Source organism: Semicossyphus pulcher, unplaced genomic scaffold, assembly GCF_022749685.1.
Source record: "Semicossyphus pulcher isolate SPU_LCO1_2020_fin unplaced genomic scaffold, fSemPul1.0.p SCAF_6, whole genome shotgun sequence".
NCBI classification, from domain to species: Eukaryota; Metazoa; Chordata; class Actinopteri; order Labriformes; family Labridae; genus Semicossyphus; species Semicossyphus pulcher.
In genome coordinates this window covers 1360370-1504548 of record NW_027211737.1, presented here as the reverse complement: position 1 = coordinate 1504548, position 144179 = coordinate 1360370, and the positions used below count along the sequence as shown (strand labels likewise).

Genomic DNA, 144179 nt, shown 5'->3' with positions numbered 1-144179 from the left:
GTTCATCCTGGAGGCCATCTTCACAGACTCATACCCGACGACTTTGCCCATGGCCAGCTCGGCCTCCTCCACACTACACTGCACTGAGGACACCAGTTTGATGGCATGTCGGCGAGACACCAGAGAGAGAGAACACGTGTAAAGAGAGAGAGAGAGAGAGAGAGAGAACACACGTGTAAAGAGAGAGAGAGAGAGAGAGAGAACACACGTGTAAAGAGAGAGAGAGAGAACACATGTAAAGAGAGAGACAGAGAACACACGTGTAAAGAGAGAGAGAGAGAGAACAGACATGTACAGAGAGAGAGAGAGAACGCGTGTAAAGAGAGAGAGAGAGAGAGAGAGAGAACACACAGATGTAAACAGAGAGAGAGAGAGACAGAAAACCCACATGTAAAGAGAGAGAGAGAGAGCACATGTAAAGAGAGAGAGAACACACGTGTAAAGAGAGAGAGAGAGAAAAGGCACATGTACAGAGAGAGAGAGAACACACATGTAAAGAGAGAGAGAGAACGCGTGTAAAGAGAGAGAGAGAGAGAGAGAGAGAACACACAGATGTAAACAGAGAGAGAGAGACAGAAAACCCACATGTAAAGAGAGAGAGAGAGAGCACATGTAAAGAGAGAGAGAACACACGTGTAAAGAGAGAGAGAGAGAGAAGGCACATGTACAGAGAGAGAGAGAGAACACACATGTAAAGAGAGAGAGAGAACACGTGTAAAGAGAGAGAGAGAGAGAGAGAACACACAGATGTAAACAGAGAGAGAGAACACACATGTAAAGAGAGAGAGAGAGAGAACTCACATGTAAAGAGAGGGAGAGAGAGAACACGCATGTAAAAGAGAGAGAGAGAGAGAGAACACACATGTAAAGAGAGAGGGAGAGAGAGAGACAGCACACATGTAAAGAGAGGAAGAGAGAGAGAAAGACATCACACATGTAAGAGAGAGAGAGAGAGAGAGAGAGAGAGAGTGAGAACACGTAAAGAGATTTTTTTTTTTTTTTTTTCAAACAGTTTATTTGCTCAAAACGTTTTCAAAATAAAAAACAAACAGACATTCAAAAGGATCATTACTGTCTGCTTGGATCAGTCCATTACAATACGCAACAATCACCAACAATTCAGAACGAGTGGGCTGCTGTTTCCTGCCTCTCAGCAGGAGGCCAATCACTTTGACTGAGCAGGTCCCCAAACAGGAGGCTAGGCCAGCAGCATTGTTCAAGTGAGGGCCACACACCTCCACCGCACGGCCCAGTGTGAGGACTCTGGCCTCATACAGTTTCTGAAGCAGAGACGGCCCTGCCCTGAGACGAGTCCCATGAACCACTGGCTCTTTAAGAAGCCAGAAAACAGAGTAAATGGACTGTACTTATATAGCGCTTTTCTAGTCTTTGCGACCACTCAAAGCTGCTTTTACGCTACATGTCACATTCACCCATTCACACACTGTATTCACACACTGATGGCAGAGGCTGCTACGTAAAGTGCCCAACTGTCAATCAGTTATCACATTCATTTTGGGGTTCAGTGTCTTGCCCAAGGACACTTCGACATGTAGACTGAGGGAGCTGGGGATCGAACCCAGATTGTAGGACGACCGACTCTACCACTGAGCCACAGCCTGACTCCTGAGGGTTTTCTTTCATCCTGACTCTTCAGGCTGTCTTTATGGAATAATCCCAACACTTTAAAAAGTCCTTGATAAAATTTGTCCAATTTACATATATTTAAACACATTAAAAACAGCGACTCAGTCAAACCCAGCCCACCACACCGCTCCAGTATGGCACGAGCTACAGGTCTCCTGACCAGCCCAGCAGGTCCAGAAGTGTCTGGATAAACTGGAACCTGAAAGCAGCCGCCCTGCTCGCCAGGTGGACATGTCCGTGTCCCCCTTCCTCCTTCGGCAGGAACAGGACGCTCTGTGGGACCCAGTGCAGACGGTCCCAGAAGAAGTCCACCAGAACAGACTTCACCCAGGACAAAGGAGGGTCCAAATCAGCCAGTCGGTGCCACAACATGGAAGACACCAAATTATTCATGATCAGGATCCGACCTTTAAAAGATAGTTTCAGTAAAATCCATTTCCATTTTTTTAAACAGCCTTCAACCTTCTCAAGAACACTGTCCCAGTTCTTAGTGGAAAAGGTTTCATCTCCGAGGTAAACTCCAAGGTATTTAATCCCTCCTCTTTTCCACACGAGGCCTCCAGGTAGCACGAGCCTCCTGCACAGTCCGTCACCAACAGATAAGGCTTCACTTTTTCCCCAGTTGACCTTAGCTGAGGAGATTATTCCAAAGTTCTCAACAGTTTCATTCAAAACATTAATATCACGTTGAGTTTGCACAAGAACAATGACATCGTCAGCATATGCAGACAGCTTAAAAGAACTTTCACTTGTGCAGGAGAGGCTCTATGGCCAAAGAATAGAGCATACCAGACAAAGAGCATCCCTGCCTGACTCCCCTCTGAACCTTAAAAGGAGCACTTAAACATCCGTTAATCTTAAGTACACTCTCAATGTCACTGTACAAGACCTGGATCTTGGCTATGAGACCAGAGCTGAACCCAAATACCTGCAGCGTCTGCCACAAATACTGATGTTCAACTCGGTCAAAAGCCTTTTCTTGGTCCATAGAAATCAGACCAAGCTCACAGCCCAATGAAGCGGGGAGGTCCAAAAGGTCCCGAATCAGAGCTATGTTGTCAGATATCAACCTGCTGGGTACACAGTATGTCTGGTCCACATGAACGACATGCTCCATCACCTTTCTCAGTCTCGTTGCCAACACTTTAGAAAGCAGTTTGTAGTCCGTACAGAGCAAAGACACAGGACGCCAGTTTTTTATCTCCTGAAGGTCCCCCTTCTTTGGAAGGAGGGTGAGGACAGCTCTCCTGCAGCTCAGAGGCAGCCGCCCTGTACACTGTACCTGAGAACACACAACTCATCTTCACCTATCACAGGCCAGAAAGTCTTATAAAAGTAAGCAGGGAGGCCCTTTATCCCCGGAGCCTTGCCGCTCTGCAGGCTCTGCAGGCTCTGCGGGGCCTCGTGTAGCTCCTGAGCAGAGAGCTGAGCCTCCAGCTCTGCATTGTCCTCCTCAGAGACCTGAGGAAGGCCATCATAGAAAGACAGTGCCACCTCTGGCTCCTCCTGGAACTCTGTTTTATAAAGTTCTTGAAAAAAACATCAGCACACTGACGAATATCAGCAGGTTCCTGCAGCAGTTGCCTGGTGTGAGAGGAAGCATCCATTTTAGCAACGTTCTGAAACCTGGATCGAACCAGAGCACCCTGAGCACAAAAAGCCAGCAGGTCAGACAGAGCTGATGTTTTGCTTTTGAGAACTTGAATATGTTGTCGTTCTCCTGTGGAGTCTACTAAATCCTGCAGCCCAGTCAAAGAACATATGATGGAGGACCCAAAGCAGCTAAGGTGTTGGCATACAAACTTAAAAAACAGCAGAAGAAGGCATCAGTTACACAACTAAGGGAAAAACATACAAAGGAAATAATAAGGGGCCGAAGGGAGGTAGCAAATCAGTTTGCACAATACTACCAGGATCTCTACAATGCTGACCAAAATCATGTTAACAAAGACAAGCTAATGCAATTTTTCCAAAAGTTAGACCTACCCAAAGTCACAGAAGAACAGAATATCACTCTTACAAAGGCAATAACAGAGGAAGAGATTTATAAACATATTAAAAACCTTAAATTGCATAAGTCGCCTGGAAGTGATGGATATACCAACGAGTTTTACAAGGAATTCCAGTCTGGTCTTGTTCCACTTCTCTGTAAAGCCTTTAATTGGGCATTGGACAATGAAACATGGGCAGCGACATGGAATTCAGCAATTATAACAGTTTTACATAAGCCAGGTAAAGATCAGACAGATTGTTCATCATATAGACCAATTAGTCTGTTAAATACAGACTATAAACTTTTATCTTCAATATTAGCTTCTAGATTAACAAAAAATTTGCCACAGCTGATAGATCCAGATCAAACTGGGTTAATTGCTCAGAGACAGCTTGGTGATAATGTAAGACGAACACTAAACATCATGGAGGAAGCTCAGAAACAGAATCTCCCCGTAGCTATGATTACTTTGGATGCTGAGAAGGCTTTTGATAAGGTCCTTTGGTCATCTATTTGAGACTTTATCAAACTTTGGCCTTCATTCTACGTTCATAAAATGGATGGAAACAACGTATAAACAACCAAATGCCAGAATTAAAGTTAATGGGGTAATGTCTAACATGTTTTAAATTTTGAAAGGCACCAGACTGGGGGACCCATTATCCCCACTGATTTTTGCACTATGCATTGAACCATTGGCATATTAGGATGGAACAAAAAATAAAGGGTATCGAAATAGCAGGAGAAAATCATAAATTGTCAATGTATGCAGATGATATAATAATTTATTTATCCAAGCCTGAGCAGTCAATTGAAGAACTAATGAAGGTAATTGAAGAATTCGGAGCTATTTCAGGGTATACATTGAATGTCACTAAATCAGAAGAAATGGTTACGGGTTGTAGAATTTGTGATGAAATCAAGCATAAATATGCATTTCACTGGGATGTGGAAAGGATTAAATATATTGGAATATATATAACAAAGAATCTGGATCATTTGTATGCAAGACATTTTGGAGAATTAATAAGTCAAATTAATCATGATTTAAACAAATGGTCTATAATTCCATTTTCCCTTTGGGAAAGAGTTACAATTATACAGATGAATATCTTACCAAGATTTTTGTTCCTCTTCAAAGCACTCCCAATATACATTGAATCTAACTTGTTCAAAAAATGGGATTCTATTATAATGACATTCATTTGGAATGGCAGGAAACCAATATTAAAAATGAAATTTCTAAAACTGCCAAAAGAAATGGGTGGTCTAAATTTGCCAAACCTGCAAGCCTACAATCAAGCTTCACAAATACGAGGTATCAAAGTGTGGATGCTACAAAGCACACATATAAGATGGAGAGAAATGGAATTAAATTGTGGAGATATTCCATTAACAGTTTTACCTTTCTCCAAATATAAAAAATCATATGTTGAAAGTTTAGACAATAGGTGGGTAGTAGCTACACTTAGAGTTTGGAGGGAAATCTGTCAAAATCAAAAATTGAATGAAGATTTAATATATCTAAAAGAAATAGCAACTGATCCAGACTTCCCACCCAATAAAACAGATGGACTTTTTAGAATGTGGGCTTCTAAAGGTTTGTGTAAATTTGGAAAAATGTCTGGCGATAAAGAAATGAAATCTTTTCAGCAGCTGTCAGCACAATATGGTCTACCTTATTCTCATTAATTTAGATTTTTTTCAAGTGAGAAGCTATCTTTTTGACGTTTTAAAAAAGAGACCAATTCAAGAAGTAAATCCATTGATAAAATATTTACTTAAGATGTGTGAATGTGGGGTTGAAACAAAATTCTTAACTAAGATGGCTCCATTAATACAGGTCAGCTATCACAACAAAGAAATGTATGTTAATATTAAAAAGAAATGGGAAAATGAGCTCTCATGCAGTATATCTACAGCTGATTGGGAAATAATGTGTAAAAATATACATGAAACAACTAATTCAAACTATTGGAAAGAATACTCATGGAAAGTATTAATTCGTTATTTTAAGACACCACTAATTCAAAGTAAGTATAAAGAAAACACAACCTCGAGATGTTGGAGAGAATGCGGCAAGCAGACAGCAAACCACACTCACATATTTTGGTCTTGTAAAGTGATAAGTGGCTTCTGGGAAATATCTATTGGAGAATTGTCCAATATCTTTGGCATTTCTTTAAATAAAAACCTGCTAGTTCTGTTACTTGGGAAAATGCCAGAAGTGATCGATAAGAAAGACTCTCACTTGTTTTTAATAATTAGGGTAGCAATAATTAAACAGATTAGAAGGAACTGGTTAAAAGATAACTTAACCAATGATAAATGGAAGGATCTTGTGGAGGAGATATATGAAATGGAAAAAATGACCATGAGAGTTAGAAATCAAGTGCGTGTTTGTGAAGAAAGATGGAAAAATGGTTGAGATATATAACAGATGATGTTCCTAATGACGTTTGATTAGATGACAGCTGAAATAATGTTACTGATAGCATAGAAGTGTTTTCTCTTTCTATACCATTCACATGAATGTGTGTGTGACTATGTTTGGGTACACACACACTCGTGTGTGAGCATGTACGATTATGTTGGTATCATGGGTATTGAAATCTGTGTGTGTCTATGATATACCTAGTTGTTGTATAAAGTATCCTTTAACTTTAATCTGTATCTATGGGTTTATTTAATAATATCCTATGAAATAATGTATAGGTTTTTTTTGTTTTGTTTTGTTTTGTTTTGTTTTGTTTTGTTTTGTTTGTTTTGTTTGTTTTTTGTTTGTTTGCTTGTTAAATGTTAAGTTTCTTAACGTATTATCATTATTTATTTACTACCCTTGTTTGTTTATGTTTTGTATAGGTATTTATGTATTTTCTCTTTTCTCTTTTATCCTATCTTTTTGATATGTTAAATAATTCCCAAAAATGCAAATAAAAAAAATAAAATATCTGTATGTCAATCTGTGGGCTCTGTATGTCGGTCTGTGTGCTCTGTATGTCACTCTCTGGGCTCTGTATGTCAATCTGTGGGCTCTGTATGTCGGTCTGTGTGCTCTGTATGTCACTCTGTGGGCTCTGTATGTCGGTCTGTGTGCTCTGTATGTCACTCTGTGGGCTCTGTATGTCGGTCTGTGTGCTCTGTATGTCACTCTGTGGGCTCTGTGTGCTCTGTATGTCACTCTGTGGGCTCTGTATGTCGGTCTGTGTGCTCTGTATGTCACTCTGTGGGCTCTGTGTGCTCTGTATGTCACTCTGTGTGCTCTGTGTGCTCTGTATGTCACTCTGTGCGCTCTGTATGTCACTCTGTGTGCTCTGTATGTCACTCTGTGTGCTCTGTGGGCTCTGTATGTCACTCTGTGTGCTCTGTGTGCTCTGTATGTCGGTCTGTGTGCTCTGTGTGCTCTGTATATCGGTCTGTGTGCTCTGTATGTCACTCTGTGTGCTCTGTGTGCTCTGTATGTCGGTCTGTGTGCTCTGTATGTCACTCTGTGTGCTCTGTATGTCGGTCTGTGTGCTCTGTATGTCGGTCTGTGGGCTCTGTATGTCACTCTGTGTGCTCTGTGTGCTCTGTATGTCACTCTGTGGGCTCTGTATGTCGGTCTGTGTGCTCTGTATGTCACTCTGTGGGCTCTGTATGTCACTCTGTGTGCTCTGTGGGCTCTGTATGTCACTCTGTGTGCTCTGTGTGCTCTGTATGTCACTCTGTGTGCTCTGTGTGTCAGTCTGTGTGCTCTGTATGTCACTCTGTGGGCTCTGTATGTCAATCTGTGTGCTCTGTGTGCTCTGTATGTCACTCTGTGGGCTCTGTATGTTGCTCTGTATGTCACTCTGTGTGCTCTGTATGTCGGTCTGTGTGCTCTGTATGTCGGTCTGTGTGCTCTGTATGTCAGTCTGTTTGCTCTGTATGTTGGTCTGTGTGCTCTGTATGTCAGTCTGTGTGCTCTGTATGTCACTCTGTGTGCTCTGTATGTCGGTCTGTGTGCTCTGTATGTCACTCTGTGTGCTCTGTATGTCGGTCTGTGTGCTCTGTATGTCACTCTGTGTGCTCTGTATGTCGGTCTGTGTGCTCGTATCCCCCCAATACAACCACAACACCTGCCTCAGTACCACAACACCCCCCCCCCTCCCCCCAATACAACAACAACACCTGGCTCAGGACCACAACACCCCTCCAATACGACCACAACTGCAGTCCTGATTGTCCGTCTGTTCTTGTCCTGTTTGGTGGCAGGTCCAAACCAAACAGTGATGGACGTGCAGAGAACAGACTGGATGATGGTGGTATAAAACATGATCAGCAGCTCCTGAGGCAGGTTGAACTTCCTGAGCTGAGGAGTATTTTTCCTGATGGTGTCTATGTGGGAGGTCCACTTCAGGTCCTTGCAGATAGTGGATCCCAGGAAACTGAAGGCATCCACAGCAGACACAGTGCTTTTGAGGATTGTGAGGGGGGGGGGGGTTCTCCTAAGGTCCACTGTCGTCTCGACAGTCTTAAGAGCTCCAGGTGGTTCTGACCGCACCAGAGGACCAGCTGATCCACCTCCAGTCTGTAAGCAGGTAGTTCTAGGTTGAAGTGGGTAAGGGGTGTGAAACCTGAAGTAGAAGACGTTCAGGCTGTCAGCCAGTTGGGGGTTTTCCACAGGGTGGGGGGATGGTCTCCTGTAGTTGGTGATGTCCTGTAGGCCTCTCGACACTGATGCAGGGTCGTTGGCTGAAAGGCTGTTTTTTAGCTTGTCAGTGTAGCTCCTCTTTGCTGCCCTGATCTCCTTCATCAGTGTGTACCTGGCCTGCTTGTACAGGACCACACTTCTCTAGGCCTCCTCCTTGGCCTCACATAGCCTCCTCAGTTTTGCAGTGAACCAGGGTTTATTGTTGTTGTATATGCAGAAGGTTTTGGTCTGCACACACACATCCTCAGAAACACATGTCCTTCTTCACAGTCTTCACTACAGGCTTAGCAGTTTTTAGTTTTGCATGTAGGTCGGGATGAGATGGACCAGACAGTGGTCAGAGAGTCCCAAAGCTGCACGGGGAACAGAGAAAGAAGTGTTACAGATTGTAATAATTTTAAGGGACCCAAAAGCAGACACAGGCAGGCAAAGTATAGTTTCAAGGGGGTTTATTGCTGAGCAGAGCCTGGCAGGTTGAGGCAGAGCAATGAAGACTGAAGGCTGGAAGATCTCTGGCACTGTTGTAGCTCTGAAGGCAGGCTGTGAATCCACAGGAGTGGAAATGTTTGTTGGTGGAGAACAGACACGAGAGGCAGACAGTATCTGGACATGAAGGAAAAACAAGTTAGAGGACAATAATAATGTTGGTCTATAGATTCTTGGTAAACATCATTCTCTCAGAGTGTTCATAAATATTCATGTCTCATTATTTAAATCATCTGCTTTGATCATTGAATGTTTTATATGAGGCTTTAGTTTATTGCAGCGAGCAGATCATCCTCTCATGTGAACGTCTTTGTCAGACTTCCTGTGTCTCAGTAATAACTATCGGACACTCGGAGCTGCAGCCTCTCTCTCTGTGCTCATTGATCCTGTTGGTGACCTCTGACCCTGGCACTGGAATAAAATCACCTCATCTGTCAGGGGGGGATTTGCTCCGATGATCTGAACGACCGAATGCCGCCCGTCAATACCAATTAGCAACTTCAGCACACACCTGCACATACAGAGCTGCTGACAGATGACTCAGGTCAGCTTAGCATCAGGCTAACTGTTAGCCACAACACTGCAAATATGTGAAAGATTTTGACTTGAGAAAGTACAGATACAGCAGCAGAGCAATGCGATAATAATGGAGTCTGGTGGCCCAGGATGAAGAACACAGCATGTATCTTAAAGGCGCATTCACACCTAAAGTCCGTTTGTTTGGTCCAATCAAAGACCAAATTTTTACATGTTGCATTTTGCCTCCAGTTTGGTTTGTGTTCACACGGCAGCTTTTACCAGCAGAGCAAAAGTTTTGATGCACGAGGAAACTGCTCTCTGACGTGACGTATTTCCGAGTGAAACAGGACGTGCAGGCGGGACATATCATTAGAGGGATTTGATTTGATCGTTGAGAAGTGGGCGTAGACAGACGTTCTCCACAGCGCAGTAGCTAGCTAACTGACCAAGCGTTCTTGGTGCTCTGCGGCTAAATGTTGCAGATTGATTGGTTGAAATTGTTTGGTGCTAGCTCATGTAAGCAAGCGTGAAATTTAGATTTAAGAAAAAATGATCAGATTTTGATATAAGAATACGAAAAATTGATTTTCTGGGGGGTTTTTGGCCTATATTGTCAAATAGATGCACAATATTACCGGGGATGTGATCTAAAAGGATTAAAATGACATTTTTCATTTCACCTCGAATCTAATGTTGATGAGGGTTTTTTTACTTTTAACCGTCATTGTTCCACAGTTCAATCAGTTCCTCTCTCCTTCAGTCTTCCCTGAACAGTTCGATCCCTTCGTGTTCTCTCGGCGCTCTCCCACGTCTGTCCTCGACTCATCCTGCTGCCTGGCTGCGTGTCTGTCTCTGCAAGTGTCAGCGCCCGTTAACAACCCACAATGCACCATGTTCATTCACAGACCGAGACCCGTCTTTCCTAGCTTTACAAGTGGACCATGGTCTGGTTTTTTGGTCAGCACCAGAGTTCAATTCCTGCGTTCACACTACCTGAACGAACCACACCGAGGGGACAAACTCTCCAGGGTTTGGTTCAATCGGACTACACGAGTCTGCTGTGAACCCGCCCTAACAGACAGTGGATCTAACCTGTCACAGGGTTAGGGTCAGTGAGGACGCAGCCGTTCTGAGTGTGTGTGAGTGTGTGTGTGTGTGTGTGTGTGTGTGTGTGTGTGTGTGTGTGTGTGTGTGTGTGTGTGTGAGTGTGTGTGTGTGTGTGTGTGTGTGTGCGTGCGTGCGTGTGTGCGTGTGTGTGTGCTTGTTCAGGTTTGTTTTTCTTGATCAGTTCGAGGCTATATTAGAATATTGGAAGGACAGCAGAATGATGTGTGTGAGTCTGATGAAAAGATGTGTGTGTGTGTGTGTGTGTGTGTGTGTGTGTGGACATCTTAAGAGGATAAAGGTGAAGAATTCTGTTGCTTCAGCAGAGTGTGAAGGCCGTCACGACATCACTAACACCTGAACCTACCTGAGTCCTGCTCAGACACAGAACAATGCTGTGACTCTGCGACAGCCTCGGAGCAGCTCTGTGTGCTATTGGTCTCTGATGAATAGCTGCAGAGAACAACTGTCTTCACTCCGTCTCTGTTTAAGAGCGCCAAACACACTGCAGCTCCCCACAGACCAAACTCTGCAGGGTGTTTAACGTTACTGTGACATCACAATAACTGTATAATAATGAAAATAACATTACAATATATGATATAATAATAATCCATGAAGCAAAAGTAAAAGAAACAAACTGCCGACCACAGAAACCTGAGCGCTCGTCTTTCACACAGTCAGCGGTCCTTCAGTCCCTGTGCAGGACAGATTTGATCAGAGCTCTACAGAAACATCAGCCTGCTGCAGATCATTGCATGAGCAACTTCTGAACCAGTGATTTCACATTAAATACATCATCAAGATTTCATTTCTGTCATCAAGATCAAGATTTAAAATGAGTCAAAATAGTCAGAGAGCCCAGTGATACGTTGAGATGAGAAACTAACAAACGTGTCTGAATCAGAGGAAAGACTAAAGAATTATTCTCTCAATATGTAGGAAATATATTTCAGTTAAGCACACAGTGTTGTTATCTGAAATAAGGATATATATCCTGAAAGGTCAGAGATGATGGAGAGGTGTGGTTTTCATGTCCTACTTTGCATCTCAAATCTAAAGAGAAGGTCTGAGCGTTGTTTGAGCTGTAGAGTCCGTCCTGTGAACACCTGCAGAGCGTCCACTGTCCTGGAGGATACGTAGCATTTAATATGCAAACATGCTAAACACACACACACACACACGCAGCTCAGGCCTGATCCTAAACACACACTCAGAGGCCTGACAGACCATAGAAAGCTGGGAGGCTGCTTTGCCTCACAAATTCACAAAGCCTGAGCCGCCATGCTGCTACTGCACTGTCACCATCTCTCCTCCTGTCCTCTGTCTCTCTACCTGTCCTCCGTCTCTCCTCCTGTCCTCTGTCTCTCTACCTGTCCTCCGTCTCTCCTCCTGTCCTCTGTCTCTCTACCTATCCTCCGTCAATCAATCAATCAATCAATCAAATTTTATTTGTATAGCGCCAAATCATAACCAGGGTTATCTCGAGACACTTTACAGAAAGAGCAGGTCTAGACCGACTCTTTGTTAAGTTATTTAAAGAGAGGCCCAACATCAATCCACCATGAGTAGCACTAAGCAATTCGGCACATTGGCAAGGAAAAACTTCCTTTTAACAGGCAGAAACCTCGAGCAGAACCAGACTCATGTTGAACAGCCATCTGCCTCGACTGGATGGGCCGAAAATGGGATAGAAGGAGATGCAGGATAGAGACAGGCAAAGAGAGCAACAACAGCATATGTTCTTGTTACCACAACAACATATGTCCTTGTTACATGAACAACAACAGACACATACTTATGGTTACAATGCCAATAATAGTGGTAGACTAGGGTGAAGATTGGCTAAATAAATAAATAAATAAATAAATTAGCGAGAGAAGCAGAGTAATGATAAAGGCTGAGGTAATCGTAATTGTAACAGTTGAAGTCAACAGGTCTACTATTAGCATTAGCAGCAACAATAATGATACTATGGGGAAGGCTGATGTTAGTAGGTGTTGCAGTCGAGCAGGTCCACAGCAGCAGGTGGTCTGCAGCAACGATCCTCAGGAACCTTCAAGACAAGGGAGCACAAGAACTCCCGGGAAGATATGTGGTTAGTAATGTTAATGGGACCAGAAGATACAGAGTTAATGAGCTGCATTAATATGACAGATAGAGATAGAGAGAGACAGAGAGTCAGAGAGAGAGGAAGAGAGAGAGAGAGAGAGAGAGAGAGAGTCAGAGAGTCAGAGAGAGAGAGAGAGAGAGAGAGAGAGAAGCTTGGTGTGTCAGATCCCCCCGGCAGTCTAAACCTATAGCAGCATAACTATGGGCTAGTCCAAGCCTGAGCCAGCCCTAACTATAAGCTTTATCAAAGAGGAAAGTTTTAAGTCTACTCTTAAAAGAAGAGAGGGTGTCTGCCTCCCGGACCTTGACTGGTAGATTGTTCCAGAGGAGGGGGGCCTGGTGAATTGAAGGCTCTACCTCCAACACTACTCTTAGAGACTTTAGGTACCACAAGCAGGCCTGCATCCTGGGAGCGCAATGTTCTAGAGGGGTAATATGGCACTATGAGCTCTTTAAGATATGATGGTGCCTGACCATTAAGAGCTTTGTAAGTAAGAAGAAGGATTTTAAATTCTATTCTAGATTTTACAGGAAGCCAGTGCAGAGAGGCTAATACAGGAGAGATGTGCTCTCTCTTCCTAGTTCTTGTCAGCACACGTGCACGTGATAGTAACGAGTTACAATAATCCAACCTGGAAGTAACGAATGCATGGACTAGTTTTTCTGCATCGTTTTGAGACAAGATGTGTCTGATTTTTGCTATGTTGCGAAGATGAAAGAAGGCTGTCCTTGATATTTGTTTTATGTGGGAGATGAAGGACATATCCTGATCAAATAGAACTCCCAGATTCCTAACAGTAGTGCTGGATGCCAGGCTGATGCCATCTAGGGCAGCTATATCATTAGAGAAAGAGTCTCTAAGGTGTTTTGGGCCGAGCACAATAACTTCAGTTTTGTCTGAATTAAGTAGCAGAAAGTTTCTAGTCATCCAGATCTTTATGTCCTTAAGGCATGCTTCTAGTTTAGATAGCTGATTGGTTTCATCTGGCTTCATAGATAAGTATAATTGAGTATCATCTGCATAACAATGAAAATTAATGGAGTGTTTCCTCATGATATTACCCAGAGGAAGCATATATAAGGTAAAAAGAATCGGTCCGAGCACAGAACCTTGTGGAACTCCATGACTAACTTTGGTTTGCATAGAGGACACATCATGAACATTAACAAACTGAGATCGATCTGATAGATAAGATTCAAACCAACTTAGTGCAGATCCTGTAATGCCAATTAAATGTTCTAATCTCTGTAACAGGATGTGATGGTCTATCGTGTCGAAAGCGGCACTAAGATCTAACAGGACGAGTACAGAGAGAAGTCCTCTGTCTGAAGCAGTAAGTAGATCATTTGAAACTCGAACAAGGGCTGTCTCAGTGCTATGGTGGACTCTAAATCCTGACTGAAAGTCCTCAAATAAACTGTTGTTATGAAGAAAGTCACATAATTGATTAGCGACTGCTTTCTCAAGGATCTTTGAGATAAAAGGAAGGTTAGATATAGGTCTATAGTTAGCTAAGGTGCCTGAATCTAGGGTAGGCTTTTTAAGAAGTGGCTTAATTACAGCTAGTTTAAAAGACTGGGGTACATAGCCCGTCGATAAAGACATATTGATCATATCTAGTAAAGAAGTGCTAATTGAGGGAAAGACTTCCTTAAGCAGCTTGGTTGGAATCGGGTCTAAAAGACAGGTTGATGGTTTAGACGAAGATATCAGAGAATTTAGCTCAGGAAGGTCAATTGGAGAAAAACAGTCAAGGTAAACATCAGGTTTTTGAGCAGTTTCCAAAGATACATCTGCACCAGTTAACGGCAGGAGGTTACAAATTTTGTCTCTTATCTTTAGGATTTTGTCATTAAAGAAGCTCATGAAATCATCACTGCTGAGGCCTATAGGAATACTTGGCTCAGTGGAGCTGTGACTCTCTGTCAGCCTGGCTACAGTGCTGAAAAGGTACCTGGGATTGTTTTTATGTTCTTCTATGAGGGAGGAGTAGTAGACACCTCGAGCATGCCGTAGGGCCTTCCTGTATTTATTAAGACTATTTTGCCAGAGTAAACGAGACTCTTCTGTTTTGGTGGATCGCCACATTCTTTCAAATTTATGCCACATTTGCTTCAAGTTACGAGTTTCTGAGTCATACCATGGAGCTAGCCTCTGTCGTTTAATAATCTTCTTTTTTAAGGGGGCAATCGAGTCTAGAGTACTTCTCAGCAAACCTGCAGTACTATCAACAAACTGATCAAGCTGAGAGGGACTAACATTAGCATCAGAGCTTTCTGTAGTAAACAGATGTGGTAAAGAATTAAAAGCAGCTGGAATTGTTTCCTTAAATTTAGCTACAGTCCTATCAGACAAACATCTTGTGAGTACATTTTTGTTAACTGGAGAGTAGTCGGTTAATAGGACATCGAATGTTACTAAATAGTGATCTGATAAAAGAGGATTTTGTGGGAAGACAATTAAGTTTTCGGTTTCAAGGCCATAAGCTAGAACAAGGTGGAGGGTGTGGTTAAAGCGGTGAGTAGGCTGGTTTACACTTTGAGTGAAACCAATAGAGTCCAAAAGGGACATAAATGCCATGCTAAGACTATCATTATCAACATCTACATGAATATTGAAGTCCCCTACAATAATTATTTTATCTGAACTCAGGACTAAATCTGATAAAAACTCTGAGAATTCAGTTAGAAAATCAGAGTATGCGCCAGGAGGGCGGTATACTATCACAAATAAAACAGGCTGTAAAGTTTTCCAAGCTGGGTGTGAAAAACTCAGAACAAGGCTTTCAAAAGAGCAGAAACTAAGTTTTGGTCGAGGGTTGATTAGAAGACTAGAACTGAAAATAGCTGCCACTCCACCACCTCGACCAGTGTCTCGAGGAGTATGAGTATTAAGATGACTGGGAGGAGTGGATTCATTTAAGCTGACATATTCTTCCTGACACAGCCAAGTCTCAGTTAAAGAGAGTAAATCAATATGATAATCTGATATCAGATCGTTCACTAATAGAGCTTTAGATGACAGGGATCTGATATTTAACAGACCACATTTAATTCTCATATTTTTTGGCATAACTTTGGTTGTTGTTTTAATTTTTATTAAATTTTTTTGATTTACTCCTTTTTTATTTGAGTTTGAATTAACTGTAATAAAAGGCCTGGGTTGGGGGGCAGACACAGTCTCTATAACATTAACATTGTGGCTGGGAAACTGCTCACAGGGAAGCTCAGAGGAGTGTGTAGGACTACAGCTCTGCCTCCTGGTCTCAACTCTGGTTTGTCAGGTTTTACGACTAACAAACTTAGCCATATTACGAGACAAAAGAGCTGCACCATCCAAAGTGGGATGAATGCCGTCTCTTCCGATAAGACCAGGCTTTCCCCAGAATGTCTGCCAGTTATCTATGAAGCCCACATCGTTTGCTGGGCACCACCTCGACAGCCAGCGGTTGAATGATGACATGCGGCTATACATGTCATCACTCGTCAGATTGGGCAGGGGTCCAGAGAAAACTACGGAGTCCGACATTGTCTTTGCAAATGCACACACCGACTCAACATTAATTTTAGTGACTTCCGATTGACGTAACCGGGAGTCATTAACGCCAACATGAATTACAATCTTATCAAATTTACGATTATCCTTTGTCAGCAGTTTTAAATTTGACTCGATGTCGCCCGCTCTGGCCCCAGGAATACATTTCACTATGGCCGCTGGCTTCGCTAACTTCACGTTTCTGACTATGGAGCTGCCAATAACCAGAGTTGGTTTCTCAGCGGGTGTGTCGCTGAGTGGGGAAAACTTGTTCGAAACGTGAAGTGGTTGGTGGTGAACGGTGTGCTTCGTCTTGCGGCTATGCTTCCCTCTGAGAGTAACCCAGCCACTGCATCCCGGCTGCTCGGGAGTTGCCGGGGGAGAAGCTACGCTAGGTCGGCCCGCACCGGCTACTGGCCCTGGGGGCTTGCTGCTGATTACAGCAGCTAGCGATGCTTGGTTTTCCAAGGTGCGGAGCCGCGTCTCTAATTCCGTGATCCTCGCCTCCATAGCTCCAAAAATACTACATTTCATACAAGTACCCTTATCCGTAAAGGAGGTCGAGGTAGAGCTAAACATCTGACACACCGAACAGGGCAGATCAGGAGAGCAGGAGGGAGAAGGAGAAGACATTTCAATTGATTAAGCTAGCTGCTAAGCTAACGGCTAAGCGAGTATAAAGTTAAGGGTTTAGCAGATATGACGCTAATGCAACAATGAGAGTGCTTGATGAAAACTAGTGTCTGTTAAAGTACACAGCAGCTGAATAACCACAGTGATGATAACTACAGCAGATTAATCGATTTAGCTCGAGCTCTAGCAGCAGCTACAAACAGCACAGAACAATACAGTAGCAGCGAGAAAACAGGAAATGACGCAATACGCTCACCTGACGCAATACGCTCAACCTGTCCTCCGTCTCTCCTCCTGTCCTCTGTCTCTCTACCTATCCTCCGTCTCTCTACCTGTCCTCTGTCTCTCTACCTGTCCTCTGTCTCTCCTCCTGTCCTCTGTCTCTCTACCTGTCCTCCGTCTCTCCTTCTGTCCTCCGTCTCTTTACCTGTCCTCTGTCTCTCTACCTGTCCTCCGTCTGTCTACCTGTCCTCCGTCTGTCTACCTGTCCTCCGTCTGTCCTCTGTCACCCACCTGTCCTCTGTCTCTCCTCCTGTCCTCTGTCTCTCTACCTGTCCTCCGTCTCTCCTCCTGTCCTCTGTCTCTCTACCTGTCCTCTGTCTCTCTACCTGTCCTCCGTCTCTCCTCCTGTCCTCCGTCTCTCTACCTGTCCTCTGTCTCTCTACCTGTTCTGTTCTCCGTCTCTCCTCATGTCCTCCGTCTCTCCTCCTGTCCTCTGTCTTTCTACCTGTCCTCCGTCTCTCCTCATGTCCTCCGTCTCTCCTCCTGTCCTCCGTCTCTCTACCTGTCCTCCGTCTCTCTACCTGTTCCTCTTCTCTGTATCTGTCTTTATAATTTAATTTATTTCCAAAAGCTTTATTGGCATGAACGTATGGAGCTGACTCAGTTTCAGTCCAGGTGGACTTACCTTCATCATAAAGTCTGTAAGACACTCTGCTCACTATGAGCGACACAGGAACTCCAAGCATAAGCAACTCCACAGGCTGAACTTAGAGATCTGGTCCTGGTCTTTACTCTTCCTTCTACATTACATTCCTCTGTGGAATCTTGAGTACAATTTGCCCGCCAGGTATCTTCAGGTATCCGAGCCACCGAAAGGCTTGTTTACGCTGACTCAAAGAGGGAGGACTATATCCAACTCATCTATCATGTTTCACAAAAGTAATAGAAATGCTCCTTCTCTTTTTCATGAGATCCAGTCTGCTTGCATAAGGAACAAGTAGGTGGCTTTGAACCCTCCTGCTGTCCTGGATGCTCTTGTTACCATTACAGGCTTCATTGAAGGCTGTCTCCATGAGCGGATGGAGGGATACAGTCTTTTCTGCTGTCACTTGATGGCCACCCCATCAGACATTCTACTCTTCAACGTCTTTTCGAGACTCTTCCTTGGGCACTCCATTGGATGCACCTCAGAGGATGAAGGCAGCGCTGCTTCAGGGACGGCAACAGGCTGCCAGACCAGAGGTTTTGTTTCTTCCTGCCTGTGGGGCGTCATCTCTCAAACGGAAGGTTGGCGGTCCAATCCCTGACTGCAGTGTCCTTGGGCAAGACACTGAACCCCAAATTGCTCCCAAGGGAATAGCCATCAGGTATGAATGAGCATAGATCTGATTGAAAATTGGCACTTAGGCCTTTACTATCAGTGTGTGAATGAATGTGTGAATGAGCAGTGGTCGCAAGACTAGAAAAGTACAGTCCATTTACCCTTTAAATGACACCAGTCCACCCAGTGCTATGGTGAATGGACTGTACTTATATAGCGCTTTTCCAGTCTCAAAGCTGCTTTTACACTACATATCACATTCACACACACGTTCATACACTGATGGCAGTGCCCGAATCAGTTATCACATTCACATTCATACCCATTGGCTATGCCACCGGGAGCAATCTGGGGTTCAGTGTCTTGCCCGAGGACACTTCAACATGTAGCCTGAGGGAGCTGGGGATCGAACCTCCAACCTTTCGACTGAAAGACGACCGACTCTACCACTGAGCCACAGCCGCCCCACACCAGACTCCTCTGTTCAGGATTCACACAGTCTCAGTCCTATTCATCTCCAACACAGACACATGCTGGGAACGAGGCTGAGCTGGGAATCATCAGTGAAACCCATCAATGCAACCGCCCTCGATAGTCATCTCCTCTGCACTGCTGCCCATCATGTAGCTTAAATCCATCTTGGCATGGCACCACACCAGCCTGTCATGTTGGGTACCTTTGGTATCGGAACACAATGGGCTAATAGACTGGGCCAGGAACAAAGGGGTGCTTGCTGTCATACTGTCTGTCTCAAGTCTTCCTGTCCCCTCAGAGTTTCCAGACCTCTCAGAAATCCCACCAGAACACCTCAAGAAGGTTTTGAAGAAGGCCCGGTCCACCTTGATGCCACCACACCTTTCCAAGGTACTTCTTCCACCAGAGATCGACTCATCTCCTCCTCTCGGAAAATATTTGAACCACTCCCTTGCTGCAGGTATCATTCACCATTCTGGATCTCCTGCTGGGGCTGGATGGTCTTTGTGAAAAACAGAACAAGTCTCTGAAGTCCTACATTAACTACAGTTACCTGAATGACGTCAACATAAAGAGCAGATACCCAGTTCCTCTCATCTCTTCTGCTTTTAAGCTGCTTAATGGGCCTTTTACCCTTTCTAAACTTGATGTCAGTGATGCATTCTAACTCGTGCTAACAGAAACTCATGGTGCTCCCATCGGACACCATGAGTTTTTATTTGTTATTCAGTCTCCCTCACACCCTGCTGTCTTCCAGACTCTGGTCAATAATGTTCTCCAAGATCTACTTAATGTCTTTGCTTCCATTTATCTGAAAGACTTTCTGTCTGAACAGGAGCATGTGCTGCACGTATGACAAAACTTTGTCAGGGCAGAGAAATGTTTTTCCTTGGGGTTCACGTCAATGCTGGGAGGTGTTAATGGACTGACCCCCTGTTCAACCCACAAGGAGCTTCAATGCCTTCTGGGCTTCAAAAACGTCGACCTACCCTTCATCCGGCTTTTTCTTTGCTTGCATCACTGCACTCAGCTCCCTGAACCTCCCAGGCTCCTTCGTGCCCACTCTCTTCCACCCTCTTTCTTCTTGCGTGATGTGGAGGTGGATGCCTCAGACGGCTGGATAAGGACTGTTTTGTCCCAGAGGTCAGCTGTGGACCAGAAATGTCACCTGTCTCGTGCCTCCTTCTGCAGAGATCTCCCCAGCTAAGAGGAGCTTTGACACAGGGAGCAGAGGACTGTTGGTGCTGGAGTCAATGCCTGAAGGAGGATTAGACTGAATCTCATGTTTTTATGTAACAGCGTTTTAATGCCAAAAAGCCAATTTAACAAGATGTTGCACAAATCCTTTCAGGTAAACAGATGAGGTTAACTCTTAGAGCAGCACTTATATTAACTGGCAGTTCCTCTCTGAAGTCCTCAGGTGGTTTGTTTGCTGCAGACTCGACAGTATCAAACAGCTCGGTGTGATTTCCTCTGCTCGACTCAGAGTCAGAATCACAGTCTGAATGGATCCTCTTAATGAACACCTGACTACACATCATGTGAGACATGTAATTACAGCATCGTACCAAACCTGAGTGAATGTCAGATTAAATAATCAAATATAAAGTTAACAACGATACCCACAGCTACACAGGCTGATGATGAGAGTTATATTAACTGTTCATTGATCACACGCTTATGTCGAGGACGGGTGCTGGCGGGGAAACAAGGCGTCCACAGAGAGGTGAGAGGAACGTTCCCAGAGGAGCAGGCACGCACACACACACACACACACACACACACACACACACACACACAGAGCTCCTAACAAGCCTCTCAGCTACCTCACAGAGAACAGCCTCTGCTGCTTCATCCGACCATAATTGGGATCTCCTGTCGTCCAGCAGCCGTCAGGATGATGCTTCATAAAGGCTCCATGTTCTGAGTGTTTGTGTTACTTCTTCTGTGGTCTGTTTGAGAACCTGCACAGCTGTGAGTTTCAAAATAAGAGCACTGTGGCCGATGTTCTGTCCAGACTCTGGATCTAAAGAAAGGGTTCAGGTTTACAGTTTGATCAGGACGAGGCTTCAGATGAGTGTTTAACATCAGGGTGGAGCACATCACATACAGTGTGTGTGTGTGTGTGTGTGTGTGTGTGTGTGTGTTTCTGCATCCCCTCTATGTGAAATGACTGTGTGATTGTGTGTGCGTGTTGCAGGTTATTGTTTATATTTCAGGAGAATAAAGTTGTGTTGTAATGTCTGACGTTGCTTGAATATTTAACTTCACAGGTGAATCCTGCTTTATGATCATGATGAATTATTTTAACACACAAAGTTGTGAAAGAATTTACGTTAGCTGAAACTTTCACCTGTGTTTTACAAACATTAATGTAATTGGATGTTTTAATCACGGGTCAAATTTCCTCGTGTGGAAAAAAACTGCATTCTGATGTGTGAATACCTTCACGAGTGATATGTTGTTGTTTTTGCATATGAATGATTTTCCACATATTTATTTTAACATTATCAAATGTGAATAAAAAAGGTTAATGTGAAATCAGCTTCTTCACATTTTAACTCCAAACTGAAATGTAAATTAAACCTGACACGTGAAAGAAGATTATAATATCCACATGACATTGGCTGCTTCATGTGTTCGCTCTTAATTTTCTCACATGAACTAAAATTTGTAACATGTTAAATAAAATAATGTCACAACTGTTTGTTTTCACGTTTTCATGTTTCCTCTTGAAGCAAATAGAAGAAAACGTAACATCCTTTAAATTTGCACTTTTAATAGTGGAAATACCTTCAATCTAATAACCCAGGAAGTGTGAACATCAGTACAGAAAAACCGGTATACATACATACACACATACATATATATGTGTGTGTGTGTGTGTGTATATATATATAGATATATATATATGTATATGTATATATTCTGAGGCTTGTTAAAGATGGCCGTCACAATGTTTATGTGAGGAGGATAAACATTGAAGGCACATTGTGTATTTTAACCAACTCATATTTGTCAGAGAACAAACACCTGAGACGACCTCGACTTCACCTCAACCTTCACTCAGTCACTCAGTACGTCTGATTTCCCTGGCTGACTCTCCCCTTATTTTGCCCTCATTTCCCCCCTCTCCCCCCATATTTCCTCCCCTCTCCCCCCGTATCTGCCCCTGCTGTCACCTGAGCTGACATGTTGACTGAACGATGATTAATTTCACCTGGTGGCCACACAGACTGAGAGCAGCAGCTGGCAGCAGGTCAGATCTCAGGCCTCACAGAAACAAAGAGACGTCTATCAGTCTGTCCGACGAGAATTAAAACCTCTTATCAATTATTTTCTTCAAACAGTGGCTAACTTTGGGTGGTGGACGTTGTCAGCTGAGCCTGAGGAGCCTGAGGAGGAACCTGACCTTAAAGACTGTAAATATATTTTCTACAGTGTCTTTATAAGAAAAACCGAGAGATTTAGGAGATCTTTAAAACAACAGTGATTAACACCACATCTGGAGAGCTTGGAGCTCATGTTTCACATGTTGATCAGCTGCGATCGTCTCTGCCTGAGGTTGTGCTGCCCCCTGGTGGAGGAGCAGAGCACACGTTTCTCTTCACTGAGTGAGACTGATTCAACATGAAAGAAACTGCAGAGCAGCCTGATCATGTGTGGGTGGAGATGGAGGGGTTTTCTTTTTTTTCTAAACTAAAACAAATAATAAAAGATAAAAGATAACTAAAAGATAACTGTCAGACGACTGAACTTTGGTCTGACATCATCCAATAATCCAGAACAACAACATTAATCACGGTTCATAGATCAAACTGCTCTTTTGGACTTCCTGTTTATGTACACTGAACAAAAATATAAGGGCAACACTTTTGTTTTTGCTGCCATCTTTCTTGAGCTGAACTCAAAGATCTAAGACTTTTTCTATGTACACAAAAGGCCTATTTCTCTCAAATATTCACAAATTTGTCTAAATCTGTGTTAGTGAGCACTTCTCCTTTGATCAGGTTGTTGATTGTGGCCTGTGTAATGTTGGTCCACTCCTCTTCAATGGCTGTGCCAAGTTGCTGGATATTGGCAGGAACTGGAACACGCTGTCGTATACGCCGATCAAGAGCATCCCAAACATGCTCAATGGGTGACATGTCCGGTGAGGATGCTGGCCATGCAAGAACTGGGATGTTTTCAGCTTCCAGGAATTGTGTACAGATCCTTGCAACATGGGGCCGTGCATTATCATGCTGCAACATGAGGTGATGGTCGTGGATGAATGGCACAATGGGCCTCAGGATCTCGTCACGATATCTCTGTGCATTCAAAATGCCATCAATAAAATGCACCTGTGTTCGTTGTCCATAACATACGCCTGCCCATACCATTACCCCACCGCCACCATGGGCCACTCGATTCACAACGTTGACATCAGCAAACCGCTCAACCACACGACGCCATACATGCTGTCTGCCATCTGCCCTGTACAGTGAAAACCGGGATTTATCCGTGAAGAGAACACCTCTCCAAAGTGCCAGACGCCATCGAATGTGAGCATTTGCCCACTCAAGTCAGTTACGACGACGAACTGCAGTCAGGTGGAGACCCCGATGAGGACGACGAGCGTGCAGATGAGCTTCCCTGAGACGGTTTCTGACAGTTTGTGCAGAAATTCTTTGGTTATGCAAATCGATTGTTGCAGCAGCTGTCTGGGTGGCTGGTCTCAGACGATCTTGGAGGTGAAGATGCTGGATGTGGAGGTCCTGGGCTGGTGTGGTTACACGTGGTCTGAGGTTGTGAGGCCGGTTGGATGTACTGCCAAATTCTCTGAAACGCCTTTGGAGGCGGCTTATGGTAGAGAAATGAACATTCAATTCACAGGCAACAGCTCTGGTGGACATTCCTGCAGTCAGCATGCCAATTGCATGCTCCCTCAAAACTTGCGACATCTGTGGCATTGTGCTGTGTGATAAAACTGCACATTTTAGAGTGGCCTTTTATTGTGGCCGGCCTAAGGCACACCTGTGCAATAATCATGCTGTCTAATCAGCATCTTGATATGACACACCTGTGAGGTGGATGGATTATCTCGGCAAAGGAGAAGTGCTCACGAACACAGATTTAGACAAATGTGTGAACAATATTTGAGAGAAATAGGCCTTTTGTGTACATAGAAAAAGTCTTAGATCTTTGAGTTCAGCTCATGAAAAATGGGAGCAAACACAAAAGTGTTGCGTTTATATTTTTGTTCAGTGTATTTAGGGTAAACATTAGTTATTACCACAGTAACAACTATTCTCCCTGGGGTCCAAACGTGCTTCTCATACTGATCATGAGTTTGTCTCTGTTCATGTGACAGCAGTTATAAACACACACCATACATGAGAGGTTAATGGCTGCTGCGTCAGTTCTTCTACGGAGGACAGAAGCTAAAAGACAATTTTTCATTGTTAACACGTTAACCAAAAACACTGAATGAAGGAATTAATTATTCATTGATCAATTGTGAGAAACTGATATTTTAGTTTTAATCTTTTTAACTTTGTATTAAAACTAATTTTTAATAATTTTCATATTTAAAAAAAATTTTATTTAGGTTTTTTAAATTTATTTTATAAATTACATTTTTATTATTTTTTAAATTAAATGTAAAATGCTTTTTGATTTTTAATGTTCCCCAAATGTATTTATTTCGGTAATATTTTATTTCACATGCTGTCTTCATAAATCAACCAGAGGGGCAGTATATGTGGATTAAAACAGAGGAGAATAATATAATGAAGCATATTAAAGTGATGCCTAAATGTATTAACATAATGGTTAATTGTATTGGATTTATAAAGTTATTTATGTATTTATTCTGTGTTCCATACTCTTCACCACCAGGTAAACTAATTAAAAGTTTTAAGGTTTAGGTAAATTAAATTATAAAGCGCTTCAGAAAAAAACCACAGAAGAAGAATAAACGCAGAGGACGATTAAATCCTCTTCTCTGATTGGCTATTCATACCTGTTAACAATCATGTGACCTTTTGAGACAGGTGCTGATGATCTGCAGGTGAATGTGTCTGACCCTCCAGTCCCGGCACTTTAAGAATCCGACTCTTTAAACTGAATAAAAAAAGAGACTTTAATGATAAAAAACATCCACACGGATTGAAACGCTCGGAGTCACAGAGACGCACCGATCTGAATGAAGGTCGTGTGAAGGAAACAAAGAGTGTTTCTCTGAGCCGCTCAGCAAGGAGTGAGAGCACATTCATCTGATGTCTCCATGAAGTCCAGGATGTGTGGAGAGTGACAGACACCGATTCACAGACAGACGCCTGCAGGTGGAGAAACAGTCCTTACACACCTCTGATGGATTCTCTGTCACACCTGTACAGGTGCTGTAGGTGAAGTCCATGTTGTTATGATAAACTTACAAAGATTCACCAAAATACAAAAACAAGTTTTCAGCCAGAGAATCAGTTAAAGTTTATTCATCAGGTTTTCAGGTTTCTGTCTCCAACAAACAGAAGAGCAATAAATGTTTAACTGACAGTTTAGAGCCGCAGAGATCAAACACATTTATTCTATTTAATAATAAATTCATCTTTTTAATGGTTTTAAAGTCACAGTGTCAAACGTGTGAACACCTGCTGCTTTTTTTTAATTACATTTTTTAAAAATTAAACAAGTTTGAATTTTAAACTGTAAAAACCTGAAACAGTGATGAGGTTTTCACAACGTTCTGACGTGTTATCGACTAAAATAATCTGCAGATTAGTAGATTACATAAATAATTGTTGGTCTGACTGAAGCCCCGATGATTCTAAGTTTTAAAGTCCTTTAAATGTAGAAACTCAAATCAGAGACAGAAACCTGAAAACACGTTCACATAAACCTCAACATACCTGCATCTTCAGAATGTCAAGGTGTAAACAGGACACATTAATAATCATCATGTACGAGGAAAACACGCCATACAGCTGTGTGTGTGTGTGTGTGTGTGTGTGTGTGTGTGTGTGTGTGTGTGTGTGTGTCCATCAGGCTCAGTGGAGTGTGTGTCCCTGAGTGTGAGCTCTGACGGCTGAGTCACACAGGAAGTGACCTGTGTGTGAAGGTGTGATACAGTAGCTGCCCTGTTTGTGGTTTCTACGTTATAGAGAGACTGAAGGTGTGACACTGAACACACCTCACCATCATCACCACAACCATCATCCTCATCATCACCACCATCATCACCATCAAAATCCTCATCATCACTATCATCACCATCATCCTCATCATCGCTATTATCATCCTCATCATCATCATCATAACCACATCATCATCATCCTCATCACTATCATCATCCTCACCATCCTCACCACACACAGTCAGGACACTGTTAGCCTAGCTTAGCATAAAGACCAGACCCACACAACAGTCTGTGTAAGGAGTGGACAACATGTTAATAGCACCCTCTACAGGTCAGTAGATGTATTCTTGAACAGTCAAGTTATCCCCCCCACCTCCATTCTTTATGCCAAGCTAAGTTAACTGCATTCTGACTGCAGCTACCACACAGACATTTAAACATCTCTCTGAACAAAATCACATGTATTATCATCTTAACTTGAAGTTCAGATTTGTTCCAACAAAACTAAATCCTGTTCTTACAAACACAGGGGAGATGAGGAGTCCGTGCGCGGGAGGAGTCTGAATTACATTAACAAGATTAATCAAAACCTATAAAAGTAGCTGAAACATTATTGCTTGACTAAATAACAAAGAAACATCAGAGGTTGGTGTGGACTGAAACCTGCCCGGCAACAGAGCAGTGACTGACAGCTGTGACAGCCAATGAGAAGCTCTGACCTGCACTCTGTGCTTCCTTCAGTGTGAGTAAAGGCAGCGTTTGGCTCCAGAGAGCCAGCAGATACAAACAGAAACATCCACGTGATTGTTGTGACTCTCCTGATGATTAAGCTTACATCAGAGAGACATCAGACACACATCAGACAGACAGGTACGTGTAAGCAGACAAACTGGTAAAAATAAGACTTGAATGTTTTAAATAGTTCAAACACTGGTGAGGAAAGTATTCCACATGCTTCTCTTCCTGTGAGGAAAGCTACAGAGCTGAGGGGGTATAAAACATGTCTGCACGTCCACACACACGTCTTGCAGTCTGTCAGCCCACAGTGATTCTGTAACCACTGATTACAGTCCTCCAGGCTGTGTTTAGTACATGTAATGTCTGTAGAGGGCTCCCAGCCTGACTCAGAGCTGAGGGTCAGACAGCAGCTGATGATGAGAGTGAACACGTACAAACTCAGCGACGATGAGCCATAAACCATGTGTCCTCCTGTCACAGCAGGGAGGATGGAGGCCTCAGTGCTCAGGTGAATCACCTGAGAGCATCCACACGTCCTGTACTCGGAGTCCAGACTCAAAGGTCCACAGGAGTCGGTCCTTAGGAGGTCCATTGTGTTTAGTCTAGTGAAATGATATCTGATATGCTGCTGTCTGTCCCTCCCCCTGTTGCCCCCCCTCCCCCTGTGATGACCCGGGTCTCGTGCAGGGAGGGGGCAACGTGGGAGCTGGACTCATAGTGTCCGCTGGAGGAGGAGACGAGGGCGGAGCTGGTGCTCGCTGCACTCTGCATGCTGCTCGTCAGGTTGTCCAGGAACATCTGAGGCCTGTAGTGCTGGGGGGGGGGGGACAAGACCAGGATCAGGATCAGGATCAGCTCAAACCTCTATAAGGACCCACAACTTCTACAACCCTGAAGTGTGTCTGAACTGCAACTACACAACTCCTATCAAATGTTACCTGTTCTGTTTCTACAAACTTCTCTTTCTATATTTGATCATCAGAATCCTGATTCTGTCTCTCTGAAGTTTGTAGTGTTTGATGGGTCAAAGGTCGTCCACTAAAAGTTCTTGTTGTTTCAACTGACAGGCTCAGATTGTTATTCTAAGTGTCTGACAACATGACAGAAAGGATCCCTACAGAGATAGACCTTTTTATTACAGAGGAAGATGATTTTTGTAACCACAGATGTTACATCGCTCTCTGCAAACACACCAGACTCCATTGATAAAAACACTGATTTTACCTCACAGGACACAGGAGCTGCTGGTCTGATGCTGCCTCTGTCGACAGCTTTGTTTGTTATTTTTTGTGACACAATTATCGTGTTGGAACTGAATAACCATTTAAAACTCCAATAACTTATACAATAACACAAACAGAACAACAGATCCAGGCAGAAGTAGACCAGCAGCTCATGTGTTCAGTGAGACAAAATTGCTGTTTTTGTCAATGGAGTCTGGTGGCTTTGAAAAGTGAGTTTCTTATTTCTGATTTTTTTTTAAAAAGGATCTTACTCCTCTACAGAAAGGGTGTGAAAACACCAGACTTCCCTGTTCACGCAGTTTCTGTATGGACAAAGCACTAATTTCCAGCTGCCCATGGTCATCCCAGTGTCTGCACTTTAAACTGTTCGAGCCTGCTGTGTGTTGCTTCAGTTAGATGGTGCATAGATCATGTGTGGTGCAGGTGTAACAGAATCATACCTGAGGATCTGCTTGAATTAAGGAGAACAAATCCAGACCTGTAGGAAGGAGACAGAGAAACAGGTGAGTAACAGCGCCAAACAGTGGTAGAGACGGTGTTTACAGTCATTAGATCAGCTGACTCACTCTGCATGTCTGTGGGGATGGTGGCCAGCGTGGACGGGTGGAAGGGGACTGCATAGTCAGCCAGCGTGGACGTCAGATAGGACGGATCCAGGGCTGGGACATTGGGGACGCGCACAGTGGGCTGATAGGTCAACACTCTGAGAGGACACAGAATACTCTGATCACATGGTGCAGGTAAAGATGGCAGCAGGTGCAGCAGATTTAAAGCTCTAACTGTACAATGTGTCTCTGGATGGTAAGAGGAGCAGAGAGCACTGACAGGATGGTGGACAATGACTCTACAGGGACTACAGGTGGAACTGCAGGTGTGCCTGTGGCTCCCTCACCCCTTGGCGTGCATCTCCTCGCTCTTGGAGATGTATACGCAGCGTTTCTTCAGTGGGGGGTCAGCGTCCTCTTCATCGTCTGAGGAGGAGGAGCTCTCCAGCGTCAGGTCGATCACGTCAGCCTTCTTGGTGGAGCTGGGCTCAGCAGAATGAGGGACGACTGAAGACTGACGCACAGGAGGCGAGGCTGAGGACAGAAAGGCTCTTACTCTGAAACTGTCTCACTGTAAATGTAGCCTAATGATTTCAGCAGAGACGAAACACAGAAGGAAACATGAACCTGGCTGTGACACACAAGCCCGCCCGCCCACACACACACACACACACACACACACACACACACACACACACACACACACACACACACACACAAAATGTGTATACAAACAGATATACTCCCTGGGATGCCTCCGGGACTAAAGGGATTTTTGTTTTTATGTATGTAGGCTGTAATGTTACAACTATTGCTTAGTAATAGCAAATGACAAACTGAACTAATAAATAATACTCTCAGGCCTTGATTATTGTTACAAGCGGCAACTACAACGGAGCGTGTCTTCTCATGCTGTTACTATAGTTGCTTTCACTGGCCTGGCTACTCAGCGTGAGCGTTATAAAAAATTGGAAGATTCTGAAATGTCCCTGTGGTATGGTCCATCTATTGCCTCATTCACAAACACAAACCTTCACAAAAAGCTTGCTGGTAGGAGCTCGCAAATATGTTGTGCTGGTTAAATCAAGAGGGCACAGTATCGCACACAGCAGAGGCTGAGGTAAGGACAAATTTAAATGAATACATATTTTTATTGGTCATTGGATTGAAACAGGCTAGCCAGCTGCTTGCCAAACTGGGAAATTGAAATCCCATTCACTGCCTGGCCAAAATAAAAAGTCACACACTCGAATATTTTGTTGAACCGCCTTTAGCTTTGATTACAACACGCATTCGCCGTGGCATCCTTTTGATAAGCTTATGCAATGTCACTACATTTATTTCCATCCAGAGTTACATTAATTTTTTGCCAAGATCTTGAATTGATGATGGGAGAATCGGGCCACTGCATAAAGTCTCCTCCAGCACATCCCAAAGATGCTCAATGGCGTGAAGATCTGGACTCTGTGGTGGCCAATCCATGTGTGAAAAAGATGTCTCATGTTCTCTGAAACACTCTTTCACAATTTGAGCCTGATGAATCGTGGCAACAGCACTGCCATGGATTCTGCTTTTATGAAGTTTAGTTTGTGTTGACTTTTGTTTTGTTGAGAGTCTGAAGTGTGTAAATTCCATAGAGGCCGTAGTTAAAGGTGGTGTTGTACTGAACTGAATTATATTGAGATGTGTCTCTAATTGTTTGTCCTCTCTATTTACATACATGAGGGGGCCACAGTATTAGGAACACCTCTGAATATAACGCAGCTCAGTACAGCCCCACCACCAATGATGAGCTTGATGCTGAAATCTCACCTCTGTGACAGCTTAGAAAAAAGCCTGTACATTACAGGCGACATGAAAGCAAATCTCATGGCTTTTTCTCTAGGGCTAGCAATAATATAAGTCATAATGATTCTTGTGAAATCTTTCCTCCTGGGAGCCTTATGACCGAATCAGATCCATTTATTTTCGGATTTTGGAAAAAGTGCTATTCATTAATTAAATATGATTTAAACCGCACAACTAATGTACTGCAAAACATGCAGAAGCTGTCCAGCTCAGGCCATGGGGACCAGCCTGTTCCATGGGGTAACTGGATATAAAGTAAGAGCGAGGAGCATCAAAGAGCATGCCGCCATGACTATGCACAAATCCGCTGAAGAAGCCCTACAAGCAAGAGTTCACCCAGAAAGAGGAGCACTAGTGTCAGCTCTTGACAGAATGGACATGGCAATAACAGAAAAGATGGTGAAACTCTACAACAAAGCCTACGTTGTTGCCAAAGAGGAGGCAGCCTTCCCCTTGTCCCCCAAGCTGGTGGCTCTCCATCACACAAACGGCCTGGACCTCGGAACAACATGTAGCAATGACCAGGCATGCCGCATGTTCATCACAGCCATCAGTTTGTGCTTCACTGAGGAGTTTCAGGAAAAGTCGTGATCAGTCAGGTTCTTTTCTATCATGTAAGACTCTTCAGTCGACCGATCAGTGAAGGACCAGGAGCTAATCTACTGCACCTACCTCCAGAATGCCAAACCAGTGAACCAGCTCGTCCAGATTGTTGCCCTGGACCATGCCCATAGCCAGGGCATTTTGGATGCCATTCTGGCTGGACTGTTGAAGGTTGGGGTGGAAGAGGAGGACCTGAAAAAACGTCTGGTTGGCTTCGGATGTGATGGTCCTGCCGTTAGGTTGGGTGTGAACAATGGACCGCCAGACTCCGGCGTTTGTGCCCATCCCCCGTCCCAATCTGGTGTGTGGCTCATAGTCTGGAGCTAGCTGCTCTAGACTGTATCAAACAGGTTCCTCAGCTGAAAGACATCAAGCAAATGCTATGTGCCATCCACAAACACTTCACCTGCTCTGCAAAGGCCTCACGGGAGCTTCAGGAGATCAGCAAGGAGATGGAGATCTCTGTTGTGAGGCCAGGCAAGGTACATGCTGGCTATCACATATGTCTTACGCATTGGAGGCCTTGATGAGGAACTACAGGCCCATCTTGGCACTTTGAGAACCATGGCAGTGACCCTAATGGCAGGGGAGCAAGTGTGAAGGGGAGGGCAAAGCTTGTGCAGCAGACAACAACACTGGGTCTGGTGGCCATGCAGGTGAGAACAGTTTTAGATTTGGCATTATACCATGCTACATGTCAGGTGGAAAATCTTATTCGTCATTTACACAAATACTAATTTAAATATTTTATAATTTCAGAGTATATTAAATATTTTCACAGCTATGTTATTTTTTTGGTGATTCAATTCAGTTCTTTGTGTTTTTATTCTTTTTTAATTGTAGACAAACCCTGACCCAAGGCTGCACCAGTTCATGGATGAGGTTGGGGTTGGAAGTACCTGGCAGGGTGTCCAGATCAGCAGGACCAATGCTGATGACGACACCTTCAACACCCTCAAGCTTCGTGTCATTAACAAGCTTGTTGTGACGATCGTGACCTGTTTTAATTACTCTGCTGGGTGCGGGAGGGAGACCATGTTTTTGATGCGCTTCCATCAATGAATGCAAAAATAAAGAAGTTCCGAGGTGTAATCACCCATTGATTAAACAATCAATCAAACAGCAACTTACTTTTTAATGATACTGGAGGTGATGATCAAGCGTGACAAGCGACCAGTGTGACGAGCGGTAAAAACGTGCGTCTTCCCCTCATCCATGCGTCACTGTCAGCTGTTTCACCTGTGCCCTTTCAAGCGAATCTACCACCACCTACCTACACTGCCACCTGTGGCAAGGTGGTGTGAGCAACAAATATACATAAAAATACAAAAAGAATGGCTCCTACAAAGCTTATGTGAGTTTGTGTGTCAGAGCATTTCAAGAGTTTGGAGAACAGCGTTATGAAGGCAACATCAACACTCTTTGACCTGTCCAACTGGCCAGAAGACACCACAGATCTGAACATTTGGCACCACTGAGCTGAATGCCTTCATGGAGCATTTCCATCCAATACCTGAGACATGTGAGGAGGCAGCTAGGCGAGAGTGGCTTGACCTCAAGGGTCCCGTCACTACAGGCACCTAGATTCCCAGGTGCTGTGGCAGCAGCTGATTCAGGGTGACCGAGACAACTGAGACACAGTATTTTAGTTCTTTTGACTATATTCTGTGTCCTATTTATTGTTTCATAATTCTGTTTTTCGCAGTTTTCAGATTTGTTTGAATGCCGCTAAATAAACATAATTATTCATTTTTTATAACAACTATAGCTCATAAGAACAAAGTAAAGAAACAACATTTTGAGTTGTTTTTTGGGACGGTGGTGAAAAATGTTAGTCTGGAGCCCGACACACACACACACACACACACACACACACACACACACACACACACACACACACACACATCTTAGTACTGCAGGTATTACCATGATGTACTCACTCTCTACTTTGGGGATGGACTGAGAGGGGACCTTCACAGCCTCTTTCTTTGGTCTCATGGGACACCAGGTGCCGTCCTCCTGGAACTTGATCTCATCCACGTCTGAGCAGTCGTTCAGGATCTCCAAGAATAAACTGAACAAAGAAGAAAACACAAGTCAGACACCAGTTCACAGTAACTGAACACACACTACAAGCAGATAGATGTGTGTGTGGGTCTCTCAAATTTGATCCACTGATTCTGTTCACGTGACACAGCCATTAAACACCTCCAGTGTAAACCCTCAATACTCGAGAAATAGAAATGAGTCTGCCAGCACCTGTTTATATTTGCAAATTGTCATGTCAGATGTGATTTTATTTAAATGCTTCATATTCCTTAAATCTGTGTAACCTGAATGTGATGATTTGTAAATTAAGCTCTGGGTTTGTGTTTATTTAAACAGGATTATGTGACAGTGCTCTCCTGCAGAGCCAAGGCTCTCACCGTGATTTACAACCTCTTAACTGAACGACCGTCCCCATCCCATTTATAGTGGTTATATACACTACAGAGTCTGATTTAAATTAACATTTCCCTCACACACACACATAAATAAAACATGGAGCCTTTTAAAATCAGCAAACCTTTTTTCTTTTTACAAATGGCTTGATCCAAATACTTGTGCTGAGCAGCAACTTTCTGCTACTTAATTCAGACAAAACTGAAGTTATTGTGCTCGGCCCCAAACACCTCAGAGATTCTTTCTCTAATGATATAGCTGCCCTAGATGGCATCAGCCTGGCATCCAGCACTTCTGGAATCTGGGAGTTCTGTTTGATCAGGATATGTCCTTCATCTCCCACATAAAACAAATATCAAGGACAGCCTTCTTTCATCTTCACAACAAAAATCAGACACATCTTGTCTCAACACGATGCAGAAAAACTAGTCCATGCATTCGTTACTTCCAGGTCATGCAGTGAACCTGCTCGACTCCAACTGCCACAACTATTAATATCAGCCGTTCATTATGACTATGCTATTCTGGCTGATTTTACACATTTGTTCCACTATTATTGACATTGTAACCATGTATGTATTATCTGTTGTTGTTGTTGTTGTTGTTGTTGTTGTTGTTGTTGCTCTGTCTGCCTGTCTCTATCCTGCTCCTCCCTCTCTCCACAGATGTTCAACATGAGTCTGGTTCTGCTCGAGGTTTTTGCCTGTTAAAGGAGGTTTTTCTGTCACTGTGCTGAATGTTGCTAAGAGCTGCTCATGGTGATTCATGTTGGGTCTCTCTCTGCTTCAAATTATAAAGCTAATCTGCTTAACTGACTGATATGATAATATGAAGGTTGACACTGACAGGAAGTGATCAGCTGGAGAGAAGACATCTCACTCTGATGGGGCACTCAGCTGTATGGCTAAAGTTACAGCTGCAGAGTGTCCAAGCCAGACAAAAGATATGGGTTTTCTCATACAGGGAACTACGTTAAATAGTTGACATAAGAATGTGAAGCCTTCACCTGACTGCATCTTTGCTCTTTACTACAGAGAAAGATCTGTACAGGCAGACTGAGACAGTCAGCAGAGTTCACAGAGCTGCAAGGAGGAGCTCAGGGGCACAGGGATCCTTCTGCTGCCGTCATGACAGACTGTTAGACTGACATTAATGTACAGGTCCCTCTGCCTCAGCAGGTCCTTCTGTGTTTGAATGAGTGTGACTGACCCGTCGATGATGAGGCTCTCGTACGCTGCCTTCTTGTCACACACAGGACAGATCCAGGTGGGCTTCTTCTCATTCATCTGCAGGTAGAGCGCCGCGTCGAAACACTGCAGGTGAGAGCAGGTGACCGCCCGGCATGGCACCGTCAGCCTCATCTTACCCAGCTGCAGGACACAAAACACACACACACACACACACACACACACACACACACACACACACACACACACACACACACACACAGTGTGTTGACTGTCTGTCAACTTTTTTTATGTTTTTTTTTTTTTTTCCAGGAATAATGAACAAACATGAAACAGACATGATGAATGAACAACAATTAAAGGGTCAACAAGTGAGAAGCAACTGGATCAAAAGTCAGTACACCACATCTACATGAGCACACTGATGATGTCATGACAGAATAAAGATGGAATCTGGTGTGTTGGTGCGTCGCGTTAGCTGTGAGTGGTCTTCAGTTTAAAGGTACAATTTTTTTCCTAGAAAAATTAAATGTAGAACAAATATAATATAAATCATCACTTCTGGGCCTCTGTTCATGTGTGTTTGTGAGTGTGTGTGCAGACCATAGACTGTATAAAAAGATGGACGACATGACAGCTCCCTAAAAGTGAAGCCAAAACATTTCGGGCGCCCCCTGCTGACTGGCTGCAGTATAGGTCATAAAGCCCGCCTCCTCCATGTTAACAGGTGGGACATGAGTCAAACTATAAAATCAAAATACACACCCGATAGATTTTTCTCAAACATGGTTTCTGTCATTATAGCTAGTTATTATCATGGTGATTTACGTCCAAGTGTTCATTTTTCTGACAAGTTTATTTTTAATTAGTTATTTGATGCTGTCAAAATGATGATTGACAGCTCTGTTGACAAATTCGGCTCCTGCAGCCAATCAGTTCCAGGTGAGCAGAGCGGAGGACGATCTTCAAGTGGAAACGTAACTAAAACAATCACTACAGTCGTTGAAGTTTCCAAACCTGTGAACGTTAACCTCAGACCAACACAGAGAAGCTGCTCTGCTGTTAAACACGTCGGTTTGCAGGATTCTTGCTGTTTGTGTTTGGGTTAGCGGAAGTGGCTACGGCCGCTTCACTCACCGATCACTACTGCGCAGTCTCTGGCTCCATATGACGTCACCATCGCAAGATGGCGGCGCCTATCACAGGGGCTATTTTGGCATCAATTTCGTACAATGGGAGCAGATGGAGACGCCATCTGTTTTGTCCATCTAGATATACAGTCATTGGTGCAGACCCTTGTGAGACCCTTCCCTCTGCATCTATTCTGTTGTTTTGCTTTGCACGGGACGTTTTCAGGAGGGGCGCTGTTGTGGTTCCCTGAGCCAATCACAGCGCACAGGTGAGTGTGGGAGTGTTTCAAATAAGCAGCTGGGCCCCATTCAGACCGGTGAACATGGCGAAAGAGCGATGCAGAGTTGGCCTTCCTTCTGTTGGACAGGTTGGTGTCTCTAACCGGGTAGGACAAGCTAACCGGCAGTTAGCATGCTAGCGCAAAGGTAGCCGGCGGTTAGCATGCTAGTGCAACGGTAACCGGTGGTTAGCAAACTAGCGCAACGGTAACCGTGATGCTGCCGGTATTAGCTCGGCAGGATGGATCTGTTTTGCACGAGAGTGAGAGTGAACGTCTGGTGACGAAGAGCTCAGGAGGAGGGGTCCAGTTTGTTGACAAAATGCGAGGAAAAATCCTGCTTATTATACCTTTAAGAATATCAGTTCTTTAAACTCATCAACATGCTCACTTGCTCACAGTGACAGTAGTAACATGCTGATGTTCAGGTGTAATGTTTACCATGTTCACGATCTTAGCTTTAGCATGTAAGCCTAGTAGCATTTACTAATTAGTGCAGCGGATGCTTGATAAAAATTAGGGGTGCTCCGATCAGGATTTTTCCGGCCAATCACCGATCACTGGAAGTGGTATCTGCTGATGCCGATGACCAATCACATCTATTGGAAAGAGCGAGGCAGAGTTGGCCTTCATTCTGTTGGACAGGTAGCTGCCTCAAACTGGGTAGGACAAGCTTAGCGGCAGTTAGCATGCTAGCGCAAAGGTAACCGGCGGTTAGCATGCTAGCACAACGGTAACCGGGATGCTGTCAGCGTTAGCTCAGCGGGGTGGGCGTGTTCTTGCAGTGAGAGTGAGCTTCTGGTGACGAAGAGCCCAGTAGGAGGGGCCCAGTTTGATTGTTTTGCTGACAAAATGCAAGGAAAAATCCAACTGAATATACCTTTAAATGTAAATGTGGAGAGACATTTACATTTGATTCTTTGAGACTCTAATGCGCCCCAAAGGATGTTTGAGAAGACAATGAGAGTCATGCATGATGATAAACCCACCCATACACAATACAACACAATACAGTACAATACAGAGCTCCCAGTTCTCTTCTCTCAACAATCATTCAAATATTTAAAACATAACTCCACAGATGTTTTCTTACCGGACACATGAGAGAGACTCTCAGGCTGGTGGTGGCGATCTCACTGTCTGGATCTGCTGTCAGCTTCTCTTTAACTGCAAACACAGAGACAGAGGAGGACAGAGGCATTTAAAGGTGTGAAATATATGAAAAAATATATGTAAAGAGGAACTTTAATCATAATCTTCTATTAACAGAACAAACTTAGAGTGACTACACCCTACTGTTTCTACACCCTACACCATACTGTTGCTGTGATTACATCATACTGTTACTGTGGCTACACCATACTGTTACTGTGACTACACCCTACTGTTGCTGTGACTGCACCATACTGTTACTGTGACTACACCCTACTGTTGCTGTGACTGCACCATACTGTTACTGTGACTACACCCTACTGTTGCTGTGACTGCACCATACTGTTGCTGTGACTACACCATACTGTTACTGTGACTACACCCTACTGTTGCTGTGACTGCACCATACTGTTACTGTGGCTATACCATACTGTTGCTGTGACTGCACCATACTGTTACTGTGACTGCACCATACTGTTACTGTGACTAGACCCTACTGTTGCTGTGACTATACCATACTGTTACTGTGACTGCGCCATACTGTTACTGTGAGTACACCCTACTGTTGCTGTGACTGCACCATACTGTTCCTGTTACTACACCATACTGTGACTGCACCATACTGTTACTGTGACTACACCCTACTGTTGCTGTGACTGCACCATACTGTTCCTGTGACTACACCCTACTGTTACTGTGACTACACCCTACTGTTACTGTGACTGCACCATACTGTTGCTGTGATTACATCATACTGTTACTGTGGCTACACCATACTGTTACTGTGACTACACCCTACTGTTGCTGTGACTGCACCATACTGTTACTGTGACTACACCCTACTGTTGCTGTGACTGCACCATACTGTTACTGTGACTACACCCTACTGTTGCTGTGACTGCACCATACTGTTGCTGTGACTACACCATATTGTTACTGTGATTACACCATACTGTTGCTGTGACTGCACCATACTGTTACTGTGACTACACCCTACTGTTGCTGTGACTGCACCATACTGTTACTGTGGCTATACCATACTGTTGCTGTGACTGCACCCTACTGTTACTGTGACTGCACCATACTGTTACTGTGACTAGACCCTACTGTTGCTGTGACTATACCATACTGTTACTGTGACTACACCATACTGTTGCTGTGACTGCACCATACTGTTCCTGTGACTACACCATACTGCTACTGTGACTACACCATACTGCTACTGTGACTACACCCTACTGTTGCTGTGACTACACCATACTGCTACTGTGACTACACCCTACTGTTGCTGTGACTACACCATACTGTTACTGTGACTGCACCATACTGTTACTGTGACTACACCCTACTGTTGCTGTGACTATACCATACTGTTACTGTGACTACACCCTACTGTTGCTGTGACTGCACCCTACTGTTGCTGTGACTGCACCATACTGTTCCTGTGACTAGACCCTACTGTTGCTGTGACTGCACCATACTGTAACTGTGACTGCACCATACTGTTACTGTGACTACACCCTACTGTTGCTGTGACTGCACCATACTGTTCCTGTGACTACACCATACTGTTACTGTGACTACACCCTACTGTTGCTGTGACTATACCATACTGTTACTGTGACTACACCCTACTGTTGCTGTGACTGCACCATACTGTTCCTGTGACTGCACCATACTGTTGCTGTGACTACACCATACTGTTACTGTGACTGCACCATACTGTTACTGTGACTACACCCTACTGTTGCTGTGACTGCACCCTACTGTTACTGTGACTGCACCATACTGTTACTGTGACTACACCCTACTTTTGCTGTGACTGCACCATACTGTTACTGTGACTACACCCTACTGTTGCTGTGACTGCACCCTACTGTTACTGTGACTGCACCATACTGTTATTGTGACTAGACCCTACTGTTGCTGTGACTACACCATACTGTTACTGTGACTGCACCATACTGTTGCTGTGACTACACCATACTGTTACTGTGACTACAACCTACTGTTACTGTGACTACACCCTACTGTTGCTGTGACTGCACCATACTGTTGCTGTGACTGCACCATACTGTTACTGTGTGTCTTACTCAGAGCTCTGGAGTGGTCAGGGTTCCTGATGCCTTTCATTCTCAGCCTCTGCAGGAGCAGAGGAGACGTCAGCTGCCGCACCAGGTACACTGACATGGAGTAGGTCTGAAACACAGTGAGGTCAGACAGATGGTCACTGTGAGAGTTTCCAAACATAGCGTCCAGAGGAAATGCTTTATGATTTCTACGAGCTGTGTATTCTCACCTTTCCGATCTCAGGAGCCCATGTGACTGAGATCTGGTTCGGTACAGCCGAGGAGAGACGGACCAGCGAGGTGATGTTCAGAGGTCGACCCGGCCTCTTCTGCTCCACGCCGTTTTTTGGTGGTGGTGCGTAACCCTGCAGGAGGAAGACTTTCATTAGCATCGTTACGATGGAGTACTTAGGATGTTTTTTTAATAGGACTGAGGCACTTACAGGCAAAGGAAACAGCTTCCCATTGACTTTTATACAAAGACTGTTTGGGTAATTATCCTCCTGAGGGCAGCTGGTTTCTGACAGGCAGAACCTGGACGACACAGAAACGCACTGAATATGAATCTATAACAACAGACTGCTTACTTCTATACAACAGGAAAAACTGTAAATACTCATAATATTATTATATAGTAGAGCAATGTTTTATTTCATATATAAATGAAATATGTTTTAATGTAATGATCTGGAGCCCTGCAACATTGATCATTAAGTTGATGAATATGACTTTAACAAATGTTTCACTTAAACTAAGAAATAAAGACGTGTTATACAATACACTATATCTACGTATATCTATATACAGTGTGTGTGTGTGTGTGTGTGTGTGTGATTCACAGAAGAGAAGACTCACCTCAGCTGAATCTGAACCATGTAGTCTCTCCTGCCGCCTGGTAGAAAGTCCCTGTAAACACACACAGATTCACACAGTTTGTTCATCATTCGTATGCTCTTTCAACTCTCATTAAAATAACTGAAACAAGTCTTACCTGGATATGCAGACTTCTCTAACTTGCTGTGGTGTCAGGGCAAAGATGAAATATTTCTCCTGGTGGTATCTCTGCGCTGTACTCGCTCCTGAATACACACATGATGACACAGTGTGATTTATGAACCCCATGTAGAACATATAGCACAGAATGTTTTGTATGATTTCAAATCCATATCTGTTTATACACAGTATACAGATAATATATATATATATTTATTACTGTCTGTACCAAAGACTGTATAAAAAGATGGCCGACATGACAGCTCCCTAGAAGTGAAGCCAAACCCTCTCTATCACCCCCTGCTGACTGGCTGCAGTATAGGTCATAAAGCCCGCCTCCTCCATGTTAACAGGTGGGACATGGGTCAAAATATAAAATCAAAATACACGCCCGATAAATTTTTCTCAAACATGGTTTCTGTCATTATAGTTAGTTCTTAGCATGTCAGTGTTTTCTGACAAGTTTATTTTTAATTAGTTATTTGATGCTGTCAAAATGATGATTGACAGCTCTGTTGACAAATACCGCTCCTGCAGCCGATCAGTTCCAGATTAAATCAAATCAAATCAAATCAAATCAAACTGTATTTATATAGCACCTTTCATGCAAAAAGAATGCAACACAAAGTGCTTCACAAAAAAAAAAAAAAAATTAAAATCATATCACTAGAATTAAAAACATATCACAATAATACAAATACTGGAAACTTGCCCCTCCCGACCCACCCGCAGAGGCACACATACACTTTATCACACACAGATACAGACAGACACACATGTACATGGATGCACATACACACTCACACACATACACCCACCCACACACACGCATGCACTCAGGATAAAACATGGTAAAGAGGCATGGCAGGACACTGAGGAACAGGTGAGGAAAACGCCACCTTTGGGAGCCATCTGCACTGGGAGGGGTCACAGTCTACGCCTGCAGGGAGTGCCACCCACAGAGACCACCCCTACCCGGACAGACCGGGATAGACTCCGCACAAGGTGCAGAGCCCCACGGTCCTCCGGGCCTGAGGGATCTCCAGGACGACGTCCCCGTGGGCAGACCAATCAATCAATCAATCAATCAATTAATCAATCAAATTTTATTTGTATAGCGCCAAATCATAACCAGAGTTATCTCGAGACACTTTACAGAAAGAGCAGGTCTCAACATGAATCCACCATGAGTAGCACTAAGCAATTCGGCACATTGGCAAGGAAAAACTTCCTTTTAACAGGCAGAAACCTCGAGCAGAACCAGACTCATGTTGAACAGCCATCTGCCTCGACTGGATGGGCCGAACATGGGATAGAAGGAGATGCAGGATAGAGACAGGCAAAGAGAGCAACAACAACATATGTTCTTGTTACCACAACAACATATGTCCTTGTTACATGAACAACAACAGACACATACTTATGGTTACAATGCCAATAATAGTGGTAGACTAGGGTGAAGATTGGCTAAATAAATAAATAAATAAATAAATTAGCGAGAGAAGCAGAGTAATGATAAAGGCTGAGGTAATCGTAATTGTAACAGTTGAAGTCAACAGGTCTACTATTAGCATTAGCAGCAACAATAATGATACTATGGGGAAGGCTGATGTTAGTAGTTGTTGCAGTCGAGCAGGTCCACAGCAGCAGGTGGTCTGCAGCAACGATCCTCAGGAACCTTCAAGACAAGGGAGCACAAGAACTCCCGGGAAGATATGTGGTTAGTAATGTTAATGGGACCAGAAGATACAGAGTTAATGAGCTGCATTAATATGACAGAGAGAGAGAGGGAGAGAGAGAGAGAAAGAATTTACTCCTTTTTTATTTGAGTTTGAATTAACTGTAACAAAAGGCCTGGGTTGGGGGGCAGACACAGTCTCTATAACATTAACATTGTGGCTGGGAAACTGCTCACAGAGAAGCTCAGAGGAGTGTGTAGGACTACAGCTCTGCCTCCTGGTCTCAACTCTGGTTTGTCAGGTTTTACGACTAACAAACTTAGCCATATTACGAGACAAAAGAGCTGCACCATCCAAAGTGGGATGAATGCCGTCTCTTCCGATAAGACCAGGCTTTCCCCAGAATGTCTGCCAGTTATCTATGAAGCCCACATCGTTTGCTGGGCACCACCTCGACAGCCAGCGGTTGAATGATGACATGCGGCTATACATGTCATCACTCGTCAGATTGGGCAGGGGTCCAGAGAAAACTACGGAGTCCAACATCGTCTTTGCAAATGCACACACCGACTCAACATTAATTTTAGTGACTTCCGATTGACGTAACCGGGAGTCATTAACGCCAACATGAATTACAATCTTATCAAATTTACGATTATCCTTTGTCAGCAGTTTTAAATTGGACTCGATGTCGCCCGCTCTGGCCCCAGGAATACATTTCACTATGGCCGCTGGCTTCGCTAACTTCACGTTTCTGACTATGGAGCTGCCAATAACCAGAGTTGGTTTCTAAGCGGGTGTGTCGCTGAGTGGGGTAAACTTGTTCGAAACGTGAAGTGGTTGGTGGTGAACCGTGTGCTTCGTCTTGCGGCTATGCTTCCCTCTGAGAGTAACCCAGCCACTACCAGACACAACTCCCAGTGTGGAGGGCTCCCATGAGGAAGCACTGGAGCTAAAAAGTAAAAGGCTAAAAGACAATAAGCTGAGATAAATGTAAGAAATAAAATGATAAAAATAGAAAAAATAAGATAAAAGCAATAAAGTGCAAAAAGAATTAAGAATAAATCAATAAAAATATTAGATATTAAAAATAGATTAAAATAGTAAAAGAACAGGATAAATCAGTTAAAAGCCAAGATGAAAAAGTGAGTCTTGAGCTTCTTTTTAAAAACATCAACAGTCTCTGCGGTCCTGATGCTCTCCGGCAGGCTGTTCCACAAGTGTGGGCCACAGTAACTGAATGCTGCCTCACCGTGGGTTTTTGTTCTAATTTTAGGAATGACTAAAAGGCCGGTGCCGGAGGACCTCAGGGTCCGCGAGGGTTGATATGATAAAAGCAGGTCAGATAGATAAGATGGCGCAAGACCATTAAGACACTTAAAAACTAATAAAATAACCTTAAAATCGATCCTGCAGTTCATCCTAAAACCAGATTGATGCTTCTCTAAAATATTGTTTCTATTTAAAAAGTCATTTAGTTGCTTTAAAACCAGTTTTTCTAAAATTTTACTTAAAAACGGTAAGTTGGATACAGGTCGGTAATTATTAAAAATGTTGGGATCTAAATTACTCTTCTTCAGAAGGGGCTTCACTACTGCCGTTTTGAAGGCAGCGGGGAAGACACCCGTCTGAAGAGAGCAATTTACTATATTTAAAATCTGTTCCTCGAAGAATCCATAAAATGTCTTTAAAAGTGATGTGGGAATTGGATCTAAAAGGCAGGTTGTTGGGTTTACCTGGGAGAAAACTCGACCAAGTGTCCTTGCATCAACCAGGACAAAACTCTCCAGTGTTTCCTCGGATAAAAGCGAATGTCCAGGTGTGATAAAAGTTACATTCTGATGTGCTAAAAGTCTGGATCTGATGTCGTCGATTTTACTTCTGAAGTGGTCTGCAAAGTCCTCGCAGAGGGCGTCTGTTGGTGACTCTGAGGATTTTTTAAAATTGGTGTTGGTTAAAAGATCGAAGGTGGAGAAAAGAAATTTGGGGTTATTTTTGTTGTCTGTGATGAGTTTTGAGAAATGGAATATTCTTGCCTGTTTGACTGTTTTATTGTACGATTTGAGATGTTCACGAAATATCTGATAATGGACCGTGAGTTTATTTTTTCTCCACCTTCTCTCCGCACTCCTGCATTGTCTTTTTGATTTTTTAATTTCCTCATTTCTCCACGGGGGTAAAGGTTTTGTTTTTATTGTTTTTGTTAAAAGTGGAGCCACAGAGTCCAGAGCTGATTTCAATTTCCTGTTAAAATTGTCAGCATTAAAATCACAGGGTGCAGGTAAGATTTCAGCAGGAGTGTTCTGTAAAATCTGGATAAAATTTGCAGCCACCTCAGAAGTTAGGTAGCGTTTCCTCACTGTTCTCACCGGGGCCTCCTGGTGGTTAAAACTGGCGATGTTAAAATACACACAGTAGTGGTCGGACACAGCCAGGTCAACAACAGAGGACACACCAGTGGAGAGGCCATAGGTTATGACCAGGTCCAGGGTGTGTCCTCTGTTGTGAGTCGGCTGTGTCACGTGCTGGTAAAAATCCATGCAATTTAAAAGGTTTAAAAATTCTCTGGACAGTGGGTCCGAGATGTTGTCGACGTGTAAGTTAAAATCGCCAGTTATTAAAATTCTATTGTAGGTGGTGTGTAAGATCGATAAAAGCTCTGAAAATTCACTGGTAAAAGAAGTGGAGTGATGGGGTGGTCTGTAAACAGTGATGCAGAGAATAGGAGGACTGCTAAAAACAAAGGCGTGATACTCAAATGACGAGTAACTGTTAAAAGAAACTTCCTTTGATATTAATGTGTTTTTAAAAATGGATGCAGTTCCCCCTCCTCTCTTACTTCCCCTGATAGAAAATAAAAAGTTAAAATTTGGTGGGCAAGCCTCGGTGAGACCAACTGGTGCCTCTGTACCAAGCTATGTCTCTGTTAAAAGAATCCCATCTAACTTGCTGCCTAAAATCAGGTCATTTATAATAAAAGTTCTGTTTAAAAGAGAGCGCACGTTCAGCACGGCCAGGTTAATGTTCGTGCTGAACGTACGCTCATGACCACAGGGAGGTGAAATGTCTACATATGCAAGATTGTCTCTGTTAAAACCACTCTGTCTGTGTGCCCGGGGAAAACGTCTGCCTGTAGTGGTTTGAATGGGAAAAATGTCTGGTGGGGGAGGTAGAGGTAACTGGGACCTGTAGGAGGAGCTAGTGAGTGTGAAGGTAGTGTGAGCAGCTGGTGTTGTGGACGGAGCCACTACAGGCAGAGAAGAAGAAGGAGGCTCAGGTAGAGGGGTGTGCAATGTAAATAGTCAATCACGTGGAGTGTATCGGACAACATACTGCATGTTAGCCCTTAACATCGAGCTGCCCAGACTGTTAGGGTGGACGTTGTCATTCCTGTAAAAGGAGGGACGGCTCCAAAACAGATTGAAGTTGTCCATAAAAACAAAGTTGTGAGCTCCGCAGGCGAACCGGAGCCAGGTGTTGAGATAGCGCAGCCTGATAAAACGCTCATCCCCGCGGGACAGCGTTGGCAGGGGACCACTGATAAAAACAGCCTTCCCACAGTTTTTTAAAAGGCTAAAAAGGTCATTGAAATCCCTTTTTGTCAACTCGGATTGCTGACGATTCGTGTCATTGCAGCCCACATGGATTATCACCCGTTTTATTGGATGGAAGTGAGTGCAAGAACCCCAGGCAGTTTCTCCCGGATGCCCTGGACTGTGGCTCCAGGAAAACAGTGTGTAGTGCCATTAAAAGAGCGAATGTTCCTGGTGATGCTGTCCCCCACTATCAAAGTAGTCGGGGGGAGAAGGGGACGAAGAGGAGACAAGTGGGAGGACCTACGTGAGGACGGTGTACCCCCCACAGTGTGTGGCCGGGCAGACGAGTGTGGTGAGCCAGCCACCGCCATGTCCAAGGATGCTGAGCCTTCGGATTGGGAAGCCGCAGGGTGTGGCTGGCTGGTCGTGACAGGGGACCTCTGCAGCGAAGTGATGGTTCCTTTCCTAGCAGAGGGGACCCCTGCTGCCTTCGGATGGATGAGTCCTCCGGAGTTTCTCTTCCTCACGGCCTCCTTTAGCAACCTGCGACGGGCGGAGGAGGAGGCGAACTTAACCACCCGCAATGGAAGCTGAGGAGAGGGTCCAACCAGAGGAGGGAAGTCCTGCATGCTCAGAATGCCGAACCTGTTGGCCAGCGGGAGGTCCAGAGGTGGACAGAAAGGGGCGGGAAGCTTTGCACGGTGTTTATCCCTACATGCCACCGACCAGGGCTCCGGTTGACGTGCAGTCGAACTCACCGGGGCTTCCACGTCAGCTCCGCTGACACATGCCTGTGTCTCCACAGGCACTCTGTCACTTACAGGGCGCCTCGAAACCGACTATAAACAACGTCGCTATAATGAGTTGGTATCTGACAACCTGTGATCGTTTAGAAATGATATATAATTAAATATATAAAATGCAGTGAATAACTGCAGATTTGGTTTTTTTTCTGAGTCAACATCTGAGTAAAAATAAGTTCATCAGTTATTTCCCTGCTAACTTTTATTACAGATGAATGAATGAATTCAGAAGGAGCAGGAGAGTCTCTCTGTCAGCAGGTAACACTACGTGTGAGAGTGATCATCAGTGAGGTCGGGTTTGATCAGTGTGACGTGATTTCTATTTATCCTGAAACTTTGAGCCCAATAAATCATTTTCATAGTTCATGAACCGACAGTATTTGGGCTGATTAATTAATTAATTCAGATCAGATTATCTGTAATCAAAAATGTAAATAATGAACAAATAATATAAACACACAGTGCTGTAGGAAATGTCCATATGGCTCTGCAGCAGGAACACAGACTGCAGCCTGTTCTTCATGTGCAGGTGTTTGTTACACAGGTAACAGGTTACAGAGAGGAAACACTGTTACTTTGTGTTTCATTAGAATGAATACAGAGCACATGTGTACAGACACAAACAGCTGTTAAAGCAGACTGACAGCTGATCCAGCGATGATCAGCTGACGCGATCATCACAAACGGACGTCGCAGCACGTGACGCTTCATCGGAAAGGACGTCTCATGTCTCTTAAAAAACATTCCCTCGTTTCCTCTCTCCTCTCTTGGTTTCCTCGAGTCTCTCCATGCATCTCTGGTGGGAGGGACTAAGACGCAAGTGAAAGACGCAAGTGAAGGAAACATGGATGCAATTTAAGAGACTTGGGAAGCAGCCAGAGTCTCGCTGATAACGGAAATACATTCAATGAAAAGCTGCCTCAAGTAACTGGAAAGCCCTGACAGCGTAACATAGCCGACATTGCGTGTGACAGCAGCAGCAGCATCGCGTGCCAAAAGTTTTCATGCAGGAGACAAAACAGGATGCAGCCCCTGGACAGGGACACAGCTACAGACTCTGATACACTGATAAAGGGCTGCACATCATTATATTATAGGGCTGCATTATTCATTATTCATTAATTCTCTGAAAAAACCTGGCTCAGATCCCAACGACTTCAATAACGTCCGCCCTATCTCCAACTTACCTTTCATCTCCAAAATCCTTGAAAAAATAGTCTCTTTTCAACTTCACGCCCATCTCACCCACAACAGCCTCTACGAGCCTTTTCAATCTGGTTTCCGTCCCCGTCACAGCACCGAAACCGCCCTCATCAAAATCACCAACGATCTCCTCACTGCAGCTGACACCGGTTCACTCTCCATCCTCATCCTCCTTGACCTGAGTGCAGCCTTCGACACTATCTCCCACCCCATCCTCCTCAGTAGACTCTCCTCCATTGGCATCACTCACACCCCCCTTCACTGGTTCCGCTCCTACCTCACAGGCCGCACCCAGTTCATTCAGCTCAAGTCCTTCACATCCGTCCCCTCCCCAGTCACTACAGGTGTGCCCCAGGGCTCTGTCCTGGGGCCCCTCCTCTTCATCACTTACCTCCTCCCCCTTGGCCATATCCTCCGCAAATTTAACATCCATTTCCACTGCTTCGCGGATGACACCCAGCTCTACCTCTCCTGCAAACCGAATTCCACACTCCCACCCCCTTCCCTCTCCTCCTGCCTTTCTGAAATAAAATCCTGGTTCACCTCAAACTTTCTAAAATTAAACAGGAATAAAACCGAAATCCTTCTCATCGGCACCAAATCCACCCTATCTAAAGTTGACAGTTTCTCACTCTCCATAGACAGCACCTCTGTTTCCCCCTCCCCTCAGGTTAAGAGGCTGGGTGTCATCCTCGACAGTACTCTATCCTTCCAATCACACATCAATAATGTCACCCGGTCCGCTTACTTCCACTTACGTAATATCAACTGTCTTCGCCCCTCCCTCACTCCCCACATCTCTGCCATTCTTGTCCACAGCCTCGTCACCTCCCGCCTTGATTTCTGCAACTCCCTTCTCTTCGGCCTCCCCCAGAAAGCCCTCCATAAACTTCAGCTTGTACAGAACTCTGCCGCTCGGATCATCACCAGAACACCTTCTTCCCACCACATCACCCCCATCCTACAGCAACTCCACTGGCTCCCAATCAACCAACGGATCACCTACAAAATCCTTCTGTATACATTCAAATCTATTCACAACCTCGCCCCTCCCTACCTCTCCGACCTCCTGCACATTGTCACTCCATCCCGCACCCTCCGGTCTTCCTCCTCCATCCACCTCACCGTACCCCCTGCCCGCCTCAGCACCATTGGGGCCAGAGCTTTCAGCCGCTCTGCTCCCCAGCTCTGGAATTCTCTACCACCTGACCTCCGAAACTGCACCACCCTCCCCATCTTTAAGTCGAATCTCAAAACTCATCTGTTCCGCCTCACCTACTCTCCCCAACTCTAAGCACTGTCCCTCACCCACTCCTAATGTATTTTATCTGGTTTGTTTTACTCTTGTTGGTGTTTTTACTCTTGTTTGTGTTTTTTGTACAGCGACCTTGAGTGTCCTGAAAGGCGCTTATAAATAAAATGTATTATTATTATATTATTATTATTGCTCTATTCAGCTGCAGAGGCAAAAGACGTAGTGACGTCGAACAAGAGAAGCCAAAAGCAGACAGCGCCCTCTGCTGTTTAAAAAAATTGTATTGCGATTTCTTCATCTTATTGATTTGACTCGTCAATTATATGTATCGATTATTAACTGCATTGCGAGGTATCGCTACATCCCTAACAACAATCATTTAATCTTTTCAGCTTTCAGCCAGAAAATAAGACATTCCTAGCATGCGTTCTTAGAAACAGTAAGTTTCAACTCAATTTACAAAGAGGACAATTTTCAGAGGGCTAATTTTAGCAGCAGCTTAGCTTACAGCCCCTGAAGCAACACCACAGAGTGTTGAAGAAACTGCTTTTAATCATCTTTACATTAAAAAAGAGAAATAAAGCCTTACAAATGTGTGACAGTACTGTGTAGTGACTACATCATACTGTGACAACTTTATGTCACTTTTCATGTTAATAAACTAAATTCTAAGTAACTAAAGAACCGCCTGGTTTCCTCAGGAGTCAATCATTATCAACATTAGATATAATGATGAATACTGATATCAATACATAAAACTAAATTATCAGGATCATATTTTTTTCAAGCCCTGTGATTTACTGACGGCCTGTTCAGGTGTAACCCCGCCTCTCGCCCGTGATAGTCACCCTGAACAGGATAAGCGGTAAAGATGATGGATGGATATGTTTTTCATAATGCATCCTTTTTAACAGCCAATGTTTCATTAACATCATTAAACATTACATATTTTATTGTTAAATTAAAAACTGATATTAAAAATACTGTCTGAAAACTGATGTGTTGTCATGATATTCAGGTATTTTGGTTTTCAGCAGAATGTTATTAAACCCAACGCTGAGATCCATGTCTAAGGGTTCAATGTTGTCAATCACATAAAAAGAGAAAGTACAGACAGACCTAGACTTGAAGGTTTGATGAGGACGTCCAGCACGTCATAGAAGGGGAGGGGCTTCATCTGCACGTCGGGGTGGACAGGGGGGATGGGGGGGGCGGGCTGCTGGAGATTCATGCTGGGTTTGGTGTCGGTTGTTTCACCAGTCAACAGGCTGCGGTGTGCGTTACAGGACTGACTCCTGCATACAGAGAGGTCAGAGGTCAGATACAGCAGGGGACAGCAGTGACTATGTGCTGTCTATGATCCTGGACAGACTCTGATCTTCTCCTGCAGACACTCTGCAGCACATTCACCGTCCACAGGAGTGTGTGTTTACACCTGAAGCTCAGACACTCTCACACCTGTTCCCATAATATATCAGAATACCACTGAAGAAACAGGAACCTGGGGAAAGACGAGGAGAACGAGCTGAGCACCGACACTCGATTATTCTAATGAAGATTAACAACAGAAGCAAACATCCAGGCCTTCACAACAAAATACAAGAGATGATGACATTGTTTGAGTGCTCTACAGAAACCTTGTATCTCCAGTAGAAAAGGGGAATCAGACGCTTGTTCTCAGGATTAGTCTGAATTGATTTATGATATTAACTTTGTCTTCCAATTGAAGAAAAGAAACAACGAAGATTATGTCTGTTCATCTAATCAAACCGTAGATCTGATAACCATCAATCACCTTTAACATCTTAACACCTAAAAACCCACATGTTCTGAACAAAGATATGTGGACTTGTTAAAATGTGGTTATCTTTGGGGTGACTGTGGATTTAAAAAGGTGCATCTTTGCTCAGCATCTCTAAGGTTTTTTTGTTTTAGGAGATTAAGGGCTAATTTCAGTAACACATTGTGCAATAACATCTATCAGATCTTCTATTCTATTTTAATACAGCAGAAATTATTACTTCAATTATCTTCTGAATAGACGGTCAGCAAATTGATCTGCAGCTATTAAAATAAATACATTGTTTAAGTAGCTCTTATTTATCTTCTATCTATCTGTGTATGCTCTCAGTGCATATTCTGGTTTTTATTTTTTCACTGAGGGACTCTTGATCCTTTAGAAAAACTGAACGAGCTGGCTGTACTTAGATTTAAACATCTTTCCACAAAGTATGACTACCTTGAAAACATGTGACTGCAATATGTCTTTGGTACCCTGATAATGTCAACACTTCAAAGTGTTGTTTTTAATGATAAAATAATCGCCAGAAGAGCCCCAGCCAATGTTGAAGTCGACCACGTTTCAGGTGTGAAAGACTTGATGGATAAATCTTGACAGAAATCAAGTGTAGAACTCCAGCTGCTGGAGGAGACAAGAGCAGGTACAGTTATTTCTGTAACATCTCAGAGAGCACAGTACAGTGCTTCCTGCCTGACATGTACCTGTAATTAGGTGGGTTTTTTGGCTCGAAGCAGTGTGTAGCCACAATGAATGTCAGTCCACAATAAGAGGGGTCCACTTATCAGCTGAACCGAGGTTTGATTACCAAACAACGCAGGGCATTAATCGATTATCTACAGATATTTATTAAACATGTTCAGCTTCATCAGACGTTTACACGTGATAAAATAAACGCTGATGTTAGACCTGTTTTTTTTTTATGTGTATTTCAGTGAAAACAGATATTTGGGATGTTGTTTGTCTATCGTCGTATAAATAGTTAGCTGCATGTCATCGATTTCATTCAGAAGTCATTAATAGTCATTAATATTACAGTAATAAACGCCTACTTACTGAAACAATGTAAGCAGTCATTACAACATTACACTTCAGTTTGGTTTCAGCTCAGGTTAGAGCAGCGAGCTAACAACAGACCTGTTAGTAAACGGCTGGCAGGAGATAAACTGTTAGCATCGATGCTAACTAACGCTACATAAACATTAACGATCCAGCCTAAACATATCTGGCAAAGCACTTTCAACTTAAACACTCATAAATCGCATAGTTTTCTCGCTAACAACTGTCCTTTCATGTCGTAATAATAGCAGAAGTAAGTCACAGTCGGTGTTTTTCTTTTCGCCTACCCGAAACTCCTCTTTCCCCGCCATCTTGCTGTTCCGGTCATCCCGCCCAGCGAGTCTACTTCCGGGTGACGCCGTGGTCATTCTAGCTCCGGTGATGCTGTGGAGTAGGACGACTCCATAACTTCATACTCTCAGAAATGGGAGTTTTTCAAAATACAAAATCCGCAAATACTCAGTCTCGTTTGGAAAAGATATCAAAAATAGGTATAATGCTGAGGAAGAACAGTTAAAAGAAATTCATGCAATTACCATAAACCCAATATTATCAAATGATAATACAGTGAAACTCTGTTCGTTGCAATCCAAATTTGATCGAACTTATGAAAGAAAAGCCAGAGGAGCATTTATCAGGTCTAAGTGGATTGAAGGAGAGAAAAAAATCAGCTTATTCTTGCAGACTACAAATAAAACGACAGGAGAGAAATTCTAAGATCTCTTATAATTAAAGGTATGGAATGCACAGACCCAACATTAAGTGCTAAAGACATAGCATTCTACCTAAATCTATACAGCTCATCTTTTTCTATGGAAGATTTTGACTTTTCAAATTAAAGAATTTATTCCTCAGATTGACAGCGACTTCAGAGAAGAGTGTGATGCGGATTTTACCCTGGATATACTAGACAAAGCAGTCATGCACCTAAAATGAGATAAACCTCCAGGCCCAGATGGACTGACAGCTAACTTTTATAGACACTTTTGGGATCTGCTCAGAAATGTCCTTTTCTGACAGCCTCTTCAGAGAGGCTACAACAAACTTGTCACTACTAAATAGCATGAAACAAAGCATTATCACACTCATACCAAAACCAGGTAAAGATAATAAGATTTTAGATAACTATCGCTCTTAAACAATGATTATTAATTACTGACCTATATTCTACCAGATTAAAAAGAGGACTGGATCAATTAATCAGTGTAACGCAACCCAGATTTGTAAGCAATAGGTCCATACATAACAACAAAAGACTAGTAGACTTTTTAGACTACAATTATCGAACAGAAGATAATGGATTTATTTTATTCCTTGACTTCTACAAGTCATTTGACAGGCCAGAACACCAACTTTTGTTTAAAGTTGTGAGAATGTATGGTTTTGGACCTATCTTTTGTTGTTTTTATAAACAGTGACAATAAAGATCTATCAATCTATCTATCTATCTATCTATCTATCTATCTATCTATCTATCTGTCTATCTATCTCTTCTGTAGTATAATTTACTTTTTTTTACAGTGACACAACTAGTCCAGGAGCGCTCCCTCAGGATTCCTCCCTTCGTTTCACCATCAATACCATCAATAGAGTTAAACAAGGATCTAACATTTCCTCGTTCCTATTCATTCATTCTGGCAGCAGAAATGCGAGCAGTGCTTCTTAAAAACTCAGACATTGAAAAATAAGCCAATTAGCTGATGACACCACAATCTTTAAAAAAAAAATTTGAACAAATTCCCAAAGTCTTGGAGTTAATTAATATGTTCTCTAAAGAATCAGGCCTAACACTCAACCACAGTCAATGTGAATTAAAGGCCATAATGTAACCTTTCAGAGGCTTATAATATCCCTATCAAAGTTTCAGTGAAATATCTTGGAATCCATAACACCAAAGTTACAACTGTCAGCGAAACCTTAAATATACAAGACAAAATGATTGAATGCAAGTCTAAGATAAATATGTGGCTACAAAGAGACGTACCTTACTAAAAGGGAATAATTAGAAAGATGCATTTATCCTGCATATTCAGTGGCCATACCCCATAAGTTCTTAAAAACCATCAACCAATTAAACATTAATTTCATCTTGACATGGTCCATTATATTTGGAAGCAAATGATCATAAAGATGGTGCTTTACAAGCTTTTGAATTCCCTAAACGCTATGTTGATATCAAAATGGTTAAAATGATTCTTTCTGGGCGCTGGTTTAGCTCAGCAGTTAAATCAAATCAATATAATTTATACAGAGGCTAGAGTCCTTGATGCGGCAACCCTGGGTTCAACTCCTGCCCTTGGCCCTTTGTCATGTGTCGTTCCCACTTTCTCCTCCCACATTTCCCCCACCATCCACTGTCCTCTCTCTAAAATAAAGGCATAAAAAGCCAAAAAAATAATGTTTTAAAAAAAAAGGTTTCTTGCTGAACAGAAATTCTATTTGGTATTCCCTCCCCAGAGGTATGTTCAAAAACACTAGGTGGTATAGAGCTGGTTCTGAAATGTGACTTTCAGGTTGAAAAATTGCCAACCAATTCACAAGCAGGTTCTGTTGTGCTGGAAACTCATGTACACACACAACTTTACTCTGCACCAAACTCCTATTTGGAATAACAGATATGTGTTATGTAGTTGTAAATCTCTATACTTACAGCATTGGATGAATAGAAATATCTGGTCAAGAACACATCTAACTTATGACCAAGGACTCTGGTTATCTTATGAAAACTTTTGCTTGAAATATAGTATAACCTGCACACGCACTGAATCAGGTTATCAAAGTGATTCCCATTTCAGTGAAATGATTAGATTAGATTAGATAGATAAACAGTCCTGTGTGTTAACTTATCTGTACTTGAATTTAATGGTCATGACTTTCGGGCCAATGGAAAAACAAACAAATTGATTTGTAACTATTTAAATCAAACACAGTACCCAACACAACCAAACAGAAACTCAATTATGCAGCTGTTTTCACAATCAGACATTAAAAGATGGAGAACGAACTAAATCAAATATCCAATAAGCCTTAAAACCAAAGAGGTCCACTTCAAAATGCTAAATAATATTAAGCCATCCAATGAACTGTTGAAAACGAGATTTAACGTTGATCACAACAACTGTTGAGATACTGAAAATGAAACAACAGACCGTCTATTTTTCCACTGTATGTATTCCATAACATTCTGGAAGGATTTGCAGGACTGGTCATCATCCAAAATCTCCAAAAAAAGTGGATCCTCTCACAAGAGATACTATTGTATTTGGTATAAACATAAAGGACTTGATAATGAACAATCTGATAGTGCTTGAGAAATGTTTCATTCACACATGTAAATGGAGGAATATGAAAGCCATGTTCTGTCTTGAGGAGGAACCTTGTCGACAATCATCTCAGAGCTTTAAAACTAATGAAAGGGAAACATGCCAAGTCTCTCCTCACAGCTTATAATGAACTGGAAATATATGATGACCTCTAAGGAACTCATTGGACAAGAATGCACTTTTGTTGTACACATTTAATATATTTATTATTGTTATTTTTAGTATTATTTATTCATTTATTTTCTTATTACGTTTAATTCTTTTTTCTTTGAATTTTATTGTGACTTCTTCAATTAGTTTTTTCTATTATTGCCTTGTTAAAAAAAAGGAAGTTCACTTTTGTATTTCATGCCATGATAATACCCCTCAGACCAACACCAGGAGAGGGGCCCATCAAATGTTAATGTTGCTCAAAGTTTGGCTGTCAAATATGGACAACCTTTCATATGCTGTGATTGGAATTCTATAATGTAATCTATAATCAAATCAAATCAAATCAAATCAAATCAAATTTTATTTGTATAGCGCCAAATCATAACCAGGGTTATCTCGAGACACTTTACAGAAAGAGCAGGTCTAGACCGACTCTTTGTTAAGTTATTTAAAGAGAGGCCCAACATCAATCCACCATGAGTAGCACTTAGCAATTCGGCACATTGGCAAGGAAAAACTTCCTTTTAACAGGCAGAAACCTCGAGCAGAACCAGACTCATATTGAACAGCCATCTGCCTCGACTGGATGGGCCGAAAATGGGATAGAAGGAGATGCAGGATAGAGACAGGCAAAGAGAGCAACAACAACATATGTTCTTGTTACCACAACAACATATGTCCTTGTTACATGAACAACAACAGACACGTACTTATGGTTACAATGCCAATAATAGTGGTAGACTAGGGTGAAGATTGGCTAAATAAATAAATAAATAAATAAATTAGCGAGAGAAGCAGAGTAGTGATAAAGGCTGAGGTAATCGTAATTGTAACAGTTAAAGGCCACAGGTCTACTATTAGCATTAGCAGCAACAATAATGATACTATGGGGAAGGCTGATGTTAGTAGTTGTTGCAGTCGAGCAGGTCCACAGCAGCAGGTGGTCTGCAGCAGCGATCCCCAGGAACCTTCAAGACAAGGGAGCATGAGAACTCCCGGGAAGATATGTGGTTAGTAATGTTAATGGGACCAGAAGATACAGAGTTAATGAGCTGCATTAATATGACAGAGAGAGAGAGAGAGTCAGAGAGACAGGAAGAGAGAGAGAGAGAGAGAGAGAGAGTCAGAGAGTCAGAGAGAGAGAGAGAGAGAAGCTTGGTGTGTCAGATCCCCCCGGCAGTCTAAACCTATAGCAGCATAACTATGGTCTGGTCCAAGCCTGAGCCAGCCCTAACTATAAGCTTTGTCAAAGAGGAAAGTTTTAAGTCTACTCTTAAAAGAAGAGAGGGTGTCTGCCTCCCGGACCTTGACTGGTAGATTGTTCCAGAGGAGGGGGGCCTGGTAATTGAAGGCTCTACCTCCAACACTACTCTTAGAGACTTTAGGTACCACAAGCAGGCCTGCATCCTGGGAGCGCAATGTTCTAGAGGGGTAATATGGCACTATGAGCTCTTTAAGATATGATGGTGCCTGACCATTAAGAGCTTTGTAAGTAAGAAGAAGGATTTTAAATTCTATTCTAGATTTTACAGGAAGCCAGTGCAGAGAGGCTAATACAGGAGAGATGTGATCTCTCTTCCTAGTTCTTGTCAGCACATGTGCTGCAGCATTTTGTACCAGCTGCAGAGTTTTTAGTGACTTATTAGGGCAGCCTGATAGTAACGAGTTACAATAATCCAACCTGGAAGTAACGAATGCATGGACTAGTTTTTCTGCATCGTTTTGAGACAAGATGTGTCTGATTTTTGCTATGTTGCGAAGATGAAAGAAGGCTGTCCTTGATATTTGTTTTATGTGGGAGATGAAGGACATATCCTGATCAAATAGATCTCCCAGATTCCTAACAGTAGTGCTGGATGCCAGGCTGATGCCATCTAGGGCAGCTATATCATTAGAGAAAGAGTCTCTAAGGTGTTTTTGGCCGAGCACAATAACTTCAGTTTTGTCTGAATTAAGTAGCAGAAAGTTTCTAGTCATCCAGATCTTTATGTCCTTAAGGCATGCTTCTAGTTTAGATAGCTGATTGGTTTCGTCTGGCTTCATAGATAAGTATGATTGAGTATCATCTGCATAACAATGAAAATTAATGGAGTGTTTCCTCATGATATTACCCAGAGGAAGCATATATAAGGTAAAAAGAATCGGTCCAAGCACAGAACCTTGTGGAACTCCATGACTAACTTTGGTGTGCATAGAGGACACATCATGAACATTAACAAACTGAGATCGATCTGATAAATAAGATTTAAACCAACTTAGTGCAGATCCTGTAATGCCAATTAAATGTTCTAATCTCTGTAACAGGATGTGATGGTCTATCGTGTCGAAAGCGGCACTAAGATCTAACAGGACGAGTACAGAGAGAAGTCCTCTGTCTGAAGCAGTAAGTAGATCATTTGAAACTCGCACAAGGGCTGTCTCAGGGCCATGGTGGACTCTAAATCCTGACTGAAAGTCCTCAAATAAACTGTTGTTATGAAGAAAGTCACATAATTGATTAGCGACTGCTTTCTCAAGGATCTTTGAGATAAAAGGAAGGTTAGATATAGGTCTATAGTTAGCTAAGGTGCCTGAATCTAGGGTAGGCTTTTTAAGAAGTGGCTTAATTACAGCTAGTTTAAAAGACTGGGGTACATAGCCAGTTGATAAAGACATATTGATCATATCTAGTAAAGAAGTGCTAATTGAGGGAAAGACTTCCTTAAGCAGCTTGGTTGGAATCGGGTCTAAAAGACAGGTTGATGGTTTAGACGAAGATATCAGAGAATTTAGCTCAGGAAGGTCAACTGGAGAAAAACAGTCAAGGTAAACATCAGGTTTTTGAGCAGTTTCCAAAGATACATCTGCACCAGTTAACGGCAGGAGGTTACAAATTTTGTCTCTTATCTTTAGGATTTTGTCATTAAAGAAGCTCATGAAATCATCACTGCTGAGGCCTATAGGAATACTTGGCTCAGTGGAGCTGTGACTCTCTGTCAGCCTGGCTACAGTGCTGAAAAGGTACCTGGGATTGTTTTTATGTTCTTCTATGAGGGAGGAGTAGTAGACACCTCGAGCATGCCGTAGGGCCTTCCTGTATTTATTAAGACTATTTTGCCAGAGTAAACGAGACTCTTCTGTTTTGGTGGATCGCCACATTCTTTCAAATTTACGCCACATTTGCTTCAAGTTACGAGTTTCTGAGTCATACCATGGAGCTAGCCTCTGCCGTTTAATAATCTTCTTTTTTAAGGAGGCAATCGAGTCTAGAGTACTTCTCAGCAAACCTGCAGTACTATCAACAAACTGATCAAGCTGAGAGGGACTAACATTAGCATCAGAGCTTTCTGTAGTAAACAGATGTGGTAAAGAATTAAAAGCAGCTGGAATTGTTTCCTTAAATTTAGCTACAGTCCTATCAGACAAACATCTTGTGAGTACATTTTTGTTAACTGGAGAGTAGTCGGTTAATAGGACATCGAATGTTACTAAATAGTGATCTGATAAAAGAGGATTTTGTGGGAAGACAATTAAGTTTTCGGTTTCAAGGCCATAAGCTAGAACAAGGTGGAGGGTGTGGTTAAAGCGGTGAGTAGGCTGGTTTACACTTTGAGTGAAACCAATAGAGTCCAAAAGGGACATAAATGCCATGCTAAGACTATCATTATCAACATCTACATGAATATTGAAGTCCCCTACGATAATTATTTTATCTGAACTCAGGACTAAATCTGCTAAAAACTCTGAGAATTCAGTTAGAAAATCAGAGTATGCGCCAGGAGGGCGGTATACTATCACAAATAAAACAGGCTGTAAAGTTTTCCAAGCTGGGTGTGAAAAACTCAGAACAAGGCTTTCAAAAGAGCTGAAACTAAGTTTTGGTCGAGGGTTGATTAGAAGACTAGAACTGAAGATAGCTGCCACTCCACCACCTCGACCAGTGTCTCGAGGAATATGGGTATTAAGATGACTGGGAGGAGTGGATTCATTTAAGCTGACATATTCTTCCTGACACAGCCAAGTCTCAGTTAAAGAGAGTAAATCAATATGATAATCTGATATCAGATCGTTCACTAATAGAGCTTTAGATGACAGGGATCTGATATTTAACAGACCACATTTAATTCTCATATTTTTTGGCATAACTTTGGTTGTTGTTTTAATTTTTATTAAATTTTTTTGATTTACTCCTTTTTTATTTGAGTTTGAATTAACTGTAATAAAAGGCCTGGGTTGGGGGGCAGACACAGTCTCTATAACATTAACATTGTGGCTGGGAAACTGCTCACAGGGAAGCTCAGAGGAGTGTGTAGGACTACAGCTCTGCCTCCTGGTCTCAACTCTGGTTTGTCAGGTTTTACGACTAACAAACTTAGCCATATTACGAGACAAAAGAGCTGCACCATCCAAAGTGGGATGAATGCCGTCTCTTCCGATAAGACCAGGCTTTCCCCAGAATGTCTGCCAGTTATCTATGAAGCCCACATCGTTTGCTGGGCACCACCTCGACAGCCAGCAGTTGAATGATGACATGCGGCTATACATGTCATCACTCGTCAGATTGGGCAGGGGTCCAGAAAAAACTACGGAGTCCGACATCGTCTTTGCAAATGCACACACCGACTCAACATTAATTTTAGTGACTTCCGATTGACGTAACTGGGAGTCATTAACGCCAACATGAATTACAATCTTATCAAATTTACGATTATCCTTTGTCAGCAGTTTTAAATTTGACTCGATGTCGCCCGCTCTGGCCCCAGGAATACATTTCACTATGGCCGCTGGCTTCGCTAACTTCACATTTCTGACTATGGAGCTGCCAATAACCAGAGTTGGTTTTTCAGCGGGTGTGTCGCTGAGTGGGGAAAACTTGTTCGAAACGTGAAGTGGTTGGTGGTGAACATCATCATTTTTATTAGAGCATCCTTTGCCCTCTTCAACATACATAAATCTGCACGTCTGCTTCTGTCTCTGTCTGTAGACTGAGAGCAATGTAAAAGCAGAGATAAATTACTTATTTTTGTAGCACCTGGTACCATGAAAGCTGATTCTGATTCTCATAAATTTCATGTTTCCACTGCCTCTAATAGATCTCTCTCTCTCTCTCAAGTTGAGTTGAGTAAAGCATTAAAGCAGGATTATGTTGCATATAGGGTTAGGGTTTTCTTTATATTAGCCTTAAGATCATTCTGATTTTTTTTTTCTTGCATTCAAATGCCTAAATTAATCAGGAACCATTGACCTACTTTATTACTGACATGTGAGAGCTGGATTATGATTTATGACTAAATTACAGGGTATGTAAATACTGGAACAGATTTAAAATTTCAGACATTATTTTACATAGAAATTGAAAATTCATTAACTGTGCATCGTACATTTCCTTTGATCAGTCAGTCAGGTCCAAACCCGCTGAACGCAGTCTGTGTACAGGCTTACATATGAAGAAAACTAGAGATCACCTCATCAGTCACCTTTGAAGTACATGGCATCTGGGTGTTTTAATAAAAAACTAAAAAATAGAAATATTACTATGGGCAACCCTGTCTCCCTCCATGTTTCAACATGGGACTGAACCCAAGAGATGTTATCAATCATATCTAAATTAAAAATGACATTCAGAGTCAATCTTTAACTGTCGTTCTTTGCAGCAGGTTTAAACTCCACAACAGAGTTATATTAACAAATCTGAAAAATAATCCACCGTGAATTCATTCAAATGAATAACTTAATTTAAGATGTATTACAGTGAATGTAATCATTCATAAAAACATATATTTTTTGTTGATTTTAAGAGCTTGAGTAAAGTCTTTTTTTGTATGTAGCTTGATACAGGTTAACACCTTTTATTTGAATTACAAAGTCTAACCTTTAATAACAAAATATGTTATATGTATGCTAATAAAAATATACAAATGATATGTGTAACTTTCAGGTTATTAACACCTGGGCTGGGGTTAAAGTCGTCCCGTAATAACAGGTTAACTTTCAGGCTTTGTCCTGTCTCTGTTTTTCCTGTGAGCCCTGTAGAGAGTATACCATGATTTAGCAAATGTACTGTTGTGAGTGGCTGCTTGCTAATCCTCAGCAGCAGACCCATATTCGGCGCGCGGTGCATTCTGGGACACACAGTAGTTTCAAGATGGCGGCGAGCAGGAGGCTGGCCAAGGTAAATCTCCCGATCCCGTTATTTTCTTATAATTTGTGTTGTGTGTGATTTGTGAGAAGAATTAGCGGCTACTGGATGTTTTCACACGTTACCTAAGCTCTTATAAGACAATGTTGTTGTGTAAAGACACATTTATTTTCCGTTTTTTGCTAGAAACTTAATTAAAAGGAGAGGTCACTACTGGCCACCTAACGTTAGCCCACAAATATTACCGTTAGGCAGCACAACACCGGCAAACAGGCCACAGAGTCCAGATTCAGCCTGCTGAACACGACTTAAGAACTGATGTGTAGTTTAGTTTATAAAAATGGCTCTCGTGCTGTTATGTGTTGTATGACCGAGGGAGTAAATTTAGATGTTACCGACGTAAGACCGTACGCGATTTTAAACAGCATACGGCGCTAGCTAATCAGCTAACCTGTTAGCCCCAGACGTTAGCTGCGTTTCAGCTAACGCTAACTGTTAGCCAGTGAGCGTCAGCTGCACTCACAGTCCGGCAGGTTTCATTAAGAGCAGGATGGAGGTGTAGTTGGTATAAATAAACCTTTTACATTTCTTATCACTGTCAAGTTAACGCACCAGACTTCACCTGTTTATATCTGTAACGGTTAAACGTTATCAGCAAGCTGAGTGACGTTTGGACAGTGGTGATGACACATTACGCATGCTCCGTGTTATCTGTTACCATGTGATTAAAGTTTGGTTGTGTGCCTTTCTCCCCTGTTCACTTATTCCAATCCAGTGATCAATCCAGTGATGGTACACTGTGATTGTGTTCAGATGTTAATTCAGAGGAGCTGCTTTCTCACCTGATCATGAGAGAGATCAGGAAACTACCCTGAAAAACAAAAAGTGAAGCATCAGAACACTCTAATATACACAACTTATCATCGGGTGTTGGATATATCAAGTCATAGGCTCATATATTCGGTATGTATAGTACAGTACAGCCACAAGCTGCGGTTCACACAATCAGGAAGCTTGTAAGTGAAAGTAAAAGTCATGGCATGCGTCCGTGATGTTAACCCGTAAAAATACTTACTTGGTAATGATTAACTGTGTGTATTAAATTAGCACAAGTCCACTGAAGAAAACAGTCAGGATTAACAGCAAGAGGAGCATCAATTCTCCTGATTTTAACTTTGTCAGGGCAAATTGGCTAATGCTTCCTTGTTGTGTGACAACATGTGACATCAGTTAAAACTATAAAATTATAACTCTAAATAGTTTGGTGTTCCAGCTCTACAAAGTTTCATATATGGCTGTTGGGATCATAACACAGGATGTGCTGTTTTTCCAGTCTCACAGTAGATGAGACTTTGCACTGCAGCTAGTACTTAAAGTAACAGCAGTATTTAGCTTCCACAGCTAGCAGCAGACCCAGGAAATGAAGCAGAAACGTCAGGGTAAAGTAAGCAGAGTAAACCTTTGCTTTGGTTACCAGCAGTGTTTCACAGAGCAAAATGGGACTGTTGTTTAGAACATCAGTAACTCAACTCATTACACAAGACAAGACTCAGCTAATGACAGTGATCGAAGATCAAACTTAAGCACAGTGCTTTTGCTTTATGGGAATTAATCAGACCACTATTTCAGACCTTAGGAATAAATATAGTGTATTATGCCCTTTCTTACTGTTGCTAACTATATTTTAAAGTCCAAGTCAGAACCAGCACCAGGTCTGAGAGCAACATTGTTAATCCTAACAGTACATTCTCTGGTAGCACCACAGTGCTGTTGTTTATCACATTATATATGTTTCATTTCTTCTTTGCTGCTCTAACATAGTAGTTGCTGGTGGCAGACATAATATGTGGTAGCAGAACGTGCTGTATGCTGCTGTTTTCATGCAGAAGAAGAGCTGATTTCCTCTGACAGAAAGTAGATTTCTTTTCAAAGGCTGATAAATAACAGTATCTGAATGATGCTCAGACTGGTGTACTGTCTGATTCCTGATCCTACGTTCTGGGCCGTATCAGAGGCTAAACAAGCACATCTAAAATCCTCTTGTCACAATACCTTCACTTGTGACTACTTGTGATCACTGTGACTTGTGACCAATAAAAGTCACTGGTGCCACAAACAAATGTTACCTGCATCATGCCTGCAGGGGATATTGTTGCAAGGCATGTTGAGGTAGCACTCACACATGTTGATACACACATAACCAGGAAAGAAAGGTAAACTCTTCAGGTCAACCAGCAAGTTTGAATCCAAAGTATTTTCCTTAACACCTGGAACCTGTTGTTAAGCTGACCGTTATATAACCGGAATATTTCACTGTTTGAATGAAATGGATCCAGAAAAACAGCAGCAGTTGTACTTTAATCCAGCTGTGAAGTGAATATTGTTTTGCCTGTCTGTTTCCACCTGTGTAACACGCTGTCTGCTGGTTCTCTCAGGAACTTGAGGAGATTCGCAGGTCTGGAATGAAAAACTTCAGAAACATTCAAGTTGAGGAATCAAACCTATTGTCATGGCAAGGGCTCATTGTTCCTGTAAGTATTCTGTCTGAGTCTGCCTGCCCCCAATGTTGTTAAGCCCATAGGCTCCTTCACCAACCTCCTCCTCTCTCCCGCAGGACAACCCTCCTTATGACAAAGGTGCGTTCAGGATCGAAATCATTTTCCCCACTGAGTACCCCTTCAAGCCTCCCAAGATCACATTCAAGACAAAGATCTATCACCCCAACATCGACGAGAAGGGCCAGGTGTGCTTGCCTGTGATCAGTGCAGAGAACTGGAAGCCTGCCACCAAAACTGACCAAGGTGAGTGTGTTACTGTTACAAGCAGCGACAGGATCACACTTCACTTAACTCACAGTAATACTCATCAATACTTGTGCACAGAGCAGGGTTGTGGTTAGTAACAGTTCGAAAACCAAAACAAAGACGTCATTTAGAGAGAGGACAAACACAGCCAGACAAATCAAAGTGTAATGTGTTAAGATCAAACTTTACCTCATTAAATCAGAACAATATGACATGAACAAACACTCAGAGAATATGAATGAACTGGAGGAAATACCACTCTTTTAGAGGCGGATGGATCTCACTGATGAACTACAATTTAACAAGCCCTGTTAAACTAAAGGATCTCTTATGAAGCCTCTCTAAGGGTGGGTGCATTTGAAATAACCACCATGTGGCTCCAGAGTGCGCGTAGGTTCATCTCCTGTGTGTCTCTCCAGCACGCCCTGTTCAAAACTAGTTTTATGTGTGATGCAGCTACACCACCAGCAGCTGCTGTCTCTCCTCCTCTGTACCAATTCTCTCTACATCAGGGGTCTCTAACCCTGCTCCTGGAGAGCTACCTTCCTGCATGTTTAAGGTTTCTCCAACTCTAACACACCTGATTCCAATGTTTTGCTCAACAATCCCCTAAGACGCTTCAGTTGGTCCAAATCAGGTGTGTTAGGGTACGGAGAAACCTAAAACATGCAGGAAGGTAGCTCTCAAGGAGCAGGGTTGGAGACCCCTGTGGGACTGTGTTGTATCCAGTTTTTCTGCATCTTAAGATCACATTGAATCTACATGTCAGATCCAGTATGTGAGAGATGCTATTGATGAACAGCATGAAGGTCTGACAGAGCTAAAAGAAAAAGGCATTCTTCTCCAACCGTCTGTTCTGGAAAAGCAGTCGATGTTTGTCAGAGACTCACCATGAAGTCGGTTTAGTTACACGATAACACACAGTCCGTTTAGCTGCGACACAGGCTTCTTATAGGTTTATAGGTAAATATTACATAAAACCTGTTTAAAAAGGCTTAACGTTTCTGCTTTAATTAATTTCAATAAATCATTTTCAGACCAACAAAGCAAAATGTGCAGGTTTACTCATCGTAAATAATCGAGGCAAATAATCAAAATCAATCAAGTTATAAAAGTGGGGTCAGCAACACTGGAGAAACCAGCAACAGTAAGCTGTGCATACATGAGCATCTGTGCCTCACTGACTGCAGGACGAGTCCTCAGTGAGCGATGGAGAGCAGAGCTGCATCATTTGTACCAAACTCTGCTGTTCTGTGAGACTAGAGTTGCTTTTCGACAAAACGTACCAGGAACTTCTCTTCAAAGAACTAAGTGGTTCTTGTGGCCCATTGTTGTCTGCGTTTTCACAGCGGCCTAAAGTCCCCGGAAGGTTATGCAAATCAGGCCAATGACGCATGCAGGAGCAATAAAATTAACTGCACCACACCGGTCCATCTGTCGTAGGCTTTCTTCTCTGACTCCATCTCAAAGCACGGCGATAAACAAGCTCGAAGCATGATGATATCGGTGAACTTGCAGCTGCAGTCTTTTAAACGTGGCGGGTGAAATAAAACACTGCAAGTACCGGACCAATCAAAAATGATCAGCACTGCAGGCCCCGCCCTGAAAAGTTCCTGGACCTTTGGAAAGTACTACCCCCCCTGAGCAGCGACTTTTCAGGGGGTGAATCGATTACCCCGGAACTAAATTTAGACCCTTCTTCCTGCTCCTCAAAAGGTTCCTAGTTCCTGGGGAAAGTTCCTGCTGTTGCGAAGACCCGTAGCTTGCTAGCTTTATCTTGTGGAAGACTCTGCTCATGCACAATGAGTGCACAGGCAGAGTGCATGCACACACATAATGTAACTATCAGTAGGGTAAAATCAGACTTTTCTGGTGGATAATATATGTCAGTAATGTCAGATATGATCACAGAGGATTAACTGTCTGTTAAAATGTCTCTTTCTCAGATGAAGCTTCAGTGTGTTGCCTCCTCTGCTCTCTGCCACACACACGGGTCCCCTCATGTCCTCATCTTACTGTCTCTCTGTCTGTGTTGCAGTAATTCAGTCCCTCATCGCGCTGGTGAACGACCCCCAGCCAGAGCACCCCCTGCGGGCAGACCTAGCAGAAGAATACTCAAAGGACCGTAAAAAATTCTTGAAGAACGCTGAAGAGTTTACAAAGAAACACGGTGAAAAGCGGCCAATGGACTGATCACCTGACGAGCGTGTAGCCCTCTCTCTGTCTCTTTCTCCTCCTCTCCTCCTATCTCACCCCCTCAACAAATTCCCATCACCCTCTAGCTCCCCCACTCTTCCCTGTACCGCTCCAGCTCCCTCACTCACTGCCCTCCCCCTTCTCCCCTTCACCAGTCCCCCTGCAGCCCCGGAGCCACCCAGCTGAAGCCAGGCAGCAGCCAGCCCCCACCCCCCCCCAACCACCACCCCCCCCCCACCCCCCACCCCCCCCGGACTCTCTGTGGATCAGACAGCTTCCTCCCCTTCTCCTCCTCCTCCTCCTCCTCGGCCATGCACCTCCACATCATTTCTAACTTTCTACTCTTTTCTTAATGTGAAAATGGAAAAAGCAAAGTTAAGGGAAGCTGATGTTCAGATGAAGACTTAGATGAAAAAACTCTGAGTCATGTGTTAATTTTCTGTTGCCGCTCCCCCCACATAAGCAGCTCCTGCGTTCCATAGACCTCACGTAGACCTCACATAGACACGACTGACAGATTATTACAGAGCAGGAGGATCCATTATTTCTTTGGACTGTCAGTACTCAATCAAACCTGACATACTGAAGCGGTAGCTAGAACACCCCCCACACACACACACACACACACACACATATACTGGCAGGCCATACATTAAACACATTAAAATAGTTGCTGAAAGTGCTGCAGAAGAAGTAAAAATTAGTCTCAAAACACTCCAAACATGTAGATCTCCTCTTCAGCTGCCCACACACGCACACAGTCCCCAAATGTTCTCCACACACGTCAGTTGCATGACTAAAGCCTCCTGTGATTTCCTTTCCTCATTAATGATCATTTCTCCACCTTGAACAGTTTGATTGGCACTTGATGTAGAAACGATGATGATGAAGAAGCTGTTGAGTTAATTAGAAGTCCCCCAGTAGAAGCACCTGAAACAGAATCAGAGCCCTTCACCACACTGAGACAGAGTCCAGCAGCTCATCGCCTGTCGGCCGCCCAGCTGAGAGGGACCGAATGTCAGGAGGAGGAGGAGGAGCACTGGCTGGATGAAGCTCAGCTCCTGGAGGCGGTCCGAGAAACGAGCACCTTGAAGGCAGCTGGGAGAGGGCAGGCTGTCCGGGGAAGCGTCAGGACACAGGAAGGGACTTCAGTGGCCAAAAACAACCACCATGTAACCGCTGTTTGATCTGGTCCCAATATTGTTTCATAATAAAGATGGCTGACCATTTGGCCTCACTGTCTGCCTGCTGTCACCTGATGTCTCACATGTTTGGAGCTGAGAGAAATACATTTATTATGCTAACCAACAAACCTAATAACATGGTTACAGTGTCGCCAGCTGCCCATGGTCCACTGATTGGTCCATCTCTTGTACTCTGGAGCTTTAGCAGCATGTCAAAGTCTAAACAGTGTCAGACAATCGGTTTTATTTATATATCTCCAAATCCTAACAGTCATCTGAGGACTCTTTACAAACAGAGCAGGTGTTGAGCGTACTCTGTTATATTAGTTACAGTGACCAGCATGAATCCATGACACAGAAACACTTCTTTCAACAGGCAGAAACCTCGAGCAAAACCAGACTCGCAGAGAACACACATCTGAAGAGAGAGACATCGGTACATGCAGCTGAAGGCTCTGAAAAATGTTCCAAAGTGAGACCTAAGTAGTTGGTTAATAGTTTCAAAAGTAAAGATAAAGTGCTGTTGAGTAGTTTAGTCCATACGTATACATGAACTGGTGTGAAGAGTCCAGGGTTTCAAGTCTAAATAAGAAGACAACAGAGTAAAGCTCTTTGCTTTGTGGCACAGGTCAGAGGTCGTCTGATTAATTTAATCGTCCTTGAGAGGAAGTTTGTCTTATAAAGCCTGGTTAAAGACACTGACAGAGACACAAGTACTGATGATAAAATACAAAAATACATCAATCAAATCAATCAATCAATCAAATTTTATTTGTATAGCGCCAAATCATAACCAGAGTTATCTCGAGACACTTTACAGAAAGAGAAGGTCTAGACCGACTCTTTGTTAAGTTATTTAAAGAGAGGCCCAACATGAATCACCATGAGTAGCACTTAGCAATTCGACACATTGGCAGAAAAACTTCCTTTTAACAGGCAGAAACCTCGAGCAGAACCAGACTCATGTTGAACAGCCATCTGCCTCGACTGGATGGGCCGAGAATGGGATAGAAGGAGATGCAGGATAGAGACAGGCAAAGAGAGCAACAACAACATATGTTCTTGTTACCACAACAACATATGTCCTTGTTACATGAACAACAACAGACACATCAACTGTTTTACTGTCACTAAAACCATCATCAGTCACCTGAAGATAAAAGGCAAAGTAGCATCAGCAGAAACATCATGATAAACAGTTTACCAGATAAAAATAGTCAAACCTGTCTGATCTTAAGTAGTTTAAATCTACCTCTGGAGGGGACGAGCTCTTGTTCTGATGATCATATAAATTTCTCTTTTACAGAAGATGACAGATCAGGCAGTTAAACATCCACTTAAAATGGTTGGGGGTTTTGTTCCATTTTAATCTTATCTTGAAATACAGAAAGATGTAATGCAGCACCAATAATCTGTCAAATATCTTACATTACACCTCAGTGTTAATCATATTGATGCTGTCACTTGTAGTCTCAGGTACTCAGCTGTCTCACCTGCCTATTACACAGTTAAATTGAAACCGTGTGTGTAACACTGGACTCTGCTGCTGCATCACTTCATACATACACAACCATACAACAACAGTAATAATCAGTGAGCTTGTATGTGAAGTCACAATGAACGCAGGCTGGTGTGGCAATATAACATCATACAATATGACATCAGTTTATTGGACAGTTTTTCTTCTGTAGATTAAAACTTTTACAGTTGAATAAAGTTTGAACTGTTTCCATGTTGCTGCATTCGAACTGAAGATGGCTACAGCTCGGGAACAGGAAACTGCCTGTCTGCAGACTGGGGGCCAGGCCGGACATATTCAGAGACAGCCGACAGGGTTTCAGTTAGGAATGGCAGACCAGAGTCAGACAGTTCAGGCAAACTGTTAGTGGGGATGGCTGACGGAGCCTGAACCAGGGTGTTAGCAGAAACCACTGAAAGGAACTTGTACCTGGGACCTCAGATGGAAAACCACAACAAGGAGGTGCCACACAGGACTGATGATAGTTTTGGTGGAGTAGATTGCTGATGTCCATAGCCAAGACAACCACTTCTTCTGTTGGCTCCATGAGATCCTGTGAAAATGGCCAGGCGAATTTCCTCAAACTCCTCAAACTGTCTGATATCTGGCTCAGGACCTGCTGGTAGTGCACTAGCTCAGGTTCACAAAGCTGAGCCTCATCAACATGAGAGCTGGCTGAAAAGCCAGGTAAGAAGATTGGGAATCAGACTTTTAGCAAACAAACTGGATGCTAGCAGACTATGGTTCAGACTGGAAGCTAGCAGGCTCGGTGCTCGCTGGTATAGGTGCAGGCTGATGACAAGCATGTTGTATGCTTAAGGTTAGCAGACTGGTGCAGGGACGCTGAAGAATAGCCTGGTCCACACAGGAGATGAGTCCTTCTGCCAAGGGTGTCTTCTCTGGTACAGAGGGAAAACACTTGTGTGTATACCTGTGTGCCATAGACAGAGCTGGCTCTCAAATCTCCTTGGGGTGGTCTCCAGCTGGGAAGACGTCCATATAATTCCCCCACTGGAGTAATAATGGTGTTCACACTCTTCATGATATTTTTGGGGCAGAGGGTCTACGCTCATTCCAAGGGCACTTTAATTTACCTGGATCTTTATTTTTCTATCTACAGTTGCACACAGCAATGTGCACCTATGGGGTACCTTGGGATGGCCCATTGGGCATCCATTGCACACAGCATTGACCAAACCCAGTGATTTAGTCTCTTCCACTTATGCTATCTTAGCAAAGGCTTCCTCCAGACCACCAGAGGCAGCGCTTTTAACTTAATATGATCCACACATATGATTGATTTACACACAGGCAGGTTGATTCTTTAAGATTATCGAAGGATGGCAGCATGCAGGCCAGTTGCTCCCATCTGGCGTCTCTTCAAATTGGCAGAGTTGGCCTACATGCTCCCTGCCTCAGGTGCCTTACCTATGGAGGAAGCTTAGAAAGTTGATTATTTGGCAACTAAACTTGAAACACTAACCTCAGAATTTGCTTTATTCTGCAGCAGGACAACGACCCCAAACATACAGCCAATGTCATTAAGACCTATCTTCAGCGTGAAGTAGAACTGTAAGTGATGGTATGGCCCCCACAGAGCCCTGATCTCAACATCATGGAGTCTGTCTGGGATTACATGAAGAGACAGAAGGATCTGAGGAAGCCTACATTCACAGAACATCTGTGGTAAGTCCTCCAAGATGTTTGGAACAACCTACCAGCCGAGTTCCTTCAAAAACTGTGTGCAAGTGTACCTAGAAGAATTGATGCTGTTTCAAAGGCAAAGGGTGGTCACACCAATTTCTCTTCTGTTCATTCACTGCATTTTGTTCATTGATGAACATAAACTATTAACACTTCCATTTTTGAAAGCATTCTTAGTTTAAAGCATTTTTTCACACCTAAAACTTGTGTATATATTTATATTTTGTAATATATATCTGTATCCATAGGTATTTAGTGGTTTTAGTTTTTAGTGCCTAAGTGTCTGTTTTACCTTGTCTTACCTGTGCTTGTTTTAAGTGTAGTATGTTAATTTGCATGTCTGTACATCGAGTGTTAAGGAAAAACAGGAGTCAAATTCCTTGTATGTGCCCACATACTTGGCCAATAAAACTGATTCTGAGTTCGACACCGTGAGTATAGTACAAAAAGTTAAGAGCTGAAATACTACACTAAAGCACTAAAACAAACACAAAAAACACAGAGCTACCGGAGAGGCTGCCACTTTCGTCTGCGCCAGAAACTAATCTTCTAACTAATCTTCAACCAGACGGGGGGAATGCAACCCCAGTTAACAGCCCAAAGGCTCAGAACCATTCCACTCTAGAGTTGGAGGAGGATGCGCCATCTATAGCTGGTTCTGTAAGGACAGACCGCTGCAGGGAGAAGTAGAGGCTTTCAGTCATGCCAACATCAGATGCTTCCAATCACAAAGTGGATCCAGGACGGGCTTTGCGGCTGCTACAGCCACAGTTAAACCAGTAGTCTGTATGCCGCTGTACCACTTTGACGAAGCTCCAACAGCAGGTGTTCAGGCTAGTGCGTTTTTTAGGCTGGACCCACTGCAGGGGCTATGTCTGTGCTGCCCTCTCAGCCATACATCGAGGAGCTCCACAAATGCTGGCCAGACCTGAAGACTCTATCTCACCACACAGCTGATGGCAGAGCTTTTGCCATTATGCAGAATGTCAACACTTGTGGTCTGGGCCAGATGTAGCCTGCTATTGCCTCCGTCATTGTATCATCCGGTGAGCCCTTGAGACCTGCAGTCTGAAGAGAAGTTACAGGGGAGCTGTTTTGCACACTTGACTGCCAATTATTCCTGATGGCTACTTAAAGACCTGGCATTCCTTTGAGTAGACTGATCAACGTCCCCAGGCCCCCACATGGCAGGCGTGCCTTATACAGAGGGGTCAGGGCTCTGGGTTTCAGCACCCCAGGGACCTCACGAACCAAGCTTTGGGTCCGAGATTTAGGATGGCTTGGGGGTTGCTGTAGGATGCTTCTCTTAGCTGCACCTCAGCTATTATTGTTCTTAGGGATTTTAACAAATGTAATCTCAGCCATGAACTCCCAAAATACAGACAGTTTATTAAATGCCCGACTAGAGAGGAGAATGTTTTGGATCACTGTTACACCACAGTGAGCAGCGCTTATCACACCGTCCCCCATGCTGCACTGGGTCACTCTTACCAAGTCATGATCCATCTGATTCCTGTGTACAGGCTCTGTAAACCTGTAGTGAGGACATCAAAAAAGTGGACCAGTGAAGCTGTGGAGGATCTTCAGGCGTGCTTAGACTGTACGGATTGGGACGCTTTCAGGACTGCTGGATGAGTATGCAGAGGCTGAGACGTCACACAACAGCTTCGGCGAGGACAGCTGTGTAACATCACGCACCACGGTGAGTTACAACAACGACAAGCCCTGGGTCACAGCCAAACTCAGATGGCTGAGGCAGTTAAAGGTGGAGGCTTTTAGGAGTGGGGACAGAGACGGCTACAAAACGGCTAAATACACCTTCAGCCGGGCGGTGAGAGAAGCTAAGCGTCTGTACTCTGATAAACTACAGCAGCAGTTTTCAGGGGGAGATGCTGGCTCAGTCTGGAAGGGTCTAAGACAGCTCACCAGCTGCAAGCCGAAAAACCCCCCACTCTGTTAATGACCTGCGCCTTGCCAATGACCTCAATGAGTTTTACTGTCGCTTTGAAAGACAATGGGACAGTCCTGACACCATCCCCGTGACTACTGAACAACTACAGCTTTTCACCTCCACCTCCCCCAGCACCTCAACAGCCCCCTCCCCTAACACCAAAGCAACAACTCTCTCTATCATGGAGAGCGATGTTAACAGGATGTTTAAGAGACAGAACCCCCGCAAAGCAGCCGGACTGGACTCTGTCTCCCCCCCCACCCTGAAGCACTGTGCCGATCAGCTGTCTCCGGTGTTCACAGATATCTTCAACACCTCACTAGAGACCTGCCACGTGCCAGCCTGCTTCAAGGCCTCCACCATCATTCCTGTCCCCAAAAAGCCAAGGACCACAGGACTTAATGACTACAGACCCGTCGCCCTGACCTCTGTGGTAATGAAGTCTTTTGAGTGCCTGGTGCTCTTACACCTCAATGAGTGATGTGCACATCAGAGACACATGAACAATTAACACTGATGAACAATTAACACTGATGAACAATTAACACACCCACGTGTCTGCAATTACATGAGTGGATATAAAAGCATGCGCAAAGTGGTGCAAAAAATACCGTTAAAAAAAATGGCTGCTTTAGCAGTATTAGAAGACATTGTAAATGGTGCAATACGAAGAGAGCGTGTGTTCAGAGACAGAGAGGATTTACTGGCACATGATGACAACTGGCTCATCAGCTGCATTAGGTTCCCGAGGGCAATCCTCCTGGAACTGTGCGCAGAGCTGCGGCCGGCCTTGGAGCGCAACACAGCGGGGAGCCATGCGCTGCCTGTGCCCATACAGGTGCTGACCACACTGGGGTTCCTAGCAACCGGGACATTCCAGAGGGAGCTGGCCGACCGATTGGAACTGTGCCAGTCGACCCTGAGCCGAGCCATGCCAGGCGTGTGGGACGGAATTATCCGCATGTCAGCCAGGTATATCAAATTCCCATACAATGCAGCTGAACAGGTCAACATTAAAGCGCAATTTGCAGCGAGAGCCGGTTTTCCTAATGTAATCAGAGCTATCGACTGCACACACATTGCTATAGAAGCGCCATCACATGATGAATTTGTATATGTAAACAGGGAACATTTTCATTCGATCAATGTAAAGATCATATGTGATGTGTAAATTTAATTAACCAACATTGTGGCGAGGTGGCCTGGTTCAACGCACAATTCATACATTCTGAGGAACAGCATGGTTGGGAACAGACTACAAGCTGGCACTGTGCGCGATGGGTGGCTTCTTGGTGAGTACATTTATTCGTGTAATTGTCCTAATATTAATCCCCGTGATGCGCATTGAGCATGTGCGCCCCCAAATTCTATCCCGTCTTCACAGCATCATTACTAGTCAGTGGTTAAAGTTATTGACTTGTTTTTTGCTGGTGTGGCAGTGACAGCGAGTGGAAGCGCACTGGAACAATATCTGTCTAATGATATTACGGTTATCAGATCAATTGTTCAATATTTGAAGATCAATATTTAGTTGCCAGACAACGCCACTCTGGGAGTTTCACCCAGAGAAGTATTTAGTTAACCCACACTTAGGACACACAGATTCGGATACTCAGGAGGCCAGAGACGTGGTTCAAATACTTACAATACAAACACTTTATTTTTAAATCAATTTCTTTAAAAGTACTTAAAACACACCTTTCACACAAAAAGGGGGGGAGAGGAAAATAAAGAAAGACCTAATCAGGTGCTGAGGCTTACCAGATGGACGAGGGACTAGTGAAGGGGGGAGGGATCCACCAAAACAAACCAAACAAATCACCCAGGCACACGTGACACACACACACACGATGGTGAAGTAACTAAATCCCAGGGGAGCACAGCACACAAAAGGGGGGGGAATACCGCCACCCGGATCACCAGTACCACCACCGGCCCTCAGCAACTGAAAAGAAATAACACATTTGTGAAATTGAAACAATAAAACAAACAAACAATATAACAAAACTATACTAACTAATCGGTCGGTTGCAAATTAAACAAACTATACAAATTAACTACCCAAATGAAACAAAACAAACAACTTAAGTTCACACCCGAAGGAAAACCCACAAACTACCCAAATTCAAATAAAGGAACTAAGGAACAGGTAATCTAACTAAATCAAAATAATCAAACAGGAGTACACTTATACAAAATAATCTAAACGAAAAGGGATATAAATCCCCACCACACAATCACAACGTCTCCCTCTGGAGGAGGTGAAGCAGCCAACTCTGGCAGGTGGCCAGACGAGCAGCATGCAGGGCAAGAGACGGACAACCAAACAACTTCCGAACAGTCAGTAGGAGCCTCGAACACAAAGCAGCAGTGTTTCCTCGTCAGCTGGTGGTGACGTATAGCGGCGAAATATTTACAGCCGCTCCGTTCAACTTCACCTCTCAGCAGCAGCAGACCCACACACACACACACGAGAGGAGGGCAGAAGAGAGAGACCCAGGCAGCTACCGGCATCTCACCACAGCAACCCGGAGAGAGACACACACACGCCAGGGGCACACCAGTCGCTCTGTCGCAGCCGGAAGTGACAGACAGGAGTGCAAAACAAAGAGGCAGGGGGGAAGTTGCTACTTAAATGCTTCCCCCTAGTTCAATGATTGGCCAACAGTGGCGCTCCATTAATTGCAGCCGCACACTGCATAAAGAAATAAATATATTTATATGCTGCTACACTGGTTAAACTACAGCTTAAGATCTTTCTAACAAGCCCCTGATTGTCTCTGTGTGCAAAGTACTCATGTTAATAACCCTGTGCGTAAAGTGTGCAGTGTCTTAATCAGCCTCACCTTTTCCGCATTTTACGCATGAACCTCTATCTTATAGGGCTGTGAGCAGGCTACTGTATGAACACATTTGTTGTGAGTTACACAAATACATAGGTATTTACCTTGGGGGTAATCAGAGTCACCCACATGTGCTCCCAGCACCCCTGAGAGAGCAGTGTCACCCACAATTGTGGCGACTCTCTGTTCAAACGGGGTGGGCCCCTCTTCTCCTGTCCCCCCGCCTGTTTTGGCCACACTTTGGCGGTGGGCAGCCATCCTCGCTTCACATCCACCTTGATGTCGGACCACTTCCTTTTCACTTCTGCTTGTGTGCGCTTCTCTGACCCCACAGCATTGACAGCCTCACACACACTCTCCCACTCACTCCTCTTGCGTTTGTTGCTTACGCCGGAGGACAGCGTGCCAAAGAGCACATTTTTGCGCGCCTCCACTTCAGCGAGTAGCGCCTCCAATTCGCTTTCCGTGAAATTCTTTTTTTTCCCCGTCTTACTCATTCTTTTTACATTTTGTGATTCATACAGAGAGGGGAATCTCAGGTGTAGGGCTCATTTAAACATGATTTGCGTATTTAAATGGGGGCGTGGACAGGGAGGGGTCGGGTACTCCAACATGTGCCCTCAATTCCACGTTGATTGGGATGTACAAAGGAAATCGGCTTGGATTCATGCGTGCGCACAGATTCATACATCTGGATATTTTTGTGCGTACGACGTTTTCTGGATTTGAGTGTACACCATGTTTCAGTGGGAAATCCACGCAAGTCTTTGTACATGAGGCCCCTGGTGTGGCGATAACAACCTGGAGCTAAATGCTCTGAAGACAGTGGAGATGGTTGTGGATTCTAGAAATAAAGCAGCCACACCCGCCCCCATCACCATCAGTGACTCCACTGTTTCCACTGTGGAGTCTCAAGTGGGAGCTGAACATCGGCTCCCTCATCAAAAAGGGACAGCAGAGAATGTACTTCCTGCAGCAGCTGAAGAAGTTCAACCTGCCAAAGACAATGATGGTGCACTTCTACGCCGCCATCGTTGAGTCCATCCTCACCTGCTCCATCACCGTCTGGTACGCTGCTGTCAGTGCCAGGGACAAGTGCAGGCTGCAGCGTATCATCTGCTCTACAGAGTGGTGCAAAGGCCCTATTGGATCTGGTCCGTTTATTATTATTATTCATTCACGCCCAAAGTAAATCGCATATTTGGCGGCTTTAACATGCCCCAAAACTCATGAGACGTGGCACACACATCAGGTCTGGCGAAAAATTTGATATTTTGGGGGTTTCGCATATTAGTGTTGCAAAATGGCTCCATAGCGCCCCCTAGAAATACAATTTCAAAAACACCTCCCCATAGAGGTTACTTTCACCTAGGTGTATGACATTTGGTATGCATATTTAACAGGGCAAGACACACTAAAAAGGCCTCTTGCACCCATACCTCAAACCCAACAGGAAGTCAGCCATTTTGCTTTGAATTTCAAAATAAATTTTACAATTTTATTTACAGGGTCCATACTTAACGAACTTCTCCTAGGCCTTTTCTCAAACTGAGTCAGTGTATTGACAAGACATTGATGATCAAAAGTTATCAAATAAATTGAATTTTCGCCAATGGGGCATGGCCTTGGCAGGGGGTCTGATGTTTTTTTGGCAAAATGCAAAATCACTGTAACTCTCATATACATATACAATCTTCTATCTTCTTCATATTTCACGTGTATGACAATAGTCCCAGCCTGAACACAATTACATGGAAATATTTCCCATTAGGCCTAGCGCCCACTACTGGAAACAGGAAGTGACATGTTTTACTCTACAAGCCCTTCCTCCAAGGTGGTAAAACCATAGACTGTATAAATAATGGACGTAGTCTCAGTGACGTCACCCATTGGTTTCTGAAGAAGCGTTTTGAAGCCCGACTTGCGTCGCCACTGGGGGTCGCCATATTGGAAATGCCAGAGCCGGCTAATCCAGAGACGGGCAAAGAGGCGGAGCAAGACAGAGCTGAAGCCTATGGCTGAGGACTATGGGCCGGCCGCATGAATCAGCCAGCTACGGCTATGAAGCTAGGCTATATGCTCCTCAGCGTAGCTAGCGGTTATTAGCCATAGACTGTATAAATAATGAATGAGCTAGTTTGACTCCTAGCAAAGTCAAACTAGCTCATTCATTATCTATAGTCTGTTGGTGACTGACTGCAGGTGTTTAGTTATCAGACTAAAGAAGTAGCGGACTTGCTGCTCGCTAGCCTGGTGAGAGAGAGGTGAGCCGACAAGCAACGGGAAACTTAAAATTTTCTCATCACTACGATCCGCTGTAATCTCTCCGGGTAAAGGCCAACAACTCCTGACTCCTATTAACTGGCCGACGATTAAATAAATGTTAAACACTGCACAGGCTCACAGGCAGCTAAAGCGAGCACAGTATACCTACTACTTAGTGCTAAAAATATATATCAATACAATAACACTAACATTTAACTCACCGAAAAGCTGGAGCTCAGACTTCTTGCACAGCCATAAGGTTCCATAAATCCCACAGAGAGATTATTTGTCCAAACTTTGAATGAAAAAATCCCCAAAAGTCTCCAACAACACAAACAGGTGAAGTTAAGCTCAGTGTCTGTGTCTGTGTCGACGTCTAGCAGACAGCCAGCAGGATCCACCTGTCAATCAAGTGATCCAGCCCCTATGATTTAAGGCTTAATATAATTAAAACAGGTGTGTTATAAAAAAATTCACCCCCCGTACAGTTATCTTGAACAATAAAATTAGCTATTTATAACAAAACCGTTTTTTGTACCAGGCTGTAAACATGTTTATTTCAGCTGTAAAAATGGGCATTTTCCCACCTGCTGTAATGTTAGATCTTGTTTTCTGGAGCCAGCCTCAAGTGGCCACTCGAGGAACTGCAGTTTTTTGCACTTCCGCATTGGCTTCATTTTTCAACACCGGAGGTTGCCGCTTGGGTAAAACATATTAACCTCAAATTCATGTCAGGAAACTCTTAAGATCTTGATTAAGGTCTGTGAGAAAACTTGGTGAGGTTACAACAGAGGGCGTGACCCTGGCGGTGCCACGAATATAACCTTTGCCATGATGCCTCGCCATAACATTTAGGCATTGATAACTCGCCTGTACTTCATCCTGCCTGCACCAAATCTCACATGCTTGATAAGAGTCCCGCCCTGAACAGATCTACACACTCCTTTTTTTGCAAATGCTGTAGCGCCACCCACTGGTGAGAGCCTGTATCAACTCTTGTATACATTGTCCAAACTCCACCAAATTTCACAGGTTTCATGAGGGTACTGCCCTGAACAGGTCTACATATTAATCTTTCGCTCATAGTCATAGCGCCACCTACTGGGCAGAACCTGTACTAACTCTCACATACAATGTCCAATCTCCTCCAAATTTCACAGCTTTCGTGAGGGTGCTGCCCTGAACACATCTGCATATAGATTTTGGGTCAGAGCGCCACCTACTGGCCAGAGGTTGTATCAACTCTCATGTCCATTGTCTGATCTGCTTCAAATTTCAAATGTATGATGCTAGTCCTGACCTGAACATATCTACATATACATTTTTTGCTCATACTCATAGCGCCACCTACTGGTAAGAGCCAGTAGTAGCTCTCATATAAAATGGTCAATCAGCATCAAATTTCACATGCATGATTATAGTCTCAGCCTGAACAGATCTACATAGGAATTTGGGTCATGCTGATAGCACCACCTACTGGTGAACAGCCTTGGCTGCAGCACATGCTGTGGCTCATGCACACTCTGCTACTGTGGCACGCCCCAAGGCTGCCCCGCACCCTGCGGTCGCGACACGCCCCAACGTGGCCACGAGTGCGAAGGCCCGTTCATCGCCGCTTGCGGCTTTAATTCTATTTGAGTCTTTTACCTATTTTTATTCTACTTCTGTGTTAATTGTTCTGCACCAGAATCACCAAAACAAATTTCTATGTGTAAACCTACTTCGCAATAAACCCAGATTCTGATTCTGATTTAGGGAAAGATGTACTACATGGGTGGTGGCCACTACAATCTTTAATTCTGATACTGGCCTATTAGTTAAAGGTTCTCCTGTTTTGCCTTTCTGTAGCATCACAGGTCTTTAAAAGGTACAATGCGTCAGCACTGGCCCAAGTGCAAGCCAACGGTAACCAAACCATCTTTTATTTTTGACTGGCTGATCCATGCTCCAACACAGGAACAAGCAAAGAGGGATACCACAGCTCTTTTAAGTCATGTGACAAGACTGAGCCTCACTATCAATCAGACCAGCCGGTGGTGTTCATTGGTTTAACATTGGACTCCCACCAGATGTTTGCCTCCCAAACTCCGCATTGGAGGCGATACTCCAGTTTCTTCTCCATTTTCAGAAGAACAGGAAGTTGAAGTACAGCCTATTTCTTAAGCTATCAGATATGCTGACATTAGTGACGTCAGTATTGCCTCTGGGCCTCCTGCACTTGCTGCCATTCCAAGTTTGGATAAATGGCCTCCTTTGAGACCTGAGGTCTAACAGATAAAATCTGGTCAGAGTGTCAAGTCAATGCCTTCTTGTCTTGCAGCCCTGAGGACACGGGGCATATCTGAACCAGGGCATCTCATTGGCTTTATTACCTTGGATGCTTTGACCTCTGGGTGGGGGGCAGTTTGGCAGCACAGAGCACAAAGAGGGCTCTGGACCACACAGAAATGAAAGTGAACATAAATGTGCTCAAGCTGCGGGCTATATACCAAGCACTTCAAAGATTCCTGCCATATTTAAGGTGCAGGCATGTCCTTGTAATGTCAGACAACAAGTCTGCTTTCTATTATGTCAATTATCATGGGCCATGTACCAGCCAGGGCCACAGAACTTAGTGGCAGATTTTCTATCATGCCAGAAATCACATTCTGGAGAGGTGGTTGAATAAATATGGTAAAAATACGGCACAGCAGAGGTATTCCTGTTCGCCTGAGAGTCCTGAACACACTGCCTTCTATGGTTCTTCTTGAAGGAGACAACCAGTCCATTGGGACAATACTCTCTGTCACACCCATTGCTACAGTGCCTCCTGTATGCCTTCCCACCGTTTCAATTATAGCGGTGACCATACAGAGTCCAGGAAGGCCAACACAGACTCCTGCCGGTCACCCCAATTGGTCAGGAAGGCCCTGGTTAACGGCAATTCACAGGCACCTGGATGGAGTTCCATGACACCTGTCCAAGAGGTGAGCTGAAGGTCCTCATCTGACATCTGAACCCAGAACTCCTTCCACTGGGGCACTCTATGCCAGCAGGTGTAAGATATGTGACATGTGGAAGGCTGAGCACGAGATCCGCACCTGTAAAAACCTGTGCAAGAGGCCAGAGGCTGGGATGCAAACCAGAGACCAGCAGTGGACCAGTGTCAGAATATGACGAACATCAAAGATGATGTCGGTATACGTCTGAATGAAAACTAAACTGTTATGAAGAGCTGTGAAGTTAGTTAAAAAATAAACATATTGCTTTCAGATCAGAGAAAGAGACACATCAGACATTAATGTGAAACATTTATTAGCCCCGACTATTCTAGTCATAGTTACAATTCAAATATAGAGTTTAAACAGAGACTTTATGAAAATAGAAGAGCAGCTTTAAATATTACAAACCTGTGCAGTTAGAGGTGATATGAATTGTGAACATTTACCTGCAGAAACAGCTGGCAGCTGATTAGAAGTTGTGCTTTTACACACCTGAGAAATCATCATGAGATCACAGAGACTACATGGCTCATCAACCTGTTATTACCCCACACCTCCACCTGTTATACAGTGTGCAGTGTTTCTATGACAACAGATGGCTGTGTGGTAATCTGATTAAACATTGAGTAATATGCAACAAAAGGACAAAACTACATCCTGACATTAGATCAGATAATGACCGAGCTGAAGGAAAACTAAGACTGAATATTAGTGTGAACAGTCCTCAGTCTGACACTTTATCTCACACGGGACATTTTGAGATGATGACCTGTAAATGCGAAAAAAGCCATAAAACTGTACAGATTACATTGAAAATGGCTAACTTCCTGTTTTGCATTACAATAGTACGATGGAGTATTAGGGCCACATTAAATATACGTTTCTCTGTAGTTTTCTGTCGTTTCTGTGTAGTGCTGCTGAACTCTGCAGGTCCTTACAGAGTTGAAGTCCTGAGGTCACTTTATGTTCTCTCACTGGGAGCTCCTTTATCCTTTATTCTAAAACATGTCTCTGTTTACATAAATAATTTTATAAAGTTAGACATTCAGTATTCAGTTTTAGTATTTCTCTATGAAACATTAAATGTGCTTCTGTTACAGTCATGTTGCAGCTTCCACCCCACAGGCTTCTGTCTGCTCAGTCTGTGACAATTAACCTGTGCGACCTGGGGCTGATGGGAAATGGTGTTCATGAGCAAATGAACACAGTATTAGAGTGCTTGTGGCAGTATTAGCTATACTAGTTACATGTTTGTCAGTGTCAGAGGTCTTTGAAGGCACACAGTTGCACCCCCTCCTGCCTGTAGACGTTCAACAGGGCAGGGTCTCTGAGCACGCTCAGTTCGTGCTGTCGGTCAGCTGACTTGGAGAAGTCGTCGGGTCCCTCCCCACAGCCCCCCTCCGTGGGGAGACTGGGGTACCCCGGGTGGACCATCAGCTCTGCAGTGACCACGGGCTGATCGGAGTCTGCTGCTCCTCCTGAACCTGAGCGTCCTGCTGACTGCGCCTGTCTGAGCGCCCTCTGCAGGCGGGGGACGGACATGTTGTGTCCCATGGTGGTCAGTCCCAGGTATGTGTCTGGCCACCTGAGAGGGTTCAAACCCTGGTTAGTACATGAGTGATGTGCAGAGTCCACACACACACACACACACACACACACACACACACACACACACACGAACACACACACACACACACACACACACACACCTGATCCCGTAGCGTGTGAAGACGGGGATGGAGTCCAGAGCGTCCTTCTCCACCTGCGTGTAGAACCTGTGCAGGTGAGGACACAGCCAGGTGCAGCTGTGTAAACCTGCTTCTACTGGAACACGAGTGAATGTGATGCTGAGGTCTGACAGCACCTGAGCAAACACCTCCCGCACACCTGAAACACACAAAACCACAACATGAAGACACGCACACATGCACGCACACGCACACACACACTGCTGCACTGAGCTCATTAATGTTTCATATAAAGTTAAAGTTTCACAATCACCTGAATGAAACATTTTATAACAGATTTTAGTTATTTGTAAAGAAAAATGACGAATGAAACAGTGACTGTGTTCAGACACGCAGACATGTACCTGACCAGCTACATCTAAACATTAAGTCATCCAAACTTTAACTGAATCCTGATTTGCAGCAGTTCTGTATTTATGCTTGATGTAGTTAACTTTATGTCTAAATAACTCTAAACCAGACGACACCACAGGTTTTCTCTGTGAAACACATTTTCTTTAATTATTCCCAAAATATGCATCATGTCATGTTATAGAATTAAACTCTGAACAAGCTGAAAGCAGTCTGTATTTGACTTATCTCATTATCTCGGGATAACAACAGGATCATTTTGTGTCGATGTAGAAAACAGAACAACAGGCTGCTCGCTGTGAAGTGACAGAGCAGCACATGCCTTGCTGCCACCGCCCACACTGATGAGGTCAGGTAAGCCTATGTTATGTCTATGTTCGTTCTCTGGAGGTACGAGTTATGATCATCTGCTGTTATGATGGTGCATCTTATCTCGAGATACCGAGATAAATAAGTCGAGATCTAGAGAAAACAACCTGAAATGACTCGTTATCACGGGAAAACAGATTAAATAACATGTCCGCTCAATGCCTCTGTAGATATCAGATGTTATAGATTCTGATATGATGTTATTCTCAGCTTCTGTATAAACGAGCAGCACACCTGTGAATGATGATCTCGTCTGTCTTACCTGGCAGGACATGGACGTGTTGGTGTCCATCCATGTGGTGAGGCAGGTGACCTGTCAGCTCCATGAACAGCCTCACCTGAGCCCTAAGCTCCGCCTCCACCTGGGGAGGAAGAGAACACACCTGGAGGTTACTGCAATGGACAATATAATTTTCCTTTTATTGATCTACAGGTGCAGCTACAATCGCCTGTGTGGAGGGACAGGTAACATTAAAGTTTACATGTTTGCTTCTTGTTTTGTTTGTGACTGAAACAAACATTATGTGACTATCATCATCAGTGAGTCTCTATTAATAATAACATACACACAATAAGACTAACAGAGATGTCGAGGCTCTGTATGACTGACAGATACAACATTAAAACAATAAACAAATACAATGTTATCAATAAAATAAAGACCAGGTGTAGAAATAATGAAACGACGTCTTTAAAATCTGTTCTATATGTATCATACTTCAGGAGTCAGCTGAGCATCAGGAGAACGACACACTGACTCCTCGCTGTTAAACCAAAGCTGCCTCGCATTCTCAGGTTTTTTTTATTTTTTATTTAACCTTTATTTAACCAGGAGAAATCCCACTGAGATTAAGAACCTTTTTTTCAAGGGAGTCTTGGCCAAGATAGGCAGCAGCAAATACAAAACAAAGTTACAAAATGACAAAGTTAAAACACAAAGACAAATAAAAAGATTAAATTTACAAGCAAATTATGAAAAACAAGTGCATGTTGTGGAGTTGGCCTCAAGAACTCTCAGTTTGGATTTAAAAGCACTCATTGAGATGAACTCAGTTAGCTTCCAGTCTTTCTGCAACATATTCCATGCAAAAGGTGCAGAGTGAACAAAAGCCTTTTTACCCAATTCAGTACGGGCATATGGAACAGAAAGCAACAGATGGTCTTGTGAACGGAAAGAGTAAAGATCAGCATATCTCTGTGCAATTAAGAGACAAATGTAGGTGGGCAGTAGCCCGAGTATTGCCTTATAAAGGAAAGTATACCAATGATGGTCCCTTCGGGTGGCTAGAGCAGGCCATCCCACCTGAGAGTATAACTCAAAGTGGTGTGTCGACACTTTACAATTGGTAATAAACCTCAGAGAAGCATCCTTTCAAAGATATTGAGCAGAAGCATTCATATACAGAAGATCTCCAAAATCCAACACAGACAAAAAAGTTGCAGCGACAAGACGCTTTTTAGAATTGAAAGAAAAACGCAACTTGTTTTGGAAATAAAAACCCAATTTTAGCATCAGAGTCTTCACAAGTTTCTCCAAATGCGGCTTGAAAGTGAGGGAGTCATCAATCAAGACACCCAAGTATTTATACATGTGAACCACCGCTGTTTCATTTCCCTACAGTGTGGACACTGAGGGAATCATTTGTGGCCACTTTCTAGAATTGGAAAACAACATTAGCTTAGTCTTGTCTGCATTAAGAACAAGTTTCAGGTGAAGTAATGTGTGCTGGACAGCAACAAAGGCTTTCTGCAGGGGTTCAATAGCCTGAACAAGAGTTGATCCACAACAGTAAATAACTGTGACATTAGCATAAAAATGCAAATTAGCATCTGACACATTTAGACCCAGATCATTGATATAAATAATGAATAAAAGCACCTAATACAGAACCCTGCGGCACCCCCTTGTGGACAGTAACAAATTCAGAACACAGACCATCATATTTTTTTTTTCCAAATGTGTTTATTGGATTTTCTTTTTTTTTTACCCCCTTTCAAGGAACAACAAGTTACAAATACAGTAAACATATGAAACAAGCTAGCAGACAAAATCGTAAATAAAATAAAATAGAATAAAAGAATAATAAAAACGCTCAAAACTAGATGGCACACTCATTGGTACAGAGGCAAAGGGTAATGTGGCAATGGGTTGCCCAACGGTTGTACAGGGGTAAAGATGAAATGGTCACTTTAGAGCCCTAAGAAATTGAGGGCCCTTTACAAAGTCCAAGAAGGAAGTCCACATTTCTTCAAACAGTGCATATTTTCCTTTCAGTGAATATGTTATTTTTCCATTGCTATTACTTGTACAATGTCCTCTAGCCAGCCTTTTGTAGTCGGCCTGTGTATAGATTTCCAACTTTTTGCAATAGTCCGTCTGGCTTGAAGTAGGCTTAGGGTAACCATCTTCCTGTTAGCTCTGCTGAGATTAAGGTCCTTTGGTATGGACCATAAAAACAATGGAAAAGTGTCCCTTTGTGTGTTTCACATTTTATACATGCGTCTGGAATATCACCATTGAAATGATTCAAATCCTCGGGGTGATATAAAGCCTCATGGACCATTTATATTGTAACAGTCTGAAACCTGAATTAATTGTGACTTTTATTAATTGTTTGTGACTGGGCACAAATAGTTTGCCATTCAGACCCAGTTAACTCCTCCCCCAAGTCCGCACACCAAGCAAGTCTCTTGTCCTCAGATGACTCTGGTGACCCTGATAACAGAATCCTATAAAAGATGGAAATAAGTCTTCTCTGGGGTAAGCTTACCACAACATTTTCTATTGCTGACAAGTCAGGCATTGAGAGCTTTTTTTGGGTCTTATAAATGAAGTCTCTGACTTGTAGGTATTTGAAGAAATGTTTAGCAGGTAAGTCAAATTTTTTCCTGAGAACTTCAAATGACATAAAAACATCCTCCTGAAAGAGATCTGCTATTTTCCCAATACCTTTGTCTGCCCAGATTTTGAATCCCTTGTCTTTTGCCCCAGGATGAAAATTGTTTTTTCCCCAAATCGGCGTGAACTGTGATAGCTTACGGGAAACATTTAGGTAGCTATGAACTTCATGCCAAACACGTGTGGAGTTGGAAACAAATGGGTTACCTGAGGATTTCTTTAGTTTATCAGGTTTGTCTGAGTACAGATACAAATTAAGAGGTATGTTAACTGAAGTTTCTCTTTCCATGGTCACCCACAAGAGAGATGAACTGGGCCTAAACCAGAAGGAGGTTGTCCAAAGCTGGCATGCCCAGTAGTACCATTTGAGGTTGGGGAGCTTCAACCCTCCCCTGTCATATGGCAGATAGAGTAGGGAGAGGCGCAATCTCACTCGCCTGTTATTCCATATGAAATTTCTGAAGATTTTTGTCATATTTGGGAAGAAGTTTGTTGGTGGTGGAAGTGGTATGCATTGGAACAAGTATAGAAATTTGGGTAGGACATTCATTTTAAGGATATTAATCCTGCCAATCAATGAAATTGGCATTGTTGTCCATCTGTTAATAAGGTTAGTTACTCCTGATATCACTGGGCTATAGTTAGTGGATACAAGGTCCTCTGTCGAATGAGTAATTTTGATCCCCAAGTAAGTAAAACTTGTTGTATTTTTAAATGTGGTTTGTATTGGGGGACAGCTTCTCTCAGATTGTTTAAGGAAAAGAATATTTGACTTGGATTCATTCACTTTATATCCTGATATTGACCCATAAGTCTTTATTAGCCTAAGGAGATTTGGAATAGAGCACTTTAACTCAGTCAGGAATAGAACAATGTCGTCTGCAAAAAGTCCTATTTTATTCTCCACATTCCCAATTCTGATCCCTGTTATACTGCGGTTTTGTCTAATTGCAATAGCAAGTGGCTCGATCGCCAATGCAAACAGAAGGGGTGAAAGGGGGCACCCCTGTCTGGTCCCTCGTTGGAGTTTGAAGGGCTGGGAGGTTACAAAGTTTGTCGTGACTGACGTGCTTGGGGAGTGGTATAACATTTTCACGCACTTACAGATGTATTCACCAAACCCAAATTGCTGAAGCACTTCAAAAAGATAATTATGTTCCACCCTGTCAAACGCTTTTTCCGCGTCCAGGGAGACTATTGCTGTGTCTGGGCTTTCCTTCCTCGCATCTATAATATTTAATAGTCTTCGAATATTTTGGAAACCTTGACGGCCCTTTATGAAACCATTTTGGTCAGGGGCTATCAGAGAAGGAAGATGATTTTCAAGACGTCTCGCGAACACTTTTGCTATAATCTTAGCATCTGAGTTAATTAATGAAATTGGACGATATGACCCACATTTTATGTGGGGTTCATCTGGCTTTAAAATCAGTGTTATTAAGGCATTGGATAAAGAGGGTGGTAAATGTTCCGCTTCAATTGATTCGACTAACATATCAAAGAGCGGTGGCACAAGCAAATCCTTAAAGCGCTTGTAAATATCTATGGGTAGTCCATCAGGACCTGATGCTTTCCCTCCGTTCATATGGGACAGCGCTTCAAACAGTTCCTCCTTTGTAATGGGAGAGTCTAGCTTCTTTTTAACCTTCTTCTCTAAAACTGGAATGGAGAGCTGATCCAAAAAAGGGTGTAAGTCATTAGTATTCGAAGACTCTGATGTATAAAGGTTCATGTAATATTTTGAAAAGCTTTGTTAATTTCTATTGGATTCGTTGTTGTTCCACTTTCAGTTTCAATCTCAGTGATAGCCCTTTCATTCTGCAGTGTTTTGAGCCGCCGTGCTAATAATTTACCCGCTGATTCTCCCTGGTCATAGTATGTCTGCTTTAACCGAGTGATACTGTTTAAGGTCTTACTTGCTGTGATATCGTTATATTTAGCCCTTAATTCTGAGAGCCTCTGTACATTCTCCGGTGTATTATTCACTGAGAGCTCCCTTTCTAGGTCTTTAATATCGCGCTCAAGTTCAGTCATAAGGAGATGTTTCTTATTTGAATTGCTAATAGTATAAGAAATCATTGTAGCTCTAATATAGGCTTTAAAGGCTTCCCATCTAATAGAAGCCGATGTTTCATTTGTATTTGTAGCAAAGAATACCTCAATATTTGTTTCAACAAATTTGAGAAAATTCTGATCCTGGAGCCATCTCGGGCTAAGCCTCCACACTGTTTGCCCCCTCGCAAATGCAGTAAGGCGATAATGCAAAAATAATAGGGCATGATCTGAAATAACTATGCCTTTGTGTCCACAGTCCTGTACATTAGCCGCAACACTTCTAGAAATTAAAAAATAATCTATGCGGGATTGTGTTTGGTGTGTGTTTGAGTCGCAGGAATACTCTAGTGCGGTGGGATTTCTAAATCTCCAGATATCACAAAGATGCAGCTCTGACATAAAGGGTTAGGAGCGCAATTAAAATCCCCCCCATAATTATTTCACCTCGAAAGGAGGAAACGTTCATAAAGAGGTTACTAAAGAATGTGGCATCGTCATTGTTGGGCCTATACACGTTTACAAGAGTAATTTCTTGATTCAAAAGATTTCCCCTGACCACCACAAATCTACCCGCAGGATCCTGGAGAAGTTTGTGAATCCTAAAGGGGACTGATTTATGGATAAGGATTGCTACTCCTCTTGCCTGTGACGAGTAGCAGGAAGCTAAGATTTGCCCAGGCCATCTCCTCCTTATGCGCACAATCTCATCTGACAGCAAATGTGTTTCTTGCAGAAATGTGACTTTTGCTTGGAGGTGTTTAAGTCTAGACAGTACTTGCTAATTTTAACAAATTTTCTCATACCCCTGACATTCCATGAAGTAATATTGAGAAAAGGAGCATTACTCATAACCCAGCCTAAGTAATATTACAGTTATTACATCAACTCCTCTTTGACCAAAGAAAACCAGTGTGCCATCAAAACATGAAAAATAGAGAAAAAAAGAAAAAACAGTAACAAACGCCCTCTCTCTAGAACGGAGAGGGAACTCTCCTAAGTCCCTGTGCCCCCTAATTGTACAGACTCCTCTCACTCTCTTGCAATACACTGAAAATCCGGACAACTTGCATTGATCCTTAACGAAGGAGCAGATACAAAACATTGAACAAATTAGGCTGGAACCCACGTCCGGCAGAAATTATTAATTATAAAAAAAAAAGGCAAACCTCCATATGTGTAATTACTGACCCATGACATTATGTAAAATGAAACAAAACGTATTCATACCATCAAACAGTGGGCCAGCGATATTACCAATATGTGATACCTGTCACTGGAATATGATAATCTTATCCAATAAAGCATAGTCTAAGTTGTTAACTTATTTTGGATCCAAGTGGGCTAGTGACATCTAGCCAGACTCACTCACGTCACCGCTCCGCTCCGTCCGAGACCGCTCCGTCTCGATCTCCCAGATCAAAGCCTCTACATCTGCTGGAGTCAGAAAAGTAAGAGGTTTACCCTTGTGGTAGATTCTCATCTTTGCCGGGAACTGTAATCCAAACTCGATATCCAGATTGTGAAGTCGGGCTTTCACTCCATCGAACTTTCTCCTCTGCTGCTGGATCTCCGCTGAAAGGTCGGGGAAAAACATCACACGATTCCCATCGAACTGTAGTGATTTATTCTTGCGAGCAGCCTTCATCACTCGGTCTCTGTCGATCGGCCAGCGGAATTTCACGAGGATCGCCCGAGGGAAAGTTTTTAAGTTCGGCTTGTTGGCATTAGAAGTGGCTGCCTTTGGAAGTCTGAAGGCTTGGTCGACGGATGATGGTTTCGGGAAATTTTCTGGACCGAGGAATTCTGGTAACCACTCGTTAAGGAAGGATACCAAGTCACTTTTCTCTGTGTTTTCTGGCAAGCCCACCACGACTGCATGCTCCGAGAGTCCCGAATGAAGGAGTCCAAGTTTTAAAATATGATGGTCAACAGTGTCAAACGCTTTTGACAGATCAATAAAAAGTGATGCACAGTGTTGTTTCTTATCAAGCGCAACGATAATGTCATTTACCACCTTCATTGCAGCTGTGATGGTCTTGCTGGGTCACCCCCTTTTAATAAAGGGAGAACAAAAGCTGACTTCCACACAGAGGGAATTTCATTTTTTTCCACTATGAGGTTACAAAGGATTGTAATAGGCTCTGCTATGAAATCAGATGCCAGTTTAAAAAAAGTAAGGATCTATTAAATCAGGTCCAGAAGATTTTCTATGATCTAAAGCTTAAAGCTTTATGAACTTCCTGAACAGAGAAAAGTACAAAATTGAAAGGCTCACCAGTGTACATTGGGAGGTCTGTGCAGGGTTTCACAGAGACAGCTCCCACTGAGTCAAACAAAGAGCCAGAAGATATAAAATGCTTATTAAAACAATTTATTACCTCCATTCTATCATAGACAGAAGCAGAATCCTTTCAAACATAGTTAGGTAGAGACCTGAGAGCTTTTACCCACAGGAGGAGAACCTTCCAGAACTTCTGCAGATTTTTAAGGTTCTCAGTGGTGACAGACAAATAGTATTCTGATTTGGCTTTCTTAATAAAAGAAGAGCATTTATTTCTTAGTTGTCTGAAAACAAACCAATCAGTGTTAGAGCCTGTTTTCCTTGCCTTGGCCCAAGCCAGGTTACGCTCATGAATAGTATCTGCCAGCTGGGGGGAGAACCAGGGGTTTTCACGCTCCTTTACCCTGTATCTCCTTAAGGGGGCATGTTTATTTACAATTTGCATATAACTTTCCCTACAGAATTTCCAAGCTATCTCTACATCAGGGATCAGTCCTATTTTCTTCCAATCAGTATTAGACAAATCGTTATGATAGGCTTATTCATCAAAGTGTTTAAGATTCCTCCTATAAATAATACGAGCTTTAGATTTGGGCACCTTAGTGTTTCTAATAGCAGCAACAACACAGTGGTCACGGTGGCCGGTAAAGGGCAAACGTGTTGCAACAGCCAAAACGATTTTGATTAGAAGAAACGAGCTGCAAGTTCAGAAAACGAGGTAAATTCAAATACACAAGCAAAAGTCCAAAACAAATTCAACGACAGAAACTTTGCATTGCATTGCAGAAGACACCCAGAGATGAGAATTTATGAGGAACATTCGTCAAAATCAAATCAATCAAGATGGCCTTCTCAGGGCTGTTAAGGTTTGGCCGGGTGGGTAAACTGACCAACTGGGTAAGATTAATAGAATCACAGAAAGATTTAAAATCATCAGAAACTGATTTAAGCCAGTCCCAAATCAGATCGCCAGCTGAAACTAGTTCACTATAATTCAGTCTGGACAAAAGATGCTTTAAAGATTGTAGTGCTTCCTTGGAGGCAGATGGAGGCCTGTAGCACCCAACAACAGTTATACAAAGGCCCTTAACGATTTCCACATGCAGTGCCAAACATTCCAGCTAAAAACCTTTTTCAAGAATGAGAAGGGCACTAAAATCCATTAAAATAGTTTAAAACACACAAACTATGAACAGACAAAAGGGCATGCTGCCATCCTGGGAGGGGAGGAGTGACCACCTCTGCTGAGACGCTCACACCTTTATATGCACACATGTGGCTCAGGTTACTGAGTCACAGACTTTCATTCAGTGTGTGTGAGGGCTCTGAGGGAGTGAGTGTCGTTCTGTTCTCCTCCGTCTCTCTCCATCCTCACTCTATACCAGGTTTACCTCTCATTAACACTAGAACCGCCAAGGGGGTCATTTTTACCCCCTCACTTTTTCAAATGCATGTAACTTTTTAAAAATACAACCCTGACATTTCAAATTTCCTGACTTTTCCTAAAATTGTGTTATCAATGATCTGCTAAATTATGGGGGTTGTGGGATACAAATAATTAAAAAAAATATATTTATACCTCCAACCGCCGCCGCTGTCATCTTGACCCCCCCCATAGAAACAGCTGGGGCGAGCCGCTGTCACTCAGCTGTCAGTGACACCGGCTCGCGGACAGCTGAGCCGCTGTAGCAACGCCTATTGTTACAGTTTTGAAAAGAAGACAGTCACATTACTAAACAGTATATTAGCTATGTTTGGATTTGAAACATGGACCGGAGAAAACGAACGATGGATTTGGAGGGAGCCCTGGCAACGCTCCAGGCCATGAGTGGCGGAGAGTCAGAGGGGGAGATATAACGGAGGAGGAATCGGATGGGGATGAGGTAGATGACCCGTCATTTTCACCCAGATGATGAGTGTGAAAAAAATAAAACAAAAAAGATCTGCCTGACATGTCTACGTGCAGCGTGTGGACAGTGCACTGGAAAAGTCCACAGCATGAGTGCTGATTGTGTATAGTGTGCGCGTATGTGTGTGTGGAGTTTTGATGTAAATATTGATTTTCAGGTTTGCTTTATGCATTGTTCGTTCTATATTTTTCTTAAAATGTTATTAAAATTATTAGATATAATTATTATCATTATTATTATTATTATTATTAGTAGTAGTAGTATAAATGTTGTGCTTGTGTGAACGTGTGGTGCCCGTGTGAGCGACAGAGAGAAAGTGAGCGAGTGAGCGCTCCGGTCACAACTTAAGCCTATTATCCAAAATTCGTATTTAAATTTAAAGTTATGTTCTCATACAGTTATCAAAATGTTAAATTGTGTTAATTATTTTGTTGTTTGTTTGTTGTATTTAATTGAGGAATTGTAATTAATTAATTTAAAATGAGCCTTTTTCAATCTCTTCATCAATCTGTTATAAAATGAAGCATTGTTATATTATTAAAACATTAAATAGTTATTGTCTCAAGTCTTACTTATTATTGAAAAAATATTAGAAAATTAACAACCAATCTGCTTCAAGAAATTAAGTAATTGCATATGCTGATGCTTTTGCGGCAGGGGGTAAAAATGACCCCCCCTGGCAGTTCTAGGAAGATTGGAATGTTGGCGGTTCTAGTGTTAAGATTCACCTGTGAGCAGCAGCTCAGAGTCACAGTACAGCTGAAGGGTGATCAAGTGATAAACAAAAAGAAGAAAACATTCACATTAATGAAACAGAAGAATAATAATAACTATACCGTATGTAATAATGTTGTTGCACAGTGTGTAGTGTTCTGATGTGGGGGCACTGTAACAATATAGAACATGTAGTTTAAGCTCAGACAGTGAACATCATTATTCTGAATAACAAGTAAATACAGTGTTCATTCTCAGGGACAGAGCGCATCATAACCTGTAAACATGACCGTTAATGCTGGATCACAGGGAACTACAGATCCGGAACTCAGGTGTGGAGCTCACCTGCTTCATGCTGAGCTGTCCCCTCTGCAGCGCCTGTCTGAAGCCCATCTTCCCGTGTAAGAAGCCGCGCTGGTCAGTGAGCGTGGAGGCCGTCTGCTCGCATACGGGGACGCCCTCTGACAGGTTGGCATGGAGACCGATGGGGATGTTGTGTCTGACAGTAAGAGAGAAACGTTGTGATGTAATGTGATGTCTGATGGAAATGTGTGACAGGTGTGAGTTCACTGAAACACCTGAGCTACCACCTGACACACCTGTAGCAGACACCTGAAACCACTGAACACCCTCACAGTGATGTTTTTAAAATTAGGCTTCAGGTGGACTCGTGTCCAGTGCACAGGTGAGATACTGAACAGCACACCTGTAACCACGGCGGTCATAACACAGAACTAACATCATCATAATGTCGACCCTGTAGATTAAGCATTTTCCTGTTCACTTCCAGGAGCTATTGATGGTTTTCTAATTGTTGTTTTAATGGTGGTGTTCGTGATGGTTTGGAGTTTTGCATATTCCATTTTCACTTCTTGTATTTCCAAATGTTTATTATCTTACTTGGCTGCAAAACAAATTTCCTCTCAGGGACAATAAAGTAAAAGTTGAAGTTGATAATTTCAACATCTTTAATGCTCTAATAAAGGCGACAGACGTGTCCGACCCTCACAGGTCATCGACCCTGCCGTCTGTCTGTGGAGCTCTTCAGTGTTCTGCAGCTTTAAAGCTCCTGTGACTTTAACATCTAAATGGTAAATGGACTGTACTTATATGTCCCTTTTTTTAGTCTTTGCGACCACTCAAAGCTGCTTTTACACTACATGTCACATTCACCCATTCACACACATGTTCACACACTGATGGCAGAGGCTGCTACCTAAAGTGCCCAACTGTCAATCAGTCATCACATTCATACCCGTTGGCTATGCCACCGGGGAGCAATTTGGGGTTCAGTGTCTTGCCCAAGGACACTTCGACATGTAGCCTGAGGGAGATGGGGATCGAACCTCCGACCTTCCGATTGAAAGCTGACCCACTGACGAACATGTCTCATGTTCCTGTGCTGCATGTTCTGTAAGTATGTGCTGTTACACTATTATCACATTAACACTCCAACTAGCAGCAGGATTTATTACAAACTTTTCAAACCTCCGAGCTCCGCCTCAACAGACTGCTGACATCCCTCTGTGTGTCACACCTGTCAGGTATGTCAGCAGGTCTATGATGGTACATGGGTGTTGAATGATAACTGGTGCAGTTTGCTGTTCTGTATGGATCTCTCACCTTCAGAGTGTTTTACCTGTCAGACCTGTTAGCTGATGTCAGAAAATGTAGCATCACTGATAGCACTGAGAAGCTAATCCCTGAGCTGCAGCCTCACAGAGGAACTTCGCTTTGTCCTTTGTGCTGCTCTAAACAACAATAGACTGCTGCTAGCTCAGTCGGTGCTTATTTACTGATATTATTTCATATCCACATCTTTAGTTGTGTATTTAACATTTAAACAACCTGTCTCAAACCACAGTCTGGACCCCCGTGTTTCCTGGACCCGCCCTGTTAGAGAAGGTTTCTCCCCCTCACTGCTCTTCAGTCCTGACAAAATGTTCACATTCATTATTCACAGTCATGTTATAGAGGAGAAACACACACACACACACATGCACACACACAGTTATTTTACATAAATGTACAGTATTTCATCCCTAGTTCTCCACCTTTTAGCGAGGTCAGCAGCCTCCTTGGCGGCGGCGGCGTTGACCAGCAGCGACACGTTGGACAGTCCCCCAGCCTGGAAACAGTCCACGATCCCCTGGTTCCTCCTGGGACAGTAACCGAAGTCATCTCCCGTCACCACCAGCATCATCCTGGGCTGTGGCATCGCTGCTGGTCTCTGAGGACGAGGACACACGTTAGCATCAGGACACCTGAGGCTCAGCAGGTACAGAGGGTCATCCTCCTACACACATGTGACCCTGAGCGAAACACTGAAACACAAAGTGCTCCTGATGGTCAGCCCAACATGTGAGCCACAGGAGCTAACCAGGGTCTTACTCTTCAGACTTTATACTAGAGGATGACTCGTGTGTATTATTGGGCTGATATGGGATTATCACAGATATGTTGTTATTCTGACTCCACAGCTTACTGTCAGCACTGTCTTCAGCTCATGTAGTAGAGCATCGCAGCTGAGCAGAAAGTTGGCACTAAAGACAGGTCCACAATGTGCCATGATGTTAAACATGTTTTAATAACCTCCTGAGGTTTCAGCAGCCACATCTGTTACCTGTGAATGTTCTTCTCTATCAGTGTTGTTGGTCTGAAAATACTTCATCAGAAGGGTTCTCATTAATACCTTAATTTTAGGAGTCCTTCTAAGTGAGAACCTGAGTGACACATGGAGCCTGCAGGTATTTGTTCTGCTGGTTATCAGTCGAGGTTATTTACAGAGAGCACCTAGAAACCAAATATAAACACCTCCTCAAGAACCACTGAAAGTATGTCAGACTGCTGCTTTTAGAGGCTGATATTAAACAGATTTTAGAAGGCAGCTGATACAGCTACATATAGAGCTGTAATGGAAACAACCCTGAAAAGGTCTCCAAGCTGCTCTCTCATCATGAGAGCTAGATTTTCAAACATGTCTGTCCTCCACCCACACTTCAGCAGCCTGTTCCCACACAGAAACAGCCTGCAGTGTTTGAGTGACTGAATCTGGAAAGACCGGTCATTTTTATTTATTACCTTAAACTGTAGAAAACAGGAAGTGTGTGAAGCTTGAAGAAACAAGAAACCACCTGTAAACTAGTGAGCAATGATGCAACACATGCAAACACAGTGTAGTTAAACTATCTGATGTAATCTTGCTTTCGTGTTGTAAAAAATAAACACGATTACAAAACAGATTAAAATAGGAAACCTCAGCTGTAATCTCTTTGTTTCAGAATAAACCCCCTCAGGACCAATAATCACAGCCGGAGCCCAGTAACGGTCTAATAACCTGTAACCCTGTCAAAAACGTGACCTGAGAACAACACGCTGCTGTTTGAGGTGCCGTGTGTACCGTTAGGGTTTAAGTTGTCGTGAACAAAGAGCACACGGTGGATGAAAGGATAGAGAACACCTCTGAACACAGCAGCACCGCGCAGTGTCCTCGGCGGTGACCTCAGAGGAGAACCAGCTCCCTTCACTGACCTCTCACAGTCTGCCGGTCAGAGCCACCGACCCCCGGTCACACTCAGAGTACAGCCCGCTGGATTAGAACACTTCCGGACTGTGTCAAAATAAATATATCTTACCCATGTTATCTCACACGTCTGTCCATCTATGTCCACAGCCTCACAGACGCCGGGAGACAATCTGAACTTCCGACCAGCAAACACCGGGCTTTACTTTACTACAACATGGCGCCCTCTGCTGGAGGAGACAGGGCGTCTGGTGCCACTTCAAAATAAAACTTCCGCTCCTATTTCGGATTTTATGGAAAATTTATAAAACCAAATAAATATCGATTACTAAGTAAAGCTATATTTAGTGTAATTATCTATTGTATATATGAATGTAAGACTTCAGTCTTCATCTCAAACCTATTTTGAAATTTGAGAAAGCTTTCAAATTTTGTTTTAATGTCAACTAATATAATAGCCCAATCCTCTCGTTTTTAAGATAATATTTCATACTTTACTAGAACAAGCCCTCTGAAAAATGCTATCATCTTGTAAGAAAAACGGCAAAATAAAATTGGGCATATCTATCAAATTCATATCAAGAGACAAAATAATAAATATAATAAAATAAATAAACTAAAATAAACTTTAAAACATGAAAAGTATTGTCAATGTGATAAAGTGTTCGGAGCTCTTATTGTGAAAATACATTAACGGAACCTGGGTTTTCTTCCACACGTCATCATCCTCCAGGAGAGTTTTGATCTTTACCGGCTGCCGTAGAAACATGTTTAATGTTACCGGTAACAGAATCTCTTTAGTAAAACACTTTTAAATAAAAACAGTAAACACCCGACTGCCTCCTCGCCGCCGCACACCGACCACATTTACCGTTAGAACCGTTTCATTGAACGTACCTGTCCGCGCCAACAGCCTCTGTGAATGCAGCAGCTGTACTGATAGCGAACATGTGTACAGGAGGCTGCGCTGAGGTGTTCTCACGTCATGGAAACACTTCAAACAGGATGCAGGACCTAAAGCCAGAAACCAGCCTGACACCAGATTAGACCTGTTCCATGTGCAGTGAACATATTCACTTAAACTACGGATAATTTTAATTTAATCTTATTCTATAGATTTTTTTCTGTATCTGTTTTCTAAATATTTAAATTTCATCTAATATTTGGTATGTAGAATATTATATTTCTATATATTTGTTTATTGTATGGTCACAAGGACTAAGTTAATTCCTTGTAGTATAAATTTGATTTAGAAATACATCTGATTCTGACAAAAAGATTTAGAGACTAAAAATAAAAAACATTCTCATGTGACAGTCTGTTGACAATCTGTATTTGGTAGTTAGGTTTAACATGGATTAATTTAGGAATAAACATACAGCACTCTAAAGAGCTGAGGACACAGAGGACAAAACTGGACCAGCGTTAAGACACTTAACATTTCAGATGACATGCTTTAGTTATGCCTGTTCCCCTAATTATCTGCAATTAATTCTATAACGACCTGGGGCTGGGTCTCATTATCTCATTAGGTCTCATTATTTACTCTGTATTTTACAGGAACTTCATACAGAATAAAATCTCCTCTCCTGAGCTGGTCCAGACAGCAGAGCATCACAGAGATAAAAATACTATACAAAAAAGCTCAAAACAGAGTCATACTTAAAGTGGTTTTCTGCCCAGTGTGTACCCTCACCTACCAGCAGAGGAAATGAAACTGTCCATCATTGACTAAAGTAGAAACTGACTCATGTGAGTGTGTGCATGTGTGTCATACTAAATGCCATTTATCAGCATTTTATAACTGACACCAGGCCTGCCAATCAGCCGTTCTTCCACATCAGATTTTGTGCTCTCACTTAAACTGTGTTTCTACTGACACAGTTTGGCTGCTGGCACATGAACAGTCATTTCCTGTCAGAACAGAACAAATATAAATATTTCTTACAGCAGCTGTGATAAAGGTCTGAATAAAGCTTGGACAGTTACAGTCAGTGTGTAGTTTAGAATCCCAGTGTCACTAATGTCCGGAGAACAGATACTTCTTGATATCATCCCCACAGGAAAATATGGCCTACAACATGTCACATGGATGCTTTCAGGAGCAGAGAGTCGAGCAGTGAACAGAGAACAGTGTCGGGCAGTGAGCAGAGTCAGGCAGTGAACAGAGAACAGAGGGGGGCAGTGAATAGAGTCAGGCAGTGAACAGAGGCGGGTAGTGAACAGTGTCGGACAGTGAACAGAGAACAGTATTGGGCAGTGAGCAGAGGCAGGTAGTGAACAGTGTCGGACAGTGAAGAGAGGCGGGCAGTGAGCAGAGAACAGAGGTGGGTAGTGAACAGAGAACAGAGGCGGGTAGTGAATAGAGAACAGAGGCGGGTAGTGAACAGAGAACAGAGGTGGGCAGTGAACAGAGAACAGAGGCAGGTAGCGAACAGTGTCGGGCAGTGAACAGAGTTGGGCAGTGAACGGAGTCGGGCAGTGAACGGAGTCGGGCAGTGAGCAGAGTCGGGCAGTGAACAGAGTCGGGCAGTGAACAGAGTCGAGCAGTGAACAGAGTCGAGCAGTGAGCAGAGTCGGGCAGTGAGCAGAGTCGGGCAGTGAACAGAGTCGGGCAGTGAACAGAGTCGGGTAGTGAACAGTGTCGGGCAGTGAACAGTGTCGGGCAGTGAGCAGAGTCGGGCAGTGAACAGAGTCGGGCAGTGAGCAGAGTTGGGCAGTGAGCAGAGTCGGGCAGTGAACAGAGTCGGGCAGTGAATAGAGTTGGGTAGTGAACAGTGTCGGGCAGTGAACAGAGTTGGGCAGTGAGCAGAGTCGGGCAGTGAACAGAGTTGGGCAGTGAGCAGAGTCGGGCAGTGAACGGACTCAGAGCGGTCAGTAAAGCAGACCTGCTCTAGAGCCAGGAGAATAGAAATGTATTTACCACTGAGACATCATGATGGTCCTGATTCCAGACATTCATTTATTTACAAACAGGTGTGACTGGGATGAAACCGTTTCAGTGCTGACTTTACAACATCTAGACCATTTGCTTTAAAGTCAGATCATTGAAAGTCCAGCAGCACCACAGGCAGAAACAGACCACTGAACACAGGGAACACATCATCAGTCTGCATGAGGACAAAGCCTATGAAAAGAACTACACTGTATCTCTAATAGTCCAGAGAGCTCCAGCCCTGCAGGTAGAGCCAGCAGGTGTTCAGCTGCTAGTTGTGGTCCTTCATCCACTGCTCGGTCCACTGCACGATCTGGTCCAGGTTCTGGTCCAAGTCCTCAGGACTGTTGCTGGGTAGCTGGTGGACGATCTCCTGGCTGTACGCCTCCATGGCCTCCTCGTAGATGGTCTGAAAGATCTCACACTGCACGTTGTCCTGCAGCTTCTTCCCTGTGTAGCCCCTGTCAGTCAAAACACAGGGAGGACTTAATCTTACAGTCATACAGGTACAATGAGGGGAGCAGATCCATAACTCAACTCACCATAGAGGTTAGATGGCAGGGTTGGCGTAAACAGCTGATCCACTTTAATAAACATGGTGTGCTACTCTTACACAGCCGTGTCTCTCTACACTGACTTTGCCTCTGATAATTACATTGAATAATGTGAGGATGTTGATTTTTTTTTGTGTAATGTAGGACTATGGGATTTCATCTGGAACTATAATTACAGGGTGTCTTGCTGTAAGCATCTTAAAAACTGGATGGTCTTGTCAAGCTGTCGGTCATTATTTTACTGTCAGGATTTTGGTGCGTCCACTATTTTCAAAGACAGATATTTCTGAAGAGGCAGTACTGGAGCAAGAGGAGGGATTTTAATTTGGACTCATTTAAGTCCTAAAACAACACAAAAAGGAGAAAAAGGAAACAAGAGGGTCCCTCACATTTTTAGTTCTAGGCGTAAAGAAAGAAGTTAAACCCTAGTGCTAAACTTTATGAAACACCTATTCAGACTGAGCAAGCATCCAAATGGCTCTGAATCATGTGACATCAATGTCTCAGGCCACACCTTCACGTTTTGTTGAGGTGTTTGAAGTTACGTATATTTGAACTGCTTGACTTTATGTGTCAGCATGACTGAGATCTGCTGAGTGATGAAGAGGAGGTGCATGAGATCTGCTGAGTGGTGAAGAGGAGGTGCATGAGATCTACTGAGTGATGAAGAGGAGGTGCATGATATCTGCTGAGATCTCAAGTTTCTATAAGGATCTTTATTGCTGTAAACCATAGACTATATAAAAAGCTGTGAACCCACTTCATGTTTTTCGGTCGACAACCATTTCTCTACTTATAAGTTAAGGTTAGCTTACGGTAGCATCCACCGGTAAAAGCCGAACGTTATTTCGCCTCGTAGTTTATGTTTTTTCACCTGTGCTAGCAAACACGTCAGAGACACTTTACAAAGACACAGAGATCCATACAAAGACAACTGAAGGTGTTTGTCAGACTCAGAACATTTAAAACAGCACTGCAGCATATTGTAAATAGGAGATGTTGTTGCGGCTTAGACCCGGAAACAGTTTAATGTGGAAGTGTGACGTCACGCCTTAACCACCGGATTGGTCAAACTAAATTGCCAATCAAGGGTCATAGTCCAATCAAATGAGCAGAGGCATCAGCCACTGTCCGCTTAATCCCCTCCCCCAAAGTGTCAAAAGTTTTGTCGAGCGAGCGTAGACTCTGCAACCGAGCGCCTGTGTTGAGGAGTTGCGAGCGCGTAGAGATGGTCGAGCGAGCGCCTGAGACTGCATTTGTGTGCACTGAGCGGAAATGCTCCCTTGCGTTGATGATCATTCGCGGATACTGTCCTGTGCGCTCTCAGATCAGTTTTCCGCTCACGGTTACTGTTTTGTGCGCTCGTATCATTTGCACGCGAGTTTTGACACTAATTAAACGCCATAGAGGTGCATGAGATCTGCTGAGTGTGAAGAGGAGGTGCATGAGTGATGAGGAGGAGCGTACCTGCTCTCCAGCCGCGTGTACAGTTGGGTGTTGTCTGTGCGGAGGACAAAAATGATGTGAAACCAGCGTTCAGGGAACAGGTCACAGCCGTGATAGTCAACTATTACTCCTCCTTCCTCCATCTTGTCATCCAGCTCGTCCACCACCTGCAGGAGAGCAGCACAGCAGTTACACCTGACATCCAGCTTAATTTCACCTGTGGGGATGATTCGCTGACCTTTACTGACTGCTGCTCTGTGAGAGCGTGTGCATGATGTAGTCTCATTTCACTTTGACACATAAAACAACTGTTCATGCAGAATCTACGGCTCCTAGCAGGCAAAGTAACACAGGGACCACCTTTACTCTAAACTACATGGACGAACAAAAACACATCTCACATGGCTGGCAGTGAATCTGACATTCTAACCTTAGCGTCCACACAGTGTGAAGTATGCTGGTGAATCAAGAAGGAGCTCTGGGAATCCCCGCTCAGTGAATTCACACAAACAATAACGAGGCAGAGAGGTGAAAATATTCCCGGTGGGACTCTCAGGTGTTTCTGTTCTCCTGCAGTCAGATCAGTGTGCATGAAGAGTTTAACTCACCCTGTCCTCATCCAGAACGGGGCACTGGTACTCTTCATCATAACCGTCATACAGTTGTCCTGTTAAAGAGAACAGATCATCAGAACAGCCTCAGCATCACTTTCTGTAGTGAGAGTTCTTCACAGTGTTTACCTTCCTGGGCCAGGTCTCCTATGTTAACATACGTCAGTCCTGTCCGCTGGGCCAGCTCCTTCCCTAACGTGGTCTTTCCAACACCGGGGGTCCCTGCAGGAGAAACACAGATATCATTCACATACTTCACAGCTGCCCTGCCTTACAGGTGAAGTGACAAAGACGACCTCATCTGGTGACACCTGAGCAGGGTGCGGAGTGAATGACTGAAGGGTGCCTCCTTTATGGTTAGAAATGAGGAGTCGATGGTGGTAATGTGAGATTATTACAGAGGATGAACCAGAGGACTGTGGGCTGCTTCCACGTCAAACTGCTGCTACCAAATATGGTTCACAGGAAGTGTAGGTGTGGATCAAATAGTAAAATCCTTTAAGGCTGCAGATATGACTGTTTTCATTAAACTTCAGGTGACACCATCGACATCCCACCCTCAGTCCTCACACTACAACGTTTTATAACATCAAACAGTGAAACATCTTAGTGTTTCAAACATCTTATCGTGAGTGTTTTCCTGTTTTCCTGCTGGTTTAAGGCAGCTGTCAGTAGGAAAGAAGTCTCTGGATGAAATATGTTAGTTTAGACATTTGTGTTCAGTTGTCAGTCAGCTTTAAAACATCTGCATTTGGAAAACACTAAATACTGACAGAGTGACTAATGACTTATTTAATTTCTGATTTCATACATGTTTTTTGTTTGTTTTGTTAAAAATTCTTATTTACTTTTTCTCCTATCAGCTGCCAGTTAAACTCTGAAAAACGCCTAAAAACAAACACCTCTGGCTCAGTTCAGCTTTAAACCTGTAAACAATGACGTGCATGTATCAGGGTTGTGTGTGAAGCTGGGTGGTATAATGTTGAGTTAAGTCAAGTGTTGGAAGTATGTTTATATCACCTGTTAACAGAATGTTCGGTCGCTTCCTCATCTTCATAGCTAGCTCCTTTAGCAGCTAACACGTGTCTCTGTGTCTCTATGAACCTGAAACACAGAATTCGTCAGTTCATCTCTTCGTGACAGTCTGAACGGAGCCTTCATGTGCTCATCACGTCGTAAGAAACAAACCTGGGTCAGAAAAGATGAAACAATCCTGTCTTTTGTTTCTTGCTGGTTGTTTGCTGTCACACAAGGCTGAGCATACCACTAACAAACACTGCCGTAAACAGATCGGCTTTTCACGACAGTTCTACGTCAGTTTGCGACAAACTCCCCATTCCGGAGTTTAAATAGAAGAACTTTAGTTTGCCTCAGAGACAATAAAACCCGTCCTCCGTAGATTTACAGTTTGAACAGTTTATGTATATCAGTGTGACTCTCTGTGACGCACACATTACTTTGAATTAAAGTTTAAAGTGAAGGAAAGTCTGCTGCCGACACTGATGCTACAACAAGGTGAGTTCATACACACACATCATGTTAGCAAAACACCAGCTAATGTTAGTTCAGGTTAACTTAACTAGTCCTCCAGCCTGCTGTTTAAATGGGAATGTATCCAACAACAACATCTCATCGTCCGAAGACGTTAAATGCATATAAATGTACTTTTATCAGGTGTTAGACGCGGCTGGGAACGTGATATGTGTGCAGTGTGGGGACATCTTAATGTAAAATCAGGCCAAACATGATGCTGTGTGAAACCTTAAACATCCACCGGGCCCGCAGTGTTTCTGTATGCTAACAGTAAAGAGGTTAGCTTTATATCAGACATCATGAATATGAACCTGTTGTTCAGGACCTCGGTGCTCTGCGGTGCTCAGTTTAAAGGAAAAATAAGCTAATGGTAAATCTAGTGTTGTATGATAGCTTAAACTTTCCCCCAGCATGTTGTGATGCTGTATGCTAACAGTTGGAATATGTCTCATGTTAGCTGTTATCATCACAATAACCTGTCCCTGTGTTGTCAGGCTGTCGGTGCTCTGAGTGAAGCCGCTTAGTGAGGATGGACAGACTGTCTGCTCCCAGCAGGGTCAGTAACAACACGACATCATCTCCACACTGTGATCTGTTTAATATCACTACTACGCAATCTAATGAGTATTACAGTAAATTATTATAAAGTATGGACAACAATTCTATAAATGCTGATATCACAGTAAGATTTTAACTCGGCCATGTCTGTCAGACACTCCAATTATAAATAAATCTATACTTTTAATGTAAGGGAAATATATTTATGCAGAAATGATACTGAATCAATATACTGATCTGTAATGATATATTGTTACATCCGGGGGGACAACAGGGAAAACAGTCCATCCTAGTGTCTCAAAGTGAGGTGATGTTTTTGTTTTGTTATTCATTCAAAGTTATTCATTTAATATCATATATAACAGAAAATCCAGAAATGTGAAAACTTTTGACCTGTTACATTTGACAGGAGAATGATGTTTGGTTTGAAAGCAGGGCATTAAAATGCAGTTGTTGCAGATGAATCTTTAATAATTAGTGTCTGAATGTGTTTCTAACAGCTGAACCGCTGGGTGGATCCGTCCTTCGCTGACTTTACAGAAGAAAGTTTCTCCCTGCCTGGGAGAAGAAGAGGAGGTCAGGTGTCAAACTCAAAGTGTGAAGCTAAGAGGAGCAGGAAGAGGAAAGAAGAGAGCAGCGGCTCAGACCCTCTCAGACCCTCTCTGCTGAAAGAATCGGCTCTGTGGGACCAGGATGAGCCCTGGGTGGACAGATACTCGCCCCGCTCACAGGTCAGCACCACCACTGTGCACAGAACTGTGATGTAAAAAGGACAAATCCCCGACATCATTAATCACATCACAATCATATTGTTGGATTGTATTTTGAATCCTGCAGAGCTACAGATTCATGCAACAACATACCAGGCTATAGACTGTAGTGAGAAATAATAAAGGCAAAGCTTGCCAAATAGCTCCCCCAGCATTCATCTGGGGTTAACTGTAAACTGTGTGTGTGCGTGTGTGTAGGCTGAGCTGGCTGTGCACAAGAAGAAGATTGAAGAAGTGGAGAACTGGATGAGAGTTCACACTAACTCACAGGTTGGTAAATTGTCATTATTTCTCTGACTGAACCTTCTGTCCTTTCATCAGCCTTTTATCTTGTGATGAGTAACGACAAGTTAACCTCCTTCTTTGTAAACAAATAAAGTAACTTCAGTAACTGGTGGAGTGTAAGACTTCCTGACAGGACTGTCAGTCCTGCAGTGGGTCTGTCTAAAGAGCAGGACGTGTCCACAGCTGCTCTGTAGTCTGAGATGTGCTGTGTTTAATGAAGCTGTCTGTGGAGGTCTTCAGCGAGCCTGCAGGGTCAGGTTCATGCTGCCTGCTCTTGTCCACAGGGCGGCGTTCTGCTGCTGACTGGACCCTCCGGCTGTGGAAAGACAGCCACAGTCCAGGTTCTGTGCAAGGGGCTGGGCCTCAGGGTTCAGGAGTGGACCAACCCCACCAACCTGGAAGCCTACAGCAGCAGTCAGCAAGGTGAGCACACTGATCCTCCTGCTTGTCTCACACCTGTCATCATGTTCTTATCAGTAATTTAATGAGAGCTCAGCTCAGGTACCTGCTCCACTGTTTCCTGTGTCAGTTAAAACTCCCTCCCTGTTTCTGATTCTTCTTCCTCGTCAGACTGGAGGATGATCGACTCCGCGTCCTCCTCCCAGTTATCCCAGTTTCAGGACTTCCTGCTCAGAGCCAACAAGTATAACTGTCTGAAGATGACGAGTGACGGAGCAGCTTCAGACAGGAAGGTCATACTGGTGGAGGTGAGAAATACACCTTGAGCTGAAGGCACAACACAAGGAGTGACACTATCAGCCTGAACAATTTTCTGTTTTTAATGCATGAAAGGTTAACTACAAATGACAAAAACCAAAGACATTTCAGACAACACAAAGCCACTTCACAAAAGCCATGTTTCACGTGTATTAAAAAGGGCTGACATATCGTAAACGACCACATTTCACCAAACATGACAACATTGTGTGTTCACTTGTTGTCTAATATTGTCAGACTGATAAAATGCCCTAGAGTTCCTTTGTTTGGGTTTATGTGGAATGACACCTGAGTTAACCCTTTACTCACCTTTCCTTAGGATTTTCCAAACCAGTTCTACAGGCAGCCGGGCGGCCTGCACGACATCCTCAGGTGAGATCACACATGTTCGTGTCTTCACACCAGAAGACAGGAGACGTTATGATGATACTGAAGAGTTTTCATCCACTGTGTAAAAGTCTTGTGACCAGTACAATTACCAGCACCTGTACTTTACCTGTGAAGCTCACAATATCTTATTCATGTGTAGAGGAGTCTTTAAGGAGGGCTGAAGACCTGACTCACTGCTGATGGTGTTTGTCACTGAGCATCAGGCCTGATTAAAGCCTTTCTACAAGACAGACTGGTCACAGTGATTGGGGTGTTCACTAGTTGTATTAAGTTCAGTATTTGGTCTAATAATGTCAAAGAAAGGACTTAGTAAGAGATTTAATGACGCCACGCCCCGGTGTGGAATCACATAAAGTCTCAGAGACCTGCCTGGTACCTTCTGCAGCTGAGTAATATGAGCTAATCTGTGCCTCCGTCGATGTCCCTGTGTGATTGTGTCCCTGCTCTGTGTGTGTGATTGTGTCCCTGCTCAGTGTGTGATTGTGTCCCTGCTCTGTGTGTGTGATTGTGTCCCTGCTCAGTGTGTGATTGTGTCCCTGCTCAGTGTGTGATTGTGTCCCTGCTCTGTGTGTGTGATTGTGTCCCTGCTCAGTGTGTGATTGTGTCCCTGCTCTCTGTGTCTTCCAGGCGCTTTGTGAAGACCTGTCGATGTCCTCTGGTCTTCATCGTGTCGGACAGTCTGAGTGGAGACAGCAGCTCACGCTTTCTGTTTCCCAGAGAGATCCAGGAGGAGATGCACATCAGCTGCATCAGGTAAGAACCACAGACTGTATAAAAAGATGGCAGACATGACAGCACAAACCCTCTCTATCGCCCCCCTGCTGACTGGCTGCAGTATAGGTCATAAAGCCCTCCTCCTCCATGTTAACGGATGGGACATGGGTCAAACTATGAAATCAAAATACACGTCAAATACAGTTTTCTCAAATGGGGGAGGGGGGCTCTCGAGGACTGACGAGGTAAGACTGTTGCTGTCCTTTAATGTCCAGATTTAGACAAAGGTGTGTCCAAATGGTTTCACTGAGTCTGTATGGGGGCTCTAAACTCAGAGAGGGAATGATAATGTAGTGTTTCAGATTACAAAATATCCACTTTGGCCTGGTTTCAACTCTTACTTCACATATTACTCTTAAACAATAAACAGATACAACTACAGGTGATTGATGGGGGAGCAGCAGGTGGTCGTAGTGAGGGTGTGAATGTATAGAGAGCAGTTTCATTAAAAGCCCACAAAAACTGCAAACATACTAATCCAACCATCCTGCAGAGCCACCACAGAGGACCTCAGGTGTCTGACTGATAGGTGTTCAGGGTTCAGGAGAAGTTAGTCTTCAGGCCTTTCTTCCTATCTTCATGAGATTAACACTGTGGAAGGATCTGTTGTAAACCCAACCACCAACTCATCAAGCTGCTCTGGTGCATAAACCACACTAACAACAATGAAAATGTCAAGTAACCCAAGTCTAAAGATAACGAGTATAAATGGCTTCAAACAGCTGATGAGCCTCAGTTTGAAAGTCTTAGAACCATTCAACCACATGTACAGATTCTTACTGAGAGCACAGACCACATTGGTCCACACAGCACGCCAGTTACTGTTACTGTTTACGTTTTATTGATTAACTATTATCGATTATTCTAACGATTATTTGTTTAAGATTACTTCTCCAATATCCACGTCACTGTGTGATGATATTCATAATGATAAAATGAATAATTATAATAATAATAGACTATTTCTGGACCTCAAATTCAAAAGGATTGCTATGACTCACAAATGAATGTTATCTCTGTATGTCATAGCAAACCTTTCCCTATACTGGAGAATCAGTATTTTTACTTTATTATTAGTAGTAGTATTTTATCTTTTCTTAAAACGAGCAGAGTGAGCTGATTAAACAACAGAACGTACAACTTCAGAACATGCCCTGCATGTGTTCATGTTGATTTATTTTGTACCCTGTTTGAACACATCTTTCTTAATCAATCATGGATCAACAGGATGTTGAATGAGACTGCTGCTCCTCCTGCTGACGTCTGTGGATCCTCTCCTCATCAGGAGGCTGCACTCGTCTCCTGACCTGTTACATGTGTTCTTTGTTTCCAGCTTTAATCCGGTGGCTCCGACCACAATGATGAAGGTCCTGACTCGGATCTCAGCCCAGGAGGCAGGAAAGGTGAGTGAAAGCCCCACAGGTGATAAAACATTTTAATAACGAGTGTGTTTGTGTTTCTAAGTTCTGTTTCCATCGTTGTGAGCAGAGCCCTGGGAAGAGGAGCGTCACAGACCCGGCTCTGTTAGAGAAGCTGTGCTCAGGAAGCTCTGGAGACATTCGCAGTGCCGTCAACAGTCTCCAGTTTTCCTCCCTCCCAGGTCAGGGCTCCACCCTCACCACAGCACCTCAGGACTCCACCCTCAACACAGCACCTCTGACCCGGGGACAAACTGACCTAAAGACCCTCTATCTTCACTGTATCTCTGCAGACACGTCTCTGGAGAAGGGTCTGTGGAGGATGAAGAAGGACAGAGCGGTGAGCTCTCAGGGTAAATCTGCCTCCAGGACAAACCAGAGGAAGAAGTCCAAACTGCTGAAGGAGCAGCAGGAGGAGCAGGCCATCGGAGGGAAGGATGCTTCTCTGTTCCTGTTCAGAGCTCTGGGAAAGATCCTGCACTGCAAGCGTGAGTCCTCTCTGACTACACACACACTGGTCCCTGTTTAGCTGCAGGAAGGACCTAGGTTCGAGAGCTCACCTTCACAGTGATTGTCTGCTTCTGTGTCTTGATCATCAGGAGGGAGTGCTGAAGGTGCTGAAGCAGCTGAATATGCACCTGGTCTCCCGTCTCACCTGTGTCATCATCACAGAGGACTGTTACTCGTTGACCCTGAGGTACACACACGCTCTCTTTGAAGCTTCATCAGTTAAAAGACCGGAGGCATCAACACTCTGTGTGTGTGTGTGTGTGTGTGTGTGTGTCTGTTCAGCTGGTGGTGGAGCGCTCACACATGTCCGGAGAGTTCTTCAACCTGTACCTGCACCAGAACTACCTGGACTTCTTCTCTGAGGTGGAGGACGTGGAGCGGGCCAGCGAGTACCTGTCTGATGCAGACCTCCTCACTGCTGATTGGATGGTCAGTCCTCTCCTTCAAACCACCTGTGTGTTTAACACATGGTGTGTTTACAGTATACAGTGGTCAGTGTGTGTTTGTGTGTGACGGGCTTTGCTGCATGTGTGTGTTCAGAGCCGCAGCACCATGGGGGGTTATGGGAGCTCAGTGGCCACCAGGGGGCTCCTTCACTCCAACTGTCAGCAGGTCTCTGTGGGCTTCAGACCACTGCACAAACCCAACTGGCTGCTGGTCCACAAGAAGGTAACACACACCCACTGACACACACACACACACACACACACACACACACACACACACACACACACACACACTGACACACACACTGACACATACATACACACACACACACACACACACACACACACACACACACACACACACACACACACACAGAGACTGTTTTTAGTTTAATTTCAGTTTCAAACAGGAAAAGCAGGTGGTTTTCTGTCTTCGTGTCACACTGATCATAGAAGAATAATTGTGTGTGCGTGTTTGTCATCTAATCTGACAGATCTAATGACCTGCTGCGTCTCATTAAATTAGATACAAATTATAAGACCTGATTGTTAAAGTTTAGTTTTCAGTGAGGATCAAATACCATTTCAGAACAACTCTATTCAGTGTCATATCTTTACATTCAGTTTCCACTTTAATTTACTGTTACAATTAAGTTTAAAGTAGTAACTTTAGTTTAAAACAAATGTGAATCAGGCCATGTCTACACGTACACGGGTATTATTGAAAAGTTTTCCTTTGTCTCCAAAAAAAATCCCGTCCACACAAGCACAGTTATAAAAAATCCCAATCCAAACGAAAACGCAACAGAAACGCTGTTATGAGAATGCCACACCAACAGGCGGCGATATAACCCGGTCATGCAAAGAAGAAGAAGAAGAATCACGGCCAATCAAAAGTCTGAAAAAATCTATCCCGACGCCTCTGTTCCTCAGTATAGGAGACGAGTAAGTGTACATATATGTGTAAACATGTAAAATGTCTTGTTAAGCATCACTGTTTTTGTCACGTCCGTCATTTTGTAAGGAATGTCGCCCCATTAGTGACGCGTCACCATGGAGAGAACTATGGTAGCTAACGGTGCACAGCCTGACGCCACAAGCCGAAAAACGCAGTTTACCCCGTCTACACGTCTCCATGGAAACTGAGTTTCTAAAAGTCTTCACCCTGGCCCTCAGATTCACTGTTTTAATCTGCTTATTCAAATTTAGCTTCAAATATTCAATTACAATGATTACATTCAGTTAGGATCCACAATACGTCTGTTTCATTGTTTCTCTTTTATTCCTTTTTCCATGTTTTTCCTCCATGTCTTTCCTTCTTAGTTTCTTTGTTTTTTCTTTCTTAGTTTCTTAGTTTTTTCTTTCTTAGTTTCTTTCTTAGTTTCTTCTTTCTTTGTTTCTTAGTTGTTTCTTTCTTCTCGCAGCGCTGAGGGGGTTCATGATGTTGTTTTTGTTGATGTAAACAATGTTGTTGTTTTTGTTGTTGTTCACAATGACGATGTTGATGTTGTTTATGTAAACGATGTTGTTGTAGCACAGGGAGAACTGTCTGGCTGCTCAGTCTCTGTTCAGGAGCTTCTGTCTGACACCTGTCAGTCTGCAGACTCACCTGCTGCCGTACCTGGCCAAACTCACCAACCCCATGAGGAACCAAGGTAACACACTGTCTCTCTCTCTCACTCACTCACTCACTCACGCACACACACAGTTATGATAAAACCAGGGTACACTAGGAAGCGGGATCAGGGGTCCGTTTCAGAAAGCGGGTTTGGTGAAAACCCCGAGTTTGTTAACCCTGAAATGAGGGGACCCTCAGGTTTGCCGTTTCAGAAAGAGAGGTAACTTTAACTCTGAGTTGGTTACTATGGTAACTGAGTCTGTGAACCAAACCTGGTCACGGGCAGGGGTCCGTTTCACAAAGCAGGTTCAACAAACTCTGAGTCTAACCCTGAACTCTGAGTCGATCTACTCTGAGATAGGAAACTCTGAGTTTTCGGTTCCAGAACAGCTGATCAGAGTTAGTTCAATCAACTCTGAGTAGGTTCACTCGGAGTTAAGTGCGTGCACGCTGACTGTAAAAAGCCAGCATTAATGGAACCCTGATACCACGAGTCACCATGGCAACGGTACACAAAAAGAGGTCCTCCTACGTCACACCAGTGGAGCTCGAAATCCTCACGCGGACGTTCAGCGAATACGAGCATGTTTTTAGAAAAATAAAGTAACACGGCTGCAGCTGCAAAAGAGAGAGAAGCGGCGTGGGAAGAAACTGCTGCTCGAGTAAATGTGCAAGTTTGAACTGGTCTATTTATTTTATACTTAATCACGACCGGAAGCTAAAATTTATATTCATTTAGGAGCAATCCAGCGGGAGAAAAAAACGTACATGGAAGCACTTCAATCATATTTTAAATATGAAACAGTGAAATATGAAACTCAGAGTTTCGCTCCGTCTCCTCCCTCTAGAATATAAAACCCTCATTCGACTTCCTCATTCATTCAGCCCGTCTCACGCGTGTGTTTGAGCGGTTACCGAATTAAAAGAAGAAACGTTGCGTCTCTGTGCTGCTCTGACCGCTTTGCAAAAGTCTTTTATAATTATGATAAAAAAAATCAAAAGACAAATCTGTGTCAAAGTCATCATTTTTAGATTTTCCACCACCACTGCCGAGAGCACTCAGATAAGACGCCGTAAGTTATTGGGGTTTTTTTTTTTAAACTAACACAATTCAGTTTAATCAACATGAATTATAATGTATGTGAAGTCAGCATCATGTTAGGGATAAAGCTAATGCACATTAAAACAGCCACTGAATGATGTTTCATTAGTTTCATATTTAAAATATGATTGAAGTGCTTCCATGTACATTTTTTTCTCCCGCTGGATTGCTCCTAAATTAATATAAATTTTAGCGTCCGGTCGTGATTAAGTATAAAATAAATAGACCGGTTCAAACTTGCGCATTAACTCGAGCAGCAGTTTCTTCCCACGCCGCTTCTCTCTCTTTTGCAGCTGCAGCCGTGTTACTTTATTTTTCTAAAAACATGCTCGTTTTCGCTGAACGTCCGCGTGAGGATTTCGAGCTCCACTGGTGTGACGTAGGAGGACCTCTTTTTGTGTACCGTTGCCATGGTGAATCGTGGTATCAGGGCTCCATTAATGCTGGCTTTTTACAGTCAGCGTGCACGCACTAAACTCCGAGTGAACCTACTCAGAGTTGATTGAACTAACTCTGATCAGCTGTTCTGAAACCGAAAACTCAGAGTTTCCTTTCTCAGAGTAGATCAACTCAGAGTTTGTTGAACCTGCTTCGTGAAACGGACCCCTGGTGTTATCGAGGTAACTTCAGGGTTAACTCCGAGTTTTCAGCACTACAAAGCTGGTTCACTTCTTACCGAGGTAGATCACCATGGTAACTTATGCTGAACACCTGACCTGCTCCGGAGCAGGTGATGTTAGAGATTACAGTTCATCCTGAATTAAACACCACCCACTGACCAATCAGGTCTCTTGATTCAGGAGCTCTGTGAGCAGATGGTGAGAGGGAGGAGGGAGAGAGAGAGAGCGGTAAAACACTTCCTGTTTACCGTCTGATTTTATGAAATATATATTTTGTGCTTTACTGATACATCCACAACAGAGACTGATAAAAACAATGAAGCCTGAAGATCTTTTGTACTCATTAGATATAATAGTAAGCATTCGTACAGCTTTAAATTGTGGTTTTATAGGCTGTGTATTTTATATTTGCTCCATTTGTCCGTCTGATACAGCTGAGAGAATAAAGTCTGTGCAACGTATTAATCTCATGTAACACACAAGTGTTGTAATATATGGTGCTCTGATGATGGAGCAGTGATATTATTTTTTTTGCACATTTACACAGTCTGTGTTGTTTAACTGTTTGTCCTTCCTGCATTCAGCAGCTGCAGCTGAGTGGATTTCACTCTGGATTATGTGTAACTTCTTCATAACCTTCTGAAATCATAGTTTGCTCTGAGTTTAGATTTTGGTTTAGATTGGTCATTTGCTCCAAACAACGGTCCTTTAATGTGAACGTCCTCATAGAAACCCTGGGTTGACTTATCGAGTTGATAAACTGCGGCGTGTGACAGTTTAGCACGATTGCCTTTGTCAGGTTAAGTGAAGCCAGATCAGGAAGAGAGACCCTGGGTCTGTTGACCTCCCTTCGTAGTGTAGGCCCCAGGTTGTGTTTCTGTTGTTGTTTAGTTGTCTTATGTTGTCTGTTTTATTTTGGTTACTGCTTCCTGTTGTTGTGTCACTGTTCTTGGTGATGTGAAATACACACCAGTATCAGAGCCAGATATAAAAAGAATAAATCAAAGCAGGCCCAACACTGCCAGTTAAACAGTGATCCTCATATTTCCACTTGAACGTCACATTTTGACGTTGACTTTTATTCTAAATCTTCATGAATGAACCTTTCCTGTTTCTCTGTCTCAGCTCAGATCGCCTTCATCCAGGACGTGGGTCAGATGACCCTGAGGAGGGGCCCCCGCAGGTACAACACACCTTTATCTACCCATAATGCACCAGGGTTTTAATATCAAAGTAATCTCAATTCCTGGTTAAGTTACTAACTTGTCCTTTTAAAAGCTGCTGACAGAAGATTTTAAACACCACTAATGATGAATCACCTGTATCAGAGCCTACCTGTGTGCAGTGTTTATCCCTGTGTCTCTGTGTGCAGATTGAACCTGGAGGCTCTGACGGACAAAGAGCCGGGTCAGATCGACACCGAGGAGGAGGATGAAGGTCAGGGGGCGGCTGATGAAGGTCTGTCAGCCAGTCAGCCCAAACCTACAGCCACACAGGTCCTCCTGGAGGAGGAGGAGCTGATGATCGAGGAGTACAGTAACAGTGACTGAAACACACACAGACTGTGAATCTGTGAGGTTGTTCCTGAGTGGAGGTGTGAGTCAGCGAGGTTGTTCCTGTGTGGAGGTGTGAGTCAGTGAGGAGGAGGATGTGAAAGATCAGTGGGAGGATTATTGACCCGTCTGAGCCTTGGGTCTTTACAGGAGCTCTGAGAGGGAGGAAAACATGTTACTGTCAACCACTTTTATTTCTCCTCCTGTGTGTTAGTGTTATCACGGTCAGAGCTCAGGTGTTTCAGGTGAGCCTCATTGAAGTGTGGTCTGTTAGAGAGGATCATTGTTCTGACTGTGACTCTGTAGCTCCACACACACTGTTAAAAAAAAAATGTTGTCAGTATTTATTTGCTGTCAGTGCATGTTGAGCACTTCTTCTTTGGACTGCTGTCTCTCTTTGTGTCGAGTACCTGTTGACTCACCTGTAATGGAGGAACACTTTATGTTTCAGTGTAACATGAACGCCCCTTTAGAAAACACTCTGAACCTGTGAATAAAATAATGAGTGAACTTTACCTGAGCGTCATCTCATTACTCTCTGCTCACACCTTAATCCAATATTTACTCTGCAGTTCACATGAAGCTCCTTTAAATATCCCCTCTGGTGACGCTGACTAACTGACTGTCAGCAGGAAGTGACCACAGGGCTTTCAAAGTAAAACAATTATTCTCTCTTAGTTTAATAAAGTGTCTGCAGCTCCAGTGAGGTCTATTACTTGATCATTACATAATAAATAAGCATTATCTATTTTGACTGGAACTGTTGAACTGTTGAGCTGTTGTTAAATTCATACAGGTGATTAATGTGTCCTTATGCCTGACACTTATACTGTATTTTTTTTTTATTCTTTATTCTCATCATGTTTACATTATTCTAAACATTTCAACTTTATTCTGAAAATACAAAATCTATAAATCTTCCTCCTCTCACGATCTTTATTTTGGCCGTAAACACTTCCTGTGATTCCTGAGTGTGAAACTATTTGCAGCTTTGAGTTAACATTAAAATCAATTGTAAATACAAACTATAGTGATGATGTAACTGCTTATAATCAATAGGCAACACACGAACACAGCTGGATGATACAATCGTAATAGCGCATATTGATTTTATTTTGAAGGTACTCAGCGGAAGTAGTAGCTGTACGTACTACGCACTTCATTTTGACGCTGCACTTCATTTTGACGCTGCTGAAGGTGTTCCGGCTGCGCGGCTACAGGAGGACTCTTGTTCAGTAATAACGTAGTTTTATTATTAAAAGGTTAATATGATGAATTCTTCTCGCTCCGTTTTAGCAGCTAAAACTTTTTAATCACGTTATTAAACTTTTATTCGGCTCGTGTCTGTAACACACGGAGGAATCAAACGTTACAGGTGACCGCTTCAGTTACAGGTAAGAGGAAGTGTTCATTATAAAGCAGAGCATTTACATTAAAGGGAAAGTCCCCTCTGTTTTTATACTGTACAGGCTGGCTCGCGTTTGAGTGTGTGTCACCCAGTCTTTAAACTTTATTAACAATTACAATAATTCAAGTATAACCTTCATTAATAGGTAAACAGAACTTCACAGGAGAGTTGATCAGAAATATTACAGAAATATTAAAGAAGACGTGAAACCAACACATTCACAACATTAACAAAAGCAAACATTACAAATGAAAGAAAGAATTGTCATAATAATGAAACAAAAACATTTAAAATGTATAAAATAAATAAAGGCAGGCATTAAGGAGCAGGTTATTAGTGATGATGTCACTTCCTGTGGATGATATAACTTTAATTAATATCACTGTATGGATGAGAACTTGATGTGATGCAGAGCTGAACACATCACATCTTTATCATCACAGCTTCATTGAAACACATCACAAGAAACACACAAACACAAAGAGAGCTCACATAACTCTGTGATCACTGTGACTTAACAGACCAAGTTCATCTCTGAGTCTTTATCAGCGACATGACACGCTGAGGTTTACACTCGATGTAACAGTATGAAGTCTGCCTCTGTGAGTAAACTGATCTATAATTCAGTATATTTTAAACATTTAAACAGAAAACAGTTTACTGACTGTTTCACCTGTAAATGTATCTGAGACACAGACAGCATGCCTCACATTAACAATCAGCTGACAGACCAGGTGAACAGAACATGTGAAAGGTGAGGGGCTGTAAGCAGCAGACCTGATCACAGAGTCACAGACCTTAAAGACTGTTCATACAGAACAATAACCCCACAGGAAGGGCTGTGTCTGGATCATACAGAAAATACAGGTTCTAAATACTTTCATATGCAGAGCCTTTTATGTTACAGAATGAGGAGATTTAATCAAACGGTGAAGGAATAATATCAGTTAATTAGTTAGTGAAATGTAAAGGAGAAGGTGTGACTAAATAATACAGAGAAATACCAAAAATATGTGAACCCCACGCTGTGCTGTCCACACTGGACTAATAACATCAAACGTATTTAAACAGTTTGGGTTTAAATGTCCTGAGGATTTATATCACCTCATGCTCATGCTGTGATGAATCAATGATACCACCCTCATTGGACTCATCTCTGGTGGGGACGAGTCTGCCTACAGGTGGGAGATTGACAATCTGGTGACCTGATGTGGTGAGAACAACCTGGAGCTTAATGCTCTGAAGACAGTGGAGATGGTTGTGGACTTTAGAAAGAAAGCAGCCATCCCCGCCCCCATCACCATCAGTAACTCCACTGTTTCCACTGTGGAGTCTTTCAGCTTCCTGGGGACCATCATCAACCTGCCGAAGACAATGATGGTGCACTTCTACACCGCCATCGATGAGTCCATCCTCACCTGCTCCATCACCGTGTGGTACACTGCTGCCACTGCCAGGGACAGGCTGCAGCGTATCATCCGCTCTGCAGAGAGGGTGATTGGCTGCAATCTGCCATCTCTCCACGACCTGTACACCTCCAGGACCCTGAGGTGTATAGGTAAGATCAAGGCTGACCCCTCTCACCCCGGTCACAGTCTCTCTGAGACCCTCCCCTCTGGCAAGAGGCTGCGCTCCATCAGGACCAAAACCTCCCGACACCCCTATGTGACATGGACTGTCATCCAGCCCCTCAGTCACTCAACAGCTCACAAATGTTAAGACTATAATTCAGACTCTATGCGTTAAATTAACACTGGACTTTATATTGTCTGTACTCTGCACTATTTTTAACTTTATACTGTAAGCTTTTTGCACTCACTAATATCCTGCACATCTGTACAGTTTTTAATCACACCTGTTGTACATATTTTGTATTTTACATATTGCTTTTTATATTTTTATTCTTACTGCCTATTTTTTTTATCTTATTCTATTTAATTTACTTATTTTTATTCAAGTTCTGTGTTAATTGTTCTGCACCAAAACACCAAAACTAATTCCCTGAATGTGTAAACCTACTTGGCAACAAACCCGATTCTGATTCTGACGTAATGTTTGAACTTGAAGATGCAGGCGCTCAGCGGGGCCTGCAGTCTGGACGATGACATGCTGGATGGAGACCTGGGGGACGGGATGCGGGTCCGAGGGGTTCACAGGTCCAGCAGGATGAAGAGTCAGAGCTTCAGTGGAGTCTCAGAGTCTCTGCTGCCTGGAGCAGAAAGGACCAGGTGCAGCAGGCGGGCAGGTGAGGCAACCTGGATCCCCGGACTGAAGACCAACGAGAGCCTGCAGAGAGCTCGCTGGAAGCTGCAACGCACAGGTGAGAACACCTGAGAACTCACCTGGTGCTGCTACACAGGAAGCAGATCACAGAGACACCATCAAATATCTCATTTTATCTTCATCTTTTCTCATAAATCAACACTAACATCAATAATATACAGAACTGTGAGTTTAACCACGAGATGATTTTAACTGACCAGACCTTCAGAGAACACATTGATGTTCATTTAACTTTCATATTCCATCACATGATCGCACAGACTGAGAGAGTTTCTATATGAACCAGAGGGAGACTACAGTCTAACTGTAACACTTACCCATGTCTGTGACTGTCTGTAACCTGGTGCTGCCTGTTGGGTGGTTTCACTCCGTGAGCCGTGAACATGCACAGAGTTTACTTCATTATAGTGCAGGTGTAATGTTGCAAACAGTCAACACTGACTCATAATGATCATTAAAGTATTTAAATGTACTGTAAGGATTGATTAACTGGCCATGCATCTATTAATGGAGGAGCTGAGGGTGATGGGATTCATTATTAATGAGGCCTAAAGGGTTGATGAGGAGTGGGGCTATCTGTGGGAGTTACCATTATAAATGATTTTTGTATATTGTGTATTGGTTGGTTGTATTCACACAGTGATGCAGGAGGCACATGCAAAATCTGTTATTCCACAACGATGTGAATACGTCACTGTATTCTGACTGTAAGTCGAAGCACTGACTCTGTAACTGACTCCAAGCTTTTTAAGAGGTCATTCAGCAGATTTTCTTTCCTCACAACACAACAAAAAAACACTGACACACAAACACACACACGCACACACACACACAAACACACACACACACACACACACACACACACACACACACACACACACACACACACACACACACACACACATGTTCTCTGGCATGTTGAAAACACTGTCTGTGAACCTGCAGGCTCCCTGGTGGACCTGTCCAAAGACGAGCTGAGAGACAGACTGCAGGAAGCGACGGAGGTATGAAGAGTGATTAATGTGACTGTTTGACTCCAGCCTGTCAGACTGTTGCTGATGTTCTGTATTCACAGGTGATAGACATGCTGTGCTGTGAGCTGGAGGTGGCACATCGATACCTTGAAGGCAAATATGAAGCTCTGAAGATCCTACAGGGGAAGGTAGAAACACACACACACACTGCATCATACACCTGCTGGTTAGACCATGGTACGGTGGCATTTTTAAACCTGGGCCCTATTTTTACATATTTTGGGGTCTTAATGACTAGTGTCTGAATGTCTCCAGTAGATGTGTTCATCATGCAGCAGTGAAACAGGCTGTAAAGGCTGCGACATAATCCTTGATGGATCAAAGGTCGTCCACTAAAAGTTCTTGTTGTTTCCACTGACAGGCTCAGAAGTGTGTGACAACATGACAGAAAGGATCCCTACAGAGATAGACCTTTTTGTTTCAGAGGAAGATGATTTTTTAACCACAAACAGACGTCACATCGCTCTCTCCAAACACACCAGACTCCATTGATAAAAACAGGGATTTAACCTCACAGGAAATAGGAGCTGCTCTGCTCTATTTGTTTGATATTTGTAGTATTGTGTTGGATCTTAAACATTTAAAACACCAAAGTCACACAATAACACTAACTAACTAACTGGTACAAGAGACGGTGGAGCAGCTCCTCCTCATTTTGTGAGGTAAAATTAAAAATGTTGTACCTTTAGTCATATACACCTCAAAATAAAATACAGCCAAAGTACATACAGTAAATACAGGTATTATACAAGTGCTGCTGGAGTTTTGACCCTTTATGGCAATTACGCCCCAGGTTACTACTGCAACAGTCAGAAATAATACAGGGCTGTCAGCTTGTCAGTAAACAGTTTTGATATGATGACCCAAACTACTCCACTAACTTTAACCTGCTGTTGTTCTCACAGGCCATTCTGGACAAAGCCACGAGTCACACTCAGAGTGTTCTGCAGAAGAGTGAGGAGAAGGCCAAAGCTCTGGAGAAGGTGAGTCTGCTGCTCAAACAAGGGCTGGGTCTGTTTGCTTTAGCATCAGACTGAGCAGGCAGGAACTAACTGCTGTTTCTCAAAGACAAACAGAAACAAAATCTAATGCCACATAAACTGTGTCATAAAGATAATTCTCTGTTTACATGCTGACTGCTCTCAGCTGCTGACAGGTTCAGTTCCGACAGAGTCAGCCAAGGTGATCCACCCTGTGAGAAATATATGAAAGTTTGTCAAGAATGGAAGAATGAATCATAATGTACTTTTTTAAAAATGATTTTTTTAGCCCTTGTTGAGAGAGAGAGGACAGTGGATAGTGACGGAAACAGGGCAAGAGAGAGCGGGGACAACATGCTGCAAAGAAATCGAACCTGCTACAGCGAGGACTGAGCCCCTCTACATGGGGACGTGCGATTTAGTTGCTTGGGGGCAGTAACTTACTACCCACCCTGAGGGGGCAATTCAATTTTCTTCATCAGAGAAACATGACCACAAACTTGGCGATGCTGACTCTCATCCGGACCGTCACAGTTTGATAAAGCCAACAGAACCACATCATCTGCAAAAAGCAGATGTGCAATTTTAAGGCCCCAAAACCGGTGTCCTCTTCCCAACTGCGCCCTGAGATGCACCAGGGATGCATTGCTAATCCACTGCTCCATGGCCAGGATGGATGCTGAATTGTTCCTTCTGTACCTGAGTTTTGGCGTGAGACATTGCCTATTCCGATTCCGAGTCCCCATACCCCCCTGGTATGCACGACAAATACCTCCTGAGGTAGGAGTTATTGACCTGAAGAGCAAGGGCCCTGCCATCTCTTTCAGCACTGTAATGCAAACACGTGAGGCCCCCCTGCGGCTAACTCTCAGTGGGCCCGTTTACTGCAGCACACAGCAGGCGGATTTTAACATCTTTCATAGTGAGGATACTTATCATTTCAAAGTGGCAATGAAATTTAACAGAGCACAGTTTATGGAGTTAATTGTATGGAGTACATTTTAAACTGTTGGAGCTTTTTTACATATATGCTGCAGTTTTTACTTCATTGTGTTTTTAAATTGACCACTGTGCGCCCGCAGCTTCAGCGTCAGGCGAGGGAGACCCCGGTGTGCCCCCGATCAATCTCGGATCCCAACGGCTATAGTCTGACGACAATATTGCCACACTGCTGAACATGCTGGGGCATCAGCGACTTCCAGTCAAGACTTCACAGATAAATAAACCGTTTCTATTATGACTGACTTTAATTAACGGCTCTTCAGTTTGCTAAAATAAAAACATCATGATGCAGATTAGGAACAAGTCAACATGAAGCTTTGTCAGGTCTGTCCTCAAGAGGAGAAGAAGACTACTTTAACATGAGAAGGAGGGCAGAGCCATCATTTCTGATGCATTCGAGGAAGTCAGGAAATCTGAATGCTAAATGGCTTTTGTGACACTTTTTTCCTGCATTCACCACAGCTTGCTGATACGTGTTGGTCAATATTACTCGGACTACAAGTGTACTACAAACGGAAACCAGAACACTTGCCGTCCCTGAAATCCACGTCCCACGTCTGTAAATAGTAGCCCCGATGGATACTCTTTTTTACAATAGCCTAGTTGTTGGGTGGTGGTGAGCTCTGCTCCTCTCTTCACCTAAGTGTCCAAGACATACGGCATACATATCTAAAGATATGACAATAAAGTGCATCATCGATCTGTGGCCTCGGGTGTTCTGGTACTAGGTATATGAATCACCGCCTGTCCGAACATAGTGTTTGTTATGGACAATCTACGAGTAGCACATAGTACAATAATAACAAAACACCTCTTTAGTTCAGATCAGGCAGGCCGTCCATCCCAATCACCGCCCTGCAGGTGTCACAATCATTGCACACGTAGGCATTGAAGTCCCTCAGCAGTACTGTGAAGTCCCCAGGTGGTGCCTTTTCCAGGACCAAGCCAGAGTCCAAGAAGTATTCTGAACAGAATAATAAAAGTCTGAGGATAAAACATCAGTCTGGGATATAACCATATATATTAAGAAGATGCAAAGGTGTCAAGTGATAATAATCAACCTGTCCAGTTAAATAAAGTATGCTAACCTCTGTAATGTGTTGGTTCCACCTGCAGGAGGTGAACAGCCTGCAGTGGGAGCTCAGCTTTAATCAGGTCCAGATGAAGAAGTGTCAGCAGTCCTGGGAGCACAACTACAACAGGTCACATTCACTCCGCATACTCTCTGTCTGTGCTGTTTCCACTAGTCTGTACTGTAACCCTACTGTTGTTGTTGTGTTCAGGGTTCTGAGTGAGAACCAGACTCTGACTCACAGCCTGCAGGAGAGACAGAGTGAGATCCAGCAGCTCCGAGCAGAAAACTCTGGTAAATGATGTTTAGATGACCCGGACATGTCTGAATGTGTTATCTCTGTTTGTGAGGTGAAGACGTCTCTGTCAGTGTCAGGCTGGTCCCTCAGTGTGTTTCTCCAGGTCACCAACAGTCTTGACTAAATAAACAAGGTCCACTTACAGCTTTTTTCAGAGCAGCATCTTGTTGTCTTTATCAGTGAATGGAAGTGTTTGATTGAAAGTTCTGATCAATAAACTCATTGTGTATTTACAGCTCTCAGTCGACAGTGTTTGGAGCTTCTGTCCATGTTGAATGTGAAGGAGCAGAGAGCTTACCAAGAAACCAAACCTCAGTACAGCCCTGACAGAGACGCAGGTATACTGGAGGTGAGTGAGGACAAACTGGCACTGAGACAGGGAAAGGCAAAGACTTAATACAGTGGGAAGGTGAAGATTATCCATGCAGGGCAAACAATCACACAGGTGGGAAACACAGAAGGGCAGTAAGTGTTAGAGATAAGGTGAGGTGAGTAACAGCACCGTGTCAATATGTTGCCATTATTTACTGTACATGCTGACTGAACTCTACAAAGCAAAGCTGTCTGTTTTATTCAAAATGAGACGCGCACATGAAGTTTGACTACTGCAGTATGACCTGAGTAACTTGTTCTTGTAGTAGATGTAGCAGATGTAGTTGAAGTATGCTGTAGTAGATGTAGTAGATGTAGTTGAAGTACTCTGTAGTAGAAGTTGCAGACATAGCTGAAGTACTCTGTAGTAAGTGTTGCAGACATAGTTGAAGTACTCTGTAGTAGATGTAGTTGAAGTACTCTGTAGTAGATGTTGCAGACATAGTTGAATTACTCTGTAGTAGATGTAGTTGAAGTACTCTGTAGTAGATGTAGCTGAAGTACTCTGTAGTAGATGAAGTCGATGTAGTTGAAATACTCTGTAGAGGATGTTGCAGATGTAGTTGAAGTACTCTGTAGAAGATGTTGCAGATGTAGTTGAAGTACTCTGTAGTAGATATAGTAGATGAAGTTGAAGTACTCTGTAGAAGATTCAGTAGATGTAGTTGAAGTACTCTGTAGTAGATGCAGTTGAAGTACTCTGTAGTTTATGTTGCAGATGTAGTTGAATTACTCTGTAGTAGATGTAGTTGAAGTACTCTGTAGTAGATGCAGTTGAAGTACTCTGTAGTAGATGTAGTAGATGTGGTTGAAGTATTCTATAGTAGATGCAGTTGAAGTACTCTAGTAGATGTAGTAGATGTAGTTGAAGTACTCTGTAGTAGATGCAGTTGAAGTACTCTGTAGTTTATGTTGCAGATGTAGTTGAATTACTCTGTAGTAGATGTAGTTGAAGTACTCTGTAGTAGATGCAGTTGAAGTACTCTGTAGTAGATGTAGTAGATGTGGTTGAAGTATTCTATAGTAGATGCAGTTGAAGTACTCTAGTAGATGTAGTAGATGTAGTTGAAGTACTCTGTAGAAGATGTTGAAGATGTAGTTGAAGTACTCTATAGTAGATGTAGTTGAAGTACTTTGTAGCAGATGTAGTTGAAGTACTCTGTAGTCGATGTAGTTAAAGTACTCTGTAGTAGATGTAGTTGAATTACTCTGTAGTAGATGTAGTAGATGTAGTTGAAGTACTCTGTAGTAGATGTAGTTGAATTACTCTGTAGTAGATGTTGCAGATGTAGTTGAAGTACTCTGTAGTAGATGTAGTTTAAGTATTCTGTAGTAGATGTAGTTGAAGTACTCTGTAGAAGATGTTGAAGTACTCTGTAGTATATGTTGCAGATGTAGTTGAAGTCCTCTGTAGTAGATGTTGCAGATGTAGTTGAAGTACTGGGTAGTAGATGTAGTTGAAGTACTCTGTAGTAGATCTAGTAGATGTAGTTGAAGTACTCTGTAGTAGATGTAGTTGAAGTACTCTGTAGAAGATGTTGCAGATGTAGTTGAAGTACTCTGTAGTAGATGCAGTTGAAGTACTCTGTAGTAGATGTAGTAGATGTGGTTGAAGTATTCTATAGTAGATGCAGTTGAAGTACTCTAGTAGATGTAGTAGATGTAGTTGAAGTACTCTGTAGTAGATGCAGTTGAAGTACTCTGTAGTTTATGTTGCAGATGTAGTTGAATTACTCTGTAGTAGATGTAGTTGAAGTACTCTGTAGTAGATGCAGTTGAAGTACTCTGTAGTAGATGTAGTAGATGTGGTTGAAGTATTCTATAGTAGATGCAGTTGAAGTACTCTAGTAGATGTAGTAGATGTAGTTGAAGTACTCTGTAGAAGATGTTGAAGATGTAGTTGAAGTACTCTATAGTAGATGTAGTTGAAGTACTTTGTAGCAGATGTAGTTGAAGTACTCTGTAGTAGATGTAGTTAAAGTACTCTGTAGTAGATGTAGTTGAATTACTCTGTAGTAGATGTAGTAGATGTAGTTGAAGTACTCTGTAGTAGATGTAGTTGAATTACTCTGTAGTAGATGTTGCAGATGTAGTTGAAGTACTCTGTAGTAGATGTAGTTTAAGTATTCTGTAGTAGATGTAGTTGAAGTACTCTGTAGAAGATGTTGAAGTACTCTGTAGTATATGTTGCAGATGTAGTTGAAGTCCTCTGTAGTAGATGTTGCAGATGTAGTTGAAGTACTGGGTAGTAGATGTAGTTGAAGTACTCTGTAGTAGATCTAGTAGATGTAGTTGAAGTACTCTGTAGTAGATGTAGTTGAAGTACTCTGTAGAAGATGTTGCAGATGTAGTTGAAGTACTCTGTAGTAGATGTAGTTGAAGTACTCTGTAGTATATGTTGCAGATGTAGTTGAAGTCCTCTGTAGTAGATGTTGCAGATGTAGTTGAAGTACTCTGTAGTAGATGTAGTTTAAGTATTCTGTAGAAGATGTTGAAGATGTAGTTGAAGTACTCTGTAGTATATGTTGCAGATGTAGTTGAAGTCCTCTGTAGTAGATGTTGCAGATGTAGTTGAAGTACTGGGTAGTAGATGTAGATGAAGTACTCTGTAGTAGATCTAGTAGATGTAGTTGAAGTACTCTGTAGTAGATGTAGTTGAAGTACTCTGTAGAAGATGTTGAAGATGTAGTTGAAGTACTCTGTAGTAGATGTAGTTGAAGAACTTTGTAGCAGATGTAGTTGAAGTATTCTGTAGTAGATGTAGTTGAAGTACTCTGTAGTAGATGTTGCAGATGTAGTTGAATTACTCTGTAGTAGATGTAGTTGAAGAACTTTGTAGCAGATGTAGTTGAAGTATTCTGTAGTAGATGTAGTTGAAGTACTCTGTAGTAGATGTTGCAGATGTAGTTGAATTACTCTGTAGTAGATGTAGTTGAATTACTCTGTAGTAGATGTTGCAGATGTAGTTGAAGTACTCTGTAGTAGATGTAGTTTAAGTATTCTGTAGTAGATGTAGTTGAAGTACTCTGTAGAAGATGTTGAAGATGTAGTTGAAGTACTCTGTAGTATATGTTGCAGATGTAGTTGAAGTCCTCTGTAGTAGATGTTGCAGATGTAGTTGAAGTACTGGGTAGTAGATGTAGATGAAGTACTCTGTAGTAGATCTAGTAGATGTAGTTGAAGTACTCTGTAGTAGATGTAGTTGAAGTACTCTGTAGAAGATGTTGAAGATGTAGTTGAAGTACTCTGTAGTAGATGTAGTTGAAGAACTTTGTAGCAGATGTAGTTGAAGTATTCTGTAGTAGATGTAGTTGAAGTATTCTGTAGTAGATGTAGTTGAAGTACTCTGTAGAAGATGTTGAAGATGTAGTTGAAGTACTCTGTAGTATATGTTGCAGATGTAGTTGAAGTCCTCTGTAGTAGATGTTGCAGATGTAGTTGAAGTACTCTGTAGTAGATGTAGTAGATGTAGTTGAAGTACTCTGTAGTAGATGTAGTTGAAGTACTCTGTAGAAGATGTTGAAGATGTAGTTGAAGTACTCTGTAGTAGATGTAGTTGAATAACTTTGTAGCAGATGTAGTTGAAGTACTCTGTAGTAGATGTAGTTAAAGTACTCTGTAGTAGATGCAGTTGAAGTACTCTGTAGTAGATGTAGTAGATGTAGTTGAAGTACTCTGTAGTAGATGTTGCAGATGTAGTTGAAGTACTCTGTAATAGATGTAGTTGAAATACTCTGTAGTAGATGTTGCAGATGTAGTTGAAGTACTCTGTAGTAGATGTAGTTTAAGTATTCTGTAGTAGATGTAGTTGAAGTACTCTGTAGTAGATGTTGCAGATGTAGTTGAAGTACTCTGTAGTAGATCTAGTAGATGTAGTTGAAGTACTCTGTAGTAGATGTAGCTGAAGTACTCTGTAGAAGATGTAGTTGAAGTACTCTGTAGTATATGTTGCAGATGTAGTTGAAGTACTGGGTAGTAGATGTAGTTGAAGTACTCTGTAGTAGATGTAGTTGAAGTACTCTGTAGAAGATGTTGAAGATGTAGTTGAAGTACTCTGTAGTATATGTTGCAGATGTAGTTGAAGTCCTCGGTAGTAGATGTAGTTGAAGTACTCTGTAGTAGATCTAGCAGACGTAGTTGAAGTACTCTGTAGTAGATGTAGCTGAAGTACTCTGTAGAAGATGTTGAAGATGTAGTTGAAGTACTCTGTAGTATATGTTGCAGATGTAGTTGAAGTACTCTGTAGTAGATCTAGTAGATGTAGTTGAAGTACTCTGTAGTAGATGTAGTTGAAGTACTCTGTAGAAGATGTTGAAGATGTAGTTGAAGTACTCTGTAGTAGATGTAGTTGAAGTACTCTGTAGAAGATGTTGAAGATGTAGTTGAAGTACTCTGTAGTATATGTTGCAGATGTAGTTGAAGTCCTCTGTAGTAGATGTTGCAGATGTAGTTGAAGTACTCGGTAGTAGATGTAGTTGAAGTACTCTGTAGTAGATCTAGTAGACGTAGTTGAAGTACTCTGTAGTAGATGTAGCTGAAGTACTCTGTAGAAGATGTTGCAGATGTAGTTGAAGTACTCTGTAGTAGATGTTGCAGATGTAGTTGAAGTACTCTGTAGTAGATCTAGTAGATGTAGTTGAAGTACTCTGTAGTAGATGTAGTTGAAGTACTCTGTAGAAGATGTTGTTGAAGTACTCTGTAGTAGATGTAGTTGAATAACTTTGTAGCAGATGTAGTTGAAGTACTCTGTAGTAGATGTAGTTAAAGTACTCTGTAGTAGATGCAGTTGAAGTACTCTGTAGTAGATGTAGTTGAAGTACTCTGTAGTAGATATAGTTGAATTACTCTGTAGTAGATGTTGCAGATGTAGTTGAATTACTCTGTAGCAGATGTAGTTGAAGTACTCTGTAGCAGATGTTGCGGATGTAGTTGAAGAACTCTGTAGTAGATGTTGCAGATGTAGTTGAAGTACTCTGTAGTAGATGTAGTAGATGAAGTTGAAGTACTCTGTAGAAGATTCAGTAGATGTAGTTGAAGTACTCTGTAGTATATGTTGCAGATGTAGTTGAATTACTCTGTAGTAGATGTAGTTGAAGTACTCTGTAGTAGATGCAGTTGAAGTACTCTGTAGTAGATGTAGTAGATGTAGTTGAAGTATTCTGTAGTAGATGCAGTTGAAGTACTCTAGTAGATGTAGTAGATGTAGTTGAAGTACTCTGTAGAAGATGTTGTAGATGTAGTTTAAGTATTCTGTAGTAGATGTAGTTGAAGTACTTTGTAGCAGATGTAGTTGAAGTACTCTGTAGTAGATGTAGTTAAAGTACTCTGTAGTAGATGTAGTTGAAGTACTCTGTAGTAGATGTAGTAGATGTAGTTGAAGTACTCTGTAGTAGATGTTGCAGATGTAGTTGAAGTACTCTGTAGTAGATGTTGCAGATGTAGTTGAATTACTCTGTAGTAGATGTAGTTGAATTACTCTGTAGTAGATCTAGTAGATGTAGTTTAAGTACTTTGTAGTAGATGTAGTTGAAGTACTCTGTAGTAGATGTTGCAGATGTAGTTGAAGTACTGGGTAGTAGATGTAGTTGAAGTACTCTGTAGAAGATGTTGAAGATGTAGTTGAAGTTCTCTGTAGTAGATGTAGTTGAAGAACTTTGTAGCAGATGTAGTTGAAGTACTCTGTAGTAGATTTAGTTGAAGTACTCTGTAGTAGATGCAGTTGAAGTACTCTGTAGTAGATGTAGTAGATGTAGTTGAAGTATTCTGTAGTAGATGCAGTTGAAGTACTCTAGTAGATGTAGTAGATGTAGTTGAAGTACTCTGTAGAAGATGTTGTAGATGTAGTTTAAGTATTCTGTAGTAGATGTAGTTGAAGTACTTTGTAGCAGATGTAGTTGAAGTACTCTGTAGTAGATGTAGTTAAAGTACTCTGTAGTAGATGTAGTTGAAGTACTCTGTAGTAGATGTAGTAGATGTAGTTGAAGTACTCTGTAGTAGATGTTGCAGATGTAGTTGAATTACTCTGTAGTAGATGTAGTTGAATTACTCTGTAGTAGATCTAGTAGATGTAGTTTAAGTACTTTGTAGTAGATGTAGTTGAAGTACTCTGTAGTAGATGTTGCAGATGTAGTTGAAGTACTGGGTAGTAGATGTAGTTGAAGTACTCTGTAGAAGATGTTGAAGATGTAGTTGAAGTTCTCTGTAGTAGATGTAGTTGAAGAACTTTGTAGCAGATGTAGTTGAAGTACTCTGTAGTAGATTTAGTTGAAGTACTCTGTAGTAGATGTAGTTAAAGTACTCTGTAGTAGATGTAGTTGAAGTACTCTGTAGTAGATGTAGTAGATGTAGTTGAAGTACTCTGTAGTAGATGTTGCAGATGTAGTTGAATTACTCTGTAGTAGATGTAGTTGAATTACTCTGTAGTAGATCTAGTAGATGTAGTTTAAGTACTTTGTAGTAGATGTAGTTGAAGTACTCTGTAGTAGATGTTGCAGATGTAGTTGAAGTACTGGGTAGTAGATGTAGTTGAAGTACTCTGTAGAAGATGTTGAAGATGTAGTTGAAGTTCTCTGTAGTAGATGTAGTTGAAGAACTTTGTAGCAGATGTAGTTGAAGTACTCTGTAGTAGATTTAGTTGAAGTACTCTGTAGTAGATGTAGTAGATGTAGTTTAAGTACTCTGTAGTAGATGTTGCAGATGTAGTTGAAGTACTCTGTAGTAGATGTAGTTGAAATACTCTGTAGTAGATGTTGCAGATGTAGTTGAAGTACTCTGTAGTAGATGTAGTTTAAGTATTCTGTTGTAGATGTAGTTGAAGTACTCTGTAGTAGATGTTGCAGATGTAGTTGAAGTACTCTGTAGTAGATCTAGTAGATGTAGTTGAAGTACTCTGTAGTAGATGTAGCTGAAGTACTCTGTAGAAGATGTTGAAGATGTAGTTGAAGTACTCTGTAGTATATGTTGCAGATGTAATTGAAGTACTGGGTAGTAGATGTAGTTGAAGTACTCTGTAGTAGATGTAGTTGAAGTACTCTGTAGAAGATGTTGAAGATGTAGTTGAAGTACTCTGTAGTAGATGTAGTAGATGTAGTTGAAGTACTCTGTAGTAGATGTTGTAGATGTAGTTGAATTACTCTGTAGTAGATGTAGTTGAAATACTCTGTAGTAGATGTTGCAGATGTAGTTGAAGTACTCTGTAGTAGATGTAGTTGAAGTATTCTGTAGTAGATGTAGTTGAAGTACTCTGTAGTAGATGTTGAGCATGTAGTTGAATTACTCTGCAGTAGATGTTGCAGATGTAGTTGAAGTACTCGGTAGTAGATGTAGTTGAAGTACTCTGTAGTAGATCTAGTAGATGTAGTTGAAGTACTCTGTAGTAGATGTAGCTGAAGTACTCTGTAGAAGATGTTGAAGATGTAGTTGAAGTACTCTGTAGTATATGTTGCAGATGTAGTTGAAGTACTCGGTAGTAGATGTAGTTGAAGTACTCTGTAGTAGATCTAGTAGATGTAGTTGAAGTACTCTGTAGTAGATGTAGCTGAAGTACTCTGTAGAAGATGTTGAAGATGTAGTTGAAGTACTCTGTAGTATATGTTGCAGATGTAGTTGAAGTACTGGGTAGTAGATGTAGTTGAAGTACTCTGTAGTAGATGTAGTAGATGAAGTTGAAGTACTCTGTAGAAGATTCAGTAGATGTAGTTGAAGTACTCTGTAGTATATGTTGCAGATGTAGTTGAATTACTCTGTAGTAGATGTAGTTGAAGTACTCTGTAGTAGATGCAGTTGAAGTACTCTGTAGTAGATGTAGTAGATGTAGTTGAAGTATTCTGTAGTAGTTGCAGTTGAAGTACTCTAGTAGATGTAGTAGATGTAGTTGAAGTACTCTGTAGAAGATGTTGTAGATGTAGTTTAAGTATTCTGTAGTAGATGTAGTTGAAGTACTTTGTAGCAGATGTAGTTGAAGTACTCTGTAGTAGATGTAGTTAAAGTACTCTGTAGTAGATGTAGTTGAAGTACTCTGTAGTAGATGTAGTAGATGTAGTTGAAGTACTCTGTAGTAGATGTTGCAGATGTAGTTGAATTACTCTGTAGTAGATGTAGTTGAATTACTCTGTAGTAGATCTAGTAGATGTAGTTTAAGTACTTTGTAGTAGATGTAGTTGAAGTACTCTGTAGTAGATGTTGCAGATGTAGTTGAAGTACTGGGTAGTAGATGTAGTTGAAGTACTCTGTAGAAGATGTTGAAGATGTAGTTGAAGTTCTCTGTAGTAGATGTAGTTGAAGAACTTTGTAGCAGATGTAGTTGAATTACTCTGTAGTAGATCTAGTAGATGTAGTTTAAGTACTTTGTAGTAGATGTAGTTGAAGTACTCTGTAGTAGATGTTGCAGATGTAGTTGAAGTACTGGGTAGTAGATGTAGTTGAAGTACTCTGTAGAAGATGTTGAAGATGTAGTTGAAGTTCTCTGTAGTAGATGTAGTTGAAGAACTTTGTAGCAGATGTAGTTGAAGTACTCTGTAGTAGATGTAGTTTAAGTATTCTGTAGTAGATGTAGTTGAAGTACTCTGTAGTAGATGTTGAGCATGTAGTTGAATTACTCTGCAGTAGATGTTGCAGATGTAGTTGAAGTACTCGGTAGTAGATGTAGTTGAAGTACTCTGTAGTAGATCTAGTAGATCTAGTAGATGTAGTTGAAGTACTCTGTAGTAGATGTAGCTGAAGTACTCTGTAGAAGATGTTGAAGATGTAGTTGAAGTACTCTGTAGTATATGTTGCAGATGTAGTTGAAGTACTGGGTAGTAGATGTAGTTGAAGTACTCTGTAGTAGATCTAGTAGATGTAGTTGAAGTACTCTGTAGTAGATGTAGTTGAAGTACTCTGTAGAAGATGTTGAAGATGTAGTTGAAGTACTCTGTAGTAGATGTAGTTGAATAACTTTGTAGCAGATGTAGTTGAAGTACTCTGTAGTAGATGTAGTTAAAGTACTCTGTAGTAGATGTAGTTGAAGTACTCTGTAGTAGATGTAGTTAAAGTACTCTGTAGTAGATGTAGTAGATGTAGTTGAAGTACTCTGTAGTAGATGTTGCAGATGTAGTTGAATTACTCTGTAGTAGATGTAGTTGAATTACTCTGTAGTAGATCTAGTAGATGTAGTTTAAGTACTTTGTAGTAGATGTAGTTGAAGTACTCTTCAACTTGAAGGTCGGAGGTTCGATCCCCAGCTCCCTCAGGCTACATGTCGAAGTGTCCTTGGGCAAGACACTGAAGCCCCAATTTGCTCCCGGTGGCATAGCCAACGGGTATGAATGTGATATCTGATTGACAGTTGGGCACTTTACATAGCAGCCTCTGCCATCAGTGTGTGAATGGGTGAATGTGACATGTAGTGTAAAAGCAGCTTTGAGTGGTCGCAAAGACTAGAAAAGGGCTATATAAGTACAGTCCATTTACCAATGTAGTCTTTTTGTCTCAGCTGGCAGTGTTGGGGGCCTGCAGGTGTGTCGGTGTAGCTGAAGTCTGTCCGTGCAGTCGGACTGCAGCTGCCAGCAGGAAGCAGCTCATCCAGCTACAACAGGAGGTAAACTAATATACACCATCACCTCACCTGTGAGATCTCCATCTTTCTTCTTTTAGATCAAAAACTATCACTGTCGTTCAGAAGATCTAGGTTAGATAGCTAGATAGACTGATAGAAGGCCTCAGCAAACCCAGTTATACTTGTCTACCCCCTGATCTTCTCACCAGGATGTGTGTTGTCACAGATTTGGATATCATGTATCTTTTTAAAATAACATCCCTTTGTAAACCTTAACCGGTACAGGTACACAACAGGTTTGTCAGCTATCAATCTGTAAGGAAACAGTTCTACAGGTAACCTCTTAGGGGGCGCTACTCTGTATACATGAAGTAGTGTGATGTGCACAAAGAGGGCATACATGGTCTGTTTCAAAGTGTGTCATCACTAATAAAGTGTGTGTGTTCCAGCTGGATGCTCAGCGTTTGAGGAGAGAGGAGGCGTTGATGGTTGCTGATGCGTTTCGTATCGCCTTTGAGCAACAGCTGAGGAAACGCAGCCAGCACTTCCTGTTAGCCGCTGAAGCAAACATCCTGAAATCTCATCACTGCAAGACTGAAGGTGAGTGTGCTGCACAGAGTGCTACATCTCATCAGACTGGATGTTAGGAACCAGGCTTTGACATGAGAAGATTACCCAACTAAACAAATGGAAGTAAAAAATGATCTTCCACAGACTAGCTAAAACATGACAAGTAAGAATGAATCACAGAAGTCAGTAACACATACAGGCAGATAAGACGTTTAAATATTTGATTGAGTCCCTCATTTATTGGACCCATTATAAAGTGTCTGTCTCCTCCTCCAGGTGCTAACAGGAGTCCTCTGATGAGTGTGAGTCAGAGGCTGAGAGGATTATTGCCGTCAGGTCTGGAGGTGAAGACACCTGATGAGCTTTTAGAGACTCTCTACAGACTACTGGACCTGGTCAGTCTCTCCACTAATATCTACTGAACAAATATGAAATTAACTCAACAAAAGATGGACATTTAAGTAAATCTTATCTGAACTTATCTTACCCTTAATGTTATCTTATGTTATTTTATCTGGATCTTATTTTATCTGATCCTCACATTCAATAGTTGTTATTAAGATTTTCTTTTTCTGCAGACAGATGACATTTGTGCTTATATGACTGACTGTGTGTTTCCTGCTGCAGCTGAATGACAAAGAGGAGGCTTTGGCCCACCAGAGGAAGGTTAGCATCATGTTAGCCCACAGTGCTGAGGAGCTGCAGAGACAGCTGCATCTAGATTCACACTGCAAGCTATCAGACCCATCCGAGTCTAGGATCCCATCAAAGCAGTCACAAGGACCAGTAGGGAACCAGAACCAGTCTGATACGCCAGAGTCTAAGATACAAGTCTCAGCTGAATCTAATATCCAGGCACAGTCCAATCACAAGAACCACAAATCTGTAATACAACAATCAGACCCATCAGAGACCAGGATACCAGCGCCTCTACAGACCAAGAACCAGTCACTGCTCATCCACAAGAACCAAGTGTCTGAAACCCAACAATCAGATGCACCAGAGGCAAGGATCCCACCAAAGTCACCAAAAGGATCATTATGCAATCAGAGCCAGTCTGAAACACCAGAGTCTACGATATCACAGGATCACAAGAACCCCAAGTCCAGGAGTCCATGGTCCAGTATCCTATCAAGGCAACCTCGACAGACCAACACTAAGTCACTGTCCAACCACAAGAGCCACAAGTCTGAAACCCAACAATCAGAACTGTCAAAGTCCAGGATCGCATTAAAGCAACTGCAAGCACAACTCGGGAAACAGAGCCAGTTGGACAGATTAGAGTCTAAGATACATGTCTCATCAGAGTCCGACATCCAGGCACAGAAAAACACAGAGCAGCTGGAGTCCCAGCCTCAGCCAAGACTACCACCATGTCTGTCAGAGTCCAGGACTAAACCTCAGGAGCTGTCTGACCTAACACAGACCATCATACAGTCACTGTCCAACCTCATGAACCACAAGTGTGAAATCCAACATTCAAACCCATCAGATTCCAGTATCCGATCGAAGGAACTACAAGGACAAGTGGGGAACCAATACCAGTCTCATACACCAGATTCTAAGATACAAGTCTCATCAGAACTCAACATCCAGGCACAGTCGAACCACGAGTCAGAAACCCCAGATTCAGACCCGCCAGAGTCCAGAATCCCATCAAAGCAGCCAAAAGGACCATTAGAGAACCAGAGCCAGTATCAGCAAACATCTGACACTCAAGAGTCTAAGATACAACAGCAACAACCACAGCAACCAGAGTCCCAGCTTCAACCAGGACAACCACCACGTCTGTCAGAGTCCAGGACTAAACTACAGGACCTGTCAGACCTAACACAGACCACCATCCAGCCACTGTCCAACCACAAGAACCATGAGTCTGAAATCCTACAATCAGACTTATTAGAGTCTAGGATACCATCAAAGCAATTGCAAGGATCATTAGATAACCAGGACCAGTCTGATACACAAGAGTGTAAGATACAAGTCTCGTTAGATTTCAACATTCAGGAACAGAAAAAAACAGAGCTACAAGGGTCCCTTCTTCAGCCAGGACTATTACCTGAATTTGTCAGAGTCCAGGACTGATCGAACACAGGCCACCATCCAGCCATCGTCCAACCACAAGTCTGAAATCTAACGATCAGAAATCTGATCCAGAGTTTGTATGTCTGAGCCAAAGAAACACAATGAAAGTTTGAATCTCAGAGAATGTAGAGAGATGTGGCCGCAGCATCTTTGTTGTGTTGAAGCTGCTGTGTTTGAAGGGATAGTTTGTTAGGTTACACTTTGCTTGAACACTTTTCTGAAGTCAATGTTTTCTCACTTTGAAAAGTAAAGACAGTTTGTCTGGTCATGAGTCTGGTCTGGTGTAAGAGACGGAACTTTCCTGTTCATGTAGGATTTAAGGAGAGAAATGAATCAGGTTAGGACACGACAGGTTGCTTTTTCCCCACCTGCCTCCCTCCTGTTCAGCTTTGTAAATAACATACAGTCATACATACCCCGTGTAACATAATATTTAATATATAGATTAACTTGTGCTTTAGAAATCAAAGAGAAAATGTACACTGGCTGACATGCTTAGACTCTTTTTTCAGTCTACATTATTTTGGATATTGAAATATTTTCACGAGCACAGTCACTGCTTCATTTCGCTGGTAGGATTACTGGAAATGCATTACTTAAAGAATTACATACTATGTGTCATTATGGTTCAGGAGGTGAGTCAGGTTCATGAAGGGGGTTAGGGGGCTGAGAGACCAGCCTGCATGTGCAGAGCATCCCATGACATGAATTGGGTCAACGTCTTCCCATCCCCACAACAACCAAAACTTCAAGCTGCTTTGGATAACGACACAATGTGTAGATGAGATTCGTCCAGAGATGCTGGAGGCTCTGGACATTGTTGGGCTGTCTTGGCTAACACAACTCTTCAACGTCTCGTGGAGGTCTGGGACAGACCAGGGTGGTGGTTCCCATTTTAAAACACAGACTGGAGGGTGTGTTCCAACTATTGGGGTATTACACTACTCAGCCTCCCGGGTAAAGTTTATTACGGAGTGCTGGAAAGGAGGCTCCGGCTGATCATCGAACCTCAGATACAGGAGGAACAATGCAGGTTATTTCCTAGTTGTGTAACAGCGGACCAACTCTTTAAGGGGCGAGTATGTTGAGTGTGCTCATATGGACTGCATGTGTTTCATGGACTTCAAGAAGTCTTATGATTGTGTCCCTGGGATTGCCTGAGGGGTACAGCAGGAGAATGGGATACCAGAACCATTGCTGTATAATCAAAAAGAGAGCTGTGTCCACATCCTTGGATTGATGTTAGACACATTCACAATTGTTGGTATCTGCCAAGTTTGTCCGTTTAATGATAATTTGTGATTTTCATGAGGATCTCCGCTTCAGGGGCCTCAGAATTTTATCTTGGCTTTTTGCAGATGATGTGGTTTTGTTGGCTTTATCACGCTGGGACCTCCAGCAGGCACTGGGGTAGTTTGTAGCCAAGTACAAAGCGGTCAGGATGAGAGTCAGCACCTCCAAGTCTGAGTTCATGTTTCTCGGGCACCGTCATGGGGAAGAGTGAGCTGAGCTGTAAGGCAAAGCATTCAATTTACTAGTCGATCTCCTTTCAAGCCTCACCAGTGGTCATGAGCTTTGTGTAGTGACCAAAAGAATGAGATTGCGGGTACAAGCGGCCGAATGAGGCCTCTGCAGGGTGTCTGGGTTTAGCCTTAGAGAGGGTGTGGAATGGGGAGCTCAGACATCAGGAGGGAGTTTGGAGTAGTGCCGTTACTTCTTTGCATCGAGACAGTTGAGGTGGTTAAGGTATCTGGTTAGGATGCTCCTGGGTGCATTCCTTTGTGTTCCCGGGCACGCCTAACTAACTTTCTTCACCTGCTGCCACAGCGTCCTGAGCAGAAGACAACAGATGGATGGCATAGCTATGGGTGTGTGACTGTGTGCACCTCTCAAGGCAGCCTCTGCTGTAGTGTATGTATTTATGTATGAATGTGTGTGTAAACGGGTCAGTGTGGCATATAGCATAGCTCCTTTAGAAAAGAGCAAACCAAAACATCAGTAATGGAAGTGGCATGAGACCTTACAGTGTGACTCCAGTCTGTTGGTTGTCCCGACGCTCTCTGCTCCGGTGATGACTGTCTGCAAAGACGACTACACACAGCACATCGCGTGTTGGGTCAACTCTGACTGACTCTTCAGCCTACAGATCTGTCAGCAGCCAGGCAGCATTAATTCACGATGGTGTGATGGGTGAGGGCTCCATTGCCCATGACAGTTGGCTATAGACGATGGCATTGTCGATCAGCCCAATCCCACCATGGTTACACATGGACTGCAGTCTATATGGAGCAGAGACGGAAACACTCAGGGATGCAGTGAACTTCTTCAGCACACGCAGTTGTAGGAACATGTTAATGTAGAAAATGTTCCATCAGGCGGCTGAAGTGAGGCGACATGGTTTTGATTGTGGATCCAGATCCTTCGCCACACCTGGAGAGACGACAATCACGACCTGAAAAGCCTCTCTGAAGGCGTCACAGAGGGAGGCGGTCTGATGGTGTGATGTGGAGCTGAAATAGGTAAAGGAACGTATATTGGAATCTTTGTATTGAACAACCAAATGTGATTCTACAGATACAGCCCTGCATAACAATAGTTAACAATAGACTACAACACGCAGATATGTTTACAACTTGCTTCTGATGCAGGGCAGCAGAAGGAGATATGAGAAATGAAGCTGCTTAAAACACAGAGTAAAATAAGGACGGTGTGTTGGGAAGGTGATTGTGGAAAATGAAACACGTCATATGTATATAAAGTGCAGCTGAGCTTGAACTCTCAGGAGTTGCTCCATTTCCGGGTCTTCTCATGGAGGTTAAACTTAAGTCATTAAGTGGTTTTAATTACAACATAATTAACAGATAATCATAATTAGAGTGCAAACAGTAACTGATCAAACAGAATAATCAGAGTTTGCGTCAGGACTGTAACAAAACATTCATAGAATAAGACAGTCAAGCTTCATGTTCACATGCTCTATTAGATGATTGGAGTTATTGTAACGTGCTGCTGCTCAGATGAGACTGATGAATTTACACATAAAACCTGTTTGTAAGGAAAGTGTGAAATCTTCATTACCAGTGTAACGCTGTTGGTGGTCTGTTGTTTTAACTGTCGTGCCAATAGCTTATCCGATTTGTCGCTGTGATGATTTGCTTCCGTTTTGTTGCATGTTTTTGTGTCAGATAATTCTGTGTTGTTTGATTATCCTGTGTACCTCGCTGTTCCGCCAGCCTTTGTCTCTGCAGTGCCAGAGTTTTGTTTGTGCTCAGCCCTCGTCAGAGATCATTCCTCGAGTCAGCCAGCTCCCTGTCTCCACTGCCTTAGTTTCACTGTGGACAATAAACTCTTTTTTACACACCTTCTCGTGTCAGTCTCTGATTTGGGGTCCAAATGAAACATAACCTTACAGTCGCCCCTTCATAGAAATGTGTTCTTTATCAGAATAGTGAACTTTCTGCTTTTTTATTATAAATATGTTTTCATTTAAACTTCAGGTTACACAACTCTTTCTATAAATGATCTGTATATTGTCTTGATAAGGCCTTTTCAATTGAGTTATTTCGGCCTCTAGCTTTTTCATTTGGCTCATATGTTGTATATGTTTTCTTTTAGAGGTTTGAGGTTAGTTTTCCTCTTCTGTAAGCCTCTGTAATCTTCTCAATGGTCCCACATTTAAGTCAAATAACATAGTCAGGTCCTCAGCGGCTGTACAACTCCTCACTTAGGGGGAGGAGGTAACAGGGACAGACTCTCTCACAAGCGGTAGCCACTAATTCACCTCACAAAGTTAATAGTAGTTATCTTCTTTTATTCAATAGTAATATTTATTTATTTCTCAAAGGGTCATATGTGCAATAAAAATCTGTCAATGTGCAATAATCTCTCACCACAGTGCAATAACCTAATACCACAGTGCAATAACCTACCCACTGTTTACTTGTACATTTTCTAAGAGTGTATATTTTATATATTTTGTTATCTAATTTTGTATTTTTTTTATATATATATATATATATATATATATATATATATATATATATCGATAGATATATATATTTTGATCTTTATTTTTTACCCTCTGTGTGCTGATTCTTTCCTATTGTATTGTACTGTATAAGCTGCTGGAGACTGAATTTCCCAGAGGGAGTCATCCCAAAGGGATCAATAAAGTTGAGTCTAAGTCTAAGTCTAAGTCAGCTTATTCTCTACTGAAAACTAGAGGTCGACCGATTGATCGTTTTGGCCGGTTAATCGGCCCCGATAGGACTTATCAAAAACTATAATCATCGGCGGATCTGGGCTCCGATAGTGGCCGATGGCTGTGCAGCCTCAGGCGGGGACGTACATCGCGTGCATTCGCCTTTTTAATGGAGTCTCCATACGTGACATACAGGTAATGCAGGTACCTGGGATAATTAATTAAAGTTAACTTTATAACACAGCTTTATTCACAAAGTATGATCCTGATAAGGTTGTTGTTTATAGTATTGCATTATTAATGAATTAGACTATCGTTAACTTTCACTGCTTTTCTGCCGAGCTCATGCTGCTGTCTCTGTTTAGTTAGCAACCTCGCTACAATTTGGCTAGCAGTGAGTGCAAGCTTAGCACAACTAATGGGATCATATCTGATCATATCTGATCATTTGAGGGGCACTTTTCCTAAAATTTAAGTTTGCGTGTGCAACTCCCGAAGATACTCTAACAACTGTTAGAAAACCATGAAATGCCACTCGTACGTGGAGACCGGGTGGGTGGGGGCTAAACCTTTGCTGCACCGGGGAACAGCTGACAAGTGGTACGTGATTCATATTATATCTGACTCGTTTCAGTTTATTTCTCCCCTCAGAAGTTATCTCTGGAATATAACGTAACAATATCAGCTCTCCACGATACAAGACGGGCAGGCAGGGGGGGAATAAATCATTTAACTGTTACTTAAATTACTTAACAATTTGGCGTTCTCTCTTCTAAATAATCCAACCAAGTAACGCCAACTGTCCATTCATGACATGAATTCACACTTTTTATGATCCTCCTCACTCCGGTAACGTGCACAAACACTAATAGTTTGTAAGAGTGGTATTTAAAAATGTAACGGGACGCGCAGCATCTGGCCTGATATACGCCACGGAGCGCATCGCCATGTAAACAAATCCAACATATTTCCAACGATGTAATCCAGCAGATCACACTTCGGGATACTCTCCGTACTTATTAACAAAGTCGAAGTGGCAAAAAACGGAATTATTAAAAACTGGCGTTTGCATAAGGCTGCTGTAGGAGTAAAGCACGCCACGACGTCAACACAAACTGTTGTGAACAAGGAGTAGGTAAAGTTAAAGGAAAGGAGCGAGAGACTGACGCAGGGGCGACAAATATATGCCAGAAAGCTTCTGTGATGATAATAACAATTCATTTCATTAGCCTCTCTGCACTGGCTTCCTGTAAAATCTAGAATAGAATTTAAAATCCTTCTTCTTACTTACAAAGCTCTTAATGGTCAGGCACCATCATATCTTAAAGAGCTCATAGTGCCATATTACCCCTCTAGAACATTGCGCTCCCAGGATGCAGGCCTGCTTGTGGTACCTAAAGTCTCTAAGAGTAGTGTTGGAGGTAGAGCCTTCAATTACCAGGCCCCCCTCCTCTGGAACAATCTACCAGTCAAGGTCCGGGAGGCAGACACCCTCTCTTCTTTTAAGAGTAGACTTAAAACTTTCCTCTTTGACAAAGCTTATAGTTAGGGCTGGCTCAGGCTTGGACTAGCCCATAGTTATGCTGCTATAGGTTAAGACTGCCGGGGGGATCTGACACACCAAGCTTCTCTCTCTCTCTCTCTCTTCCTCTCTCTCTCTCTCTCTCTCTGTCATATTAATGCAGCTCATTAACTCTGTATCTTCTGGTCCCATTAACATTACTAACCACATATCTTCCCGGGATTTCTTGTGCTCCCTTGTCTTGAAGGTTCCTGGGGAACGTTGCTGCAGACCACTAGGCCTAAATCCTCCACAGCAGCCCTATGCCTTGGTACAGCTGATGTATGACATTTGCTTTTATCTGTAACAGGATCCATCACTTGATTAAAATCTCCTCCCAAAATAATTTGCCCCTCTTTAGTGCCCATATTTTGCTCAGCTCGTTGGATCGTCAGGATCTTCTTTGTTAGGTGCATAAATATCACAAAGAACCACTTTAACCCCTTTAATCAAGGGTTCTATACAAATGATCCTCGCTGCTTTGTCCTTAAACTCCCCAAGTAGTACAAAACTAAGCTTTTTCTTCTCGAGAATCATTACTCCATTTTGCTTGCTGTTATATGATGAGTAAAATACTTGGACCACCCAGTCTCTCCTGAATTGTAAAGCTTCAGCTTCTCTGAAATGTGTCTCCTGCCCACTCCTGGGCGGCTGTGGCTCAGTAGTAGAGTCGGTCGTCTTTCAATCAGAATGTCGGAGGTTCAATCCCCAGCTCCCTCAGGCTACATGTCCTTGGGCAAGACACTGAACCCCATATGAATGTGATATCTGATTGACAGTTGGGCACTTTACATAGCAGCCTCTGCCATCAGTGTGTGAATGGGTGAATGTGATATGTAGTGTAAAAGCAGCTTTGAGTGGTCACAAAGACTAGAAAAGCGCTATATAAGTACAGTCCATTTACAAAGGCAACATCAATCTTTTTACCTTTAAAGTATGACAAAATCTTTTTCCTCTTCATTGGGTTACCGCACCCATTCATGCTGCATTATAAAAAACAAAAGATTCCAGCAGAGTCCAGCATCAGTAACATTTTTTAAAGTTCTTTTCATGGACAGAAGTCACAAGGTGCTTTACATGAAGGTTATACAAGATAGACAAATGAAAGCATTAAAGGGGCCATCTGAGCCTTGAATCAGAGTCTGTACAAATACAGACACACTAAACAACAGAATGATTACACCTGTTTTGCATGACAAGCAGCTCCGTTTCAGACAAATCAACTACCACTCGTGCCTGTTTAGCCTGTTCAGTGAGCGGCCAGCAGAGGGCAGTGTTTGATCACGCATGTGGTCTCTCTGGTGCACATGCGGTCTGATCCATCATCTGATAACAAGCCAACATCACTCGTGACCCAGAAACATTCATGTATACTTTTTCTACTGAGGCAGATACATGGAGAAAGGTTGAACTGAAGCAGAGGAGTTCACTGAAAGATCTTTGATAGGACACAGATGCAATATGAAGTGATGTTGGTCATTACACGTTCAGAGGTTCGGTTTGATGAACAGAGTTTAATATTCATCAGAAATAAGAACATTTTAAATCATCATTACAAAAAGCACGACCTTTGAGCTGAAGTGTTTCATAATGATGGAAGGAAGCAGAACTCCTGCTTATACCTGCTCCTAATTTAAATCAAGTTTCTCTCTGTAATAACTACAGAGAGAGAAACTTGGAGAACATGTTGGTTTGTCTGTTTTAACATCTTAAATCAGCTGTTTCATTCATCTGTTCATCACAAGTAAAAACAAAGCTTCTGAGCTGCTGTTGTTTCAATAGAGGCGTAAATTATCTTATTACACTTTATAAGCACATTTATTTATGTGTTATGTGATGAAAAACTATTTCATTTTTCCTGCAATGGTCACACAACAAAGTAAAACAGTCAAATTACAGTTTCACATGACTGCAGAGAACAAATGAACCCTCAGTCTTCTGCAGTCAGTAACAAACAGGGTTAGAGAGGCGACCATCTCTTTCCTGCAAACCTGACTACAACATTAGCCATTAAGTGACAGCAGTGTAAAACAGTGTCTTCTCCATGTAGCGACTAACATGAGACTCCAGCAGATCATGGAGAGTAAAACTATCTGACTCAGAACAAACTTGTCTGTTCTTTAACACAGATTTAGTGTGAGGAAAAACTTCCGCAAGGTGATCAAATATTTGCAGAGAAATTCCTTCTGTTGTGCTCAAATAACTAAATGTTGTGAAGAATTTCACAGATTAATTTGACAACCCTAAATTTTAATCCAGAGTTTATAAAAAACAGAGACAGAGATCCTTAATGTTGGTGTTGTGTTTGTATGTAAAGGAAATGAAGCATTTCAGGAAAAGTTGACTGAGTCCATTTTCACTGAGAACAACATGAAGTCACGTCGTAGTTCTCATGTTCCAGCTGATGTAATCACTGTTTATCTGGGAGGGCAGATATTTCTGGATTTGGTTTTAAAGGAAGTTAAACCCGTGTACTTTCACACCTCCACAGCACAGTCAGAGCACAGGGTGTGACTGTGTATTGGGTTCGGTTTCCGCTCCTCCTGCAGAGCTGCACCCACATGTTTTTTTTTCAGACACTTTGAACAAATGACAAACTCTTCTTCACAAGCTGCTCAGATCCTTCAGCCACATAAATGTTATCAGATCTGCTGTCCCCTCGGCGGTCTGAGTGAGTCGGTGAAGTCAATGAGACGCATGTCAGTGATCAGAGGTCAGGGGTCACAGAGCAGCTCTGGATTCCTTTAATCAGCTCGTGGCTCTGTAGTTTGTGACACGCAGGAATTGAACTGCATTAGCAGAGTGTGTATCATCCTCTCTGCCTACGTCTGCCCCATTAGCTTTAGATAATAGCTCAGCCTTTCACACTCAGGATGGCCCACCAGCCATCTGGGCCATTAGCATCTTTAGCCTTGAAGCGCTAAGCGTTACTGATTGCAGCAGTTTGTGGGTCGGACTGACAGCCAGCGCCGAGATGGAACAGGAATTAAACAGCAGCAACATTAGCTCATGCTAAAATGCCTACTTATGTTCACACATATCACAGCCAGTGTGGACGCGTGTGTAGTGTGTGTGGATGACTCTAACTTCTGACTCTTATTTTCAGCTTGTTAGTGAAGCTGTGTGAAATACATGAGCAGCAGAACATCATCAAACTGAAGCTCATCATGGTTTGTTCGTCACTGCTTCTATTTAACCTCCGGAATCTGTTTTATTTCATCAGAGTTCATGTCAGAGTTCATGTCAGAGTTCATGTCAGACTTCATGTCAGACTTCATGTCAGAGTTTATGTCAGATCAGATCACATTAGAAACAGATTCAAAGGAAGGAAGCACACAAACACAAAGCTGCATCCAAACATCTTTTAACATGTCATCAGCAGCGTCGACTACAACTGATTTCATTCGTGGAGAAAACGTTTTCACTATTCAAAATATTGATTTAAAGGTATGATAAGTATGTAATAAGGATTTTTCATTGCATTTTCTCAACAACACATTCTAACTGGGCCCCTCCTCCTGGGCTCTTCGTAATCAAGGCCAACTCTGCATCGCTCTTTCGCCATGTTCGCCGGTCTGAATGGGGCCCAGTTGCTAATTTGAACCACTCCCACACTCACCTGTACGCTGTGATTGGCTCAGGGAACCACA

The 144179-nt window shown here is 42.8% G+C and overlaps 6 protein-coding genes across 7 annotated transcripts; 3 read left to right on the top strand and 3 right to left on the bottom strand.

The window, feature by feature from the left end:
- Positions 1–24781: 24781 nt before the first annotated feature.
- On the bottom strand, positions 24782–51721 carry pias2 (protein inhibitor of activated STAT, 2). 2 transcript variants are annotated; one of them, XR_011309582.1, is made up of 15 exons: positions 51685–51721; positions 49660–49835; positions 40063–40150; positions 39927–39977; positions 39515–39605; positions 39302–39436; positions 39096–39201; positions 36944–37017; positions 34465–34625; positions 32754–32887; positions 28710–28896; positions 28384–28520; positions 28258–28295; positions 24898–27386; positions 24782–24823 (listed from the first exon to the last, which is right to left on the bottom strand). XR_011309582.1 is itself a non-coding variant. In XM_069683514.1 (14 exons), the coding sequence occupies exons 2-14, from the start codon at positions 49769–49771 to the stop codon at positions 27171–27173; spliced, it is 1530 nt and encodes a 509-aa protein (XP_069539615.1). In that variant the 5' UTR covers positions 49772–49835; positions 51685–51721; the 3' UTR covers positions 24856–27170. The 2 variants fall into 2 exon arrangements, 1 of the variants encoding a protein (XP_069539615.1); XM_069683514.1 differs by lacking the exon at positions 24782–24823 and having other exon boundaries at positions 24856–27386.
- Positions 51722–60968: 9247 nt separating this feature from the next.
- Positions 60969–67233, top strand: ube2l3b (ubiquitin-conjugating enzyme E2L 3b). The gene is made up of 4 exons (XM_069683635.1): positions 60969–61024; positions 63427–63522; positions 63606–63792; positions 65834–67233. Exons 1-4 carry the CDS (start codon positions 60998–61000, stop codon positions 65986–65988), a joined length of 465 nt encoding a protein of 154 aa, XP_069539736.1. The 5' UTR covers positions 60969–60997; the 3' UTR covers positions 65989–67233.
- Positions 67234–80763: 13530 nt separating this feature from the next.
- On the bottom strand, positions 80764–96471 carry ydjc (YdjC chitooligosaccharide deacetylase homolog). Its single transcript, XM_069683262.1, has 6 exons — positions 96401–96471; positions 94820–94995; positions 93111–93264; positions 83169–83268; positions 82148–82325; positions 80764–82023 (listed from the first exon to the last, which is right to left on the bottom strand). Exons 2-6 carry the CDS (start codon positions 94981–94983, stop codon positions 81699–81701), a joined length of 921 nt encoding a protein of 306 aa, XP_069539363.1. The 5' UTR covers positions 94984–94995; positions 96401–96471; the 3' UTR covers positions 80764–81698.
- A 2753-nt stretch (positions 96472–99224) lies between these two features.
- Positions 99225–103111, bottom strand: ak6 (adenylate kinase 6). The gene is made up of 6 exons (XM_069683153.1): positions 103023–103111; positions 102855–102938; positions 101964–102056; positions 101832–101890; positions 101245–101390; positions 99225–99684 (listed from the first exon to the last, which is right to left on the bottom strand). The coding sequence occupies exons 2-6, from the start codon at positions 102889–102891 to the stop codon at positions 99495–99497; spliced, it is 525 nt and encodes a 174-aa protein (XP_069539254.1). The 5' UTR covers positions 102892–102938; positions 103023–103111; the 3' UTR covers positions 99225–99494.
- Positions 103112–103212: 101 nt separating this feature from the next.
- On the top strand, positions 103213–114622 carry rad17 (RAD17 checkpoint clamp loader component). The gene is made up of 17 exons (XM_069683079.1): positions 103213–103349; positions 103862–103923; positions 104426–104656; positions 104894–104965; positions 105265–105403; positions 105551–105687; positions 106017–106069; positions 106715–106840; positions 108195–108264; positions 108350–108461; positions 108573–108767; positions 108879–108976; positions 109072–109218; positions 109330–109458; positions 110770–110890; positions 113701–113758; positions 113948–114622. The coding sequence occupies exons 2-17, from the start codon at positions 103897–103899 to the stop codon at positions 114123–114125; spliced, it is 1893 nt and encodes a 630-aa protein (XP_069539180.1). The 5' UTR covers positions 103213–103349; positions 103862–103896; the 3' UTR covers positions 114126–114622.
- Positions 114623–116913: 2291 nt separating this feature from the next.
- On the top strand, positions 116914–135088 carry ccdc125 (coiled-coil domain containing 125). The gene is made up of 12 exons (XM_069682352.1): positions 116914–117201; positions 117604–117856; positions 118765–118823; positions 118895–118981; positions 119759–119836; positions 121952–122037; positions 122119–122201; positions 122442–122554; positions 132050–132154; positions 132562–132712; positions 132959–133077; positions 133310–135088. Exons 1-12 carry the CDS (start codon positions 116914–116916, stop codon positions 134765–134767), a joined length of 2880 nt encoding a protein of 959 aa, XP_069538453.1. The 3' UTR covers positions 134768–135088.
- The last annotated feature ends 9091 nt before the right edge of the window (positions 135089–144179 follow it).

Excerpts from the sequence above, each read along its gene's own strand:
- pias2 (XM_069683514.1), bottom strand. The coding sequence starts at position 49,771 with ATGAATCTCCAGCAGCCCGCCCCCCCCATCCCCCCTGTCCACCCCGAC. Across the intron at positions 37,018-39,095 it reads TGACCACTCCAGAGCTCTGA|TTAAAGAGAAGCTGACAGCA; the intron begins GTAAGACACACA and ends CTGTGTTTGCAG. Across the intron at positions 27,387-28,257 it reads TAATTCAAGCAGATCCTCAG|CACTACAGGCCTCAGATGTT; the intron begins GTATGATTCTGT and ends CCCCCCCCCCAG.
- ube2l3b (XM_069683635.1), top strand. The coding sequence starts at position 60,998 with ATGGCGGCGAGCAGGAGGCTGGCCAAG. Across the intron at positions 61,025-63,426 it reads CGAGCAGGAGGCTGGCCAAG|GAACTTGAGGAGATTCGCAG; the intron begins GTAAATCTCCCG and ends TGGTTCTCTCAG. Across the intron at positions 63,793-65,833 it reads TGCCACCAAAACTGACCAAG|TAATTCAGTCCCTCATCGCG; the intron begins GTGAGTGTGTTA and ends TCTGTGTTGCAG.
- ydjc (XM_069683262.1), bottom strand. The coding sequence starts at position 94,983 with ATGCCACAGCCCAGGATGATGCTGGTGGTGACGGGAGATGACTTCGGT. Across the intron at positions 82,326-83,168 it reads ACACGTCCATGTCCTGCCAG|GTGTGCGGGAGGTGTTTGCT; the intron begins GTAAGACAGACG and ends TGTGTGTTTCAG. Across the intron at positions 82,024-82,147 it reads TTCACACGCTACGGGATCAG|GTGGCCAGACACATACCTGG; the intron begins GTGTGTGTGTGT and ends GAACCCTCTCAG.
- ak6 (XM_069683153.1), bottom strand. The coding sequence starts at position 102,891 with ATGAAGATGAGGAAGCGACCGAACATTCTGTTAACAG. Across the intron at positions 102,057-102,854 it reads ACCGAACATTCTGTTAACAG|GGACCCCCGGTGTTGGAAAG; the intron begins GTGATATAAACA and ends TTTCTCCTGCAG. Across the intron at positions 101,891-101,963 it reads AGGAGACCTGGCCCAGGAAG|GACAACTGTATGACGGTTAT; the intron begins GTAAACACTGTG and ends TCTCTTTAACAG.
- rad17 (XM_069683079.1), top strand. The coding sequence starts at position 103,897 with ATGGACAGACTGTCTGCTCCCAGCAGG. Across the intron at positions 108,462-108,572 it reads CCAGTTTTCCTCCCTCCCAG|ACACGTCTCTGGAGAAGGGT; the intron begins GTCAGGGCTCCA and ends GTATCTCTGCAG. Across the intron at positions 109,219-109,329 it reads TCCTCACTGCTGATTGGATG|AGCCGCAGCACCATGGGGGG; the intron begins GTCAGTCCTCTC and ends GTGTGTGTTCAG.
- ccdc125 (XM_069682352.1), top strand. The coding sequence starts at position 116,914 with ATGGTGCACTTCTACACCGCCATCGATGAGTCCATCCTCACCTGCTCC. Across the intron at positions 117,202-117,603 it reads AAACCTCCCGACACCCCTAT|ATGCAGGCGCTCAGCGGGGC; the intron begins GTGACATGGACT and ends TTGAACTTGAAG. Across the intron at positions 133,078-133,309 it reads TCTACAGACTACTGGACCTG|CTGAATGACAAAGAGGAGGC; the intron begins GTCAGTCTCTCC and ends TTCCTGCTGCAG.